The following is a 144179-nucleotide window of genomic DNA, read 5'->3' as shown; positions in this document are numbered from 1 at the left end:
TTATATTTTATTATTTTAGATATGTCTATGTGCTTCCCTTCTTAAAAGGACATGTTATTTTGGGGACAAGGCCTACACTGGACCTGACCTGGAACTCTGAGATGTCGAAGCACTCTTCTAACCTTTTAAATATACAAGGTTGATATGAACACAATCATAAACACTTTTCACACAAATAAAGTAAGATTGAAACAATTGGAAAAACATTAATTGCTCGCAGGTAGGCTGAGCTAATATAATAAAAATGATAATCCTACCTAAATTAATTTACTTATTAGTGTCATACCAATCAAACTACCAAAAAACTTTTATAGAACTAGAAAAATAATAAAAGAATTCAATTGGAAGAACAAGCCATCAAAAATATCAAGGGAATTAATGAAAAAAAAAGTGGAAGATGGGGGCCTAGCAGTACCAGATCTTAAACTATACTATAAAGCAGTGATCATCAAAACAATGTGGTACTGGCCAATAAATAGAAGGGTGGATCAATGGAATAGTTTAGGGATAAATGACCTCAGCAATCAAGTGTTTGAAAAATCCGAAGACCCCGACTTTTAGGAAAAGAACTTACTATTTGACAAAAACTGGGAAATTTGGAAAACAGTATGGCAGAAATTAGGTTTAGATCAATATCTCACACCCTATATCAAGATAAAGTCAAATGTAAATATATAAAGAGTAATATCTTAAGTAATTTAGTGGAACACAGAATAGTTTATCTGTCAGATCTATGAAAAAGGGAAGAATTTATGGCCAAACAAGAAATAAAGAACATTACAAGATATAAAATAAATAATTTTATTATAGTAAATTTAAAAGGTTTTGTACAAATAAAACCAATGCAACAACAATTAGAAGGGAAACAACAAACTAGGGAAAAGTTTTATAATAAATTTCTCTGATAAAGGTCTCATTCTTCAAATATATAAAGAACTAAATCAAATTTTATAAGAATTCAAGCCATTCCCCAGTTGATAAATGCTCAAAGAATAAGAATAGGAAGTTTTCAAATGAAGAAATCAAAGCTATCAATAATTATATGAAAAATCATCTAAATCACTCTTGATTAGAGAAATGTAAATTAAAACAACTCTGAGGTACCATCTCACACCTATTAGATTAGTCAATATGACAGAAAAGGAAAAAGATAAATGTTGGAAGGGATGTGGCAAAATTGGGACACTAATGCTTTGCTGGTGGAGTTGTGAACTGATCCAACCATTCTGGAAGGCAATTTGGAATTATGTCCAAAGGGCTATAAAAGAATGCCCATCCCTTGATCCAGTAATACCACTACTAGGTCTCTATCCCAAAGAAATTTTTTTAAAAACGGGAAAGGACCTGCTTGTACAAAAATATTTATAGCTTCTCTTTTTGTAGTGGCAAAAAATGGGAAAGTAAAAGATGTTCCTCAGTTGGGGAATGACTGAACAAATTGTAGTATATGATGGTGATGGAATATTATTGTGCTATAAGGAATGATGAACAGGATTTCAGAAAAAGCTAGAAAGACCGATGTGAACTGAAGCAGAGTGAAATAAGCAAAACCAGGAGAGCATTGTACACAAAAACAGCAATATTGTGGAATGATCAAATGTGATAGACTTTGCTACTAACAGCAATACAATGATCCAGAACAATTCTGAGGGACTTATGAAAAAGAATGCTATCCACCTCCAAAAAAAGAATTGTTGGAATAGGAATGTAGATAAAAGCATATGATTTATCACTTGTTTTTTGTTTGTTTGTTTGGCATATGTTTTGGGGTTTTGGTTTTATAAGATTATTTACTTACAAAAATGAATAATATTAAAATACGTCTTGTGTGATAACCCAGATTGAATTGCTTGCCAGTTCTGGGAGGGAGGGGGGAAGAAGAGAGAGACAATTTGAATCATATGACTTTGGAAAACTTATGTGGAAATTTGTTATTAAAATAAAAAATATTTTAAAAAAAATGAAAATAAGCATACAAGGTTGGGAGCTCCAATCTCTCTCACCTAAAAGGGAAAAGAACAAATGCAATAGGCCAAGAACCAAGACCTGTTTTTTGGCACCACAAGGCCAAAATCTTATTCAAGTCTTTCTGAAACTGCCATCAGTTCTAGCTATGTAGTTGACTGAAAAAGGCTCCTTCCAAGCTTGTTGTAACCAATCTGAAACCAGTTATGGAAAGTCTATACACACACTCCAAACTCTCCAAAGCACTTTCCTAAAGCATCATTATAATTCCCCAGGAAACTGTCTTCCCAGCTACTGATTTGGGCTAGTTCCATCTAGCCAACAAGGTGATTTCTGAGCATGCTCCACATCCAGGCTACACAAAGGAGTGTCTGATAAACATAAAAGTGAAGTTCACGAAAACTTTTGAAAAGACAGAGATCATTTTCAATTAGGTATAGCCAGAAGTGGGAAATGTTTTTTAGAACCTTACTTGGAATTTAAAAGAAAAGATTACAACAGAAGTAGAAAGAAGGGTTCTATTCCAGACATGGGGGACAGTATGCAAAGGCATAAATTCTTTGGCACTAGTGAAGGAGAGTACAGGATGAGAATAGTCTAATTAGACTTGAACTAATATATGAAATAAGCCTTGAGAGATAGTTTAGAAGCCACTGAATTTTCTTTTCTTTTTTTTCTTTTCTTTTTTTTGTGAGTTGAAGAGTAACAAGATCAGAACAGCATTAGGAAGATTACTAGGGCAGTAAAGTTGAAAGAGATAAAGAGATTGGAAAGGAAGAAAACTATGCATTAAACAAGCAAAATAAATAAATAATGTACTTACCACTTTCTTTAGTCTAGACAATCAACAAAATAATAAATCAAGTCCACTAAACTACAGTGCCTCTTCAAAAGCAGAATATGTTACTTGCCAAAGAGATAAGAAAGCCTCCGACTACTTTGCATGTCAAAGGAAGACTGCCCCACTTCTAAGGTTTCACCCTAACCATACAAATTGTAAAAGAAGGTCAAAAAAGAAAAATGGGAATAGTTAATGTTGGAGGGCCTGGGAGAAGATAGGTTTGTTAATTCACAGTTCATAGAACTGTGGATTGATCTAACTTCCAAATATCAACTTGGAATTTTGCAAAAAAGAAAAAGTAACCAAATTCTCCCTATTGTTTGATCAATCTATCCTACTACTGAGCATTTCCCCCAAAGAAGTGAGAGGTGAAAGTGCAATATTTACAGCAGTACTCTTTTTTTTGGGGGGGGGGCAGAGTACCATAGATCTAGAAACAGTGTGAGTGTCCCCCACATTGAAACATGAATGAAAAAAAAATGCGATGCAAATACTTTGCTGTTCAGTCATTTCTGTCACATTCCATTCTTTGCGACTCCATTTGGGGTTTTCTTGGCAAATCTGCTAAAGTGGTTTGCCATTTCCTTTTCCAGTTAGTTTTACAGATTAGGAAACTAAGACAAAGCAGGGTTAGGTGACTTGCCCAGGGCCACACATTTAATAAATGTCTGAAGCCAAATTGGAATTCAGGAAGATGTATCTTCCTGACTCTAGGCCTGTCACCTAGCTGCCCAATGATCCAAATATATTTGGAATATGGAATATTCCAAATATATTTGGAATTTGGAATAATACCATTTGGAATGGTATTATATAGTAAGAAATGACTAATATGAAGAAGTCAGAGAAACATGACATTTTTATGAATAATACAAAGAGAACCAAGAGAACCATATGCACAGTAATTAAGATGTAAAAAAAAATCACTGAAAGCAGTTGAACTAATTAACATTAGTTCAATTATATTGCTGATTAATTAAAATTAATTTAATCAAATTAATTAAAAACTAGTGTATATCCTGGAAAACTTTGTATATGTAGTCAGATATAGTAGCCATTATACAAATGTTCAGCCTAGGGGTAGGGCTGAAATGACTATGATGCAAAGTCAAAAGTTGTCAAATAAAATGTATTTTCAATAGGGGAAAAAAGAAAAAAGGAGTGGTCCTAATTTACATTGGGACTTGGGGAAATTTTTCCATTTTGAGATGTGGGAAACCAGGTCCTAAAAAGATGTCTACTAAAAGTCTCCTCCCTTATCCCTTTCCATACACACCCCTTCCATCTTTCCAGGCACTTATGAGGTGGTAGTACAATTTTTAATTCTCCCACCTCACCTACTCGGAGAAAATTCTGCCCTGAGGATCCTCTTGGTTATGTCTGGTGGTTGTTGCCCCCAGGACCAATATTTCAGGGAAGCCACTGCCACCACCATGCTACATTTTTTTCTCAATACACTTCAATCATCACCTCACTAACAGCCTGCTTGAACTCATTCCTCCAGCCTCCCCTTCTTACCCAAAGAGCTATTTCTTAGACACCTCCCACAGCCGCCCCTACTTCCCCTTTGTGTATGGACTGTTATTGGAATGTAAGCTCCGGGAGGGCAGGAACTCTGCTTTTAGCTCATCTTTGTGCTTGGCAAAAGAGTTTAAATGATACATGTATAACCCTGGGGAATTGTTTGTCAGCTCCTGGAGGAGGGATGGAAGAGGAGTGGGAAAAATCATGAATTGTGTAACCATTGAAAAATCTTCAAAATTAATTAATTAATTAAAATGAAAAATAAACTTAATTACCACAAAAAGTACATATTTAATAAATGCTTTTTCATTTCTTCATTTATTCCAAAGTCAATCACTCAACTTGTTAAGTGCCTACTACTTGCCAGGCATTATGGATAGGAAGACAAAAGTGAAACATTTTCTGCCCTTCCGGAGCTGACAGACTAGTTGGGGAAGATATTTGCATGTGTAATAATTGTTTTTTAAATTTATTTTTATTTTGTTTTTTTCTTTATTATATATTAATAGCAAATTTCCACATAAGTTTTCCAAAGTTATATGATTCATGTTGTCTCCCTCCCTTCTTCCGTCTGGATGAAGTGAGAATTAATAAAAGCTTGGTGTATTATTCTCAATATATTTATGGCTAGTAGTATTAGCCATTTTAGTAATTTCAGATCAATATTCCTAACTCTAAGTAGAGGTTAAGTTTGAATCATCAGCTTATTATTAAATACAGCTTCACTCTCCCCCTCCTCCCCTTTCCCCTCCCCAGTTTCTCACATAAATCTTTAATCCGGACTCTTTTGCACAGGTTGAGGGCATTGTATTAGTTTTCTATAAATTGGAAGTTCATCTGTAGCTCTTTGGGAATTGCCTTTGAGTTTCTGACTCAAGCGCGATTTCCTCATCCTTTGCTCAATAAGCAATAAAGCCACTTCAGTCTGCTGAATCACATCCTGGCCTGATTATTTGATTGATTAAAGGGGGTGCATCTTGCAATGTCAAGAAACCCCAATTTTCTATTCCAGACACCTCCCTCCTCCCGGAGTTGACAAGCAATTGCATGTGTTATACAAGCATTACCAATAGAAAACATTTTCTCATTGCATATATAATTATATTAATCAATCAAAAAACATTTATGAAGCACTTAATATGTGCCATATTTTAGTCTAATGGAAATGCAAGGAAAAAGCAAAAAGAAATTCGGAGGCAATGACGCACAAATCAGTATCTATAAAATACATATAGAGGGGGTGGGTGGAAGCTTTAAAGAAGATTTGGACCAGTAAAGACCACCAGAACTAAAACGGAGGCTTAAAGGGAGGCTGGGATTCTACGAGGCAAAGGAAGGGGGAATGTGTGTATTTCCAAGAGGAGGGACAGCCAGAATAAAGGATTGGAGAGATAGGAAAGAAATAGGAAGAAGGTCGGTCTGCTTGGGCATTTGGGCAGAGGAATAATCAGTAATTAGGTCTTGGGGTAGGAAGTATTTGGGGTCTGGAGGCTCTTTTCAGAATTCATTAGGACAATTTTTGAAATGTCATTAAAGCATCATTCCTCCACATATGCAGGTAATGCACTGCTTAGCAAAAGTAAACATTCATTAGTCTTTTAAAGGAATTTCTGTAAGTAATAAGCTTAACTGCCGGAGTAAATTGGTCATTAGCATTTGAGAGAGACGTGTAAATAGCAATACCTAAGGGGCTAAACCAATAAGGATTGTTTGGAAGCAATTAATTCACTTTGAAGCTACTAATATTAGCGTTATTTTCATTTTCCCTAATGTAAGTAGACCGCAATTTGTCTTACCTTTTCTTGAAAAAAGAACAGAAAATAGTGATTTTCAGACCAGCTGGATTATGGGAGGGGCAGAATAACTCCCTAGTCAAATGCAAATCTTAGTGACATTAGTATGCTAATAAGGTAAAGTGATAAACTGGAGGTCAAATTTCCACTCCTTCAACCTGAATAGCCCTTGAAAGGAGGGCATGTGTCTGCCATTCTGAATGCTTGCTGCCAAATTTCTGGCAGTTGAGGGAAATTTAGCTTGTAGCAACAACAATTAAGATTTATTTGGGCTATATTAGGTGCCCGGCTGCATGAAAATGGAATAGACAGAAGTGAATTAAAACAAGGCCCAATGTCTCTTCTACAACATGATGAATATGGAAATGTTTTCTATGATAGCATATGTATAACCTACAGCAAACTGCCTACCATATCTGGGTAGGAAGAAAGGGAGGAGGGAAGGAGAGAATTTGGAATTCAAAATATTAGAAAATAAATGCTAAAAAATGTGTTTTTACAGGTAATTGTGGGGAAATTTTATTGAACAGTTAAAAAATAGTATGAGAGTGGTAGCTGGGTGACTCAATGAATTTAGAGCCAGGCCTAGAGATAGGCAGTCCTGGGTTCAAATTTGACTTCAGATACTTCTAGCTGTGTAGCCCTGGGCAAGTCACAACCCCCATTGCCTAGCCGATATTGCTTTTCTGACTTGGAACTAATCAATACGTATTGATTATAAGAAAGAAGATAAAGATTAAAAAAAGGAAGGAAGAAAGATACAACAGAAAGAAAGATACAAACATACAACAGATGAAGCAAGTATTCTAGTTAGGTTCTTACTGGGTCCAGCTGTAAGCTTTCAATGGCACCACCCACCTTCCTCTGGAGTTCTCCAGTTCTGGCTTATTTTGCCAAAGGAAAAAAATTTGGGGTAGAACAAGAAAGTATAGTACAGGAGAGGAGAGTTTATGTGTTGCCACTAAGATGTTCAAAAAAAATTTTAAGTTCAAAATGTGGGCAGGATGAGGACAGAGAAACTCCAAATAATATCTCTGTAGAGTGGAAATTTAGGGGACTTTGGAAATTTCAAAATTCACCCTCCTTTACCACTTAATTAAAAATATATGACCTTGGAAATCAATCACTTAAAATATATGCTTGGGGGGGGGGGGCACTGTCTCAAGTCCTGGATGCAAGACAGATGCCCCAAAGGGGTTACAAAAAAAATGCAGGGCACTGCCTCAAGTTATTGACCCAAGAAAAATGCCCAAAATTTCACAGAAAAATCCCCTATTTATAGAAGAATCCTGATGTAATCAAGTCTCCTAGAAGGGATTATTACATTTTAAAATAGTTGGAGAAGGAGTTTTGAATAGTTTTACATTGGCTTTACAATGAACATACTCAAACTAATTAACATCTTCAAGAAATTGGAGAATAGCTTCACAATGGACACATCCAAGCAAATCAATATTTTAAAGAAATGATCAGGAAGTTGGAGACAGATACAAAGAGGGGAGTAGTTCAGGACTGGATTATCTAGGAGGGGTTAATGAGAGGATCAGTCAAGCCATTGGGCTGGACCTACTGGAAGAAGCATCAATAATCCAAATACAGAGAGACACAGTCAAGATAGCCATAGAAGCAGTGAAAATTTAGACCTCTGAAAACCCTTCCTCACCAATTAAAAACAAAATATTCCTAGGGGACTGAAAACCAAATCTAAGAACAAGACAGAGCTAAGGAACCCTCCTGCTGGACTCAAATGAAAAAGTTTGCCCCCCAAAATTTTGAACTTGAGAACACTCCTGTTTAAGGGAAAAGAAGAAGGAAGGTCCTAGGACCTCTCCCCCACCTATAGTACTGAGCCTCCATCAGTGGCTGGAATCTCTGGGCAGGCAAGGGTCCTAATCTAGAGGGAGTACCTTGTGGACAAAGTTGTGCCAAGCTCAGGGCTTTGAACCCAGGGGGTGGGGAGGCAGCTGGAGAAGAACCTCAGAGAAGGCAGACCAATCACAGCTCAGACACTTCATATTGCCACCCCCCCTTCCTAAGGTTTTGGCCTCAGGGCACATCCAGCTCTGCAAGATCAACTCCTTAATCTTTTTTTTTTTTAAGGTTATAGAGAAATGTGATATAGATCTTTATTACGCATCATAGCAGAAGTGTAAACAAATACTGAGTGGCAGCAAAGTTCAAAGCATACAAAACATAGACTGTAATGTTGAATGTTACAATTCAATGGGGTACTATGATAATTATTACTTTGGGATTAAATAACTGGCCACCCTAAATTCAGTATGTCTGCCTTCCAGTGTAACCTGCCCATTATGCCCCGATTATCTAAAAAGATGAGATTCCTGCCCCCAAAGACTTTAAAATATTATCAAGATGAGTAGTTTGTCCTTGTCTCCATCACTTCTTTTTTTTTTTAATATTTTATTTGATCATTTCCAAACATTATTCATTGAAGACATAGATCATTTTCTTTTCCTTCCCCTCCCCCCCATAGCCGACGTGTAAATCCACTGGGCATTACATGTTTTCTTGATTTGAACCCATTGCTATGTTGATAATATTTGCATTAGAGTGTTCATTTAGAGTCTCTCCTCTGTCATGTCCCCTCAACCGCTATATTCAGGCAGTTGCTTTTCCTCGGTGTTTCTACTCCCACAGTTTATCCTCTGCTTATGAATGGTGGGTTTTTTTTTGTTTTGTTTTGTTTTGTTTTTTTCTCCTAGATCCCTGCAAATTGTTCAGGGACATTACACCACCACTAATGGAGAAGTCCATTACGTTTGATTATACCACAGTGTATTAATCTCTGTGTACAATGTTCTCCTGGTTCTGCTCCTCTCGCTCTGCATCACTTCCTGGAGGTTGTTCCAGTCTCCATGGAACTCCTCCACTTTATTATTCCTTTTAGCACAATAGTATTCCATCACCAACATATACCACAATTTGCTCAGCCATTCCCCAATTGATGGGCATCCCCTCATTTTCCAGTTTTTGGCCACCACAAAGAGCGCAGCTATGAATATTTTTGTACAAGTCTTTTTGTCCATTATCTCTTTGGGGTACAGACCCAGCAGTGCTATGGCTGGATCAAAGGGTAGATATTCTTTTGTTGCCCTTTGGGCATAGCTCCAAATTGCCCTCCAGAATAGTTGGATCAGTTCACAACTCCACCAGCAATGAATTAATGTCCCTACTTCACCACATCCCCTCCAGCATTCATTACTTTCCTTTGCTGTTATGTTAGCCAATCTGCTAGGTGTGAACAACCTCAGTGTTGTTTTGATTTGCATCTCTCTGATTATAAGAGATTTAGAACACTTCTTCATGTGCTTATTAATAGTTTTGATTTCTTTATCTGAGAACTGCCTATCCATGTCCCTTGCCCATTTATTTATTGGAGAATGGCTTGATTTTTTGTACAGTTGATTTAGCTCTTTATAAATTTGAGTAATTAAACCTTTGTCAGAGGTTTCTATGAAGATTTTTCCCCAGTTTGTTGTTTCCCTTCTGATTTTAGTTACATTGGTTTTGTTTGTACAAAAGCTTTTTAATTTGATGTAGTCAAAATTATTTATTTTACATTTTGTGATTCTTTCTATGTCTTGCTTGGTTTTAAAGTCTTTCCCCTCCCAAAGGTCTGACATGTATACTATTCTATGTTTACCGAATTTACTTATGGTTTCCTTCTTTATGTTTAAGTCACTCACCCATTTTGAATTTGTCTTGGTGTAGGGTGTGAGGTGTTGATCTATTCCTAGTCTCTCCAACACTGTCTTCCAATTTTCCCAGCAGTTTTTATCAAATAGTGGATTTATGTCCCAAAAGCTGGGATCTTTGGGTTCATCGTATACTGTCTTGCTGAGTTCACTTTCCCCCAGTCTATTCCACTGATCTTCCTTTCTGTTTCTTAGCCAGTACCAAATTGTTTTGATGACTGCTGCTTTATAATATAGTTTAAGGTCAGGGACTGCAAGGCCCCCATCATATGTGGTTTTTTTTTCATTATTTCCCTGGATATCCTTGATCTTTTGTTGTTCCAAATGAATTTTGTTATGGTTTTTTTCTAAATCAGTGAAGAAGTATTTTGGTAGTTCAATGGGTATGGCACTAAAGAGATAAATAAGTTTGGGTAGGATGGTCATTTTTATTATATTGGCTCGTCCTATCCATGAGCATCAACTCCTTAATCTTATCAAGCCTTCAGAGGGCAGGGAAGCTCAAGCTCCAATATCCTTCCCCCACAGACTGCTCTGAGAACTTTGCTGACTAAGCTCCAAGGATGAAGGCTGACAGAAAAGCCTAAACCTACAGATCCAGCACAAATGAGAGGAGCAAGACTATAGGAAACTACAGGGGGAAAGAAGGGGCAAATATGAGCAAATAACAGAAAAAGAAAAAAAGAAATTACAATCGACAGCTTCTATTCAGACAATGAATAAAGAGCAAATGTAACAGAGGAAGATTAAGGAACACCAAGCAAAAACACAGAAACTCCAGTGAAATGGACACAGGCTTTGGAAGAACTCAAAACACAATTCAAAACACAATTAAGAGAGGCTGAAGACAACTGGGAAAAGAACTTAAAAAGCAAGATATGTCATCTGGAAACAGAGGCACTTGAACTAAAATAAGAAAATAGTGTCTTGAAAGCCAAAATTAATCAACTTGAAAATGAGGCAAAGGAGATGAAAATTGACCTCCAAAGAAAATCAGACCAGAAGGAGAAGGATGACCAAAAAGTCAGGGATGAAATTCAGTCTTTAAAAACCAGAATACAAAAATTAGAAGCAAGTGACTAGGACTAGAAGCAGGACACCATAAAACAAAATCAAAAGAATGAAAAAATTGAGGAAAATATGAAACACCTCATTCACAAAAAAAAAAGAAGAAGAAGATTTAGAAACTTGTTCCAGGGAGACAACTTAAGAATCATTGGTCTACTAGAAGACCATGACAAAAGAAAAAGCCTGGACATCATCCTACAGGAAATTATTCAAAAAAACTGCCCCAGTATTCTAGAACAAGAGGGAAAAGAGGAGATTGGAAGAATCCACAGATCACCTCCTGTACTTAATCCCCAACTGACAACACCCAAGAATGTTATAGCCAAATTCAAGAACTACCAGACCAAGGAAAAAATATTACAAGCTGCTAAGAAGAAGTCATTCAGATACCATGGAACTACAGTGAGGATAACACAGGATCTGGCTGCATCTACACTGAAGGACCAAAGGGCTTGGAACATGATATTCCAGAAAGCAAGGGAACTAGGTCAAAACCAAGAATCAACTACCCAGCAAAACTGACTATATTCTTACAGGGGAAAGTATGGTCATTTAATAAAATAGAAGAATTCCAAGCATTTGTAAAGAAAAGACCAGACCTGAACAAAAAATTTGATGCCCAAACACAGAACTCAAGAGAATTTTCAAAAGGTAATTAAGAGGGAATAGCTGGGTAGTTCAGTGGATTTTGAGTCAGGCCTAGAGATGGGAGGTCTTAGATTCAAATCTGGCCTTAGACACTTCCTAGCTGTGTGACCCTGGGCAAGTCACTTAACCCCCATTGCCTAGCCCTTACTACTCTTCCCCCTTGGAACCAATACACAGTATTGATTCCAAGACTGAAGGTAAAGGTTTAAAAAAAAAAGGTAATTAAGAAAGGGGGAAAAAACAAAACAAAAAAAATTTTAAGGGACCCAATAAGTTAAAATGATATGTATTCCTATAAGAAAAGAGGATATTGGTAACTTAAAAATTGTTATTATTACCTGGGTAGCTAGAAGAATTATACTTAGAGGGAACAGTGACAAACGGTATAGGATGAAATGCCAAGACATAAATATGTATGCATAAATATATATATATATATGTATATATACATATATATATACGTGTATGTGTGTGTGTGTGTGTGTGTGTGTACAACTAGAGTTTTAAAAAAAAGAGGTTAATACTAAGAGAAATGGAAAAAGAAACAAAATGGGGTAAATTTATATGTCACAAAGAAGTGCATGGCAGGAGGGGGCAGAACATAAATACACTAGAAGGGTAAAGAGGTTGGAGATAGGAAATGCTCAATTGTTATGTTCAATGAAATTGACTAGAAGAGGGAAGAACAATCAAATCCATTGGGACAGAGAACTGATTTGCACCCCATAGAGAAGTAGCAGAGTAACAAATGGGTTGGTGGGGAAGGAAGCAATACAAAGCTATACAGATTTGTTCATTGTTTGTTTTTTTTTATAGTCTGGCCCTCCAATGGTCTGAGGGACAGTGAACTGGCCCCCTGTGTAAAAGTTTGGGGACCCCTGGTCTAAATGAACATCCTAGTGCAAACATCAACAACATGGAAATAGGTTCTGATCAATGACACATGTAATACCCAGTGAAATTGAGCGTTGGCTCTGGGAAGGGGTGGGGGAGGGGAAAGAGGGAAAGAATATGATTCTTGTAACCAAGGAATTATGTTCTAAATTGATTAAATAAAACTTAGAAAGTAATAATAATCCAAATACAAAGATACAATAGGAGAGTCTTCTAAGACAAAAAGAGTACTCAAGATTGGCACTTTAGATTTGATCATGGGTGACCTGGAAAGACCTCCAGGAGTTGATTGCAGAGTGAAAGGAGCAGAACCAAGAGAACATTGTACACAGAGACAGATACATTGTGGCACAATCGAATGTAATGAACTTCTCTACTAGCAGCAATGCAATGAACCAGGACAATCCAGAGGGATTTATGAGAAAAGAACGCTCTCTACATTCAGAGGAAGAACTTTGGGAGCAGAAATGCAGAAGAAAAACGTAGGATTGATCACATGGTTCAATGATTGGGGATGCTGACTTTAAATGATCACCAATAATAATAATATGGAAATAGGTCTTGATCAATGATATGTAAAACCCAGTGGAACTGCTTGTGGGCTCTGGAAGGGGGGAGGGAGGAGGGGAGGGAAAGAACATGAATCATGTAACCATGGGAAAATATTCTAAATTAATTAAAAATAAATAAATTTATTTTTTTTTAATTTGGTCATAGGGTACTTAAGGATCTAAAACCATCAGTCTGGGACTCCTGCCTGGGGCAATTCCCTTAAAGTTGTAAAACTTTAAGGATATGGGGCGGGGGAAGAGGGAAGAAGGACCAGCAACTTTTAGATATTAATAACTATTTATAACTTGATAATAATGCTAATTTCTCACTGCACACAATATCTTCTTTAATCTGGGATACTCCCTTGGTGTTTAAATAAATGCATATTCCTTCTGCCTAGTAACAACTCAAAGACAAAAGAGCAAAGGCTAGGCAAACAGGGTTAAGTGACTTCTCCAGGGTCACACAGCTAGGAAAGTATCTCATTCAGATCTGAACCCAGGTCCTCTTGACTCCCCTCCTCTTGGTGTCTCTAGTTATGTTCTTTATCACCTGAAAGCTGAAGTTTGCTCTTTTTCCTTTTAAAGGTTTGTTTTGTATCACTGTTACAGGTCCGATGACTATCTGAAAATGAAGTTTCTGCATCTACCTATTTGTCTTCTCTGTTTCCTTTAAAATGACATAGGACTATGTACTCCCTGTACTCTGTAATAAAGGCTTAAAGTCAGAGCTGTTAAGTTTGAAAAATTAAACTGTCTTCCTTTAAGAGCCATTAGAACCAGGTTGTCACCATATACTTATTCTGCAGAGTAAATTAAACTTTTTGCAAGCTAATTTATATTTTGGGATGTTACAGTATCATTTTGAATAGCTCTAAAGTAGCTATTTATTTAACAAAATTCTAGGGAATTGCTTGTGTTCTGTAAGAAATAGGCTCACAGTATGCTTTTTATGTCCTGGTTTAGGCTCTACCCCTCAGCTCTCCTTTTGTCTTTGGAACTTTTTTCTCTATCCCTTTTCTCCAATCCTGTTTATAGCTTGTTTGTATATAGTTGGTTGACTGTGAGCTCCTTGAAAGCAGATTGCCTTTTGCCTTTCCTTATATCCCCAGTACAGTGCCTGTGAGTGCTTGACAAATGTTTATTGACTGTCTTCTCTGTTATACAGGTACTGGCTCTGGTAGCTGGGAGCCTGGGTGGTATAGCAGTGACCCTAAATCCCAGAAAGAGAAGCCAGAGCAGTTCATAACTGTAGCAGGTTTAAGGAGCTGAAAAGGCCTTGAAATGTTTGACCTTTGGGTCTACTGGCCAAAGAACTCTTGCTTTAGTCACAGCCTCTCACAAAACTGCCCGCTGACATGTGCTAACAGTATCTATAGAAGAAGTACATGCATCAATGTATTCTTATGTCCTTGAAATATTAAAGTATTTTCGAATGCCAAGGATGCTGTGGTAGAATGAATGCATTTTTATTATTTTGCATTCTTATAAAATTTCTTGGCAGTCTGTGGAACCCAAACAATTAAGATATAGTTAGTCTTTGACTGATTCTCTGTATATGGAATATTGTGTATACTGTCAGACATGATTTATATGTTCATTGTTTTTCCTAAAGTGATTTTCTTTCCTCTCTTAAAAAACTTCATTGTAAGAGATAGCTCAGAGTGGCTGGGTGGATGAGTGGGAATATGATCAGAAATGCAGAAAATATAAAACCAAAAGATATTTATAAAAATTAGGGAAAAAAAGAAAGTTAATTTCATACTAGTACTCATTATCATGATTTTAAATTATATTATAATTTTTGCAAATTATAATATTTTGTATTCACATGAAATATGGTGGTTTCAAAAACCTAACATATATTCACTTTTTTTAAACATTTAACTTCTTTCTTAGAATTGATCCTAAGTATTCGTTCCAAGGCAGATGAGCAGGAAGGGCTAGGCAAATGGGCTTAAGTGACTTGCCCAATGTCATACAGCCAGGAAGTATCTAAGACAAGATTTGAATGCTGGGCCTCCCATCTCTAGGCCTGGCTCTCTAGCCACTGAGCCACCTAATTGCCCCTACATGCTATCATATTGATAGGAATCTATTAAACCTTTCTTATAGTTGAGATAGCATGGACACATTTTCTGAAGCTAAAATTTAAAAACTTTGGCCACATAATAAGAAGACAGAACTCAGAGAAAAGATCCTGATGATGGTAAAGATAAAAGGCAAAAGGAAAAGGGTACTGTAGAAGATGAGATGCATAGAAAATGTTGTGGAAGCAATGAAAATGAGCTTGGACAGACTCCAGCAGTTAGTAAAGGATATGTGCTACATTCCATGGGGTCACAAGGAGTCAGAAAAAGCAATTGAACAACTGACACATTTTATGTTCAATAAACATCACAGCAAACACTCCTAAAGAAACATTATAACCCCCAAACAATTACACAAATCACTACTATTTATTGTTTATCCTTCTTTTTGAAGATGACCCATGACATCAGAGGGTGATGTCTTCCTCGTGCATGAACTGGATTTAATTGAGGCTGAATTGTCCAAAGTTGCCAGCCTCACTCTTGCTACCAAAGTCCCCAAAGTTCAGTGGCAAGGCAAAAGTCTAGATGACTGCTGGTGGCCCAGGATGCAGTGAATGACTGTGGCATCATCAATGTCTGACCAAGCTCTAAGAGCTCCATGGTGCCTGCTTCAGCTGCCTTCCTGGCCATTGGAACAAACTGTTCTCATGTGCCTATCCTATCAGGGGAAATCTTTACATGTTTGGGGTACCCATTACCCTAACTGAACAATTTGACCTATTGGTTATCCTCTACCTGGTGTAGCCCACCTGCCAAGATGGTTTTCTGGGATGTGGCTGCTGTGGATGCTACAGCTTTTTCTTATTATTTTTTTTGTGTGTCTTAGAATCAATCGGTTCCAAGGCAGAAGATCAGAAAGGGCTAGGCAATTGGGGTTAAGTGACTTACCCAGGGTCACATATCTAGGAAGTGTCTAAGGCCAGATTTAAACCCAGGTCCTTCCAACTCCAGGCCAGCCACTCTGTCCACAGAACCACCTAGCTACCCCATCATGCTATAGCTTCTTGGAGCCACTGGTAAGAGTTGAGTGCCAGGTATACACCAAAGGTACATAAGCTGCCCTGAAAAGGGTTCAACAAGCCCCCACCCCAGAAGTGTTAGCTCTTCTTGAATATCCATATACCCTACTCCTAATAAAAATAATTGCAACTGATGATTCAGTCATTTTCTACTGATATAGTTCACTCATAAAAAGTCTACCATCCCCCTATTATGTACAAGGCTGGCCTAGGCTTTGGAGACCCAAAGTTTATCTCATTTGGTCTTTACTCCAGCCCTATGAGATAAGTAGAGCAAGTATTATTATCCCCATTTTGTTGATGAAGAAACTAGGGCCTAGTAAGGTTAAGTGATTTGCCCAATATTACATAACTAAATATATAGTGGAGGTAAGAATATATTTCAAATCCATTGCTCTTTCCAATTCCCTGCATTGCAAAGATTTACATTATCAAACAGAATCAATAACCCAATAAGCCTTTCAAACAATCAAATAAGTATTGATTAATTTATGTGTCCACTATGTGCAGGCACAGGTTAGCCTGTCACATAGTAGTAGTAGTAGTAGTAGTAGTCTCTCGGTAACCGAGGATGACTATTGTCTTTGTGCGTTTTTGTGCACATAGACACCTGTGCATAAAGATTTAAGTGGAAAAGTCGATGCACAGAGACAGTCCCACTCTCTCGGCGTTGGAAGCCTGGGTCCAGTGGCACGAAAAGTCGTCACACCTGGAGACTTCCTCAGCTGCATTGGATGGCCGTGTTGTCTTTTGTGCTCCATCACGTCCTAAGCACTCCACAATGCTTTGCTGCGTTGCCCTCTCAGCCTTTGAACCTTCTTGTTGGTTTCTTCTGCCTGTTCCACCGAAGCAGTCTTCACATGCTGGGTGAGCAAAGCCCTGGTTCACCAGGGGTCGATGACCCGATGGCTACCCTTACAAGGTTTAGCTGGCTAGTCAAAGCCGTTGGGGGTGTGGCGCTGCCGCATGCTAGCAGCTACTAGGAGCCACAAGTGAGAGCTGGGTGTCAGGTGAGGGTCAGAGGCTGGAGTAGACATAGTATACACTTACTAAATGTTTATTAACTTAATTATTGACTGGTAGGTGTTCAGGATGCAAAGATGGGAAAGAATTAGTACCTACCCTCAAGGAATGTATATACATTGCATTCAGGAACAGTATTTCCACTGGGTTGGAATCAGTGAATGCATTTTAGATAATCACAACTCTAAATAGTTTGAATTCAAAGCTGATTCCTAGCTTGGTTTCTTCATCGGTTCCTCCCCTGGTTGTTATGAGGATGAAATGAGATAGTGTTTAGAAAATGCTTTGTAAACATTAAAGCACTATATAAATGCTAGCTATTATTATTATTATTTGAAAAGAATAACAATAACAACAACAAAAGTTCCCTAAAAGTCTTTAAAGTAATTGAAAAATAATTTGTTCAATGGGTTTTGTTGCTGAGAAAATTGAAGTCAATGAATATTAAGAGACTAAATCACTGAATGAACCAGGAAATACATTGCATTATCCCATCTCATCTCCAGCTTTGATTTTATTCAATCACTTCAGTGTAGAACAATAAACAAAGCTAGATATGCCTAGAACTATCTTCAGAGGCACAAAAAGAAGCCATAAATCAACATTCATCCAAATAAATGAAATGTATCTGTTGAAGTGGCTGAAGGAAATCAAGGGTCACTTCTAGCACCAATAGACACACAATTATTTCAATCATTTCATCACATTTGCAAAGACTTCGCCATTGGAAAACGCTTAAAAAAAAACCATTATTCCAGGTGGTCTCACTGCCTCAGCCCTGGAAATAAATAAATAAAAATTATGATGCAATTCACATCTATGCATAGGCAGCACTTTATGCTACTTTAGCTAAAAGGGATGTCCAGAAAAGAAATGAATATAAAATTCAAGGGGGGTTTTCCTTACACTCAGCTATCTTTTTCCTTTCTGCTGATTATTAACCTCAAATTCCATAATAAGGTGAATACAGTGAGCCTTATGGGCATGAAAAGACTTCACTTTCTGTTGAACCTATCCAGTGCCATTGTGGATTAGTAATCTTCTCTAGAAGAAACATTTTAAAGGAGGGAAGATTTATTGTCACCTCTGCTATTACAAAGTATTTTTAAGGAATGAGAAAGAGGAAAAACAATAGCAGAAGCTGCCAAATCAGCAATGTACCAAATTGGGCGATGCCATGAGATGGGGAAAGGGAGCAATGGAGGCAAATCACCAATAGACAGAATTCTAGTTTTCAAAGATGTCTTAACTAAGCAAAAAATATGAAGACTTTTTATTATCTAAGGGCTTTCATTTCATCAATTCTAGTGAAATACTCACATACAATATAGACATGCACATACTCTTATACACAATGCTTCACACATTTGTATATTTGTAAACACAGAGTTTATAGTAATCAGACAGGAGAGGCCAAATAACATGGCATGGGCTCGAAGTGGGAAAATGACTGAGTGCTCCATAGCATCTATTCATTGGTTCTTTTTTTATGCCCAGGTATACAATAGTATTGCATCAGATAGATCAACTGGCTGTCCACAGTCCAATAAATAACGTACAAAGTAATCACCAAGTCAACGTCTTCCATAAAAGTCACTTAGTCTAACTTAATGAAGCGCAAAGTCGAGTGGGATGCTTTGTCTCTACAGAGCCAAAATCTAGAGGACACCTGATAGCATTCAGGAGTGGATTGAGCTAACAACCTAGCTATCAAGTATTAAAATAGGAAGCTAAGAAATGAAGACCTTCCTTTCCACCTGGGGTGATTGCACCCCAGGTGAGCTCCTGCTGGGCTGGTGGACCCTGCCCTTCCTTTTCTCCCAGTGGCAATCTCTCTAGCAATTAATTTCTTTTGCATCCCAGGTTCTCTGCCTTCCCATCATGGAGTGATGTCCCAGAGTATCTCCCCACATAGGGCTCTGTATCTACAGCTACAACAGCTCCCTGAAGTCTTACCACCCCCACAAGCTATGTGCCAGGCCCCAGATTAAACAAAAACAAAAATGAAAGTGCCTAGCCTCAAGGGTCTTACTGGATAGTCCAAAGACGTATAAACAAATAACTGCAAGGTAATTCTAACAGCCAGGAAGCTCAACAAAGGCTTTTTTTTTTTTTAATAGAAGTGGTACTCTAGAATAAACTAGAGGTTATAAAAGGTGAGGAAACAGTTCATTCTAGGCCTGGGATCTGGGAGACAACTAATACAAATTTACGAAAATGAGAACTGTAATGTCTGAGAGAAAGAGCAAGAAGTTCCCTTTGGCTAGGCTGTAGTGGGTACTGCAATAAAGCTGAAAAGAGAGGCAGCCATGTGGCTCCATGAATGAGAGCCAGACCTGGAGACAGGAGGTCCTAGGTTTAAATCTGGTCCCAGATTCTTCCTGGCTATGTGACCCTGGGCAAGTCATTTAACCCCAATTGCTTAAGCCTTGCTGCTTTTCTGCCTTTGAACCAATACTTTTATTAATTCTAAAATAGAAGATAAGGGTTTAAAAATAAAATAAAATAAAATTGAAAAGATTGAGGAGGGGAGGCTAGGTTGTAAAGGGTTTTAAATGAGAAAGCAGTTTTATATCCAGAAAAAATACTGGAGTTTATTAGGCATGATCAGGTTTGTGTCTTAGGGAAATCATTTTGATAGTTGTGCAAGAATGACTAAAGAAAGACTAAATAGTGAGACCAATTAAAATACTATTCCAGCAGTTCAAAAGAAATGTGACAAGTCTATGAACTAGGGTAGTAGCTGTGTGAAAGGAGAGAAGGGGACAAGAAATGCCATAGAGCTAGAAATGGTGATTTATAACTGCTTAGATATGTGGGATGAGCAAGAATGAAGGGTATGGGGGGCAGCTAGGTGACTCAGTGTTTTGAGAGTCAGGCCCAAAGATGTACTGATTCTAAGAAAGGTTAAAAAAAAAAAGGAGTAAAGGATGATACTGAAGTTATTAATCTGGTTAATGGAAGGACAATGGAACCCAGGACAGAAACATGGAATTTAGGAAGAGAGGAACATTTTTTTTAAACCCTTACCTTCCATCTTAGAGTTGATACTGTGTATTGGCTCCAAGGCAGAAGAGTGGTAAGGGCTGGGCAATGGGGGTTAAGTGACTTGCCCAGGGTCACACAGCTGGGAAGGGTCTGAGGCCAGATTTGAAGGAGAGGACCATTTTTGAAAAAAAAGATAATGAGGTTCATTTCAAACATGTTGAATTTGAGATACTTATGGCACTTCTGGTTTAATATAGAGGCAAGTAAGTACAGAATGGATAGAATGTCAGGCCTAGAGACAAAAAAGAAAAGTTCAAATCTAGCCTCAGACACTTATTAGCTGTATGACCCTAGGGAAGTCATTTAATTTCTGTTTGTCTCAGTTTCTTCATCTATAAAATGGGGATGATAATCACATCTACTTCCCAGGGTTGTTGTGAGTACCAAGTGAGATGACAATTGTAAAGCATTTTATATAGTGCCTGGAACATAATAAGGAGAATATAAATATTACCTATTATTGTTGTTGTATAGTGAAACCGATTGTTGAAGCTCCCTTCAGTATTAACCCTTTGATCTTCTGTAGTGTGTACTTCTCAATCTCTATTTTTGACTTTGGGATTTTTATGTGTTATAGATAGGTAAGAAGCAGGCACCTTGGTCTGCTTTTGCTAGAACATACATCTTAGTGTATTGAAACTTTATTCTAAAGCATGCTGCTTAATGCTTAAGGATTATATAGCAAACCATGGGTCTTTCCTTAGTCTCTCACTCTGTGACTGCTAGGGAGGAGGAATTGCCAATCATTGGATCTTAAAGGCAATGATTCCATCCTCCAGATATCCCTTTTCTCCCTATTGCCAAAATTCTTCAAACCTCTCCCTAGGGAGGAAAGAGGAGGGGCACCTGGACTTTTTCCCACCCCAGTGTGGTAGCTGTTAGCACATGGCAGTGGGCATCCTGGCTGCTACTTCTATTTTGTCTTCCTTTCATGAGCATAGGTGACCAAAAAGAGATCCCAAGATGAATTTGTTCAGCTTTGGAGACAGTCTTGTAACTTCAAAAGGTCAGGAGATCCAGAGTCCCTCAGTCATGACTGTCAACAGGAAAAGTGTTCTTCGACTATATCCTTCTTGGGGAAAATGATCACCAACAGGAAAATGAGCCCAAACCCTTCTCTGGCTTGCCAAAAAACTGACTCTTGAGAGAGGCAGTGCAGAGGTAGGTGAAAAGGGAAATCCAGACTCAGTAGACCCACAAACTGCTTCATATTTTTATGGTTTTGATTCCCAACCTTCTGGGGAAATGTAACACTAGTTAGCTGTAAGTTACTGTTGCTTATTTAAGAATTTTATCAATTTGTGCTTGTGAGTCTATATATGTTCTATAGCATTTATTTTGTAGAGAGGAAGTAAATAGCTAGGCTCTCTCTGATATAGGAATCCTGAGTGCCTTTCTATTCTCACTTTATGGAGAGATCTTAGACATAAGCTGAACCAAAGATTGAAGTGATTCTCCTTTTAGGGCTCTAGGATGCCAAAGAGAGAAAGAAAAATATTATTTCCTGCTGTGGGGACAATGGTTCCCTAAGGCTGAACTTGGTCAGAGTTTGTAGACAGCTGAGAGGGGCAGACCCCTTAGTAGAGAAGGTGAAGGCAAACACCCATTGGGCCTAGAAGCAGCAGGTTCTGTGTGTCTTAGCATATATTCCTTATTCTTGGCAATCCCAGTTTTGTTGGTTTCTTATGGCCAACCCAACTTCTTCTATTGCTCTAACCTTCTCCTTCCATCTTTTATTCTTATCCTCATAACCTTCTGTTTTCCAACCACCTGAGGATCTCATTAGTCTATAAAATATTATTACATGCCCTTGCTTTTTGAAACTTCTAAGGTGTGCAAACTGATTCTTCCTGGGGCATCTAGATGGCACAGTAGATAGGGTATCATGCCTGCAGTCAGGAAGACCTGGGTTCAAATTTGGATTCAGATAGTTCCTAGCTGTGAGACCTTGGGCAAGTCACCTTCCTGTTTGCCTAACCCCTACCCTGTCTGCCTTAAAATTGTCACTAAGACAGAAAGTGTTTTTTTAAAACCTGAATATTCCTTTTATTTCTCTTCTCCAGTACTCCCTAATTTATCCTTTTAAAAACTTTTTTTCTACTCTTCCCCCCTACTATTGCCTCACCCAAAGTGAAGATAATAAAAACAAAAACATATTACAAATATGTAGAGTCAACATTATTTAGTTTTGAATAGATCAGTTTCAGTGACTATCACCACTACCAATGTGTACATTTAGATAAATGTTCCTTACTAATTTCTCCACTGTTATCTGTTGCTATCCTAATCTGCTCAATTTTTTTACTCCCTGAATTTTTGTTGTTTAGGGTGTTTAAGAAGCAAATAATTTCTTTCTAAAAATGTTTCAAGCACCTCTTTGTTTTTGAATATCTTTTTTTTTTCATGGATAATTAAACTTAAATTAGCAGAGAGGGTCACCCTGGGCTGTGTCCTGAGTTCCACTCCTCTTCAAAACCCATTACTGGGGACAGCTAAGTGGCTGTCAGACCCATAGACAAGAGGTCCTGGGTTCAAATGTGGCCTCAAACACTTCTTGGCTTTATGACTCTGGGCAAATCATTCAACCCTGTTGTCTAGCCCTTATTGCTCTTCTACCTTGGTACCAATGCATAATATTGATTCTAAGATGAAGATAAGAGTATTTTTAAAAAATTATTCTAGTCCCTCTTACATTTTCTGGTATATACAGAATAGTTTTGGTACTCAAATTTATTTTCCTTTGTATATGAAAGTCTTTTTCTGGTTCATTTCCAGAATTTGTTGATTCTGAATTGATTTGTTAAATTTAACATATTATCCTTTGGTTAAGGATGTTTGGAGACACATTATGACTTTGAAATTAGTATGTTTTTCTTGCATAGTGAATATATTTTCATTTAAAGTTACTGGGTTTTACTTTTCTTCTACATTGTCATTCATTTCTATATATTTGCATCAGTAATCTATTGTTCTTTTGTTTCATTTGCCCTTGTAGATTCTAGTTTGTTTGTTTTTTTTTTTTCTATTCTGCCTATTATTTTTGCTGTACAGGGTATAAATACTGCTCTAATAATTTTCATTTCTCTTTTGAACCACTCAGGAATAGTGTCATAGTTCCATGGCCTCTCATGTTACACTGGGTACTCTGTCTCATCAAGTGTTGGATCGTTTTTCTTTGTTTTGAAGTATTTATTCACAGATATTTGAACCCATTTACTAGACTTAGAGGTGATATTTCCTTCTGCTCTTAAATATTTTCCCTGTTGATTTAACTGTTTATATTCAAAGACTCTGAGTTTCTTCTTCCTGAGATCTTTGGCAACTTCAGCCTTTTTTTTTTCTCTCTTCCTAATTTCCTTCCATTCTCTTTCTGACTCTGCTGGATCTCAAAGCATTTCAACTTGCTCCCACACTGGACAATTTTTGGTTACTCAGCCTATGTATCTGCCCCAAATGACTATAGTGTTCAGAAATGGTCCCAGTTGGATCCACCTCCAGAAAAAGAACTGTTGGAGTCAGAATGCAGATGAAAGCATACAACACTTCAATTTCACAAAAATGAACAATATGGAAATGTGTTTTACATGATAATACATGTATAACCCAGATCAAATTGCCTGGCAGCATCAGGATGGGGAAGGGAAAGGAGGAAAATAAGTTCAATCAAAAAGTTGAGGAAGACTTGTGTGGAAATTTATTATAACATGTAAATAGTAATGAATAAATAAATAAGTTTAAAAAGTATAAAACAACAACAACAACAAAAATAGAAATGGCCCCAGTTGAAGACTGTGCTCTTTCCTTCAGATTCAGGAGAGTGATGCACACTTCTGTCTTGGTGTCCTGTCCTGTTTCCTCTGTTCATTACTTTTTTGCACTGACAGTTCAGAGCTTTAAAGTGTTTGTACTTAGGGGTTGCAGTCACTGTCAGGCTTTCATTCCTGAAGGGTTACAGATCAGCTGTCTGTCTCACAGAAGCAAATTTCTGAAGCCTTCACCACATTGGAAAGATGGGAAAGGGACAGAGGGTAGCAAGATGGCTCAGTGGATTGAGAGCAAATTCCAGAAACAGAAGGTCCTGGTTTCAAATCTAGCCTTAGACATATCGTAGCTGTGTGACCCTGGGCAAGTCACTTAACCCCCACTGTCTAGCCTCTACTGCTCTTTTGCCTTGGAACCAATACACAGTATCAATTCTAAGACAGAAGGTAAGGGCTTAAAAAAAATGAGGGAAAGGGACAAGGGTATTAAAGTAGATTTTGTTTTAAGTCAGTGTTGGGTCCTTGGATCTGCTAGTGCAATCTCATGTCAGTAGTATGGGAGGTGGGGAAGGATGTTGAATGAACTCAGAAACAGTAAGTTCAATTCATGGCTTTTTACAGTGTTTTCTTTTTTTAATCTTCTTTTGGATTCTGGTTGTCCTAAAACATGGAGGCAACTGAATTCACTTTATCTTTGACACATAAGTTTTGTTTTAGAGTACTTTTAGAAGTTAGGATAAGCAGAGAAAATGACTAGTTATTTTTCTTGCTGCTGATATGACTCAAGAATCCTTTGCATACTCTTTGGTCTAGCCATAACTCTTCCTCATATACAACATTTAATCTATTACTTTGGTACCTCTCCATACTAGGAACACATTCCCTTCTCTTCTCTACTTCTCAGAATCCCTAGCTTCCTTCAAAGCTTAGCTCAAGTTCTACCTTAGAGATGAAATTTTACCTGATCCCCAGGCTTGGAGATGGAATATGGATAGATATCTGGTCTGGAAGGCACTAAGACCTGGGCTAAAGTCAGGCCCTTAACAGACTCTGGCTGTGTGAACCTGAAAAAATTACTTAAACTCTTAGGTACTTGCCAATTCTCTTAAAACTATAAATTTCAGAAAATATACTAACTTGTAATGATAAAGGGAGCTTCCTCACCTGAATATTCTCTATACCTGTGTTGGTGAACCTATGGCACATGTACTGGAGGGGGCTGCTCCCTTCCCCCTCTCCATGCATGCCTGAAGACATTTCTCACTTCACCTGCCCCTTTGGCTATGGGCCCAATGGGAGCACTTCCTCCCTCCCATGTCTGGGGTAAAGGGGTGTCTCACATGTGGCAAGAAGGTTGCAGTTTGGGTAAATCTCTAAGAGATTTGTCATCACTGCCCTATACCAAAAAGATCATAGGTCCAGTGCCTATCCCTTATTCTCAAGCCTAGAACAGTCTCTAGTATATAGTTGGTGCTTATAAAGTATGGATTGATCAATTACATTCATTCCCTCATTTTCTCTCATACTGTCCCCATCCTAATTTAGGTGCTCTTCTTTTCTGATCTTTAGTATTTAAACAAATTGGCTATTCCTAGTCTTTTTATCCATTAGGTCCAAACTATGCTATCTCCAATCATGGGCCCATCTTTACTTCTGTGTGAAGTGGAAGTTTAAGGGGACTTTGAAAATATCAAGGTACACCCTCCTTAGTCACTTTTCCAAAAGAGATTTGGGAAAACCATCACTTAAAATGCCATGTTTTTTTGAGAGAGAGAGAAATGTGGGGGCACTGTCTCAAGTCATTGATTGACCCAAGACAAAAAGTCCAAAAATTCACATAAAAATCTGCTCACAGGAAGTCACCAGCCAGATCCACCTCTCTGGGGAAAGAGCGAAGAGAGGAAGTGATGCACCCTATATAGACAGTTTTATGTCACTTTCCTGCATCTTATCTGTACCAATGGTAGCTTAGCTTGACTTAGTACATCTCAGGGGTCTGTCAGCTGTTTCTGCACATGTCTATCAAAGGCCATCCTCCTAGATACTTAATCCCTAAGTATGGGTGCAGACATTCTGACCTTGTTAGACTACTTACAGCGAGCAATGTAAAGTTCCCAAGACATTCCTGATTCTGTTAGACCAAGTATCTCCATTGTTACAATCAGGAGGTAGCTAAATCAAATCTTCACAGTACACAAGTATCATTCCAGTCATAGGGCTTGACCTCCTAAGAGAAACTCCCAAGATAAAAGGGTCTAAGACAGGTCAAGTTCTAGAATCTCCCTAAGGCAAGTGTCTTTTGTCCTATAAAGAAGGGTGGGGGTGAGGTAATTTTGCGTTGGAGGGAGCTTGAAGAGAAATTGGGGGGCACCTTTACTAAGTTAGATATTAATAACTATTACACTAATTTCTCACTCCACACACTTCCTGAACCTTAGACCTGGAACCACCCTGGGCCATGATAGGTGGCATTTAGACTTACTTTTAACATTTATCAATTCCATTCAAAATCACCTTAGACAAAATAAAATACCTAGGAATCTACCTCCCAAGACAAACACAGGAACTATATGAACACAACTACAAAACACTCTCCACACAACTAAAACTAGACTTGAACAAATGGAAAAACATTAACTGCTCATGGATAGGATGAGCCAATATAATAAAAATGACCATCCTACCCAAACTTATTTATCTATTTAGTGCCATACCCATTGAACTACCAAAATACTTCTTCACTGATTTAGAAAAAACCATAACAAAGTTCATTTGGAAGAACAAAAGATCAAGGATATCCAGGGAAATAATGAAAAAAAAAACACATATGATGGGGGCCTTGCAGTCCCTGACCTAAAACTATATTACAAAGCAGCAGTCATCAAAACAATTTGGTACTGGCTAAGAAACAGAAAGGAAGATCAGTGGAATAGACTGGGGGAAAACTACCTCAGCAAGACAGTATACGATAAACCCAAAGATCCCAGCTTTTGGGACAAAAATCCACTATTCGATAAAAACTGCTGGGAAAATTGGAAGACAGTGTGGGAGAGACTAGGAATAGATCAACACCTCACACCCTACACCAAGATAAATTCAAAATGGGTGAGTGACTTAAACATAAAGAAGGAAAACATAAGTAAATTGGGTAAACACAGAATAGTATACATGTCAGACCTTTGGGAGGGGAAAGGCTTTAAAACCAAGCAAGATATAGAAAGAATCACAAAATGTAAAATAAATAATTTTGACTACATCAAACTAAAAAGCTTTTGTACAAACAAAACCAATATAACTAAAATCAGAAGGGAAACAACAAATTGGGAAAAAATCTTCATAGAAACCTCTGACAAAGGTTTAATTACTCATATTTATAATGAGCTAAATCAATTGTACAAAAAATCAAGCCATTCTCCAATTGATAAATGGGCAAGGGAAATGGATAGGCAGTTCTCAGATAAAGAAATCAAAACTATTAACAAGCACATGAAGAAGTGTTCTAAATCTCTTATAATCAGAGAGATGCAAATCAAAACAACTCTGAGGTATCACCTCACACCTAGCAGATTGGCTAACATAACAGCAAAGGAAAGTAATGAATGCTGGAGGGGATGTGGCAAAGTAGTGACACTAATTCATTGCTGGTGGAGCTGTGAACTGATCCAACCATTCTGGAGGGCAATTTGGAACTATGCCCAAAGGGCGACAAAAGAATATCTACCCTTTGATCCAGCCATAGCACTGCTGGGTCTGTACCCCAAAGAGATAATGGACAAAAAGACTTGTACAAAAATATTCATAGCTGCGCTCTTTGTGGTGGCCCAAAACTGGAAAGCGAGGGGATGCCCATCAATTGGGGAATGGCTGAACAAACTGTGGTATATGTTGGTGATGGAATACTATTGTGCTAAAAGGAATAATAAAGTGGAGGAATTCCATGGAGACTGGAACAACCTCCAGGAAGTGATGCAGAGCGAGAGGAGCAGAACCAGGAGAACATTGTACACAGAAACTAATACACTGTGGTATAATCGAACGTAATGGACTTCTCCATTAGTGGCGGTGTAATGTCCCTGAACAACTTGCAGGGATCCAGGAGAAAAAAACACCATTCATAAGCAAAGGATAAACTATGGGAGTGGAAACACCGAGAAAAAGCAACTGCCTGAATACAGAGGTTGAGGGGACATGACAGAGGATAGACTCTAAATGAACACTCTAATGCAAATACTATCAACAAAGCAATGGGTTCAAATCAAGAAAACATCTAATGCCCAGTGGACTTACGCGTCGGCTATGGGGGGTGGGGGGGAGGAAAAGAAAATGATCTATGTCTTTAACGAATAATGCTTGGAAATGATCAAATAAAATATATTAAAAAAAAAAAACAAACAAACATTTATCAATTCCAAACCCAGCCTCCAAGCCTCATGCTCTCATGCCCTTCTTCTTTATAGCTCCCCTATATGTATGTATGTATATATATATATGTATATATATATTTTTTTTTTTAATCCTTACCTTCTGTATTAGAATTGACTGTGTTGGTTCAAAGCAGAAGAGTGGTAAGGGCTAGGCATATGGAGTTGTGATTTGCCCAGGGTCACAGAGCCAGGAAGTATCTGAGGCCAGATTTGGACCCAAGACCTCCAATTTCCAGGGTGGGTACTCTATGCATTAAACCACCTGACTGCTCCCTCACTTAAAAAACAAAAACAAAAACCTTTACTTTCTGTTTTAGTGATAACCCTAAGACAGAAAGGCAAGGGCTAGGCAGTTGGAGTTAAGTGGCTTGCCCAGGGTCACGCAACTAGGAAGTATCTGAAGTCAAATCTGAATCCAGGTCCTCCTGATTCCAGGTCTAATGTGCTGTCCACTGTGCTACCTAGCTGCCTCATTTATGTGTTGTTTACCTTCACTAGAATGTAAAGTTGTTGAGGTCAAGGACTGTTTTGTCTATTTGTATTTGAATCTCCAGTGCTTATCAATTATGAAATACTCTACCATCTATTCTCTTTCCAATCTATCCTTCCCAATCTAACAAAATCTTTTTAGTCCATAGGCTTGACTACATACCACTACCCTGATTGAAAATGTCAATGGTTCTGTATTACCTTTAGATAAAAGTACTGTGGGACGTTGCAGGGCTAAGGTCTCAACTATGTTATAAATTACTCATATGGCAATGTCCTAGACTGAAGTTCTTTGTCTAACTTGAATCAAAAATCTCCTCAGGAAAGAAGACAACATCAACTTCTGGGAAGAATCTAGATTCCCAGAAACTAGACATTATGGTAACCACACTAAGAAAATGAATGCCTTGTGTATTTCAATTTAGAGACATTTTTCTTCATTCACCTTAGATCAGATTGAAAGGAGAAATCCTTGGAAGGAGTAATCTTCCAGGATATGCTTCTAGCATTAACATCGCCATGCTGTTATAAGTAAATTAAAAAATAAAACAAAACTCTATACTTAAAACTATGTACCTTTGTTTTCCTTTTTTGGTGTTATTTTATCTTTTGTTTCTTTATTATTATAAAATGTAAATTGGAATTGCCTTGAAGCAGAGGTCACCTTGAATCTCTGAGTAGAAATTCTTTTAAATTAATAAATTGTTTCTGACAGAATTTGGCAAAATTGCAGAGTACAGAGTTTTCTTCCACACTGTGCTGCAATCTACCTTTGCAGTCACCATGGGTAGTATCTTGGACTTGTAATTAGGGAAACCTGAGTTCAAATGCTGTGTGATCCTAAGCACTCAGCCTATTTCCTCATTTATAAAATGGGGATGATCTATCTTCCAAATTTGTCATAAGAATAAAGTGGGATATCATGCAAAGCACTTTGCAAATCTTAAAGTGCATTATAAATGTAGCTATTATGATTTCATAAGCTAGTCAGATTGGACAAGCTATCTCCTAATCTCATCCTGACATCTACCTCTGCACGTTTTGGAAGGTCATCCCATGCCATAGCTTGTGCCTGGAAGATACTTGTATTCTATCTTAATCAGTTAAAATATCACCACCACCACCCCAGTCCAGCTCAGATGTCACTAGAGGTCTCTGCAAAGAAATCAGTGTCCTTCGTCCAAATGAAAATCTCTCTCTCTTTTAAAATTTCCTAGAGCACTTTGAATTTCTTCTTTGCCCTATCAGAGTCTATCTTTGATCATACTTTCTGTATAAAGTACATACATATCTTACCCTTACAGATTATAAACTCTTTAAGGTCAAGGATAGTGCCTTAACCATTTGTTTGGCAGGAACTTAAAAATTCTTAATAGGTTGAATTATATATGTTTTGTATATCTTATTTAGCTTTTAGTAGATTGAAAGTCCTTGAAGGCAGAATCTCTGTCTTTTAAAAAACGTTTATTAAGTAAAGGGTAAAGAGGAGAGAGTCTAGTAGACTATTTTGCATTTGCTTAAGAATTTGATTTTGTTTAATTTGAACAAGACTTCTGTGTGATTTCTAAAATTTAGCTATGTTCCTTTTTTGTTCATTAAAAATTCACATTTGGAGGGTAGTGTGGATTATTTTATTATTATTTTTTCAAAAGCTAACTTCTTTAAGTTTTCCAATTGCATCAATGATCATTATTATCATTTCACTTTGCTTTTCATGATTAGGCAATATTAATGTTTTAGTATAATTTAGTTAAAACTGTGTTTCATTTTAGGGTTTCAGGTTCCTGATTTGTAAAATTAGGAATTTAAAAGAAAAATGGTTATTGAAATGAACTAAAACCCCTTTCCCCTCTAGAATTCTGTGATATTCTTCATCCCTGACCTAATAATCTTTCACTTTTTAAAAGGATTTCACAATGATCTGAAATTCACCAAAATAACAAATTCTGCATTTCTGGCTTGGGGCGGGTGGGGACTAAAACCAAAACCCTCCCTATAGCTATAGCCTGTATATAGTTAGATGGATGAATAGGCATTTTAGAGATGTAGTTTAACCTTTTGGGCATACTTTTTTAAATCACTGTTTACAGAGTAAATGCAGTGTTTCAGCTAGTTTAGTGTAGCTAGAGTTAACTCTAACCAGTGAGGTTCTGGGAAATTTGCCACCAGTGAGTTATTTAAAGGTACTTAAGATGACAACAACTCTTAATTTAGCATTTTAATGAACTCCCCCAGGCAAAGGAGTGACTTTCTTGCACTTTTTTTCACCTTCCAGCTAAAATGTAGCACTTACTTGAGAATAAACTATTTACTTTTTTCCACTTTAGTGCCTTTAAATGCTGTTTTTGTTTGATTGATTACTTTAGGTAAAAGATCTAAGGATATTGAAAAGTGAGTATAATAGGGCTAGTTTTTCCTTAACTACAGGGGGCTAGGTCAATAGATTTCAAGAGATAGAGACCTGCTCTATGAATCTAGTAATATTGGTACTTAGTAGATAAATCCTACACCTAGGGCATTGCTCAAAACACTTGAGGTTGAAAGCATCCTTTGCCCAGGGTCACTAAGTTTCTAAGTGCCAGAGGCAGGATTTAGAACCAAATATTCCTCTCTCTAAGCTCGACACTGTTTTCTATACCAGAGTGCCTCTTATTAAAATGTAAATGGAAAAATGTATATATGATTTTTAAGTCCTCTGAGTTAATGGCAAACACAAAAACATTTTAATAGACAAAGGTGAGGAGGGAGACCATTCCAAGCAGGAGAGTAAATCTGTTCAAAAGCACAGAGGCAGAAGATAGAATGTACTGTATGGGAAACAGTTTTACTAGACCATAAAACGTATAAGTAGGAATGAATATGTGATTGATGTGGAAAGAAGATTAAAGCCAAACTAGGAAGAACTCCAAATATTTAACAGAGGAGTTTGTATTTTATTTCTAGAGACACCTGGGAGTCTCTGAAACAGGTCCCTCTTCACCCCCCCTCCCCCTTTAAGAAAATTATACTATGGGGACAGCTAGGTGGATCAGTGGATTGAGAGCCAGGCCTAGAGATGTGAGGTTCTCCGTTCAAATCTGGCCTCAGAAACTTCCTAGCTGTGTGACCCTGGGCAAGTCATTTAACTCCCACTGCCTAGCCCTTAGGGCTCCTCTGCCTTCGAACCAATACACGGTATTGATTCTAAGATGGAAGGTAAGGGTTTAAAAAGAAAAAGATTATATTATACTCAAGGTTTCTGTACTAATTATTTTGTTTTTAAATGTAACCAAGATAGATGGAATTGAACTAGAGCAAAAGTACAGGCAACTTTTCCCCTAAATGGAGATATATGGCCTAACAAAGGATATTCCTTTTATAAAACCTTGTCAAAACTATACTTTCTTTCCTTGAAAACAGGGCCATGAAAATTCTGAAGGTATATCTAATTCTAATTATTAAAAACAATGAATCCCCTGTAGTGGTTGCATATATTTCAATTTATACAATTTGAAGATTTAATTATGCAAAATATGGTAATTGATATCATCTCAAAGGAAATTTTCTATGCAATTTCAGATGATGTGACCACTTGAGGGAAATTAATTTTTTGCACTGATCGGCACCCAGTTGTACTATCATTGTATCTAGAGGGTGGAGAATGGGAGTGGGTGGATAGAGATGTATAGAGCAGCTGGATTTTCTACTTTCAATAATTTACAAAGTTACTGCAGAAAGGATGCTAAGACATTTTGAATCAAATAAACATAAAAAATGATTAGATGCTTTGTAGAAAAAAGATCAGAAAGAAGGGAACTGGGTGGTTTCTTTACCTAAGTCAGGAACTTAATGTTAAAAACAAAAATCAAATATTTCTGTTTATACCATACTCAGTATCCTAGTTTCTTTTGAAATCCTTGAAAAATAGTTTTCATTTCAGATCTTTGATCATCCCAGGTAGAAATATTGGCTTTGTGAAGATAGGATTAATTCTCCCTTGCCCATTTTTAGATTTAATCACCAGAAGCTTATACACCCCACTTATCCTTAAGTGGGGGAGGTCTGTGATAGTGAGTGACGAATCAGAACCCACTGACTGCCCCTTGAGCAGTCCTAAATAAAACTTTACCTGCTTTAGTTTTGTTTAGGACAGTGGGTTCTGATTTGTCACTAGGCTATGGTCAATGTCCTTCAGGTTCACTTAAGGACAATCATGGTATCTACCACTCCTCTAGCTAGTAGTCTGCTACTAGCTTGTCTCTTTATAAATGATCTTTTTTGCTGGGAGCAAAAGCAATCAAGTACATAGCTTTAGAATATTCTCCAAAATTACTTACAGCACAGAATCTCTCCACTCTAGAGTAAACCAGGAAAATTTCTCCTACTCAATGACAAACTACAAATTGTTTAAATACATATTGCTATTAATAGGCATGCAATTTGTTAGCAATATCAAATAACAGATATATACAAATAAGCATTTATACAAAGTATAGAAGCCATGATGGGACCTCATGTCAGTCACTCCTGTGTTCTAGAAAAGCAGATGAAAGAAGACTATTGACTAAATTCAACCCTCCACTAGCTGTCACAACTGAACTGCTGGTTCTCCCTGGTCTTGGCTCCAATCTGTGCCTCTGTCATACATCCATCTTTTATAGCTTATTTATTTATCTCCTTGTGTCTAACTTCCACTTGTCTGTCTTTCCACTTGGTATCCCAAAACTTAAGAGAGAGTTCCTTCCTGAAGGCCTCTGGAATCCCAAAACAACCTGGGCTCTCCAGCCTAGACTGCTTCACCTTTCTTGGAAAGTCCTCCAAAGTCTTTATGATCCTGGGTTTCTGAAATCTGGGTTTATATTCACTTTGAGGTGGTACTTTAAAGTTTTACAGTCAACCCCTTCATCAGGAACCGAGTTTTATTCATTTAGAATTAGAAGGGATCATAAAAATCAACCAGTCCAACCCCTTCATTTTACAGGAGCTAAAACACAGGCCCAGTGAAGTCTAGTGATTGATCCAAGGTTATAGTATTACTGTTGGAGGCTGGGACTAAACCTGGCTCCCTTAACTCCAAATCTAGTATTCTTTTCACTATACCAAAAGTCAAGACAACCAGTCTTTCAAGTCTTTTCAACTTTATTCATTGAAACTCTTACTTAGATAAATGTAAATTCTTTTTACTTTGAGGGAGCTAGAGCTTGCCATCTTAAAAAAAAATTACCCTTTATTTCTTGTTAGATTTGATAGTGAAAGTGGAAGTTAAAGCCCAAGGAGAAAGGAGGCCAACAGGGTGTGGTTGGTATTGTAAGTATATGAGTTATATTACTTGGAAGATTTATGTACTGAGGGTGGAGACTCTTCAAATAAGTGAGTAACCTCAAGAAACCTATTAGAAAATGTCTTCCCATACGAAGGCCTTATATCTCTAAGAAATATGGCACTTCATTAATTTTTTTTAAAGGGGAAGGAAATGCATCAAAGTTTTGGAATGTTGTTAAAGAACTGTGATAAATTAGTCACAATATTTATTCTTGTTTTTATTCCTTTTTTTATATATCACAGTCATATTCCTTTCTTCCTCCTCATCCAACCAAAGCACCATTCTTTATAATAAAGAGTTTCTTTTTGCAAGTGGAGCGGAAGATAGCAAAACTAACCGACACAACAATTGAGTCTGATATTATACATAACTTTTTTTCATTCATTATCATCATCCACCTCTGCAACAACAATCATGAGAGGAGTTTGTATTCTCCTGTCCCCTCTTACAGGCCAAGATTGGACATTACAATTACAATGTTCAGTTACATTTTGTTATGGTTGTTCTTTCCATTTATATTGTTGTAGATGTTCTGTATATTGTTTTTGATTCTGCTTAATTTGCTTTTCATAGATTCCTGTCTTCCTATTCTTTCCTTTATTCTTCATATTCATTGTTTCTTACAGTGCAGTAAAATTCAATTACATTTACATATTATAATTTGTTTAGCCATTCCTTATTCAATGGACATCTACTTTGTTTCCAGTTCTTTGCTACTACAAAAAGTACTGCTAGAAATATTTTGCTAAATATGGGACCTTTCTTTTTGTCTTTGACTTTCTTTTGCTTTGGGGGAAGGGGGAGACAGAGATAGAGACAGGGAAAATATAAGTGCTTGCTAAGTACTAGGTATACAAATAAAAGCAAGCAAGACAGTGTATGTTTACCTGCATTCTAATAGAAGGATGTCTACATGTAGAGGGGTGCTTGAAAATGGGGATTAGAGAGGGAAGATGAAGGGCTGCATCTAATCAATAGTCTTCTTTCATCTGCTTTCCTAGAACACAGGGGTGACTGATATAGCAAAAAAGGCTAGAAAGTGACAAGAATGCCTGGGTCTCAGCAAGATAAAACAAGTATAAAACATCTATCTGAACTGGGAAATTGCAGAGCTGAGTACACGGTTCTATTGAGAGAGGGATGAGAATGAGAATGATGGTCAGAGAAGAGATGGCCAGGAAACAGGATCTGTGGGGCTAATAATTCTTAGAATAATTCCAAATTGCTTTCCAGAATAGTTAGACCAATTCAAAGTATCATTAACAGTGTCTTTGAAAGTCCAGTTATAATGATAATGAACCAAATCCTATGTCTCATGATACCATGGGAGTGACTCTAGGTTCTTAAAGATTATGTAGAGGAGTACAAGCTCTGGGATGTGCCATTATGCTGAAATATCTTTAATCACAGCCTAGAGACAGACTTTATGTCTGTCTTCCAAGGACTAGCTAAGTTTGGAGAGAGGATGATCAGAACCACCTAGTGATTTTTTTTTAAATTTAGAGAATCAGGGACACTATGGTCTGAGACATAGATTATGATTCGCACTGGGGAGTACCATGAAAGTACTGTGCTCAAAGGGTAGCTAGATGGCATAGTGAATAGAGTGCTGAGCATGAAGTTGGGAGGATCTGGGTTAAAATCTGGCCTTAGACACTTCCTAGCTGTGTGAACCCTGACAAGTCACTTGAGCCCAGTTACCTAGCCCTTGCCACTCTTCTGTCTTAGAACTGACACTAAGAAAGACAGGGTTAAAAAAAAAAATATTGTGCTCTATTAAAACTGCAAATGGTCTGGTAAAATAGAATTTGTCTAAATTATGCAAGTCCTTTCAATTCTAACAAATAGTTAAATGGACTAATGAATGAAGATATATTTATAAATAGTATACTAAATTCTACTTACCTACTAATTAGCAATTATTGATTCAACGAGCTTTTTGAGCCTATTATATTAATAGCACTATCTATTACTGGTGAACTTCTAGATGGAGGGACTGCCTTTTGCTTCTTTATGTATCTTCAGTGTTTAGCCCAGTGTCTGGTACATAGTAGGGATTTATAAATGATTATTGTATTGATTATTGTAATTAAGTTGTATTTCTGAAAGAAAGTATTATGAAACAAAAGGACTCAGCCTTAAGGGTTATGTGACATATTTGGAGATAAGGTGAAGGAAGACTAGAGCAAGAGTCAAAAAGTTTGGGGTTGTCACCTCTTAAGTCATTTAACCTCTGTGGGTCTCAATGTCTTTTCCTGTGAAATAAAGAGTTTGGATGAGATGATTTTTTTGGGGTTTGCTCTCAGCTCCAAATATATGACTGCAAAGTTTTTAGTTAGGATCCAACAATATTTATGAAAAAAACATCTTAAGAAAGTCAAATTCTATCTCTTCTAAAGCCATCCTCTGGTTCATGATTGTGATATAGAGTTGACTTTGGTTTCATTAAGGCAATGTACTTGGCATAAACATTTTAGGAAGACCTCCAAGAATTAGCTTAGTTAAGATCAGAGAGGCTTATGACCATGTTGGCCACAAGATGATGATTTTTTGACCACAGCAAGGCTCATACTGCTTCTTAGGTTATAGAAAGGGTGTGATCTTTATTGGCAGAGTGAGAACATATATTTTCAAATTTATGGGTCTTAAATCGGTGAAGTAAGGTACTATGTATAAATAAGGCAGTATTAAGGTAATTAATGAGTTGGGGGTAGATTTTGGCTCAGGAATATAACTTGTAGTTTTGCCACACATTGAAGAGTACTCAGGCATAACCCTATTTAGCAAATATGTCCTGACCTCAGTCTCCCCCTCAGGACTTTATGGGAAATCTGAGAGGTTTGGGGTGTTTCTGTTCTCTACTGCTTTTGGTCTGAGATCCTACTGAATATGTCCCCCTCACTATTAGTCACAAGTAACTAGCATGCCAATTCTATTTAACCTTCTAACATCAACTGACTTTTTGAAAAGGATATTAACTTTAAAGATATAGCAAAAACAAAAGTACAAACTCTGTCTCCCCTCCTGGTGGATCCATCTCTCTCCTCTTCATTACCTTAGACTCTGGGGAGAATGGGCTCAAACTTTTCTCAGTTCCTGCATACCATTGGTCCCACCAAATTCAATTCCAGAAGCTGCACCCATGCCAAATGAGTACATATCTAACTTGGGATGGGTCCTGAAGGTCAGTCATTTCTTGATCCATGTGGCATTGATGCTGAGCCAGCTGCACAACCTGGATGCCAACAAACTATTGCATGGGCCCACTGTCAGCAGCCTTTGGGAAGAGGACCCAAAGTGTATCCCCTTAAATCAGTCCTTTACCAAACATCATCAGAGCCAGAGGCAAATCAAGAGAGAATAGTCAAACAGAATGAAAAGAGTGGATGCATACTAAAGATAGTCCCTGTTCACATATTACATTTAAAAAGTATATCCTCATTATATGATCAATAGGCCAGAACCAATTACAGAATGTCTACACATGCTCATTGTCCATCCAAAGCACTTCCTTTATAAGTTTCTCCAGGAGTAGGCTCCTACCCTCTTCCATATAGGGAGACACCATCAGTGGAACTCTGTGTATGTGCCAGATCCCCATTATACTTCTGTATTCAGCGTGAATAAAAAGATTAAATAATAGTTGATGAGCACTAGCTATGTGCAGAGCACTGTTGTGGGTTTTTGGGGAAAATATGTATACGCATATTTGCATATTTTATATATATAAAATTCAGGTCCCTTTCTTTTCCTCAAAAACCTTCCAATTCAATTAGTAAAATAGGGCATTTCTGAAGTTAATTAAAAAAACCTCCTTAAGAGAGTAACATGGACAAGTAAAAATTGACATATGGTAAATACAAGAGTATTGAGAAAACTGAAAATCACCCAACCACAGAATCAAAGATCTGAAAGGGACCCTTGTGGCCATACAATCCTATCTATAACTAATGAAGAATCTTCTTTACTGTGTCTCAAATGAAGGAACATCTAGACTTTCCTCAAAGACTTTCCCAAGGTAAAAAACAATCCATTACATCTAGAAGCAGGCTTTTTCACTCTGAGTTAGTTTTAATCATTAAGGAGTAGAAGGAGTAGAAGGAGGGAAGAGAGAACCAGTCCAGATATGAGAACCCTCTCCTTATAACATTGTATAGACTCTCACTGCCACATGTAGCCCTTCTGCTGTTTTAATGAAGAACATTCTTACAGTGATGGTAGCTTTCTAACACCTCATGGGCAGCATATTTGAGTTTCTCTAAGCCCATCTTCTTAATGTGGCTAACTATCCAACAACATGTGAAGTGTGAAAAAACTCTACATGTACATCTAGGACATCTTTGATGAAAATACGTGATGAAAATATGAGACAGAAATAAGCTTGATTTTGTAAACGATATTCTACTACAGATCACATCTTTAGTCATATGATTGGTGCTCAGAATAAAGGCTTCTACTGCATTTATTTTCTTACAATAAATATTTGATTTGGTAAAGTGACAGGTAACCTTAAAGCATTTACCCCAACCAGGGGAGCCCTATTGAGACATACTTACAGAATGTGTTCCAGAGAGAAACACAAGTCTTTTAAAGGTGAATGGGGGGTGGAAGTGGGACACAATTAGGTGGTTCAGTGGATTGAGAGCCAAGCGGAGAGATGGGAGGTCTTGGGTTCAAATGTGGCCTCAGATACTTCCTAGCTGTGTGACCCTGGGCAAGTTACTTCACCCTCATTGTCTAGCCCCTTACCACTCCTCTGCCTTGGAACCAATATTCAGTATGACTGAATGACAGATTCTAAGATGGAAGATAGGGGGTTGTGTGTGTGTGTGTGTGTGTGTGTGTGTGTGTGTGTGTGTGTGTGTTTTAAAAGGTGAATGAGGGGAAAGGAAATAGTTCCCCTTTAGGATAGGATAGCCTGGCATCCATGTCTCTGGTTGCCAGGGCAGGATTGTGAGACCTTTGGTATTTATATCTTATAAGGGAAAACACTCTCTCAGTCTACATATATTAATCTTATACAATCTTATACAATGTCTTCTTTGACAGATGAAATAAAAGAGACACCTATTTGCCAATGCTCTCCTTATTAATATCAAGCAAAGTATAGAACAGGAAGACACATACTTGCCAAAGGTGTTTGCCATGATCATAGAACATGAAAAGTACAAAAGGAAGAGAAATCACTTAAAGATACTCCTGTTTGTAGATGTCTTTGTGCTAATAGAACCAGCATGCCCTCAAATATTACAGAACCTCCTCAAAGAGGTACATCTCTCAAAATTGTTCAGCTTAACCATTTACACTGGAAAAATCATGTAGATAAAGAACATCTATTAACCAGGTTTGAGATGCCCCTAGAGCTGAATAGACACTATAGATAGATATTGGACTGGATCCAAGATTGATTAGAAGAAGATTGAGTTGAATTGCTTTTGGGAAACTTTACAATGCTTTTAATTATTCCAAGTTTTTCCCTGGAATGAGAAAAGAATATGTTTTGTTCCATAGCAATAGCCTTCTGGTGACCCTATATGGTTCAGTCATGGAAAACACATTCTCTGAAGAATCAGAATTGTGGGTTCAGTGAGTCCAATCAGAATTGTAAGTCCAATTAAGAACAATACAGAGGAGGGCAGCTGGGTGGCTCAGTGAATTGAGAGTCAGGCCTAGAGATGGGAGGTCCTGGGTTCAAATTTGATCTAAGACACTTCTCAGCTGTGTGGCCCTGGGCAAGTTACTTAACCCTCATTGCCTAGCCCTTAGCATTCCTCTGCCTTAGAACTAATACATAGTATTAATTCTAAGAAGGAAGGTAAGGGTTTAAAAAAAAAGAACAACAACAACAATACATAGAGGGGTAACTAAGTGGCTCAGTGGATAGAAAACCTGGTTTGAAGATGGGAGATCCTGGGTTCAAATTTGACCTCTGACACTTCCTAGCTAGGCAAATCACTTAACCCAAAGGTCTAGTCCTTACTGCTCTCTTTGGTCTTGGAACAGATATTTAGTATCAGTTCCTAAGATAGGAAGGAAGGATTTTAAAAAAAGAACAATATTGTGAGTATAGACATTACCGAGGAAAAATTACATATAAGAAGTGGTATAAAAGTATTATCAAAAAAGATAAGCATGTAGACTGGGCCAGAAAAGAATAAGGAATTGAATACTCATCTTGCATTGGTGTCTAAGCAATTTCCAGACATCTAGAACCTAGATAAAGGCCTCCCAAAGTGCTAGATGGGGAATCTATGGAGGGCTTATATAACAATGACACAAAAGGAAAGGGCATACGTTTCCCTTTGTAACACAGGAGAAAGATTCTGCAGCAAGGACATGTCAAATTAAACGCTGAAGTACTATCAGTATTTTAAAATGTGACTCTCTCCAAGTGCATTCACCTCTTCCAGCACAGATGGTCCTTTGTTTTCTCTATTTTAGTGCCTAGTGGTCCCTCAATGAATATTTGTTGAATCATTGTCCAGGGGATTATGGTATGCCTTATCAATATTAAATTGACTCTAGTTTATGGAGTCCTAGGATTTAGAGCCAAAAGTTACCTTATAGCTCATGTAAAAGCACTCAGAGGGAGGAGCGGTCAATATGCTCTATTTGTAGTTGTGAGGATTTGAACTCAAATGCTGCTAACATTTACTAGCTATGTGTTCTTGGGGAGAGGAGAATGAGGATTTACATGGCACCTACCATGTGCCAGGTACTGTGTTGAGAATTTTTGCAAAGGTTTGGTTAAGTAACAACTTCTTTTAAACTCATTTTCCTTATCTACAAAAGGGGCATAATAATAATACCTGCTCTGAGCTGAAATGAGATAATGTACATAAAGTAACTTTTTGCAAACCTTAAAGGCTTTCTATAGACATTAGCTATTATTATAAGCAATAGATGGGTTGAAGTGGTGGGAGTTCCCACATCAAGAAATAAGACTAAATGAGAATGATAGTTATCTTCAAATGTTTGAAGCATTGCCGGTCTAAGGGATTAGACTTGTTCTGTTGACCTGTGGGCAGGACCAGGAACAGAGTATAAGGTGTAATAAAACCCATTTGACCTTTGAAGTCCCTTCCAACTTTCAAATTCTGTGACATGTCTATGAGATAGAAAGTAAAGATACCTTTATTAAACTCCTTTCCATCTTAGTGTCTGGTTAAATTATTTGCCAAAGATCACAAAGCTATCAGAACAACACTTGAATCCATGGTTTTCTGACCCCACTCAGGCGTGCCAGGGCTCTGGAGACTCCAAAAACAAAAACAGTCTCTTCCTTCAAGTATCTCACAGTCTAATGGGGGGAGATAACATAAACAATTATGGACAAACATGATATTGACAGGATAAATTGGAGAAGGGGCGACTAGGTGGCCCAGGGGATAGAGTGTAGGGGCCAGAGTGAAGAAGATGTGAGTTCAAAACTAGCCGTGTGATCCTGGCCAAGTCACTTAATCCAGTTTGCCTCAGTTTGCTCATCTGAAAAATGAGCTGTGGAAGGAAATGGCAAAGTACTCCAGTAGCGAGAAAGCACTAGACAGAAAGAAATTCTGAGAAACGAGGGTTCATTGATAACCTGATAAGGAGCTGGGAGGGATCGAGAGGAGGAGCCTCATGTCAAGGAGGCAGTGCCCAGTCCGACTCTAGGAATGGACAGACTAAGCCCCGCCCTTCGATTTCGTAATGAGCGTCCAGCTGGAACATTTCCTCTCTCCCCGCCCCACAGCCCTTAGCTAGGCCACTTAGCGACGTCGCCCCGCCTCAGTCACCCTCTTATTGGTCCTGCCCGGGCCCCTGCGCGGCCTTTCTATTTTCCCGCTTTCTTCCATGCCCCCTTCTTCGTCCCGGCCCACCCCTCAACGTCTGCAACGTCCCACTCTGACCCCTCAGCTCTTTCCGTATTCAGTATTGAACGGAACACAGTGCCCAGCCCTCGTTGTCCCCCACTCTCCGCCTACTTAGAGGTCTCGCCCTTTTGGGGAGGGCCAGAGGGTACAGTGGGGCAAGCCCTATCGGTAGGAAGTGGGAGGAGCCCTAGAGGAAGGTGGGCGGAGCGCCTCTCCCTTGAGCAGAGAGGGAAGAGGGCGGGGCTAAGGACTTGGGCGCCTCGTTGCCATGGAAGCAGGGAGGAGGGAAGAGGAGGAGGAGGAGGAGGAGGAAGAAGAGGAGGGAGGGGGGGATGTGGCAACGCCGCCGCTGCCGCCGCAGCTGCTCGAGCGCCGCTGTCTCTTTCCCGGCGGCGGCTAAAGAGAGCAGCTGCGGGTCTCTGCCATATTGTGCGTCCCCCTCCCTCCCTCCCTCCTCCTTCCTTGCCCCCCCCATATCCACCCACCCTCCCTTCAGAGGCACACGCCAGACGGTGAGTCCGGAGCGCCGCCGTCGCGGCGCCCTCCCTCCTCTCCTCCTCCCCGCGAGGCTTCTGCTCGGCGCTCGCTCGCGGTTCGCGCCCTCTTCTCCCCCGCCCCCTCCTCGCAAGTTCGGTCCGGGTCTGAGGGAGGGGGGCGGGGGCTTCTGCTGCTGAGGGAGTGTATGCCTATCGGGACTCGGCTTGGGACGGACGCGAGCGGGAATGGAGGAGGTCCGTGTGGTCTGTGAGATGGGGGCGTCGGGGAGCTGAGCCTGTTGTACCGGGGGGTAGGAGAATGGAGGTTCCTGGGGGGCTGGGGAGGATCTTGTGTGGGAGAAATTGTTATTGAGGGAGATTGGACGCCCCCTCCCTGCCCCAGCCGCTGGTGAGGTGTCAGTCCTGGTGGGGAATCCCCGCCGCGTGCCCCCAGCCGTGAGGCGCGCTGTGCCGTGAGAGGGGCAAGGAGAGGGGCTCGAGGTTAGCCCGGGCCAGGACCAGCTTTTGGGGCAGGAAGGAAGTAACAGCGTAGGACGATCGCTCCGTACTCGGGGCTAAAAATAATTGGAGAAGTGGGAAATGCAGTTTGGCGTGTGTGGCGGTGGTGGTGGTGGGGTGAGGTACCGGGTGTTGTTGGACGGCTCCCCACCCCCACTCCTTTCGTGTCAGCAGCTGCTCGAGCGGTTAGTGGCACTGGCCTGGTTTGGCCGGGCAGAGAGGGTGTTTGTGTTGTGCAACACGGACACTTTGACCGCGCGCTTGTTGGCGTGTGCGAGTGTGAAGCGACGTGGTTGCCTTTGCCCTTCAGACTCTTTCCCTGGAAAAAGGAGAGGCATCTTGATGTTGGGGGGGAGGAGGAGGGAGAAAGGAGGATTTCTCTTTATGGGGGTCATAAGGCACATGTTAAAGCTCTTCCGCCTTACGCGTCCAGCCCAGCCTTGGAATTGGAGGGACAGGGCGGAGGGTGAGAAAGTGACCCTTGTGCTTTCTTCAGCCTTTTCCAACGAGCCCACACCCTCCCACCCCCCTCTTCTCTTCGCAACTTCTTGTAACTGGAAGGACACCTAGGATAGAGGAGCCTCAGCTCTGGCCCTTTCTGGTTGTTTCGCGTCTTCCCTTCCCCCCCTACCCCCCCAGGAGAATTCTAGCGAACGTCCCTCCTCTGTCCGCTTTGCAAAAGAGCAACTTTTCCCTCTGCAAAAGGTGACTCAGCCTTTCTCTTTCCCCACCCACACATATCTGTGAGCAAATGCAAATTGGGAAGAGGAGACCCCACCAGAATGGGGCGTTTACTTTATCTTTGGGTTAGTTTTTGCCTTTTCCCCTATTGTAGTGAAAATTGTGACAGACTGGTGGCCTATGCCGGCTTAAAGAGGGCGGGAAGCTTTTGAGGTCAAAGGCTTTAGTAGAGCCTACGTTTTTAAAGCAAAGTTGCAGCTACTTTCTGACCGTGAGTTGTCAGAAATGTTAATGCAGCTTCCTTTTGCTCATAGTCCTCGGGTAACTTTTTGCATTCTCTTCCTTTTTGTTGACTCATTCTGGAGGTCTAGTGTTGGCTACTCTCAGTAATTTAAACAGGAGAGATCAAGTTGATAGAATTGTAGAGTTCCTCCACCCAAGAAAATAGCTCTGGATGTATATGTTAATTTTATTAATTACGTAGATCTATCATTAGACATAAAAGTTCTTGCTTTGGAAAATTTTTATTTGCTTTTTTTGTTAAAAGATTTTTACTTCACTTGTAGTTTGTTGTTTTTTTCCCCCTATTTTTAAATGGAAACAATTACCTGAAAAACATTTTCTACAGCTATCAGGGTGACTTAATATTGGAGTTCAACAACTATTTGTTGATTGAGTTTATGTTACGGAAATATTCTCTTGTTTTTGGAACTGAGCTGTTTAGTTCTTTTGAACTACTGGGAAGATGAAATGGATTTTCATTGAATGAAATTTTAGGTTTGAATATGACATGTTGGAGCAGTGTATATGCAAATAAATTGAACTTATGAAAGCATAGTCTAGATTTGATATTTATGTACTGAATTTAATAAACTTGTACTGCATATACTAAAGATATTGCTTAGAAAATAGACAACCCACTTACATAAAGTTTCATCTATGAAATGTTTTGTAAGTTATGAGATTGGCTTGTTTTTGAGCCAGTCCAATTTTTAAACTTAAAAACTAAATTTAAAAAAAAAAACTTTTTCTCTTATGTCTTTGAAATGATGGCAAGGTAACAGTGGAATGCAGTAATTTGATAAATGGAATAATCAATTAATTAAAACATAGGTAAGCTGCTAATGGAGCATCTAAATGGCATAGGGGATAGAGCACAAGAGTCTTTCAGTCAGTTAAAAGTGCTTCAGGTCCTATATGACCCTGTGCAAGTCACTTAAGCATGTTTACCTCAATTTCCTCACCTATAAAATGATTTGGAGAAGCAACTGGCAAACCACTCCATTGTCTTTGCCAAGAAAATCCCAGATAGGATCACAAAGAGTCAGACATGACTGACTACAGGAGGCCACTCCAAGCACTATGCAGGAAAATATGTGAAAATAAATATGAGATAATCACTTTAGAACTTAATTGATCATCTTGTTATCTTTCTTCAATTAAATAAGCACCATACTGGAAACATAATGTGGCCTAATAAATTATTTGATCATACTATCATAGTGGCATCAGTCAACATCAATCAATCATGATTACTTTAATCTGAACAGGAAAAATTCAGCCATAATAAAAAGTACAAGCATGTACAACAGGAGTCAAGAAAAGAAATAGGATGCTTTTTGTTAATACATACATTTTAAAACATATTTGGTATAGCAGAGTTTATGGTTTCGTGTGCAGTCTTTTTAAAAATTCATACTTTATCTTTGGTTACTAAGTTTGGAGTTTTTTTTAATATCAATAAAACCTAGAAAAATGAGCTATATTTTTCAAGTAAAGATGGAATCTTGATCAAGTTAATTAATTTAACATTTGTTAAATCCATCGATGGAGGGAAAAACAAAGTAAAATTGACTTCCACTCACACCCCCCTCCCCCCCAGGTTATAATCTAGTAGCTCTGTTACTTAAATTTCTTATCTGTTACTTTTTGTTCTTCATTTCTGCCTTACTCTTAATAAATTAAATATCTACCTTGTTATGGTCATATAAAAATCCATCAGCAAGTGATTAGGTACTATAAGAACAGAATAAATTTTGAAAAGTTTTTTGCCCTCAAAAGGGGGGAAGCAAGGCAAACTCTTCTAACATACAAATGTTGCCAAATTAATATTCATAAGAGAGGTTTCAAGTGTCTTATTCTAACACTAAGGGAGGGAAATAGTAGTAATACATTTTGCTTTTTGTATCTGAATATATCTTACCCTGCCCAATGCTATCTCTAGGCAATAAACAAATAAAAAAGGAAAGATTAATTAATTTTGCAAGATTAACCAATATTAGGGAAGCAGCTAGGTGACTCAGTAGATTGAGAGCCAGATCTAGAGACAGGGAGGTCCTAGGTTTAAATTTGGCCTCCAAAACTCCCTAGCTGGGGTGACCCTGGGCGAGTCACTTAACCCTCATTTCCTAGCCCATGTTGCTTTTCTGCCTTAGAACCAATACACAGTATAAATTCTGAGACCAAAGGTAAGTATTTAAAAAAAAAAAGGTTAACTAACATTAGCTTTGTTTGATGATATATAGCCATGGTGGTGAACCTATGACACTTGTGCCAGAGAGGGCAGTCAAAGCCCTCTCTGTGGTCATGTGCTCCTTTCATTCTAGCACGGAGTACTGCTCTAGAAAGTCAGAGGGATGAGGGCAGGGCTGCTCCCTTCTCCCTCTCCATGAATGCCTGAGGATATTGCCCGCATCATACCCCTCTAAAAGGTTTGCCATCTCTGGTATATAGTATTCCATATCCACAATTCCCCAAAGAAGGAAGATTAATTTTGTCACTTCTCTAGAGCCAACTTGATTATTATAATCACATATTAGTCTATCATTTAAAGCTCTCCACTCTCTATTACCTCTCCAACTAGACTAATTTCATATTATTCCTATTAACATACTTTATGTTGCAGCCAAATTAGGTTACTAGAGGTTCTCCAGATTCTACATTTCATCTTCTGTATCTATGCCTTTTGTACAGATACTGGAATGAATTGCTTCCTTCACTTGAACCATTAGCTTCTGGTGTCTTCCCTCTTTCCCTGAGTTCATAAGATCATAGAGCTAGAGCCCAAAAGAACCTTAAGAGCCATCTATTCTCATGTTACTGTTGAGAAGTTAAGTGACCTGTTTAAGGTCACACCATATAAGCTTCAGAGGAGATTTTAATCAAAATCCTATAACTCTAGAGCCAGATTCTTTTCCAATTAACTAGTGAGCTTTTAATGCTCTACCCTGAAATTACTTCATATTTATCTGTGTATATGTTGTATCACTCTAGTAAGACAGAAGCTTCTTATTCAAAGATATTTTATTTTCTCAATTACATGTAATAATTTTCAACAAACATTTCCCAAAATTATAAGAGCTAAATTGTCTCCCTTCTCTTCCCTCCCCCCTGTTGGAGATGATAAGTAATTTGATCTGGATTATACATGTATTATCATGCAAACCATACTTCCATATTGATCATTGTAAGAGAATACTTCTATAAAACAGTTCTTTTTCTGGAGATTTGTCCTAGATCATTGTATAGGATAGAAGCTTCCTGAAGGCAAAGACTATTTTTCTGATCCATCCTTCATAGCACCATGAGATTAATCTCCTTAAATAAAACATTACTCCTCTGCTCAAAAACTGTTGGCATCTTTCTTTTACCTATAGAATAAAGATCAAGCTATTTTGATTAGTGTATTAAGCTCTCAGCGATATTCATTTCTACCCCCATTCCTTCCTATTCTCTTACATGATACTTTTGCTCCCATTCTGTTTTTTTACTTTTCTATGTGACTGCTGGAACTGAGATACTTAACTTAAAATAGAATTTATACTTTCTGCTTCCTTTTCTAGGTGGTTCACATCAGTCCTCTTGCCTAATTGTAGCTCTCCTCCCATTTCATCTGTGAAATTAATTTCTCTTAACATCCAGCTCATCTGTTTCAAGGTTCAAGTTTTCCTTGATTACACAAACTGAAAGTGTGCATGCCACTGTTTAAGCACTTACCTGATAATTTACATTCTGTTTAGATCTGTTCTTAGGATGAGAAGTAGCCAGTTTTCATAGAGCACTGGCCTGGGAATTGTCTTAGTTTCACTATGTGCTCTCTATGTGTTAATTTGAGCATATCACCTAAACCTGAAGCCTTAAGGCTTCTCTTCTATAAAATAGGTAGTTTTACTATTTATTTCATAGGGTGGGTAATTAGGAAAGTGCTTTGTAAAACATAAATGGCTTTGTTTAAATGATTTGACATATACTGAATATCAATATTGATATACCTATTTTTATTATTTCCCATTTTTCCATAAGAAAAGGGAAAGATTGGTTCATTTCACTGACTCTTCACCCTGTTGGTTAGCCAGTTGGCTGTTTGTGGTCCTTTAAAAGTCTACTCTCCTTGTTGATGTATACATCTGTTGTCTAGAACAAGTAATATAAGGATATGTGTTATACAATATGTCCACCCAATGAAATTGCAATTTAGCTTCCTGATCTTGTACTTTTTATTTCCCAGAGGTATACAGTGAAAAGATTTGTAGTAATAGAAGTAAGAGGTGAGTAGTAGAGCACTGAATTTAGAATCAGAAACTTTGGGTTCTAGGCTTAGCCCTTTGTCACTTGATAGCCATATGACTTTGGGCAAGAGACTGAACTTTTTTGAGCTTCAGTTTCCTCATCTGTAAAATGTGGGATAATAATTAGACTGCTCACTTCATGGGAATTGTTTGTTGTAAGGATTAAATGAGACAACAAAATGCTCAGTAAAGGTATTATATAAATAAGAACAGTTTATTGTTCCAGATGAAACTAATGAACAAGTGTGAAGGGAATAAAAGTTTTTCAGATTGATAGTACATGATAAGATTAGATACAATAGGGTTCAGATTTTAGAGTTTAGATTTGATTCAGTAGAAAAATAGCCATATGAAGGTTTTTGAACTGGAGAGTGAGTGACATGGTGAAAAGTGAAAGTTTTTCCTTAAATCAGCCTGTTAGCAACATTTGCTCCTAAAACTGTCTTTTCTGGGACCAAGTAGAATAAGTAACCTCTGATGAGAGTCCTTTTCAAGGATTAACCTTTATATCTTCCCATCTAAGTCTTCTCAGGGCTAGCTAAACTGTCCCTAAGTATTTTGACTGATCTCAACATTACCTGTTCTTTAGGACCCCTCAAAAGGTTGCTTTTAAGTTCTTCAACTCGTTAATGCCTTTCATAAAAAGTGGACTCAGATATAGTTTGAAGAAGGCAGAGAATACAGTAGGACTACCACTTCTCTCATCTTGCACACTATGCTTTTCAGTGCAGCCTTTTTGACTGTCATTCTTGCTGTTGACTTGTTGAGCTTTAATCTGCTAACATACTTAGATAGTTTTACATATATTGTTTTCTAGCCAAGCCTCCTACTTCTTGTACTTGTGTAGATGATTTTTTTGGGTTAAATTTCATCTTGATTCCATATAATATTCTTATATTTTACCCTTTTCCCCCAATTACATGTAAAAACAATTAAAAAAATTTTTTTTTCAAATTTTGAGTTCCAAATTCTCTTCCTTTCTTCAACTCCTTTCTCCTTGAGGAGGACAAGCAATTTTATATAGATTATACATGTGCAGTCATATAAAACATTTTCATATTCATCATGTTAAAGAACCCCCAAATCATGCCTCCCAAAAAAAGTATTCTTTGATTTGATTCACATTCCATCATTTCTTTCTCTAGAGGTAGATTAGCACTTTTCATCTTAACTCCTTTGGAATTGTCTTGGATCCTTGTATTTTAGCTTAATATTGTAGCTTATCTTTTTTTTTTTGTACTATACATTATACTAGTATCTTCTAATGTTTCTGTCATCTGCAGATTTGATGAGCATCCTATGTATCCATTCAAACTGCTGTCTATAAGGATACCAGAATTATTGACCCTCATCTCCCTTGACCTTTCTGCAGGTTTGGACATTGTATTCTCTTCTGGTTGTTGTGATTCTGTTTCTTTGGTTTTCCTATTCAGCCTTTTTTTTTTTTTGCTGTAGCATTATTTCCCCATGACTCTGTACTGGACCTTTTTTTTTACCATGTACTCTCCTTTGGTGATCTCATGGTTTTAATTATTAGTTGTATTTCCCAATCATACCTTTCCTGAGCTCTGGACTACATCATTAATTGCTTGTATGACATCTTTATGTGGATATTCCATAGGTATCTTATACTCATGTTCAAAATTGAACTCATCTTTTCCCTAAACCCAGTCCTCTTACTAATTTTCCTCTTTCTGTGCAAGGCACCACCGTCTTTCTAGTAACCCAGGTTTACATCCTTTTAGGGTCCTTCGTACTCTTACCTCTCTTTCATCCTTGTTATTCTTCCATCCCAATATCTAGTTAATTGCTAGGTCTTAGGAATTTCACTTCCACATCCTTTGCCAAGATACCTAAGCTCTAACTTTGTTTTTAGGTATTTTGCCTTTAAAAAGTAAAGTAATATATAAAGTTTAAGACCTGGTTTTGTTGTCTACAAAAGTAATGTAAAGTTACTTTGTTTTCAATCAACAATCTCTATCTTTAAGGAATTTAACATTCTAATGGGAAGGAACACAATATGTACATAAATAAATATATAAAAGATATATACAAAGTAGATGAAAGGTAACCTTAGAGGGAAGGTGCTTTTGATTCTCCCAAAGTGAGTATTATATTCATTCCTATGTTCCTTAAATTTAGGGGGTGAGTATATATATGTTCTTTAGGAAGAAGTTTTCATGTTAGGGTTAAAGGAGCTAAGCTGGAAAAAAGGGAGGACAACTATTTTTTGGCTCTTTGGTATTATCAGTATTTAGATTAAAAACTATTCTGAAATCCTTTTCTCTTCATTTGACTTTGTGATAGGGCAAAATCTCTTGATTTATTCATTATTAAAGCTTAAAATTCACTTGTGCTTGTCATTTATTGTCTCATGTGTATCTTTTTTATATAAATATAGTCAACAGAGAATAATTTAAGATATGATCTGGCCTTTTCTCAAGGTCATTGTTCTGGAAAAAATCAGTTCTTGGCTGTGTTGCTGTACACTGTACATTGAGAAACTGAATTTGTACTGTGCAGGATATATTTTCAAAATATACTTTTTTAACAACTCCCTGATTATTAAATTGTTTTCTTGTGATTTGACACTTTTCTTATTAGACTGAGAGGGCAGCAAACCAAAACAGCTAGTTGAGAGTTCCAGTTTAAAGTTTAATGTACTTGGTTTAATGATATATTTGGGCACAATGCTATGTATCATTGTCAGTTTGATAATATACCTCTTACTATAAAAAAGATTTAAATATTTGTTGTATTGTTCTGATTATTAAAAGAATCTTCTCACAGTATCTTTTTAAAATAGCTAGATGCCAATTACCGTATCATTTTACTTGTGAGAAATTGAGATTCATTAAGTATATTGGCAATCATATATATATATACACACACACATATATATGTAGTGCATACAATGGGAATCAGAGATTGTCACTGTGAAAAAAAACATTTAACTTTTATGTTCTTCTGCCATGAAATTCCAAAGATCCTCTCTCAAAGATTTTACATTTTTATTCATTAATTACATCATAGAGAAATCTCAATTTAATTCTAAAATATTTCATTTTCCAAAATGTTAACTTTGGAGGATGCCCTCATTACATTTTTTTATACCCAATGGGAAGTATTAAGAGTTACAAACTTACTGAATTCTTTGAAAATCATACTCAAGCTGGCTTATTCTTTTAAAAATCATAATCTGTCACAGGTGGTATATATCCAAAAACATTGAAATTTGTTCAGTGGCCTTGATTACCTTCCCTCTAGTGAGAAGGCACTTAACAATCAATTATTGCCTTTAGAGAATACGTGGAGGGGTCATGGGATTATTTTTTTTATTATAGATGCAATTAAGTTTTGGTGCTATGAGGATATTCCCCCAGATTTTTCTAATTTTTAAAAACAAGACTGAGTTTTAAATCTACATAGATTATCTAATAGTTCTATGAGCCAAGAATTTTATAAGCATTTTATATGTGGTGCTGAATAGCTAATTTTGGGGGGGGGGTGTTGAATGATTGTCTTTTAGAGATACTAATCACAAGAGGAACAATATTTTGGAAGCTTGATTTGTAATTCATTTTTATATGTTATATAGAGAAGGAAGACTATTTACACCAAGTATAGTTATCATAAGCTAAGATATAATTTTTTATATATTAAAGCTATGCCATCACCACCTTTGATAGATTCAGTATTGCTTTAGACTTTAAAAAAACTCTTTACCTTCTGTCTTAGAATCAGTACTAAGCATCAAATTTAAGACAGTGGTAAGGGTTAGGCAGTTGGGATTAAATGACTTATCCAGGATCATATAGCTAGGACATGTCTAAAGCCAGACATTAACCTAGCACTCTATATCAACTGCCCCACCTAGCCGCCCCAATGATCTTCATTATTGGAGGGAATTTTCACATGAGAAGTTCTGAAAATACAGATATAGCACCACTCCCTCTTCCCTACAAAAAAAAATCATTATCTATTGTGAAGGAAATAAATTATTGGCCTTGGAAAAGAAAATATGCTTTAATATGATGTTAGGAACACTCTAATTGCATAAACATAGTTATACTTAGAAAACATACATGTTAACAGTTAAAGATAAATTGTGATTAATTTTATAAGTGCAACATTTTTCATTTTCCGTAGTATTTGGTATTTTATCTTCAACTTTAATTATTAAACAAAATTTAGGGGGTTGAAGTAATATTATTTAAAGCATTCTAGGAGGCCAAATAAGACAACACTTTTTGGTTGGAATTCAATATATCATGGGTCAGCATAAAAAATTAAATGAGAATTTTTGGAGAGTCTTGTAGAAGTTGCAGATGACACATGAAGGCCAGCAGACAGCACAGGAAAAGTTTAGAAACTATAGCCTATGATAAAATATTTAACCCACATTTTATAATAAGGTACTGTATATAGTACATATATATAGCTCTATAAGAGAAAATAAGAAAAAAAATTCAGATTTCTTCTCTGCTAGAAAGGGAGGCCAGAAAATTTTATAAGGATTTCCTGGATTGTAGGAGCACCACACCCCAGCCCCAAATCTCCTAAAATTGAAAGGGATACCTGTACTTTTTTTACTTAAACTGTAGGGGTTTTTTTATTCAGACATTTGTAATATATATTTGTAATAGTAGATTTTTATGTTGGTATACTGCATTGGAAATCATTCTTTTTGCCAAGGGTACACATAACAGTTTTACCTCATGGATACCAATGGCAGTTAAGGCTGTTCAACTTTTATTATACCTTCACTCTTGCTATTTAACCAGGCTACTTTCTTTTCCAGTATAGTGATATCTTTTGTAGGTAGTGTCACAAAATTCTAGAAACCCTCATTTAGTCCATTCTATACTTGCATAATAGTCTCTTCACCACAACCTAAGTAAGTGGTTGTTTGCTCTTTTATATGAACATGGCCAGCCAATACTTCCTGAGCCCCATTCTACTTTGGGGTATCTTTAATTATTGGGACAATTCCCCTCATCATCAACCTTAAATTTGTTTCTCTGAAATTTCTGTCCATTCTGCCCTCTGAGGTCAAGGAGAACAAATCCAATTACTTTCCCATGAAGCTCATCAAGTAATTATTTGAAGATATTTATATCATAACTCCTCTAATTCTTCTCTTGACTTCAGTGTCCTAAGTTTATATACGAAAAACTGTTTATACCTACTACATGTATTTTTATTGATCTTTATCTGCTATCATGATTCTTCAGAGGTTGTTGTGTTCAATGTCACTATTAGGAGAATAATAGTATTAAAAAGATGAGCTTTAAAATTATGACAATTTAAGATCATAGAAAATACTCTAAAAGTTCCCAAATACCACCTAGGCTGATCTTCCATTGCCCTCTAGGTTATACTTTTTGTTTATGTACAATAAATTTCCCAATTATATATACTTTGTTTTTTCTATATGGAGAGAGTTGAAACAATCTTCTTTGAGTAATAGTGGATCTCGAAGAGAAGACCCTTTACCTTTCCAGGAATTGGTGCAATTAATTAGCACAGTGTCATATGCCAGTAATCCTCTCTATCAATTGATATTTGAACCAGGATGTCATTCAAGGCACCAGTGGAGTCTCCCCATTAAGTTAATACTCTTTAGGCTATGAAACAGATTTATCTCTGGTTATGTCTGTCATTGAATATTGTTACTTCAATATGTGTTAGCCTAGCTCATGGCATTTCATTGGTGGATATTCCTTGCATTAATATGACAGCTGCTTCAGTATAGTCCTCTAAACATATTACCAAGGATTTCAGCAGATTCCCAGGCAAATGTGCTGTTACTGAGAAGAGACCACTAACAAGTTAGTTTGATCTGTATTTCCTCTTCTTTCAGTCCTATTCCTGAATTCCTTTTCTTTTTTGCTGAGGAATTCTACAGTCTTTCCCTACTTTTTTGCATGTTGGCTAGTAACTCTAATTTAGAACACAGAAAATACCTTGTTATTAATTTGTACTTCTTTTTTAGCATTCTGTTTAGTAGGGGAGCTTGGATTTAACATGTTATCAGAATGAAAAAAGATCATCTGAATTTTCATGATGGAGTTTTTCTAAAGTGAGTCTTATAACGTGCAACAATCAGCTTCTCTGGTCCTTAAGAATGTACTTTTTAATCTTAATTCTTTGTCCTTGTGAAATATATCTAAGTTTTTCCAAGAAAAATCTGCCTTGTTATGTATATCAATTGTTAAGTACCAACTATGTAGGCTACTAGATAGGTGCTAAGATGCAAAAATGAAATAAAACTCACACTTCTAACTTCCTTAAGAAGAAGCTTTCCAATCAGGGACAATCAGATAGCCCAGTGGATAGAGAACCAGGCCTTAAGATAGGAGGTCCAGGATTCAAATGTGTCATTAGATACTTCCTAGCTATGTGATCCTGGGCAAATCACCTAATCCCCATTGCCTAGACAGGGGAAGGAGGAAACACTCCAATTGGGTTGTTGGGTGGAGGGGCAGATAAAGTGAAAAAATGTCCTTAGCACAAGTGAAGAGGGGAAGAGGAGTGGCCCAAGAGTCCTGCTCCCCTCTAGCTCTGTTGCCTGTGAACCATTCACCTTATCCCCTATGCACTCCCACTGGACTCCTGGGCAGAGAGGTGGGGATATGAAAAAATGTCCTCAGGCATGGTGGAGAGGGAAAAAGGTATTCTGCCTGAGTACCTTTGCCTTTCTATTAAGGAACTGGGGAGAAGGGGGGTAACTCATGTGCTCACAGAGTGCTCTGCATGCCATCTTTGGCAGTGGTTCGGTAGGGTCGCCATCACTGGTCTTGTACTTTGCATGGTATTGATTCTGAGATGGAAGATAAGTGTTAAAAAAAAAAAGCAAAAAACAAAGGAGCTTCTTAGTCTAATGGGGAAATGGAAGGATAAGACATCTGTATAAATACCTATGATGCAAGGCAGAATGTAATTAGAAGTGCAAAGGAGACAATCTAGATAAAATGCTGTGAGAAAGGTGAGGGAAAGATTATAGATATAGGTCTTCCTAGAAGAAAGTATTATTTGAATTTTATTTCTGATTAGCATTTGGATTATTGTAGAGTTAGAAAGAACCTTAGAGGTATTCTTATCCAATTCTGTATTTTTTTAGATGAGGAAACTTGAGGATGAGAAGAACTAATTTTTCACTCCTTTTTTCTTTTTTTAAAAAATGTTTTCTTTTGGGGCTTAATTTTACTTTGAATGTTTTATTTATCCCTTTTGTCTTTCTATGTCATTATCTACCCTTCCTCCAGCTTAAAGACTTCCCCAAGGGGGGAAAAATAAATTAAAAAAAATTAGGCAAAAACATTTAACATTGAACCTTGTCCAAAAATATATACAAGATTCTGGACAAGTACACTCTTGCCACAGAGAACTTTTAATTTGCCAAAGTCATCACAGTTAATGGCAGAAACAGGCCTAAAACAAGGTCTGACTCAGGCTCTGACTCCAAGCTAATTAGATCTTATCAATCCAGAAGCTCATTCCAGTGATATAGATTGCAACTCATACAGGCCTACCTATCCTATGCAATTCTTGAACATATTTTCCCATAACTTCACAGGAGGTACACTCAACATGATAGAGGCCTTTCTTTGCTTTTTCCCTTTTTTGAAAAAAAATATTTTAAGTTTATTGGTGCCTTTTGTTACGAATCAAGTAAACGTCCCCCAATATCCTTCTCTGTCACCATTCTGAAGAGCCTTCCCATATAATCACAAAATATTTTTAGTGAAAAAAATTGGATAAAACTAATCAATGCACTGAAAAGTCTGAAAATAATATGCAATGTTTCACACCTGTGGATCTTTGACCCAGAGGTCAAAAGAAATTGGAGGTGGGTGGGAAAGGTGTGTGTCTCCTTTTCTTAGGGGTCATGCCTATTCTTTGCAATTCTGCAACATTTATAATTAGTTGTTTTTATGGTTATTTTCCTTTCCTTTTCTTGGTTCTGCTTACTTTGCATCAGTTCATTTTTCTATGATTCTCTGTAGTCATCTTATTTGTCATTTTTATAGCATAGTAATATCTCATTGTATTCATGTACCATCATTTATCTATTCCTTGATTGGCATCTACTTTATTTCTAATTCTTTGCTATCACAAATAAAATTACTAGTTTTTTTATCTGTGTCTATATCTACATCTATATATGGAAATTTTTGTATCAGTGATCTCTGGTTCAAAGAATATTATTTGCATAATTCCAAATTACTTTCTAAAATGATTATTTAACTCCATCAAAAATCCACTAGTGTGCCTATCTTAACATAGACTATTCTCATCTTTTGTCATCTTTTGCCATTTGCTGAAGTGGAACCTTATTTTTTTATTTTTCCTAAGTAGAAGAAACAAATTTATTGGATTAGATGAAAGAAACTGGTAAAAGGACTCCCATTATCATCATAGCTTGGAACTCCTCTGCAATTTATAGTCTAAGAGAATTGCTTGGGAAACTGTGCTTAAAGTATCCTACCCAAGGTGACATAGTCACTGTCTTTTTTCTTTAAATATAATGAAATTATATGTTTTTAAATTTTTCAACATTTTATTTTTTCTTGTTATATGTAAAAACAATTTTAGCATTAATATCACACTAATATGTGATATCATGCAAAGCATACTTCCATATTGGTCATGATGTGGAAGAAAACATATAACTTCCTCTCCCCAAAAGGAAGAAAACCAAGTGAAAAAAATAGTATGCTTCAATTTGCATTCAGATTCCATCAGTTCTTGCTCTCCACCTCTAGAGAATTTTTCATAAATCCTTCAGACTTTTCTTGGATTATTGTATTGCTGAGAATGGCTAGGGTATGTCATTCACAGTTCATTGTTGTATAGCATTGCCATTACTGGGTATAAAATTCTCCTGATTCTGCCCATTTCACTTGGCATCAGTTCATGTAGGTCTTTCCAGGTTTTTAGAAATCACCCTGCCTATTATTTTTTTTCAAATTTATAACTGCCATATTTTAGAAACATACAATGAAGTTTACATGCCATGTAAAAGCATAAAGTTAATTATTCTCTAGTTTATTTTTATTTTTTTTCAGATTACATCTTGATACAATTTTTAATATTTGTTTCTGTCATTTTGCAATCTCTCTCCCTCTCTCCCACCCCTCCATCCTCTTCAAGATGGCAGGTAATATAATACAGATTATACATGGTCTCTAGGTTCTTAACCACAAATTTTAATGACACTATCATAGAAACAATAAAAATATTTAATATTGATTTGTTCAGAAAACTTCCTATGTCCATATTTTGAGAGCATTTTTAAAATTAAGCATTTTATAACACTAGCCAGTACATATTCCATACCTCACTTGAATCATTCAGTAGATCATTATATGGATTTAGCCACATATTTTCATATTATTATGGGATATTTCATAATGAGAACAGATTTTTACAAAAGTATGAATTTTACATAATTTAGTTATATACATATCACCATGTTCATTCTGTATAGTATAGTGATTACTCAACCTCTAACTTTGTTTAGAAGTAAGCATGACTTAATTCATTGACTCAATTCTGGAAGAACAGATTTTTTGTGTATCATTTCTTAAGGTACACAATAATAATCCATCAAAGTAACATACCACACCTTGTCTAGCCATTCCCCAATTGATGGGCATCCCTTCAATTTCCAATTGTCCAAAGACTTACTACAAATAGTAAGCACCAGAGATGATATTTGAACACTAACTTTCTAGCTCCACCATAATTGATTGCTTTTTTTGTTGTACCAGGAAGTATTTATGAATTTCTTTTTCTACCATTTTTGAAAGTGAGTCCAGTTTGAATTAATTGAAAGAATGATTTTCCCCCCATCTTTAATTGTCATGCAAAACATACTTCCATATTGGTCATTGTTGTAAGAACAAACTCATATGTAACCATAATTCCCAGATAAAACCAAAGATACATTGATAGGAAAGACGATTCCAACAGTTCTTTCTCTGAAGGTGGATAGCATTCCCTATTATAATTCTTTCATTATTGTCCCAGATCATTGCATTGAGGAGAATAGCCAAATTTTCAAAGATGATCATCAACCCATATTGCTGTTATTGTGTACAATATCCTCCCAGTTCTGCTTATTTCACTCTGCATCAGTTCCCACAGAACTGTCCAACTTTTTCTGAAATCACCTTGCTTTTTTTTTTAACCCTTACCTTCCATCTTGGAATCAATACTGTGTATTAGTTCCAAGGCAGAAGAGTGGTTAGGGCTAGGCAATGGGGGTTAAGTGACTTGCCCAGGGTCACACAGCTGGGAAGTGTCTGAGGCCAGATTTGAACCTAGGGCCTCCCATCTCTAGGCCTGGCTCTCAATCCACTGAGCTACCCAGCTGCCCCCCTTTATCATTTCTTATAGCACAATAGTATTCCATTACCACTGTATATAATAATTTGTTCAGCCATTCACTAGTTGATGGACATTCCCTCAATTTCCAATTCTTTGACACCATAAAAAAAGCAGCTATAAATATTTGGAAGAATGACTAAATGACTGCTTAGCCCACAGAAACTTTAGTAGTTCTTGTGATCAAATGCAAAATGTGTCAGAATGAATATGGATGTTCTTAGGCAGTGGGACAACTAGGTGGCTCAGTGGACAGAGAACCAGACCTGGAAATTCAAGGTCTTGGTTTCAGATTTGCTATGTCTGAGCTGTGTGACCCTGGGCAAGTCACTTAACTAACCCCATCACCTAGCCCTTACTACTCTTCTGCCTTGGGACCAATATTTAGTTTTGATTCTAAGACAGAAGGTAGAGGTTTAAAATTTTTTTAAATAGACAATGAGAAGCCTAATCATGAGGTAGAACAAAACATATATAAGGTTATAGCAAGCACTGTGGATAAGAAGTTTCTGGAATAGGATTTGAATAAATTTCAAAGTATTCTGCAGATCTTACTCATTCAAACTTTATTCCATGTAGACTTGAATTAGCTGAAATTTATCCTGCCTGATTATGGGTAACATACTTATTAATATATCTATATATACTAATTGATAGTATGGTTGTATGACATGTAGCTTGTCCATAAAGATATTTGTCATTTTTTACTTGAAAATTTTAAGATAATCATGCCGAGTATATCATATCATTAGTATTTGAGGGAAAATAAGACTTTTATTTAGATAATTGCACTGGGTTAGAGCTAATTGCAATAAAAGTAGTATTGATTTAACCATTCCCTATTAAATTAAACATGATGTTATACTGGAATTGCATCAAAATAGGCTTTTTTCCTTCATGGTGAGCTTATTAAATAATAGGTTGGATGCTGTTAAGTTGTAAAATTCAGTAAAGTGATTTAGAATTTCCAGAAACAAATTCCTTTTGCTTTTAAAGTATCTTATTTCTGTTTAAAACTTTGCAAAAAAGATCAACACAATTAAAAAGATAGTGTCCTTTAACCTTATTAAATGTATTTCTGGTCATTATTGTACTTTAAATAGTTGCTTATTTTCTGGCCGTAATATAGTGAAGTAAATAATTATCGAGTAAAAAATGTTTGGAGAGTTTGACATGTATGACAGACTGTAATTATGACAAAGATTCAAGGTCATTGAAACCATATAATATAAATACATTTTGATGACAAAGAATGCCAGTGGCATATTCTCAAGTGCCAACAGAATTTATTCTTGCTCTTCAGTACCTTAGATTCATTGACTTAAACATTTCTGAAATGAACTTTGTTTTATATATATGCACATGTTACTTTTTTTCCAAGTACTATATAGAAAGCTATGTGTGTTCATCAGAGAACAAAGAGTTAGTTTAATCAGTGCCCCTATCACTTGGAGCACATAACAGGTGGGCAAGCCTTCCAATTATAAGTGATGCAAATAATTAGCCTTTTATACTTTTTCTTATGCTTTTATGTTTTTCTTCATTTTTTTCTTCACTTTTAATAAATAATTTCTCTTTTGAGACTCATGGATTGTTGCAAAGTTTTAAGTATGAAGAGATTCTTAAGGCTGAATTCTGCTTGCCAATTATGATTTATAATTTGCAGATTAATCTTACTATATACTTTTCTGAATTTTCTAGATAATAAAACTATATCTCTCTTAGCAATATGTTTAGCAAAATATATAAGAAGCATTAAATGTATTAGAAATAGCCATGTTTCTTAATAGAAAATGTTGGTTTTGTTTTCTAAGTTTGGATCAGCCTTATTTCACACTGATGGCTTTTTTAATTACCTCTGCCCCCACTATGGGAGAGAAGATATTTGCTAAAGATATAGGAGCCATTTTATATAAAACTGTGTTCCTGAGACTATGTACTTGTGTATTTCCTGCTTTAGTAAGATGTCCTCTTCCCTATCTCCCCCTTCCTCATAATAGATTCTAGAATTGGAGACTTTGGAGCTAGAAATGGACCATAGAGGCCAGTGAGTCTAAAATCTTCATTTTTTATAGATGAGGAAATTAGGGCCCAGAGATGAAGTCACTTAAGCAGGGGCACATTAGTAATTAGCAGGGGCTAATTAGTAACTGAGAAGAGATTTTTGTCTGTACCCAGCTCTTTCTCATTCCCTTTCTAAAATTAAAGTTGGCACATTGTCTCACTTTCTTCAGATATTTTCTGATTGTTAGCATTGTATTTTACTTTGAATCTATATGTATTCATTTTATTTCTCAAACCTGTAAATATAACACTTTGAAAACATGGAAAGGGTGAACATAGTGCCCAGTGTATAAATAATGTAGAGTTTCTAGTTTTCATAAGCGTTTGACAATAAATCAAATCCTCACAGAATTAAAAAGTTTTATTCAAGTTGGAGCTGTTTTCCCCAACATTCACACTGTATAATTCCAGAATTTCATTTTTTCATACTGTCCAGTGAATGTCATTGTTGATTACACCTTTTTTCAATCTCCTAAAATTTTTTTCATTTGGAGATGGCTGAAAAATGACTAACTGAAAAAATGATTTTTCCTAAGGCTTAGATAAATTATTTAGATAGATCTGGTCCTTCCAAATTTTGGGAAAAGGAAGACTAATGTGCCATATTAAAATGAAATTAATTTTTTTATTGTATTCTAACTTTGTAAGATTAAAATAATTTTTAAATGACCCATTTTAAAAGTTTTAAAAGTTTTCTATAAAAATAGCCCTTTCACCCCTTTGTTTTGTCCCCTTTTGTTGTTTTCCTTAGGACTACAGCTGCACACATTTTTCAACAGATCACATGCCGTGTCACCTAAATCTATGACCAAGAGGCAGTTTTATTCCTAGGAGACCATAATGCTTCAGTTGTCCTGGATACATGACATCATGGTGTATTGTAATCAAATAGAAGTCTTTTGCAGTACATTTGGGATTTATGTCTGATCTCTAGTCTGAGTAGCAGATCGTTATAAGACAGACAGTATCTTATAATGGAAAAAACAAAATGAAATTGAAAATTGTTAAACTGAAGAGAACATAGGTTTTCTTTTGCAGCTTTTAGATGTGTGTGTTGTGAAATGTCCTCTTTAAGTGCTAAGTTGTTTTGTAGTCATGATGCAGTCTTATCATTTCTACTATTAAATTATTCATAAATGATCATTGAGAATGAATTTTAACAAGAATTTTCCTTTTTTAATGATACATTCCTCTATTTTAGAGAATTAGTTTAATTATCCATAAGATATTAAAATATGTTGTGTGTCCAGTTGCTTTTCTCATAAAAAAACTGTTAATAGTCTCTTTATTAAAGGAATGGGACTGCTAAGAAAAGGAACCAGGAATTTGAATGGAAACTTCTGTTTCTGTTTATAATAGATGCTAATCTAAGACTAGGTTTATACTATTAAAGTGAATTGTCGAACTGAGTCAATTAAATAGGCTAATCAAGCAAAAATTATTTCCATTCAGCAAACATTTTTGGGTTCCTGGTGTGTTTAACTAAGTTTGTAAAGGTAATGAATTAACATACAGCAAACAATTTTGTAAAATTTTTATTGCAGTTTTGCTCTATCAGCATATAAAATTCACAAACCAAAAATAACTCTGAAATATAGAAATAAACAAAAGGATTGTCAATGAGAGGACACAACAACATATATATTTGTAATATACTTTTTGTAAGGAGGAAGGTTACTACTCTAAGATATTGTTGAATTTAGTCTGACTTTTGTTCCAGTATAATATTATCTTGATTCACTTGGTTGTATTCAGAATTTGTACTTGATTTATATTATTATGTATCCACTGTCTTTGTAATATCATTTAATGTAAATCTTCCTATATATCTTTGAAGCAAATGGAAATTCAGTCTTCTAAAAAGTGTACCTGCTTACATCATTGAAGGAAAATTAATTTACATTCTATCAATTCAAGATTCATCATGATGCCTTCATCTACCCTGTAGTTTCTTTGTTGAAATTTGGGGAGGAGAAAGTTTGCTTTGTAAATTAAATGTTTAGCCTACATGAATGAATACTTCTTCACTAGACTGAAAGCAGCCCTTTAACAAAGAAGACCATACTAATTATACATGATTCCTAAAGCCCTTTAAAAATTCTTTTGCATTGAATACAACATAGGATTTTGTTTGACCTGACTGTTTTCTGACCTGTACAATAGACTATAGTAAAAGTATTACTTTCATGTGGATACAAGGTTCTTCATAATGAATTACAAAGTAATTAGGGCTTCAGAATCACCATATGTACTTTATTGCAGGAACAATATAGTATAGCCATATATCCAAAATGAAAAACAAACAACATTTTCATTCATGTATCTTCATTGTTCTTTCTGTTATTTATATTAGTGTAGGGAAAGCCTCTTATTCCAAATGAGGAAGGAAAAAGCAATCAGGCAGTAGAATAGGCTGTTTTAAGACACTAGGTTCTTAGTAGGTACTTAATAAAATGTTACTGGTTTTGCTTATTTCATATTAACACATGGCCTTGTAGATGATACGATATCCACAAATGTGGATTGCAATCCAACATGGCCATGTTAGAAATTCTTCTGAATTGGTTTGGTCCCCCAAATTCAGCATCCAGTGTTTAATCAGGTGATAGACCTTTGTACTTAGCTAGGTTAATCCTCCCATGACAAATCTGTTCAAGGCTGTTATGTGGAACCTCTCTTTCCTAGCACCTGTCAAAGTTTATAGTATCTTAACATGACCTTAGAGAACCCTTGATTGCTTCTATACCATGGCAAGTAAAGTATTTTAAAGTAAGTAAATTCACAAATTCATTTCCCACAAGGCTGTCACATGGTTTCACAGAATCAGAATTGGAAAGAACTTCATATTTTCTAATTGAACTTGCAGCTAAAAAAGAGTCCACTTCACTTTTGAAATGACTAGTTATAGTTACTAGTTATTTATTTATTTGATGAAGTCCAGGAGAAGGAACTGACTATCTCTTTAGGCAGTCTGTTCTTTTTTTTGAGGGTAGCTCTAATTCTTAAGTATTTTTTGAAGTCCAGCTGAAACTTATTTCTTTGCAACTTTTAAAGCCAGTCTTATCTGTCTTCTACAGGACTACCTTTTAAATACAGGAAAACTGCTATCATGTTCTTCTTTCTTCAGGTTTTCTCATATGGGATGGTTTTAAGCTCCTTCATCATCCTGATCCACTTTGTTGGATTCAGTACAGATCCTTAGTGTTATTCCTAAAATAAAAATGCTAAAATGGAATGTGATAGTCTAGATGTAGTTGTTCCAAATTTGGTAACTGAATTTATTGAACAGTTAGGTGCTACTTACTGTAAGTAGTGAGAAGTACTCCTGACTTCTCTTGGGTTTTAATTCCTCTATAACATGATTTGTTCTATATCTTTCAATCTCAAAATGATTCTCTTTGGTATAGAAAATAGCCCTTTTTCCATTGCTTATTATCATTGCCAGATTAATAAGATTATATATTTAGGACTGGAAGAGAACTTTAGATGCCATTGAGTACAATTTCCTCTTTTTATAGATAAGGAAACTGAGGTTCTGCAAGATTGTGACTTTTTCCAATGTCACACACCTAGTGATTGACCTAAAAAAGTTGTTAAACTGCATATTCTTTGACCTGGTGAACAAGACCTCTTTGTACAAAAAATATTTATAGCAGATCTAATTGTGGGGGCAAAAAATTAAGGGAATACTTATTTTCTTAAAAGGAATATCTGGACAAATTATGGTATATGAATGTAATGGAATAGTATTATTGTATAAGGAATGAGTATAAGGAATTTCAGAGAAACCTGAGAAGACTTTGCATGAACTGATATATAGTGAAATGATCTGGAGAACAGTTATACAATAATGACATTGTAACCTAAAAAACAACTTTGAAAGAACAACTGCCTGCTGTTCTATGATCAAGGAGAACACTATCCACTTCCTAACAGAGATACTCAAGCTCTAGGCTGACACATAAATTTTTGGAAATGACTAATATGGGAATTTGTTTTGTCTCCCTGTGTATATTTGTTCTGAAGCTTTTCTTTTTCAGTGTTAGAAAGGGAAGAGAACATGAGAGGAGAGAAAATGCTTGTTAATTAGAAAATTTTAAAAACTCCGTTTCTAATGTAGCTTAGAAGGCAGTTTTTATTGATTATAGATCAACTACTTCTTATGTATTCCTTGTGTATTTGTAACTAGAACAAGTGAAGCATACACTAATACACTAATTATAAGTATTGTTGGATCCAGAAGTTGAAGGCATTGAAAGAATACTTAATTTTTTTATTTTTTTTTTAAAGAACTGTGTAGACCTGAGACTAATCCCCATGAATAAGACTCAAGAAAAGACCTATGAAAAGGTCATATGGGAAGAAATTATTTAAAAATTTTTAATTAATGAGTTGTGGGACAACTAAGAGGCTCAGTGGATAGACTCAGGCCTCAAGGGGGAGTGTCCTGGGTTCAAATTTGGACTCAGATACTTCCTAGCAGGGTGACCCTGGGCAAGTTAATTAACCTCCCTTAAGTAAGAGTCCTTACCTCTCCTGCTTTGATTCCAGTACTTAGTATTGACTCCAAGATGTGGAAAGGTAATTTTTTAAAGATAGATGATTACATTCCACTATAGTGGTTTTAAAAAAATATTATTTCATAGACCATATGAATGACTCCCTGATGAGCCTGATGACTCCAAATGAGAGAGTGTCTTCCATGTATATGTTGATATTATATATTTACTTATTAGGATAGAAAGAGGGAGAATTTTTTCTGCAGTCCTAATATCAAAGAAAATATAAAAGTTCACTCTCACTTCTTACCTATCTCCTTGCAATATGATTTCATTCTCACTATTCATGAAACTGCACTCTTCAAGATCATTATTATTTAATCTCTTTACATTGCTTTTCTCAGTCCTTATTCTTCTTGACTGCTCTGTAGTTTTTGTCATTGAGCTTTCCCTCCTGTATTCTCTTGAGTTTTTGTAACCAACTCATGCCACAAGGGTTAGAGCACTAGGTCTGTAGTCAAATTTGACCTAAGCTCAAATCCAGCGTCCTACAGTTTGACTGCTGTTTGCCTCAGTTTCCTCAGCTTTAAAATGGAATTAATGATAGCATCCACCTCTTGGGATTTTGAAGTATCAAATGAAATGTTTGTAAAAGCACTTAGCAAAGTACCTAGTACAGAGTAGGCACTGTATAAATGCTTATTCCTTTCACAAAACAAGTTTTCCTTCTAACCACTGGACCAACGTTTTTGGTTTCCTTTTTGGGTTTATCATCTTATTCCTATCTCTTATAGTTAGGTCTATCCCAGGGTTCTGTTCTGGACTTTCAGCTTGTGAGTTTTGTGAAATGAATGGTATAGTTTTCTGTGTTCTCATTGTTTTTTTTTTGCTTGTTTGTTTTTTAACATAGTCACACATAAGGAAACACAAAATTTTGAGTTGTTCAATGCTCAAGTTATTCCCTAATATATCCAACCATATGTATTAGAACAGATTTGCATTTTCAAAACAAGCTGTGATAGCAGAGCTATTATCTCTCTGTAAATAACTTCCAAGTCTACATATACAGCTCTCATCCCCTTTCAGAGCACCCAATCTTGCATCAGCTGTTTCTATGCTCTACCTCCTCAAACTTGTCCAAAACAAGGAAGGGAGGACTTTCTCCCACAAACTCATCCTTTCTCCTTCCATCAAGGGCAGCATCATTTTTTCAGGTTCCCAGGTTTACAAATTAAGAGCCATCTGTGACTTTACTATCACTTACCATCCCGCTTCCATATCTAGTCTCTTGTCAATCTTGTAAATTCTATTTCCTCAATATATATATGCATCTGTGCCTTTCTGGCTAATTACATCTAGAACTTTACCATCTCTCCCCTGGATTATTTCAATTGTTTGCTAATTGTTCTGCCTTAGGTCTGTGCCATCCCTAATCCATCCTCCCTACTGTTAACAAATCAGTCATCCTGAATTAGCATAAATTGAATCATATCACTCCTGTGCTTGAGAAACTTTAGTGACTCCCTCATTCCCTTTTTGAATAAAATATAATCTTTTTTTCTTGCTATTTTCATCTTGTCCAACGGTGACAATATAATTTTTTCTTCTTGGGTATCGTATGTTTGAACCAAACATACCTATTTGTTCTTCCCCATAAGCCACATTGTATCTCCTACCTTTCCGCTTTTGTCCAGCTTGACCAGAATGTTCTTTGTTTTTACCTGTGCCTCCTGGAGTCCCCTGTCTTTCTTTAATGCTTAGCTCAAGTGCCACTTCTTTCGAGAAGCCTCTCCCCAGTTATTAATACTCCCCCCATACTTTAAAAAAAATTTTTAGTATTTATTTTATACTCACTGACCTATAACTTTGTGTCCCTTTGTAGCATGTTAGCTTCTTGAGGACAGGAATTGACTAGCTTTAATAGCACACAGTATGTGGCACAAAGCATGTTATTTAGTAAGTGTAGGTTAATTGCTTGATATTGCTTTTATCAGAGAATTTCCAGTGTACAGTTTGAATTAGAGATTTCTTCATAGAAGTCTTCTAGATGCTCTGCTTTGTTGGCTGATGGTGTGCTGATTTCAACACACTCCAGAATAATACAATGCAATTCACAAACTCTTAAAAGAGATAAGATAGCAATCCACACAGAAAACACTGAAGAGATGAAGAAAGTTTTATCCAGATTCTGACATCCAATTAAGTGGATAACCTATTGACTTGGTTCCATATATATGTATATTATATGTCATATGCACCTAAAATCTTGGACAAGTACTTCATATTGTGGTGAGTAAAATTGTAACAAAGGTAGACAGAAACAGTTTTCTCCAGATAAGAATTTAACAGTGACTTGTAAAATGTTAATAAGTGGGTTACCCTGACCATCTCAGCCAAAAAACCAGGGACCTGAGCATGATCAATTTATCAGTTAAACTAGCTATAAACCAATAAATTGGGTCATTGGGTATGTCAATGACCAAAGACTTTGAGTTAAGTTTGACCAAGCTTTTTAAACTAGCCACGTCGTCTTCTAATTAGCCTTATTGTATATCATTTCAGCCTTCCCTGGCAAAGATAAGGAATCCTGATTAGCAGACATTTTAATAAGGAGATGGGTTGAGTTAGGTCAGCTCTTCCCAGTTTCTTCTTGGGAGATGAGAGTAGTGTCATCCTGAGAAGACAGAATTAGTCTGCTGCTTGGGAAAATGAGTTGGCCTTAAGGTGTGGCTGGCCATGTCTCACTCTGGCAATTAAGGAATGTTAATTGCTTGATGGACAGCAATTGCTTCTTGTAATCTTGGCTAGAAAATCATAACCATCTCAGTCAGGACCCCCTTTTACCCCCTTTGGTTTCCCCTTGGAGACCAAATCACCCCTAATTTAACAAGAAAAGTGAAGGACAGAAGTTATCTCTCAGAAGAGGCCCAGCCTGAGCTGGTTCTTTGTTTATCTGTGAATAAAAGGAAGACTCCCAGGTTAGAAAGCTAGGGAGAGGGAAGGCATGATTATTCAACCATATCTATAATTCAGAAAGTTTCTTTTGAGCTAGACTGAGAAATGAGGATTTAACAAAATGAGGGATAGAATGGATTACATAGTAATATTGGTTATTAAATAATACAGCATAATATTAGTTTTCCTCAAGGTAGACAGTACACTGGATCCAGAATTGAATTAGGAAAAGTGAGTTGGCATTTCTGTTTATTATGTTCCTTTTTGACCTCTTCTCAGAATAATAGCAAGGCACCCTGAGAGAGACAGAGGAAGCAGCATATGCTAGGCAAATCATACCACTATGCCCATTCAGATCTTATGGAAGCAGCCCAGGACCCTGAATTCAATAATCTTAGGAATAACGATGCTTCTTCTAACCCAGTACCCTCCGCCAGCACTCTGGGAAGCAACCTCTGTAGAGATATAGCCTGGCAGCTGCTTCTGTGGGTGCTGTAACCAATAGCTTCTGAAGTCTCAGAAAACAAAGTTTTTGTCACCCAAGTCTTTGGTGTTGTCAAATGGAAACTGATATAATGTTATCAATCAAAATAACATTAAAGAAGAGGAATTAACATCTGCTTTTTTGCATCCTAAGGATCATAGGACTTTTATTTCTGACTTGAAGCTTGAAACCTGCCATATATGTTTCCTCCCCCATTAGATTAACTTCTCAAGATTAGGGGCTGTCTTACTTTTCTATTTATGTCCTCCCACACACTTAGTACATTGCCTTGCACATACTAAGATAATGCATTCAGTATTTTTTGCCTATATTCATAATGGAAGAAATGCTGAATTTCAATTAGAAGTTAGTGAAAATTCAAGTTCACTGATCCCCTGAAATCTGGTTAGACTCCTGGTCTAGAATGTTGAGTGAGTGTAACTACTAAAGAAAGTTTATGGGAGAACAAAGATTTTAAAAAGCACAGATAAAAAGACATAGACAACTTGTGACATTCACAGTTTGAGGTAGTAGCCACATCAGTTATCAAGCACATTGAAGATAAGAATTGTATCCTAATACCTACAGAACTGTGGCTATTCCCTCTAACAATAACATTCACAAATATCTCCATACCTAGTATAGAGTTTATTAATTTCTGTGACTAAAATAATTAATGTGTAAATTGTGGAAAACCCTCTGGTGATTAAACACCTCAATTTCATAAAGCCTATCAGATTTTCAATTCTACCCTAGGGTGTAGCATATTAGAATACTGGAGGTCAAATGAACCTTTACTTATTTGAAATGTCTATTCACAGACCTACTTCAAATTGGTAAAATTTTTTATGTTTTGAGTATAGTATTATACTGACTTGAAAAAAACAAGTTAATTGATAATATAAATATCAAAGTGTACCAGAAACTCCTGAATTTGAATTTATTTAATTATAATGCCTTAACTTTTATAAATTATTTTTGCAAAGCTATGAATGTACGTACATCAATATCTGCCAAAGTAATATAAAGTGGGAGAGTTGATAATATTTGAAACATTTTTATGTTTCTAAAATTTTTCAGTTTATTAAGTCTGAAAATTGTTAAGAATGATTTAAATTTATGGCAGGATTGTATTTTAAGTGCACATTTTACTAACATGGGTGCAGTGGACCATATGTCTGTAAAGAACAAGGAAATGAAAGTCTTTATCAAAAAACATGGTGAATTCCCAATTGCAACACTTTTTAGAGAACCAAAAGTTTTTAGTTTTATTCTTTTCCATGACCCCATACTGAACTTCAGCCATACTCAGATGACTTTCAACAGGTGGCATTTCCTGATTATGCTAGATAGCACAAGCATTTTTAATTAGTGCAAATCATGAATATGACTACACTTTTTTATGTATCAATTTTATATGTGAAGAAGAGAATGAATAAAAGTGGAGATACCACTCCATTAGGAACAATCATTTAGATTTTGTGAATTTTAAAAAATAGACTTAAAATTACAAAGTCAAAATTGCTACTCATTCATATCCAGGAAGTTTTTTGCGGTAAATAAAACCTGTGATCATGAAAGTATATTTTAAAATAAAACATATTAATTTTCCTCTTCTAGAAGAAGGGTTTACTTGATGAAGGCACTATATCTTAGGGTTTTCTAGTGCCTCAGACAGGACAGACATGAAATATGGGGGAATGCAGTACCAACCTGTTGAAGCTTGCCTCTAGAGTCTATGGATATGGTTCATCTGGGCCAGATAACTAGATAGTCTTTTACTTTCTCCTTAACTATCTTGGGTAGCAAATCCCAGATTAGCTATTCTTGCACCAATCCACAGATAATTCTTGGCAGAGAAAACAACTGAAACAAGGGCTAAGCACTTTGCCTTCTCTCCAAGATCAGTTGTCATAATTCTAGTTTTTCTTTGATCCTTCTCTTTTCTCCATTCTGTTACCAAAAAACCCAAAACCAACAACCCCTTTGTGTTACCTTTAAGCATTTCTCTCATCTGTTAAATGTTTTCTAATGTCCCTTCCAGTTGAATGTCTATCATCCTTCTTCCTTGGAACAAAAATGTCTTTTGATGACCAAATCTGGAACTCTACATTTTTAGAATTTCCGGTGCTATTTTTCAATCACTTATAAATTACTTTCTCTTCCTACAAATTTTTATAGTCTCAGAAGCAAAGATGTGGTTTAAAATACAGGTACTATAATTCAGATGTTTACATGAACTTCCTGCCCCTCTCACTACTTTTTTAAAAATTAAAACATCAGGAGGCTGTGAGGGAATTATGTGTGTATATATGATGCTTAGTTTAATTTTGTTTAATTTCAGGGTGACCAACATAGATAATAATTTTCATTTTATCCTTACAAATGGTCTGGCACTTCACCAAATTTTGCATGAGAAAGTAGAATTGTTAGGTAATAGATTGTAGAGCATTTAAAATATAAATTTAAAAAAGAAAGCTAAAAAGAGTAGTTTGAATCATTCCAAATAATGATTCAATGGGGACATTTTACTTGAAATTTTTGTTTCTCAAATAGAGTGGTTCCCCACCCCACCCCACCCCACCCCACCCCACCCCACCATTGGGATAAAGGAGCATTCGTATACATTGTTTTATATCTTTACAGTGATGATTGGATGACTTATTTGGATTTGATTTTAGAAACTGAATATCTCAAGTAGTAGGATCAAGTGGCCATGCAAATATTAGTTTTTATTTCTTATTCTTTAGCTTTCTTTATTATGAGTGGGATAAAAACTTGGTTTATGCTTATAATTAATAGAAAACAGATTTTTATATAGATTTTCTATTACTGTTCCTGTGATGGACTACAATAGCATTCAGTAACTAGTCTTTTAAAATAATTTTGGAATATATTCTATTTCCTTATGCTTACTCTAAATTTCTTACATTATAAAGCTATTTTATGTATATGCATGTACATGTGTGTATACACATACACACACACACATATGTATAAAAGCTTATGTTGGGAAAACAAAATATTTAATGTGCATTTAAATCAATACATTGGGGGGCAGCTTGGTGGCTCAGTGGATTGAGAGCCAAGCCTAGAGATGGGAGGTTTTAGGTTCAAATTTGGCTTCAGACTCTTCCTAGCTCTGTGATCCTGGGCAAGTCACTTAACCCCCATTGCCTAGCCCTTACTGCTCTTCTGCCTTAGAATCATATACATTATTAGAGGGTAAGGTTTTTTTTTTTAATCAATAAAAAATTGAATGCATAAACAGGTTAAGAGTCTTAAAGATTACACTAATTTATAATTATCTTCTTTGTTGCAGAGCCATAGGATTAAATGGGTCCCGTAACTGGAATGACTCCAGATAAGAGAGCTGAAACTCCTGGAGCAGAAAAGGTTGCAGGATTAAGTCAGATTTACAGAATGGGAAGTTTGCCTGAAGCAGTTGATGCTGCCAGGCCAAAAGCTACTTTAGTGGACAGCGAATCAGCAGATGATGAGCTTACAAACTTGAACTGGCTTCATGAAAGTACTAATCTTCTAACAAACTTCAGCCTTGGAAGTGAAGGTCTTCCTATTGTTAGTCCAATATATGACATTGAGGGTGATAATGTGCCATCTTTTGTACCATCTTATCAGAACACAGAAAAAAAATCAGGGAATTCAAAACCCCCTTACTCCTTTAGTCTTCTCATTTATATGGCTATTGAACATTCTCCAAATAAATGCCTGCCAGTCAAAGAAATTTACAGTTGGATTCTGGAACGCTTTCCATATTTTGCTACAGCACCAACAGGTTGGAAGAATTCCGTCAGACACAACCTTTCATTGAATAAGTGTTTTCAGAAAGTGGAGAGAAGCCATGGCAAGGTGAGACTTTTAAACTACTACTTTGTTTTAAATTTGAAAACAATCAAGAAATTTAAGAATATTCCTTAATTCAAACTATTTCCCACACATTCATTATCAACTTTAATTTCATAGTTTGTTTCAACTTTAATTTCATAGTTTGTTTTTTTTTAAATCCTTACCTTCCGTCTTGAATTCAATACTGTATATTGGTTTCAAGGCAGAGGAGTGGTAAGGACTAGGCAATGGGGTTAAGTGACTTGCCCAGGGTCACACAGCTGGGAAGTGTATGAGGCCAGATTTGAACCTATGACCTCCAATCTCTAGGCCTGGCTCTCAATCCACTGAGCTACCCAGCTGCCCCCTAATTTCATAGTTTTAAACTATTTTCCTGCTTTAGTACTGTATGTATTGTAATAGACATAGTTGTTTTAATGTTTTTTTAATATTTGTTTCTGTAGCTTTAATTGTATCATTTTGGTAAATGGAGTCACAAGAAGTGGGGTAATTGCTTGGCTTCTATAATTTAAAAAAATGGAAAGTTTTGAAAAATTTTGACTTAAAATTTTTTAATTTCAATGCCTTTGATGTGTAAGTCATTGAAATACAAATGTTAAATAAAGACATAATACCAGCACTTGAGGACAATGCTTCAGCCCAGTAAGATCTAATTCTTAAGCCATTTTAAGTAAGTTTAAATAAAATAATTTGATTTCTTTTTATCACTGCTGTTATTTGTACCTACCACAATCAAAACCTGGAATTATAAGTTTATAAATTGGCTATTGATTTTCTCCATGACTTTATAAAATATCTATACTTCATTCCTAATCTATATGATGGAGATAAAAACCGTCTCCCTTAGGCATGTTCTATGTTTGTCAAGAAGAGTTCTTAAATGTTGAACAACAAAGTAAAATACTATAGTGATAGGATATAAAATTCTGTTGTAGCAGTAATGTTTGTTATAATCATCTGTCCTCATTTATTCATCATCATCTTCACATGTATTAATGAACACAGTCAGCTTCAGTTTTTTGGGAGGTTAAAAAAAAGCAAAACTTTTTTGAAATCATTTTTCTGGAAATATTTTTAGAATCTTCTTTGCCTTGTATAACCAAAAGATATTGAACATAACCTTTTCTTGATGACAGGTTCACTAACATGAATCTATTGTGATATGGGTTACATTTTTTTCTGTCAGTTTTTTTCAGGGTTATTGATCTCAGGATCTGAGTTATATAAGAGATACAAAGTAAAAATAGTCTGTAAGAACTTAAAGTTGTTTGAGGGGTGAATACTATGTATGTAAATATAAAATATATGCCAAATAATTTGTAATTCCCCAGGGAAGGGGGCAGGTTTACTAGGAAGAATAGTTTGATACTAATAGAAACAGTTCTATAGTTAAAGTGAAAAAGTCAAAATAGGAACAAAACACCATCTAGTTACCTTTAAAAAAAATTAAACTATGATGACATGCTTTTCCAGATGGGTTTTTTTAATGGTTACTGCTTCACTTAACTGAGTACTCAAAAAGTTCTAACTGAAAGTTGGAGAGCTCTGGTTTGAATCCTGACTATTCCTCTTAAAAACCTGTATGAACTTGGGCAAGTCATCTGTCTAGCCTTGTTTTCTTAGATTCACTGGTATATAGTTTGTAGATTCCATTTTCTTTTTTGAAAATAGGGTCAATATTAGTCTTCCATTATGCAAAAATCATTCAAAGATCCTGGGTAGCAGTAATCATATCAGCTAGTTTTTTAATGATTATTTCATAAACATTTATATTTCATCTTCCCTAATCCAGTCATTATTTTTCTTGATTTGAAAATAGAAAGGGCAAATGAGTCCCAATAGTTCATCCGTTTTATCATTAGCCCTAAGAGTTCCTAAGCCTTCTTTGAACATGACTAAAAAACAAACCACCCTCCTTCCTGCCCATTCTCTACCCTTTTTTTGAGTCATCCTCAAAAAAGTTATTGCTTTTATTTTCTAAATATGTCTTTTTAAAATCTGAGTTTATTGATTAGTTTTTTCCATATTTACATTGCTCTCTTAAGGCAACTTCTTTTTTCTTCCTCATTGGAATTATTTCTCTAGACCAGTGATGGCAAACCTATGGCACATGTGCCCAAAAGGGCATGCAGAGCCCTCTCTGTGACCTGTAGTCATGCCTATAGTCACCTGCCAGAGTTCATTACTAAAAATCCAGAGGGAATCGTGGAAGAGCTGTTTTCCTCCCCCTCTCCATGCACCCAAAGACATTCCTCACTTAACTGCCCAGCAGCATAATGGGAGTATTTCTTCCTTCCAACTCCTTTCAGGGGTAATGGGCCCAGGGGAGTGGGGGGGAGGAAGATGAGGGGTGGCATTCAACACTCTGTCTCTGGGGTGGGCAGGCATGGCACTTGGTCTTGGGGTGGGATTATCTGGTACTCCATCTCTAAAAGGTTTGCTATCACTACTCTAGAATTTCATTTTTGAGAGCTTTGCATTCTTAGATTGATGCTCCTGTAGTATGCCACTATATCCTAACCATCCTTTTTCTATCTGCTTTAAGGTTTATTGTGATTTAGGACATAAATTCAGTTCAATAAGTATTTATGACACATTTGCCAGACTCTGAAGATATAAAGTAAAAAATGAAGCAATCCCTGTTCTCCCTGAACTTAATTTTTAACTTTCCATTTTTATCATGCTTTCTACTCTTTTCAGTGATGGTGTGGTATCTTTTTTTTTTTAAGCTCTAACCTTCCGTCTTGGAATCAATACTGATCAATCAATATATTGGTTCCAAGGCAGAAGAGTGGTAAGGGCTAGGCAATGGGGGTTAAGTGACTTGCCCAGGGTCATACAGCTGGGCAGTATCTGAGATCAGATTTGAACCTAAGACCTAGTCTCTAGGCTTGGCTCTCAATCCACTGAGCTACCCAGCTGCCCCGATGGTGTGGTATCTTGAGAGTGGCAAGAGTATACAGTACATAGCACTTGTACTATGTTAAGTATTGCCAAGGTAAGTGGGGTGATCATAACTTCACTTTTTGAGATTTATCCCATAGCATGTTACTCAGCCTACTTTAGCTTGGAAATTATATGTCACATTAACGTATCCTTGTTTCCATTTTGTTTAATGATACCAAAAGGATATGTGTTCCACAACCAGTTGGTCGTAGTAAAGATGTAATTTTCATAAGATAACAAAGACTTTCTATTGACTTCTGAACAGATTTTGTTGTATTAATAAGTCCATCCCCCTTTTCTCTTCCTTTATGGATTAACTGTTGTAATAATTCTCAGATTCATATGCCAATCCACATCACATACATAGCACTAAACTCCCTAAACACTTTACTTATTATATCAAGATGAAGGTGAAGGACTTAGAGATATTATTATTTATTTGTTATTATAAATAAAGGGTAAGGATTAGTCAAAGATTAGATTTTCAAATATCTCAATTCCAGAGTATTTACTGTACTTAATCTCACCCTGTTAAATTTTTTGGATTAAGTTATTCTTTTACTCTCAAAAAAAAAAAAATCCCAAGGCATACCATTAAATGAGAATGGCATCAGCCTGTATAACTTAAATTATAACACATAAACTTGAATAATCCAGGCAAGAAATTTGAAACATTAATTGGGTTGGAGGGAGCACTTATAAAAATTATACATGTATTTTTTAATCCTTTACCTTCTGTCTTAGAATTGATACTAAATCTCATTTCCAGGGCAGAAGAACAATAAGGGCTAAGCAATTGGGGTTAAGTGATTGGCCATACGTCACATAGCTAAGAACTGTCTGAATCTAGGTTTGAACCCAGGACGTCCCATTTCCAGGCTTCGTTCTCTATCCACTGAGATACCTGCAGGCCCCGAAAATTATATTTTAAGCAAATTTTTGATCCTTAAAACAAACCTGTGTGAGGTAGTTGTTACAGATAAGATACTTAGGGTGAGGGCCACATATCACAGTATTCACAAAATTCAATATCAGGTCTTCCTGATTCAATCCATCTCTTTATGTATTATAGCACCTAGTTGCATGTTAAATGGGCAGAAAGTTATTTTGTGTTGTTTAGAAGTTCTAAAAAAAGATCATAAACAATAAGATAATATATTGAAAACTTTAAAAGTAAACTTATGTAATGTATAATGTGTAAGAGTTTAAATTTAGGTTTTATGCTAAATATGAGTTAAAAAATAATATTGTGGTCGCTGATTTTAAAATATTAGTTTTAAGTCAGAATGACTTTTAGCAGTTTTATTTACAAAAAGGTGGAAAGAGTGAAAGTGTAAATGTAGATAAAGAGACAGATTTCTACCAGCCTTTCTCTGGTCTGGTTCAACCTCAAGACTCTGTCTCCACATGGATTTCCCAGTAATCCTCAGCCAGAAGTGCCCGTGGTGTCTTCAGCCAGGGTTCCACCACCAACGCAGCCTCCTCCAAAGCCAAGGTAGGAATCTCAGCCACTCACTCAGCAAGTCAATGCAGGATCCAGGGGAAAAGTTTCCTTCAAGCCAGGAAAGGAATCTCTGGAACCAATCTCTCCAAAAGCCAGGAAGGGAATGAAAGCTAGACCAAACTGGTCTCTTCTTTTATGCTTCTTTTTACACTTCACTTCCTGTCACTCCTCCTCTTCACAGAAACCAATTGCAATCTTCCAATTTGCCTAGCACTGCCCAAGGAAAGGGGTCAGTGACCTTTGGAGTTGTGAGCTTACTCTAGTAAGTGATTTGTGAATTCTCATACTTAATGGTAAGTAGGGGTGCTTTGAATTCTTGATTTGATTAGCTAAAGATAGTCAAGGGAGAGTTATCTTCACAAATACCACTCCTTTATTTCTCTTTTTCTCTGTATTTTTGTTTACAGCAAATAATGCAATCAGAAATATTGTATTCCTTTTAGAAAAAGTAACACTATTTGAATATTTGCTAAGTAGATGAGGGACAGTTGTGGCAATATATGGTGGGTGGTTCAATAGCTTGTGACTCAGGATAACCTGGGCTCAAGGTCTTTTCTATGACTTTAACCTTTTAGCAGTCTTGTACTATTAGTTGCAGAGATGGTGATATTCTACATTAATATACTAAATTCTTTATTGAGGACTGTTGAAATATAATAATGGATTCTATCTAAAAGAAAAAGGTTTGAGAGGTTAGGATGACAGTGGATTTAATTTAATCATAAAATCCTCAAGCATACCTAGGTATTTTTTATAGGTTTTGAGACAATTGATTTGTAATAGTTCTATCACTTGAGTTTAACTCTTTCCTTCAGTTCCTTTGGAAAGATTCTAAGTAAAAGTTAGGACGAATCCTTTAGCTCATCTTAGTTTACCTAATGGTTTGGAAAACTCAGTTCTAGTTTCTGACTGCTCATCAAACTTTCATTAGTTCTTCATTTTACAGCTATTTATAACTGTTTGATGCACTGTCTACTCTCAGTTGCCAAAGTGAGATGATCTAGGTCAAAAGAACAATAAATTGTGGCATGCTGTTATGTGAAGATAGTGGAACAATAGAATAGCAAATGATGGTCTTGACATTGCTAGTGAATAAATATTGGGAAGTACTCTAATCCTTTCAGACCAAGATATTGTTTACTGAACTGGGGAGAAATCAAATGAAAGAATGCTTTCCCCAAAGAATTACATTTAGTTGTGTGGAATAGTTAAATAATAATTAAGTCTACTGGTAGTTAGACAAGGGGAGTTAAGTGAGGCAATGTAGAAATATCAAAACATTCTATGAGTGCCAAAATTAAGTGGTAATATGAAATGGTATAATAGGCCAGAGAACTGGAATTGATAGAAAAGGGAATTTGTTTTGCTTGCCTTTGCATGTTTATTATAATGGGCAAGGTAGGAGGAAAAATAAATTTTAACTTTGAAAAGGATGGATTAGAGAGAGATTTGAGATAGGTAGATAATTGAATGCTATTGCAATAGATCAAGTAAAAGGAAATGAGAACTTGAATTAAGAGTGTGACTGTGAATGCAAAAAGGGATATGTGAAGAATATGACTTTTTTGTTGTTTCAGTCTGGAGTGATTTGCCATTTCCTTCTCTAGCTCATATTATAGATGAGGAAACTGAGGCAAACAGTGTTAAGTGATTTGTGCAGGGTCACATAGATAGCAAATGTCTAAAGCCAGATGAACTCCGATCTTCCTGACTCCAGGCCTAATGCTCTATCCACTTTGCCACTTAGTTTTCTCCATGAATTCTTAAGAAGCTAGAAATGACAAAATTTGTTAACAGATTGGATATTTGGGGAGAGTGAGAGTAAGGATTGCTGACATCAAGGTTTTAAACCTGGGTGACTAATAGAAAGATTGTGGTACTCTCAGTATATTTGGGAATCATCTTTGAGATGGTTATTGAACCCATAAAGACTAATGCATTCACTAAGTCAGATAATATAGAAGGAAAAGAGAGGGAGAATAGATGGTTTGCCTTTTAGTGAGGGCCCAGTTGAGGTTAATTAACATAAATTTGTAGTGGACCCATTAGATAAATGATTTTCATTCTAGCTTTAGTTGCTATGCCCAGTAAGAAGGTTTGTTAGTGAAAAGAGAAAGATTGTAATGTTACAAAGTAGAAAAACAAATGTTTTGTTGTTTGTATAGTATGTTTTGTTTTTAAAGAATACATCTTAATGTTTGTAGGGGAAGTGGAATCAGATCTCTAGGGGAAGCAAGAATATATGAGATAATGCACATAGCCTCTTCTTTTGAAACAGGAAAAAAAAGTAAGAGCTTGAGATAGAGTAGAGGATATGAACTAAAGTAGAGACAAAATGGGGATGAGTTAATTTAGAAGAGAGTTTAAGAAGACAGGTGAAATTCAGTTTCCTTTTTTAAAATTTTCTTTTATTCATCTTTACATGCCCATTCACTTTTTAATTAATTTAGAATATTTTTGCATGGTTACATGTTTCATGTTCTTTCCCTCCCCCCTCCCAGAGCCAACAATCAATTCCACTGGGTTTTACATGTATCATTGTTCAGAACCTATTTCTATATTATTACCATTTACACTATAGTGATCATTTAGCATCTACATCCCCAATCATATCCTCATTGAACAATGTGATCAAGCAGTTGTTTTTTTTTCTGTGTTTCTACTCCCATAGTTCTTTCTCTGGATGTGGAGAGCATTCTTTCTCATAAGTCCCTCAGAATTGTCCTAGATCATTGCATTACTGCTAGTAGAGAAGTCCATTACGTTAGATTGTGCCAGAGTGTATCAGTCTCTATGTACAATGTTCTCCTGGTTCTTCTCCTTTCACTCTGCATCAATTCCTGGAGGTTGTTCCAGTTCACATGGAATTTTTCCATTTCGTTATTCCTTTTAGCACAATAGTATCCCATCACCAACAGATACCACAGTTTGTTCAGCCATTCCCCAATCTATGGACCCCCCCCCCCCCATTTTCCAGTATTTTTGCCACCACAAAGTACAGCTATAAATATTTTCATACACATATTTTTCCCTATTATCTCTTTGGGGTACAAAACCTAGCAGTGGTATTGCTGGATCAAAGGGCAGGCAGTCTTTTAAAGGCCTTTGGTCATAATTCCAAATTGCCTTTCAGAATGGCTAGATCAATTCACAACTCCACCAGCAATACATTAGTGTCCCAATTTTGCCACTTCCCCTCCAACACTTATTACTTTCCTTTGCTGTCATATTGGCCCATCTGCTAGGTATAAGGTGGTACCTCAGAGTTATTTTGATTTGCATTTCTTTAATTTTGAGAGATTTAGAACACTTTCTCATGTGCTTATTGATAGTTTTAATTTCTTTATATGAAAATTGCCTATTCATGTCCCTTGCCCATTTATCAGTTGGGGAATGGCTTGATTGATTTAGCTTATAAATTTGAGAAATGAAATCTCTGTCTGAGGATTTTGTTATAAAGATCCCCCCCCCCATCTGTTGCTTGCATTCTAATTTTGGTTGCATTGGTTTTGTTTTTACAAAACCTTTTTAACTTAATAAAAATTATTGATTTTCTATTTTGTAGCATTTTCTATCTTACTTGGGTCTTAAATTCTTTCCTTTCCCATAGATTTGACAGGTGTATTATTCTATGTTAACCTAATTTACTTATAATTTTCTTCTTTATATTTAAGTCATTTCTGAATTTATCTTGGTATAGGGTATGAGGTGTTGATATAAGCCTAATCTCTCCCATGCTGTTTTCCAATTTTCCCATCAGTTTTTGTCAAATAGTGGGTTCTTGTCCCAAAAGCTGTATCTTTGGGTTTATTGTATACTATCTTCCCAAGGACATTTACCCAAGTCTATTCCATTGATCCTCCCTTCTGTCTTTTAGCGAGTACCATATTGTTTTAATGACCACTGCTTTATAATACAATTTAAGATCTGATACTGCTAGGCCCCCATCCTTTCATCAGTAGCAATATGCCAGCTCCATGATGATGCTCTTGTGCTTTTCCAATCACCAGTGGAGTGAAGCAGGACTGTGTGCTTGATCTCATGCTTTTTCACATGATATTTTCAGTACTGTTGTAAGATGCCTTCAATGAGGATGAAAGTGGCATTCAGGTCAGCTACCACACTAATAGCAAATTATTTCACTTGAAAAGGCTAATAAGCCAAAACTAAAGTGGAAGGAGAGTTGGTATACAACTTTGTTTGCAGGTGATTATGCACTCAGTCCAGGCTCTGTGACTTAGATGCAACAGAGTAAGGATCGATTCTCTACCACTTGTGCTAATTTTGCCCTGGCAGTTGACACCAAGAAAACAGGTACTCCAACAATATGTGGAACCATCAGCTACAACAAACGAAAAGATTTTGAATGTTGTGGATAAGTCGCTTATTTTGGTATTATACTTTACAGGGATTTCCACATAGATTATATTAATATACATATTACTAGAGGTAGCTCAGTGTTTGGGATGCTTTGAATGAATATGTGAGAGAGAAGAGATATTAGGCTGTCTACTAGAGTTGAATTCTACAGAGCTGTTGTGCTGACCTCATAGTTGTATGCCTCTGGAACTTGGACAATTTATCAGCGCTGTGCCAGGAAACTGAATCTCTTCCATTTGAATTGTCTCAGGGAGATTCTGAAGATCACTAGGTAAGATAAGATATTGGACACATCACTGGAACTATCAAGGATTCAAATTCTACTGCAGAGAGTTCATCTCCAGTGGTCTGGCCACATTGTTTGAATGCCAAATGTACATTTGCCTAAAAGACTGTTTTACAGAGAACTTGTGCAAGGCAGGTGCGACATGGAGGTCAAAGTGACAAGGTCTCTCTAAAGAATTTTGTAAGAAATGGGGGACACTGGCACAGGACCATTCTTCATGGTATGCTCATCAAAGAAGGTGCCGTGCTCTGTGAGCAAAACAACTGCAGTAGCTCAAAAAAGAAATGAGATATGCAGATTTGGAGATTTCTCCATCCCATAATGTTCATATGGTTATTTGTGTGTGATAGAACATTCCAAGCTTGTACTGATCAGCCACAGTCAGACATTGTACATTGACCTCAGCTCAGTGATGTTACTTTTGGTCCTCTCTTAGTACAAAGGACAACAGTCAACCACAACCAGCTTTAGGGTCTATGACCCAGTAATAAAGATGTTTCTTAAAATGTTGGAATGTAATCAGTGTAGAAGAACAAACATTTTTGTAGTTTGTGGTTTTTTGTATTTGTATTGTATTTTAGGGCACATCTTAATGATTGTTGATAAAGTGGAATTCAGAGCCTTAGAGAAAGCAAAAATATATGAAATCGTGTACGTAGGAAGCTCTTCCATAGAGATAGGGAAGGAAGAAATGTGAGAGCTGGAAATGAGACATAAGAATAAGTTTTAGAGTGGAAGCAAGAATAGGGATGAGGGTTTATTAGTGATAGGAATCAGGCTCAAGTGGAGGAAGTAGGGTTAAGGGATAGGTTAAGGCTGGACCATCACCTAATAATAGGATAATTAACTCCTATGATGACATCCCACTACTATCTACCCCATTACTGGAGAATGTATTAGTATCAATATTTATCCCTTCTAGGAGATTATATATTTCATTATCAGCCAACCATCTGGAACCAATATTAAGTATTGTATTTGTTCTGATTTCTGACAATAGGTATATTTTCTTGGTTTTACTTTAACTCTTTATTAGTCGTTTTAGGTTTTCCCATTTTTCTCTCTTTCCTCACATTCATTAATCTTTGTAGTGAAACAGTCTATTATATTAATGTGCCATAATTTGTTATTCTCCCAATGGATGGGTTATATACTGTGTTTCCAGTTTCTACTACTTCTAAAAGTGCTATTAATATTTTGGTATATACACAATCCAATGTCTTTGACCTCTTTGGGATTTTTGCCTACTAGTAGGATTTCTGGGGCAAAGGGATATCCATATGTCATTAACAAATGATTGTGTGTGTTTTTTTTTATCATCTTTGCCAGTTTAGTTGTACTGACAAAACCTCAGAAGTTTTACTGTGTATTTCTTTTTATCAATGATTTTTTCCCATATGTTTGTTGATGGTTTATATCTCTTTTTGGAAAAAGAAACTGCTCCTGTCATTTAGATACTTATTTGCAAGGAATGAACTTTGCCCTTTTAAATTAGTCTTATATGAAAAACTATACGTTTCAAATTGTGTGTGTTCATGTGTGCATGTTTCCTTTTTCCATCACATAAGTATTCTCTTTGCAGATTTAGTTTGACAACACTTTATCAAAATCTCTTCATCTACTCCTATCTCAATATCATAAATCCATAATAGATAAGATTTTAGATGAAAATTAGTAAGTCATTGGTGTATTTTAGCTACATACTCCAAAACAAAGCATAGTCATCTCATATTACCAATAGTAGAGCTAGGGAAAGGAAATGCTACCATGGAAACATAACCAGAATGACTTGATCACACTCAAGAAGCTTAACTGTCCTCCAACAGCATATTTTCAATATTGATTTTTTTCCTACTTTTGTATTTTAGGAGCTCATTTCATAGTGACCAAAACAACTGCAGTTTTCCCCAAAACAGTGTGAAATGTACACCTGAACTTGTTTTCTGAGGGTCATATAGAGCTATGCCCCCCCCAAAAAAAAAGGATATTAGGTAGTTAATTTTTTTCAAATTTGATCAATTATTAGAGATTAAATTATTATGCCTTTTACCACCTAAAGACCATAGTTCTTATTGATTAAAATTTATTCTGATCTAGAACTGAGCCAGGGATCTAGCAAGCAATAATATTAGTTTCTATAATTTGCTGCTATAATTTCAAAAGCACCAAATTATTTGTGCCTTAATTTAAAATTTTGTGTTCTGTCATCCACATTTTAATCACCTAAATACATAATTATTCCTTATTGATAAGATATTTTTTAAGTAGTTTATTTTTTCCTTAGGAGCTAAAATGGGACTTTAAAAAATTATTGATATTTTCCACTATATTTTCCACTATTTCTCCTTCCACCCCCTATGAGAGACAGCCATATATGTTTTTCCATGCTTCATCATGTTAATTGATCATACATTGGTCATGTTTCACATTTCTTATAGTATAATAATTCCATTTTTTCTACTTTTTTTCTTTGCATGAATTCTACCTTTTGACCATATTTTGTAACTTGATAACCACCTATTCTTTAATCATTAGATGATGTAGACTCACATATGTACATCAATTGAATCTAAGTGGGGGAGAGGGGAAAGAGAGAGAGAGAAGAGGTAGGCAGTAGGGCGAGTACTACATAGACTAATTTCATTTAGCCATTCCTTAAGCAATGGCTATCTGCTTTGTTTCTAGTTCTTTGCTCTCACAAAAAGTGCTGCTACAAATATTTTGGTGTATTTGGAACCTTTTTGTCATTAAATTTTTTTTTAACCATTACCTTCTGTCTTAGAACCAATACTTTGTATTGGTTCCAAGGCAGAAGAGTAGAAAGGGCTAGGAAATGGAGGGTAAGTGACTTCCCCATGGTCACATAGCTAGGAAGTATTCAATGTTAGATTTGAACCCAGGACCTCCCATCTATAGGCATGGTTCTCAAACCACTGAGTTATCTATCTATGCTCTTGTCATTGACTTTTTTGGGATTTACATCTAGCAGTGGAATTTCAGTCAAAGGGTCTAAATACTTGAGCCATTTTCTTTTCATTGTTGCTTTCAAAAATGTTAGTACTGGTTTACTGTTCTGCTGACAATCTTAGTATAGTTCTTTTCTTGTCACAAACCCTTAGTTATTGCATTTTTAAGATACTGACTCTTTAAGGCATTGTCTTTTCATATGTATCACTCTTATTGAATTAAATAAATAAGCAGTTACTCTAAATTCTGAGACAGTTTTTGCTTTATTTTGATTGTGAGAAGCCATAGTATACTAAACCATTATGGCACCAGCCAGCATTGTTCTTTGATTTTAGAATAAAGTTAATTTAACTACTTGTAACTCAAAATGAGAATTTGTGTACTCACCTTAAGGTAACGTGGAATTATGGTCCAAGTCCAGCTGGAATGGCTTTAGAGTACAGGTTTAGACAATGGATAGACTATAATCTTAAAACTAATCTAGCTTGTTTGAAGAGACTTATCTCCAGGTTGATTTTAGAATGACTTTTGTAACCAAAACAATTTTCTACCATGGAAAAGGACACTTGTGATATGCTCTTATTTGGAGTATCCATGCCAATAAAATCCCAGAATCCTTAAGAATTGAAGGTAACATAGATCGTTTAGTTGCTTTTCCTAAAAATTTTAGCTTGAAAGATTTTTCCAGTAGGTGAGCAGGATAATAGTAGTTTCTCCACCTATTCCCTCCATCTCCAAACTATTAGGTTAGTGATATTTTGATCTTGGTTTTATAATCCTATTAGTAATGTGTAGTTTAACATTACTTGCCAGGTTTCTTTTGTATAAATTGTTTTTTTAAGCATGTTCTGACTCAGCAGAGTAAGGATTATAAATTGCTTTAATTTTCCTCTTATTGCTTTCTTGTATCCCACCTCCAACTTTCCTGCTATCTTGTGCTGTAAATCTAAATTCAGTGATCATATTTATAAGGCATTTATATAAGCAAAAAAAAAAAAACCCTCCCTGATCTGATTGCCATAATCTTCAGATATTTTACAATTTATGTAGTTCAGCTAAAGAATTTAGTAAAATTTAGGACTGAGTCTATGATCTATCATTCTCCATTAAAGACTATCTTGTCTACTCAGGCTGCTCTCAGCAGCAGTGCTGTCTCCTTAATTTGCCGTTGTTGTTTTTATAAAGGTATTTTATCAATTACATGTAATAACAATTTTATGTATAAATTCTGAAGTTATTATGATACAAATTGTCTTCCTCTCTTCCCTCCCTCTTCCTGGAGCAAGTGGGCAATTTGATCTGGGCTATTATTATAGGTAAATTTTGGAAGGGGGAAAGGAAGGTGATATACAAAGGGATAAAGCACAATTAAATAAAATGAATTTATTAACAAGAAGGGAAAGGGGAAGTGGGGAAAGGTTGTATCTGCCTCTTATCTCAGTTATTAAACCCAATACCTAACTACACTAAACTAAATACCTAAATATTCAAGGCAGCTTACAAGATGTCCAAGAGAGTCCAGATCTACACCCTTTAGGCTTGACCTTCACCTCCAGACAGTCCATTGGTAAACCTCTCCCTTCAACAGCTTAGAATGTTCACCCAGCCAGCTCTTGGAGAATCTAAGGCTTGAGAGCTGTCAATCAAACTCTTGCTACAGTCCCCCCTTTGCACAAAGCTGAAATCGTGTTGAAAACACTATTTTGGCATTTGTGTACTAACTTACTTGCATATTACTTAAACTAAAATATCTACCCAAAATAGCAAACAACCTACACTCAACTATCTTAGCCTGCTATCCTATTCTAGGGATTTAGTCAAGGAAAGGAAAAAAGGGAATTAAATAATGAACAATTACAGATTTTAAACTGTTATTATTAGATTGTTTAAGGGGAAAAGACAAGAGGGAAACATCTAAATATTTTAAGTTTATTGATGGGAAAAGGGAGAGGAAGGAGGGTAACAGAGGAGAAGGAAAGGTTCTTAATCTTATCCCCAAACCTAAATTCCCTTAATAATACCCTAATGGCTAACTTATCTAGGCTAAATAAGTTAAGTTCCCCCCAAACAGAACATCACAAACTGAGTCCAGCAAATGAGCCACGATCCCAGAGGTAAAGTTCAAAGTAGGTCCAGAAGAGTTCTTCTTTGGTCTTAAGTTCAGCTGCCAACAGCCAATAAGAGCAGTTTTTCTCCTCTCAAGCTGATATTTCACAAAGGGCCAGAAATCTTGTAGAAGGATGGATCACAGCTACCTCCAAAACAACCCCTGAAGACTGTTTTGTTTTGTTTGTTTTTTTTTAAGTTGGGACCTTAGAATCTTGACCCAGGCTCTCATGTGATTCTATGTCACATGTCCCTATAAATCAAATGCAATTCATTTTGCAGAATCATTTTGCTATCTTTCTTTGCTTACTACAAAACACAGAACAAACATATGCAAAAGCACAAGCAAATAACATCAAAAGCAAAAGATAAACACAAGTTTTATGCAAAACATTAAACTCATAAAATACTACTCTTATCAACTAATACAGAACATTCTACTACTACTGTAATGCATTAACATCAAACTTAGAGAAAAATTTTTTTTGAAAATTACAATAAATACAATATTGCATAAGTTTTACACAGAAAATTAAACTAAACCATCAAACTCACTTATGCAAACTACATGTAACAATAGATAAAATTAAACATAAGTGATCTATTTACACACATTTTACATACATATATACATATAATACACACAATATACACATAGGATACACATACATAAATATATACACATTGTATTTATACATATATTGCATATATGTTGCATGTATACAATAATACAATTGATTTTACAATCTTAACTATAAAGCACACCATTTACATATATTTATAGTTTTGTGTGATATGTGATGGTATATATCATTTGTGTTATGTAATGTATTTTGTAGTGTGTCAGTATCTAATCTTATCTATCTTAAATTTTAACCCTAACTATTAAATCCCTATTTTCAAAATTCTTCTGTCTATCTATATTCCTATACTAAACTAACTTAACTATTTTTGTTAGTAACTAGTTTATAGCTGATTATAACATTGTTGGTACCCTAACTATACATTGCTTCACTCGTCCAAATAGTGAATCAATGTAAGCTAACCATGTTTATGTAATTGTGTATGTGTTTATGTTGTTATTTTTGCTATGTTAAGTTGTTTTGTTAGTGTTATGCCAGTGTTACTGTTATGCTAACTTTCTTGTATGCAATATACTTACCACTACTTCAGATTTTTCCTTCTCTTCTCATCTTACCTTTTTTTTTTTAACCCCTTACCTTCTGTCTTGAAGTCAATACTGTGTATTGGCTCCTAGGCAAAGGCAGAAGAGTGGTAAGGGTAGGCAATGGGGGTTAAGTGACTTGCCCAGGGTCACACAGCTGGGAAGTGTTTGAGGCCAGATTTGAACCTAGGACCTCCTGTCTCCAGGCCTGGCTCTCAATCCACTGAGCCATCCAACTTCCCCCTGATTCTCACTTTCTGCAATCTCTTTTTTATTTTTTTCTTCAATAATTTGTACATTTTCATTATTAATACCATGTGCTAATTTTATATGTGAACAATGATACCATAAATCTCTACCTAAAACTTTTTTAGAAAATGGAGAAATTAACACAATTGTTAAAGGACCTACCCAACTCCTCTCTAGTGTTGCTGATGTTTTAGCAAAATTTTTCACATATACCATATCTCCTGGTTGGAAATTATGGAGAAAATAATCCAATGGACTAGATTGGATCAATACTCCCATATCATGGAATTCTTTTAAGATGTTGTAAAGCACTTAAATAAGAAGTCAGTTGACAATCTCCTCCTAAGAGAGATGTATAGACTGTCTTATAAATTTTTGCCTGCAATGGAGCATGTCCAAAGAGCATTTCAAAGAGATGATACATATAAATCTGCTCTTGGTCTTGTACATAGGTAAAACAAAGCTATAGGAAGAATATCTGGCCATTTTAAATGTGTTTCAGCACAGATCTTCTCCACCACAGTCTTGAGTTCCCTATTTACACGCTCTACTTGACCTGAACTTTGTGGGTGATAAGGAACATGATATTTTGGGTGTTATTCCTAGATTCTCATAGACTCTTTTCAGGATATCTTGGGTGAAATGAGATTCTTTGTCAGGGTCTATGGTAAGCAGTACATCAAATCTAGGTATAATTTCCTTAACCAACACTTTTACCATAGAGCTAGCTGTATTTGTATTTGATGGAAATGCTTCAGGCCACTTAGTTAATTTGTCCACAATTACCAGACAAAACTTGTACCTTCCAGCTTTTGGCATGCTGATGTAATCAATTTGCAGACTCTCAAATGGCCAATATACTAAAGTTCTACCACCTAAACTTTTCTTCCTGAATGCCCCTTGATTGAATTTTTGGCAAACAGAACAAGTTGTACAGATCTTATTTGCTACAGTACTTATTCCAGAAGCTACCCAGAAGCCTTTTTTTTTTTCAGAGTATACACTACAGCTTGAGTACCAAAATGACCTTGTGGATGGCTTGACACAAATAGTTATACAAATCTTTTGGTAGCAGTGGTTTTCCAGTGTCTGCAACCCATATTCCATGTTCTTTTCTTGCTCCAAATTTCTCCTTCCACTTTTGAATTTCTGAGTCTACATAAGCTTTTTCTAGATCATCAGATTCAATAATTGACAAATTCATTACATTCACTGGAGCATTACTAGCAGCAAATTTTGCAGTGATAACAGCTCTATGATTTCCTTTAGAGACTGAATCTCTGCCATAAGTATGACTTCTACAGTGGATCACCGCTAGCTGTTTAGGTTTTTGGCTAGCATCCAACAACTCAGTTATGATTTCTGCAAGAGCAATTGGTTTTCCTGATGCAGTAATAAAACTTTGTTGTTTCCAAATCTTTCCTGTAGCATGACAAACAGAAAATGCAAAACGAGAATCTGTATAAATATTTGCAACCAACTCTGCCCCTTGAGCACTAAGGTTACTAGGTTATGAGCCATACCACAGTGTCTCAAATTCTGTGACTACTGCAGCACCTGTATATATAATTCCATTACACAAATATGAAGATCCATCAGTGAATAACACCAAGTCTGGATTTTCAATTGGAGTGTCTTTTAAATCTGTCCTAGGCATATCCACTAGATCTGCTACTTCTACGTACTCATGTAAATGGTTCATTGTCCTTTGGCAAATCAGGAAAAAGTGTAGCTGGATTTAATACATCTCCTCAACTGAATGTTTTTACTACCTAGGAGTATAATTTCATACTTAGAAATTGTTGATCAGAATAAGCTTGAATATGAAATTTCCTCATTAGTGCTTCTATTTGATGTGAACAATATACAGTCAATGGACATCCCAAAACTAAATCTGCTGACTTCTGGACTAACACAGCTACAGTTGCTACACTCCTTAGACAATGAATTGTCCCAGCAGCTATTGGATCAAGCTGACAACTATAATATCCAATTGGACAATAGCTTTGTCCCAAAGTCTGTGTCAGTACACCAGAAGCAATACCTTTAGTTTCATTTACAAATAGTTGAAATGGTTTTGTATAGTCTGGGATTCCCAAAGCTGGAGCAGATAAAATGGCTTCTTTAAGCTTACTTAAGGCTTGCAGATTTTCAGGCTTTAGTTTTAGAGGTTCTGATTCTGTATTCCTGCTTAAACACTTTGTTAATTCATTATACCCAGGTATCCATTGCATACAGAAACCAGCTGTTCCAAGAACAGCTCTGAGTTTCTTTTTGGTCTTAGGAGCACTCAGTTTCTGGATATCTGCTATTCTTTTCTGTGTGATACTTCTGGAACCCTCTGATAACACAAATACAAGATATTGCACTCAAGGCAAAACCCACTGTAATTTTGCCTTGGAGATTTTGTGCCCACACATATAATTCTATCAAAAGAATCTTGCTATCTCTGAGACACACTTTAGCATTTGGGGATGCAAGGAGAATATCATCCACAAAATGCACTAATTTACTTTCTTTGAATGTAATGGTTTTTAGAACACTATTTAAATTTTGTGAAAATTGGCTCGGCAAATCATTATATCCCTGGGGCAGACAAGTTCATGTGCTCTGAATTTTTTCCCAGGTAAAAGCAAAGAAAGCAAAGATCTTTTGAGAATCCTCATGGATTGGTATTGAGGAAAACTCTGAGCATAAATCAACCATGGTGAAATATTTTGTCTGACTTGGGGGTGGATGAAATTATAGCAGCTGAACTTGGTACAATAGGATGTGTCTTTATCACGTAATCATTTATAGCTCATAATTCTTTGCTATTTTGATCTAGCTTTGGCTTTTTGATTGGAAGAACAGGTGTATTATATTCTGAGAAGCAAGGTATTATGATCCCTTGTTGGATTTAGGGATTCAGTGATTGATCTGATACCCTCTATTGCTTCTTTAGTTAAGGGATATTGAGGTACATAAGGAACTGGTCCTTCCTTAGTCTTCACCCTTACTGGAGTAGCTGATTTCAGTAGACCTACATCTGTGGAAGATTTTGACCATAAACCTTCAGGGAAATCCTCAGGTATAGGATAGATTGAATCCAAGTCATCCTTTGTACTGACTGAATCTAAGAACAGCAATGGAAAAGCTTTTAGAGATTCTTCTGGTAGATGTAATGATATATCACCAGTATCAGTACATTGAATTGTTGCCCATAATTTACATAATAAATCCCTACCTAAAAGATTCATGGGACAGTCTGGCTTACAAAGAAATGCATGCTCCACAGATAAAGGACCTAAAGTAATCATTGTAGGTTGTAATTTTGCTATTCTCTTTGGTTTACCAGTAGCTCCTATAACTTCCATTGTACCAACCACTCTACAATTCTTAGGAAGACTTTGCAAAACTGATTTACTGGCTCCAGTATCAACCAAAAGGTCATAAATCTGATCACTTATAGTGACAGACACGTATGGTTCTGTACTATTTGGAGGTTGAAATGTTTCTAATACTGGTGCAAGCACAGTAACATCAGTACAATACTCAGTCATTTCCTGTCTATCCAAGTACATCTGCTTGAACAACATGATATTCCCAGGATTTTACATCTTTAACTCTATCATCAGCTTTTCCACTGCTATCCTTTGTCCCTATACTCTCCACCTTGGTATCATTGTTCTCATTTACAATTACTTTATCATTATCCAGTTTACATTCTTCCCTATTTTCCATTATTTTACAATCATTAAAATTTCCTGTAATTTTACACTACAGTATTCTTTTTCCTCACAATTATTAACATTAATTACATTATCCTTCGATTCAGTCACATCATCTATAACTTCATTAACCTTATTACCTTATTCATTAACATTATTACCATTACAATTACTTTCATTTAATCTCAGTCCATTTTCCCTTGATTCATAAACAGAAGAACACTGGGTAAACCTTCATAAGGAACATGCTCCTTTCCTCTGATCACCCTTAACAACCTGACTGTATTTTGGCCTTGCTCCAGACTTAACCCAGTCCTGCATGGTGTTTAGATCTGGTGTTTGAGCTCCCTGACAACAGGCATTCTGACATGTATTTCCATTATTCCTTCTTGAGTAGTTATTCCAGCTAATTATTGTTATTGTTCCAGTTATTATTGTTGTTATTCCAATTATTATTGTTATAATTCTGTCTAAAAAATCCTCCATTCCTGTCCAGTTGTCTGGAAACTGACCTCTGTATCTGCATTCCCTAACAAAATGACCAATCCTATTGCATAAAAAGAACCTTTGGGGACCTGATCTTCTGTCCCTATGCTTAGAATAGTTGTTATTGGGTTGTATGGATCTTAATGCAGCCACTGCCTTAACCTCTTTAATCTCACTTCCTCTTGCTTTGTCCTCTGCTTCCTTCAATTTACTTTTTAGATCTTCTATAACTGTATCCCCTTTATCATATTTATATTGTATCATATTTATATGTATCTGTGCATAAGTATGTTGCCTTCCTTCTAATATCCTCTAGTTCCATCTCCTCCCAATCTGGATAATTGTTTTTAAAGAATAGTTTTATTTTAGGGATAGCAATTTTCACTAAGATTCTTTTTATATGTGCTTTTGACCTGTCTTCCAGAACATCCATTTTCAAATATGTTTCAGCTGCTTCTGTAATGTGGTCAAGGAATGTAATAGGTGTTTCATTAGGCTTTTGTTTTATCCCCTCAAACTTGGACCAAGCATTTGGCCTTTTAGTATATCTACCCATAACCTCTAGTATTGCCTGTCTGGCTTCTTTCATCATGTCATATTGGGCTTTGTTGTTCATATCAGTGTCATTATAATGTTCTAGCCCTGGTGTTAATAAGGGATCCTGCCTAGTTTCATCTGTGAACTTGTTCCTTTCCCTTTTTGTTGAAAGTTCTTTCATTAGTAGGGCAAAATCATTATAATCAGGATCAAACAAATCAATGGCTCTCCTCATTTCTTGGATTACCTTATTAGGTTCATCTACAAAGGCAAGTGTTCTCTTTTATGGACTCCAAGTCTTTAGGGGTAAACCTCTTATGGGTTTTTAACTGGAATATCTCATCCCTAGAAACTACTGGGAGATCTCTTAGTGGGAATAAGGTAATCATCTCTTCAGCCTCTTCCTTCTATAGTCTATTCAACTTTTTAGATGTACCATCCTTTTCCTTTGCCTCAAACCCATATTCATTATTTATATACCTTTTGTCTTTTATATACATTTCCATTTGGTCCAGTTGCAGCTTTATCATTATCACCATTTGCTCAAGTTTAGAATCCTTTGTTATCCATACCATTATGTTCTTCAATCCATTTCCAAGAATAAATAACACCACTCTACATTTATACACAGTACACATACAAATACACAATATGGGGACATGAGCCAAGACAGTTTATACAGTCATCGACCTGCAAGGTTTCATCCACTGATAGTCCAATAACATATAACACAGTTTAGGGAACAGGGTAAAAACAATGTATGGGATATGTAGAACACTCCCACATTACATAGAAAAAAATCCATTAATATGTCCCCAGACATGTTTACATTCATTAACAATCTATTATATACAATTGAATTAGTAGTATTATAATCTACTTTGATCTGTGTACACACACACACACACACACACACACACAATTAAAGAAAGGAAAAAAAAATTCCAATATGACCACCTAGTCCCTATGGCAGGAGATTTAAAGAATTAAATGTCTCTCAGTGCTCTCAAGATTCTGTTGCCCCATCTGTGGAATGTTCCACTTGTTGAGAGTATGATACAGTATTCCCAGCTGACCCTGCCAAAACTGTTATAGGTAAATTTTGGAAGGGGGAAAAGAAGGTGATATACAAAGGGAGAAAGCACAATAAAATAAAATAAATTTATTAACAAAGAAGGCATGAAGGGAAAAGGAAAAAGGGGAAGGGTTGCATTTCACTCTTATCCCAGTTATTAAACCCAATATCTAACTACACTAAACTAAATACCTAAGTTTCCTAAGGGTAAGTCCAACAGGGAACCCAATTTCTCACACACAGAGAGTCCTTGGTGGGTCAGGTACAGGAATCCAGCTAAGTCCTCAGATGCTCCAGGAAAGAGAGGTTCCTCCAGATTTTCCACTCTGTCCACCAGAGAGTATGGGGAAATTCCTTTCACCCTTGTTTGATGGTATTCAAGGCAGCTTGCAAGATGTCCAGGAGAGTTCAGATCTATACCCTTCAGCTCCAGACAATCCATTGGAAAACCTCTCCCTTCAACAGCTTAGAATGTTTACCCAGCCAGCTCTTAGAGAATCTAAGGCTTGAGAGCTGTCAATCAAACTCTTGCTACACTATACATGTATTATGCAAAACATATTTCCCTATTGTTAATTTTTTAAAGAGAATTATTCATATAAAATCAAAACCCCAAATCAAAACCCAAATAAACAAAAATGAAAAATCATATGCTTTGATTCGCATTGACTCCCAACAGTTCTTTCTCTAGAGGTGGTTAGTATTCTTTGCTATAAACACCTCAGAATCATCCTGGATCATTGTATTGCTGAGAATAGCTAAGTCTTTCACATTTGATCATTCCACACTATTGCCATTATTATGTACAATGATCTTCTGATTCTGCTTATTTCACTCTGCATTAGTTCATGGAGATCTTTCTAGCCCTGTCTGAAATTATTTTGTTCATCATATCTTACAGCACAATAGTATTCCATCACCACCATATGCCATAATTTGTTCAGCATTCCCCAATTGAAAGACATCCCTCATTTAATTTCCAATTATTTTGGCACCACAGAAAGAACAGCTATAAATATTTGTGTGCAAATAGTTCCTTTCCCCCTTTTTCTTTTAATTTCTTTGGGATATAGACCTAAGTAGTGGTATTTAACTGGATCAAAGGATAAGCATTGTTTTATAGCACTTTGGGCGCAGGTCCAAACTGCCATCAGGAATGGTTGAATCAGTTTGCAACTCCACCAGTAATGCACAATTTTGCCATGTCCCTTCCAACATTTATCACGCATCCTTACAATCATATTGGCCAATCTGATAGGTGTAAGGTGGCATCTTAGAGCTGTTTTAATTTTAGTTCTCTAAGTGATTTAGAACATTTTTTCATATGACTATAGATGCTTTGATTTCTTTGTCTGAAAACTGCTTATTCATATCCTTTGATCATTTGTCGACTGGGGAAATGGCTTACATTCTTTTAAATTTGACTTAATTCTCTATGTATTTGAGAAATGAGACTGTATCAGAGAAATTTGCTATAAAAATTTTCCCCCATTTGTTGTTTCCCTCCTAACCTTGGTCATCTTGGGTTTTGTTTATACAGAAACATTTAATTTAATGCAGTCATTTTATACATTTTACACCATATAATGTTCTCTGTCTCATTTGGTCATAATTTCTTCATTTTCTATAGATCTGACAAGTAAACTATTCTATCTTCCCCTAATTTACTTATTTATTACCCTTTATATCTAAATTATAAACCCATTTCAACCAAATCTTAGTATAGGGTGCAAGGCATTGCTTTATGTCTAGTTTTTACTGTACTGTTTTCAAGTTTTCCCAGCAGTTTTTGTCAAATAGTGAGTTCTTATCCTGAAAGCTGGGATCTTTGGGTTTTTCACACTTTAGGTTGCTGAGGTCATTTATCCCTAATCTATTCCACTGATCCACCTTTCTATTTCTTAGCCAGTACCAGATTGCTTTGGTGCTTTCTCCTTACTTTGAACTCATGGTACTTACTATTTATAATATTAGTTTAGCAATTAATTATAATTGATATCCTTTGTCAAATGAAGTTTTCTAGACTTTGCATGCTATCCACCAAGTATGGAAAAACATTGTCACATGTCATCTATATTATTGATATACAGTTTCACTTTTAATATTCTATGAGGAAGCTAGAAAACTTGTATTCCACAGAAAACATCTTGGAAAATGCTGATATAAGTTGTCTTCCCATATAGATTGTTCAGCTTCTTAAGAGCATTAATACATGGGATCATACATTCTCTTCACCCATTCCTATAACTTTCTTCATTTTCCCTCTTCTCTGTAAGTTTGTTAAGACTGGAAATAACACATAAATTTTGGGTATTCATGTACTCTAAAAACTTAAAAAATAATAATGCTGTTGGTTCTTTACTGCTAGGTGAATGGAAAAGGTTCCTTATGGTGTGTTGATCCAGAATATAAACCCAATCTTATACAAGCACTGAAGAAGCAGCCTTTTTCCTCAGCACTTGCATTTTACACCCCTCCTGCATCACCACAAAAGTAAGGGTTTATTCAGTTTACAAATAATTAACAGTTTAAGTGTTTGGGGATGTCTGAAATGGAGAAATGGCAAAGTTTTCATTTAAAACCAAATTTAAGATGAGAGTGCAATTTTGTACCCTCATGTTGGGATTATTTCGTTCATACCTGTGAGAAATAAGTAGCCATTTTAAAATATTTTCAAACAAATGTTTCTAAGACCCAATGATATGGAAGGAACATACATTAAGGAAATAATATTTTTTGCCACTTAAATTTTTCATATTTATTTAGTTTTGATTTAGTGAGTTCTCTCACTATTTCCATTTAAAAGTTTCTTTTCTCTATAAAGAACACATTGAATTCCCAAAGCTAGTCACTCTGATGCTAAGGAAGTTTGCTAAGTAAAAAAAAAATGGTTGAGCTTTCCATTTATTTGCCAATAAAATGTTTGTAATTTTTCTAATCTTTGTTTTGGGATACAATTTCTTCTTTTGACCCCCTATATTTGTTATCCTTACCCAGACCTTAAATGTATTATATCTTTAAATTGGAGTTTCATTTGTCCAAAGAAGCATTCTATAGCTCTTTTAGATCTGTTGAGCTGTATACAATCATTATTTAAATTAAGCAGAATTCTGTAGACCTATTGTAAAGAGCTTGCAAAAAAGTGTGTCATATTCGTGGTTTGTTTTTAATGTTTTTCAAGTCCATTAAAAATCTTCATTGAGAATTTAAAGTTTTAACTTGGTGAATTTTTGTAAAGATTATCTCACCACAATAAGGAGTGGGAGAGTGAAGATTATATTTGGACAGATTTTATAAGAAGTCAAATTAACATGTCTGTAGTAAAACAATTAAATATTTTTAGCCTTTAATTGTGTTATTAGAGTGAAAGGACATGGTCAATAAGAACCGGCAACTAGTTAATACAATTTTAATAAAAACCTATCCGTTTTTACAGCTGTTTTTTCTAGAGTAAAAGAAATTGTATTTCCCCCTAAACTATGAATTAATAAGAATTGTCAGTGTTTCTAGAAACCCACAAATAATACATATTTAAAGTACCTTTTTAAATATTTCTATAAAATATTTATCATTCTATTAATGATTTTTTTTCTTCCCATGTCATGTCTTCAGGAATTTACTGAGCCTATTATAATTTTTGCTTTGTGTAAACCAAAAACAAATCATAACAATGACACAGTATAAAGGATACCTTTTTGGCATAACCATATCAACTTTTTTTAATATGCATTTTGTTTTGAACACATTTTTCAGATTTTTTCTCTCCACACCCACCCCCTACTACACCCCCAACAAATTAAATCTCACAAAATGACTACATCAGCAATGCAGGCAAAATTTTGTATCTTCTCCCTTCCTTTCCCATCCTAGATTAAGGAAGTGTTTTGTCTTGTGATGTCTAAACTTGAAATCACAGCAATTGATCTGAGTCTAACTGCCTTTTAGCAGGTTGTTTATTGTAGTCATATAGTTCTTCTGGTTCTACTCATTTCATTAGCATTAGCATAATGAGATAAAATTTTCCTCATTTAGAATAATAATATCTGGAAAAAATCTTAGATTCTTTTGTAACTTACTGCTCTTACAGATGGTAACACTGAGTCCAAGAGAGCTGAAGTGACTAGCCTACAGGCACACACCTAGATATAGTGTTTTGATAACTTTATTTCAGAAATAGTTTCTACAGAAACAATTTTTTTATCTGAATGATCTCCCTTTGAACTGAAATCCTTTTGTGCATTTTTACTACCTCCATTATCATTACTATTACTATATCACCGCTTTCTAGACCATTACTACCAACTCTACTGTAACTATTATCACCATGGCATTTTACCACGATCAGCACAGAATCATGGGGCTAGGAATCCAGAAGTCATCAGGTCCAGCTTAGAGTTCAACAGAGGAGATTTGGCACTGTGGCAAGGGTACTGACTTTGGAGTCATAGGACTCAGACTTGAATCCCAGCTCTCCTACTTACTACTGCCACTTGCTATGTGATCTCAAACACATCACTTATCAGTCTGGACCTTATCTCCAAAACGGAATAACAGCCTCTTTATTCCCTGATAGATCCTCTGTGACATAAAGTTGTAGTTCAGAAGTCCAAAGGAAAAAAAAGTGTGTTTATATATATAAACGTGATAGTAAATCAACAATATTATGGTCATTAAAAGCTGGACATTTTATTTGATACAACACACATTTTTTCTAACATAGATATCATAGAAGTAGATTTTTTTTATCCAGACAGTTTCCAGATTCTTATGATTACTTTTTTAAAAGTTTTAATGTTGGTGTTAAGTTCCATCTGGTAGATAGAAGTATTAGTGAAAACAAATTTAATGTGTAGAATCTTTATTAGTATAAATTCTTTTTAATCCCAATGTGTAGATATACTCAATTGGTTGACTGTAGAAATAAGTCTACACAGAGCAAACTTTTTTAAACCCTGTGGATTATTGAAACTTTTGTCCCTATTTTAATACATTCATCATTTAAGCATCAAGTCTTTCCTAAATTTCTCCAGTACCAAATCATGAACCAAATGTCATCTCAGGAAGCAATTAGAGACAGTATAATTTTTTTTTTCATTATAATGGAAGGAATGTTAAGGAGAGGACTTGGATAACAAAGCCCATACTTTTCATCTGTATGAAGAACTCCTGATATGGAAACTACCTTCACCAGTGCAAATCAACAACTGTTCTGAATTTAATGATTTTAGAGAATTGCCTGGAGTTCTAAAATGTTGCCCAGAGTCCCAAAGCCAATCTGAGTCAGTAGGCCTTGAACCTGGATAATAAAGGCCAACCCTCTATCCATTATATTACTCTACCTTCCAACAATATAAATATGTTAGCTAATTTAAAAAATTGACAGTTAAGAATTAAATACAAAAAGGAACGTTAGTAAAACGTTTGTTGTGATGTTTGTTTGTTTTTTTAGTGGATCATCACCACCTCATTATATAACCTCTGTACTAAAGCAGAGCCAAGTTCGAACTCTGAAAGGTATGTATAAAAATTTGATACATTTGCTAAAAAAATTCTTTATAAAAAAGAACATCTGAAAGCATGTGACTAATTCCTTATAGAATTTAATTTCTTAATAATGCCATCATAACTTTCAGCTCCATTATTTCAGTCAGTTAAATTCATAGCTCAATTCTTTGTCCTAATTGAACAATATTCTTACCAGGTTAGTTCATAAAAAGGTGACTAAGCACCAACTGTGTGCAAGGTGTGGCATCAAAGGTTTCACATTGATTGTATGCAGCATGTGTATCTAAGAACTACTTTCTTCTTCCATTTCCAGCTGGTCCCTGCCATTTAATTTGAGGTCAGCTCATAGGCTTTTCCTGCCAACTTCAGCTGTAAACTCTTCAGTGAACTTAGTCATGTTTTCTTTTTCTTAGGGTTAAATATCTAGACTGAGGATAGTGGGACTGATTTTGTTTTAGGATAGCCAGCTATCATTCATTAGAGTAGACTTAACAGAAAATATGATTATCTTGAAACTTAGGAAACTATTCCACTGAGTTTGTGTAAAAGTGAAATTCTCTCCCCTCTCTCCCATTTCTACAATTATTTTGGAAAGCAGCTAGATGTTTCAGTGGATAAAGCATCTGGCCTGGAGTCAAGAAGATCTTGGGTCAAATCTAGACTTAGATATTTACTAGCTATGTGACCATGGCCAAGTCACACAACTTCTGTTTGCCTCAGTTCCTGTCTTTGTAAAATGGGATTATAATAGCACCTATCTCTTAGATGTTGTGAGGTTCAGATGAGATAATTGTAAAATGCTGAGTACATAGTAAGCACTATAGAAATGTTAGCTTTATTACTATTATTTAGATGTTTCTATTACAATATATCAGTTTATAAGTTTCAGCAGAATTGTATGCTGAGTAGGCAAGAGAATAAAATAAAGTTGTGTGTATTTTTTGTTGGACTTTGTCTTGTTTGTTGAGTTTGGAAAGTAGTACTATCATAGATCTACAGTCTAAGGACCTCAGTTCAAATCTTTGTACTGATGCTTATCAGGGGAACTGGAGCACCTTGGGCAAATCACTTAACTTACTTGGACCTTAACTTCCTTGTTTGTAAAAGGAGGGGATTGTATTAAATGACTCTTAAGTCTTTCCCAGTTCTAAATGTTTGATCTGATGAACAGCTGTTTGTATATTCAATTTAGGGCAAAGCCTAGTTCTAAGATGTAACAACTATGGTTAAGAATTTAGCAATTTATAGAGAGGTTAGGGACTATTAACTATTAATCAGGCTATAAAATCAAAGATGCTAAAAATATCATCAATTAATTGAAATAATACTCATAACACTTTATATTTTTCTGGGTCAATAATTCCAGTAGATATATCTTTTTCATTAGGATTCTCTTATATGTATGTTTTGAGAGACTATTATATAGGACCATTTCTATTTAAAACTGCATAATTACTGATTGAATTTCAGCCCTCTTTCCTTAACATAATTGGATAAGAAATAGACATCAAAAGGTAATTATTCTGCCTGGTAAGTTCACCATCATAAGACTAATAGGATCTCTTTTAGGACTACAAGCCCTATTTTTAATTGCTGGCATTTTATCACCATTTAAACTATATACCAGAATCAGCCTAGATAGATAATTTGTTAAGCACTTGTTGCCCTGGCATTATGCTAAGTGCTAAAAATACAAATACAGGGAAATAAGACTATTCCTGCCCTCTAGGGGTTAATAGAGAAAGACAACACCAGAAAGGGAGGTGGAAAGCGGAGATGAGAGGGAGAAGTAGGCATTACTTAAATTGGAGCATAGCCAGGATGCTTTTGTGGAGGACTGAACCCTGATAAGGCAGAAAGGCAGAGGGAGGACAGCCAGGCGTGGAATCCAGGTTTCTGGTAAGACAGATGATCAAAGAGAAGGATGATATTGCGAATACTGTACTCTTTAAGCATTTTGAAGTGAATATGACCCTAATTACATTCTTTTCTGTTTACAGGTCAATTTTTTACTTTAATATCTTATATTTTTTCAATTGATAGGACCACTAAACTCTTTACATTGCTTCCTACCAATAGACTCCACTTACATTAAGGAAACAAATACACATAAGCAACCATTGGACCCAGTTTATACCAATTAACATTTTTTTTTTCAGGAAACATTTAGTGAGACTAATCCCAGTGACATCCTAATCCATACTAGTAGTTGTTAGAAAGAAACAAGACTGTTAATTATTTTTTTAAAAAAGAACTCAACCTGTTTCTTATTTGAGTGATTCTCATGATTGTGTTGAATAACTCCCTACTTTGAGCCCAAAATTAATAGTTTTCTGATTCTAGCCATAGAATTTTACTTAGGAACATAATTTTTTAAATTTTACTTGGGAACAAAGTATCTAAAAAAAACTAAAAAAAGGGAGAAACAATTAAATTTTCTTTGGTGCTATGGTTATGCGGGGATGTGTAATTAGTATGGTTGGCATTTGTACTGAGCAAAACAAAAACAATAAAAAACTATTGGAGACAATTTTCATTTATTAAAGCATTTGTTTCCTCAACTCTACCTGAGGATGAGGGGAGAAATAAAAACAATATATAGTTGATCTAAGAATATTCCTAAACTGACCATGTGCAAAAAATGTGTCTCATTCTACATAATCCATTAACTCTCTATCAGGAAATGGATAGTTTTCATCTTCATCTCTTCTCTACTCATGGTTGATTATTGTATTGATCGGAGTTCTTAGGTCACAAAAAGCCATTAAGAATAATATAAAATCCTTAACTTCTGTCTTGGAATCAATACTAAATATCAGTTCCAGGGCCTTGGCCCTCTTTTCACTGAGCCACCCATCTGCCCCATGAAAAGCCATTTTTAATGAGGTTGTAAAATCAAAGGCAGGGACATTCTATTTCTTTGTATCCTCATTTCAACTTAGAACTTTTGACAAATTGATGCTTTAAAATTTCTTTGTAAAGTAAGGGACCTTAAACCTCAAATATGCCTTAAACACTTTGTAGCTATGTGCCCCTGGGCACATTACTTAAACCCATTTGCCTAGCATTTGCCCTTTTAACTTAGAGTTGTTACTAAGACAGAAAGTAAGGGTTTCAAAACCTTATTCTTTAAAGAATTAGAAAACATTGGAATAAATAGAGCTTTTCATTAATGTGATAAATGACATCTATCTAAAACTATATCAGCAAGCATTACTTGTAATGCTCATAAACTCAAGTCCTCAGTAAGATCAGGGTTGAAGCAAGGATGCCCATAATCACCACTACTATTTTTTTTAACCCTAATCTTCTGTCTTATAATTGATACTGTATTTCAGTCCCAAGACAGAAGAATGCTAAGGGCTAAGCAGTTGGTGTTAAGTGACTTGCACAAGGTCACACAGCTAGGAAGTGCCTGAGGCCAAATTTGAACCCAGAACCTTTCATCTCCATGTCTGGCCCCCTTCCCACTGATCCACCTAGTTGCCCCACTACTACTATTTAATGCTAAACTAGAAATGCTAGTTATAGAAATAAGAGCAGAAAAAAGAAATTGAAGGAATAAGAATAGGCAATGATGAAACAAAGTTATCACTCTTTGCAGATGATATGATAGTATTCATGGAGAACCTCAGGGAATCAACCAAAAAACTGAGAAACAACAACTAGCAAAGTTGCAGGATACAAAATAAACCCACATAAATCATCAGCATTTCTGTTAACTACCAACAAAGTCCAGCAACAAGAGATAGAAAAGGAAATTCCATTTAAAACCACTATTGACAATATAAAGTACTTGGAGACTACCATTGCTAAAACAAACCCATCAACTATATGAACACAATTGCAAAACCCTTTTCACACAAATAAAACCAGATCTAAACAATTGGAAAAACATTCATTGCTCATGGATAGACTGAGCCAACATAATAAAAATGGCAATTTCACTTAAGTAAATTTGCCTATTCACTACCAAATCAGTCAAACAACCAAAAATTATTTTATAGAACTAGAAAAAAATTAACAAAATACATCTGAAAGAACAAAAGTTTAAGAATATCTAGGGAATTAATGAAAAAAAATATGGAGGAGGGAGACTAGCCATACCAAATCTCAAACTATATATATAATATAAAGTACTAATCATCAAAACAACCTGGTACTGGCTAGTAAATAGAGTAGTAGATCAAGGATTAGGTTATGTAGTCTATACACAGTAATTAATGTCTCCAAAGATCTAGGCTGGGGGGGGGGGGGGGGGACGGACGCAGAACTTAAACTGCTGGGAATACTAGAAAATAGTATGCCAGAGATTTGACATAGATTAACATCTCATTCCATATATCAAGATAAAGTTTAAAAGTATACTTGATCTAGAAATAAAAGATGAAATAAATAAAATAGAGGAACATGGAATAGATTACCTGTCAGACTTATAGATAAGGGAAGATTTTATGGCCAAGCCAGACAATAGAGAACATTGCCAAAAAAAAAAATAAAATGGATAATTTTAATTACATTAAATTAAAAAGGGGTTGTACAAACAAAACCAATGTAACCAAGACTAAAAAGGAAACAACAAATTGGAGGGGGAGGTGGTTAACAAGTATCTATGACAAAGGCCTCATTCCTCAAATATGTAGGGAACTAAGTCAAATTTATAAGTATACAAAGCATTCCCCAATTGATATATGTCCAAAGGATATGAACAGGCAGTTTTCAGAGGAAAAAATTAAAACTATCTACGGTCATATGAAAAAAAAGTTTCAAATCACTATTGACTAGAGAAATGAAAGCTAAAACAACTCTGAGGGACGACTCTACACCTATCTGATTTTCTCTTATGACCAAAAAGGAAAATAATAAATATTGGAGGAAATATAGGAAAATTGGGACACTGATACACTGTTGGTGGAACTGTGAACAACCATTCTGGAAAGTATGTAGAAATAATGCCCAAAGGGCCATAAAAGTATGCATACCTTTTGACCCAGTAATATCATTACTCGTCATAGATAGGGGATCATAGATAGGGGCAAAGATAGGTACAAAAAATATTTTTAGCAGCTCTTTTTAGTAGGGGCAAGGAACTGGAAACTGAGGGGGATATCTATTAAATGGGGAATGACTGAACAAGTTGTGGTATGTGGTTGTAGTGGAATACTATTGTGCCATAAGAAATGGTGAACGGGACAATTTCAGAAAAACCTGGAAAGATTTATGTGAACTGGTGCAAAGTGGAGTGAGCAAAAGCCAGGACTACAGTACTATAGTAACAACTGTATGATCGTCAATTGGGAAAGACAAAACTATTATCAGCAAAGCAAAGTTCCAAGATAACCCCAAGGAATCCAGGATGAAAAATGCTATCCATAGCCAAAGAAGGAACTGTTGGGAGGCAGATTAAGATCAAAGCATGCCACTTTTTCATTTTATTTCATTCATTAGTTTTTTTTTATTGTATGTGTGAAATGTCTTTCAAGGCATGAATATATATGTATACAATATCGAGTGTTGTATACAGCACTGATGTAAACTATAACAGACGGTTTACCACATTGGCGTGGGGAAGAGAATTTTAATTGCAAAAGAGATAAATAGTTGTTAAAAATTGTTTCTTCATGTAATTGGGAAATTTTTTTTAGTTAAAAGACAAAAAATAAAATATAGAGTGAGTGACCTTAAAAACAACCTTCTTAAACACGTTTGTTTCTACAGACAAGGAAAATGAGACACATTAATCTTTTCATAGTAAAATAATTCTTAACCAATATATTTACTGTATTCTTTTTTCCCAACTTTTGTTGGAAGAAATGGAAAGTATTAAATAAGAGTTAATACCTACTTTCTTTGCAATTGAGTGTAATGAGGGGATATTTATGAATTTCAAGAATTAGAAGAGGTATCCCCCTGAGGCCATCTAGTCTAACTTGTATCTGAATAAGAATCTATTTATTCTACAGTATACCAGACCAGTGGATCATTTAGCTTCTGCCTCAAAACCTTGAGTGAAGACAATCACACAGTCACAGAAGGTTATGTTTGGAAGGAATCTCAGCAGCCATCTAATCCAGCTCCAAAGAAATCATCATTATAATCACCATTAATAAATGATCATCTAATCTTGACTTTAAAACCTTAAACGAGGAGCAATCCCTTAATTTTGAAAATCTCTGATCAAATCTCAAATCAGTCCAAAATTCTTTTCTCTGCAACTTAACTTACACCAGTATCTCCCAGTTCTACTATAGGACCAAACCAAAAGATTTGGAATAATCTTTCTTTAACATGAGTCTTTTCCAGTGCTTAGAAGATAGGTAGAAGTCCCTCCAACCTCTATACCAAGTGCTCTCTTTTCCTTGAGCTGATAATTACAGGTTAGGAGCTTAAGGACCTACCCCATCCTGCTCATGATCCTTCCAACACATTCACACTTAGCTCTTCCTTTCCTCTACTCTGGATATGTTCAGACTAGGGCAGACCAGAGTAGGGTTGTCACTATTCTAGGTCTGGGTACACTATTTCTTTGAATGCAGGCCACTACTCTTAAGACTGACTTCCCGTTTTTCATTGTTTTATAATTTTGACTCCTATACTTGTAAGGGCCAGAATGTAAGGGGTAAAATTATGGTTGGACTGAATTCATCAGAGTGTGGTCACCAGGAATTTAATTAATTGCAAATGATTTTTTAGCAATTTATAAAATATAGAAAGAATGAAAGTAAGGAAATCAGAGAGAGGATAGGGTAAAATATCTAACCTAACACACTAAGTATTGTGTTCTGGCCCCTGGTTCAACCAAGCAGTGCTAATTAGTCCTCAACTGAAGGGGCCTCAGCCTTGAGCCGAGGACCCAGGGATGAATAAAGCAAGGGCTTCAGTAAATCCAGGGAGGAATAAAGCAAGGGCTTCAATAATGGAGCCTCTCTAAGAGGGGGGACCTCTCCTGAGGCTAGTCTCTTCAGAAAATCCAGAAAGGAATCCTTTTTTCACTCATCCACATAAGGGGAAAAGCCAAGAGCAGTCTGAGGTCCCAAGCTGGAGCTCCTTCAAGAACAAGTTCAAGGCAAAAGACCCTTCACAGGAAGTTCTTGGCATTTTTAAAGACCACTCCTTTTCATCACTTCCTGTGACTTCCTTCTATTTTACAGCTAAAGCTTTGCTTAGGACTGCCCAGGGGGCAATCAGTCAATTCTGATTGTCATCCACTATCACACAAGTGGGTCACAGACCTCCCCCACTCAAGTGTAGGTGGGGTGTATACACTTCTGGTGATTAAATCTAAAAATGGGCAGGGGAGAGTTAATCCCATCTTCACATACTACAACATATTATTTATTCTTATTGAGCTAGCCCCATTTTTAGATGCATTGCCAGCTAGCCATTCTCCCTGGTCTTATAAAAAAATTTTTTTTCAGTGGAAATAGAAGATTTTCCATTATTCTTACTAAATTTTGTCTTCTTAGATTCCTCTTCATTTCATTTGTAAAACAAGATTGAAATTGATGATCTCTTAGATCATAAGTTCTGAATACTCTTCTTATTTTGAATCTATGATTCAAAAAGTATATTACCAAGGAGAAAATATACAGAAGTAGCATAAAAGTTGATTTGTTTGTTTTTTAACTAGAGCTGTGTATGCCTGGCAAGAAAAAGTGGGTTGCTATATAATGAGAACAAGGGATAACTAATGAGCGGCCTACATACTTGTCTGCTGATATCCATGAAATGTTAAGATCTTGAGGAAAGGCAGCTGGGTTATCACAGTGGCTAGAACACCAGACTTGGAATTGGAATGAGCTGGGTTCAGATCTGGTCTCAGACGCATTCTAGCTGAGCAAAACATTTGATCAGGTCCAGCTGCTATTCCCAACTTCATTTTTTTGAACATTATTTTCACTTCCTCATATAGCACAGTAGATCCTGTGAAATTACAGAGGTTAAATGTGTGATAGATTAAAATTTTTTTTCCATAGTTATATGATTCTTGTTTTCTCCCTTTCCTCTTCCCTCCCCACTCCCAGAGCTGATAAGCAATTTCAATGTAATCAATTTTTATTTGTTTTTTTGGTCATCCATACTAAAAATAAAGTAATTGGAATGGCTGATCTGTTCCATATATATTTGTTGTCTCCTAGTTTCAACTGTACATAAACTTGGAATTACATTACTTTATTGGATCTCACTTGGTATTTTCTACCGACTTGTTTTCAGACTCCTTTTCACTTTTGTGAAGTCACATTGCATATGATCTTCTACAGTATATTTCTTCTTAGCCCATTGTATTTGGAAAGGAGATTGAATGTTCACTATTGGAGGTGTTCAGAGCTCTCGAACTCATAGTGTTGTGGTCATTTTTTTACACTGGATAATTTATTTAAAGAAATGACAACGATCATAACTCATTTATTTTGTCTAGTTCTTTTTTCAGAACCACTTTAGATCAAATGGAATTTGTTTTAATTTCCAATATTGTTTCCACTTCACCTTTATCCTCACTATTCAGTGATTTGAGTATACAAAGGCAGCTTGTTATTTCCTTATGTTTAGATATAGCTCATTTCTCTTTTGTGATGCTAAATGGGGCTCACCATGTCCGGTTCCTTTCTACTTCTCTTTCCCATTAAAAAAAATACTAGATTTATGATTGGTATATAGCCCTTTAGGTTTTCTTCTTTCTTTAATCCTAAACCATCTTTTTCATTGTCCTTCCTGTGTCTACCTTCACATTGTAGTCACCAGGTATCCAGGTATATGTTGACAGAGTTTGGAGGACTTATATTACATACTTTTTTTCTGCCTTACTTGGCATCATTGTTATTTAAACTGCAACTGTCTTTATGATGTTCCTCTAGTGTGATGGTAAACCTATGGCATGGGTGCCAAAAATGGCATGCAGAGTGCTCTCTGTGAGTATATGCCTCTGCTGCATCCCCTCTGCTTCTCCCGCCAGAGTTCATTACTAGAAAGGCAGATGGAGCTGCACCCCACCCCCTCTCCAGCACATCTGAGGACATTTTTCCACATTCCCACCCCTCTACCCAGCAGCCCAATGGGAGCTCACAATGGGTAAGGTGGCTAGCTCACAGGCAGCAGAGCTGGAGGGGAACAGAGTACTTGAACCACTCCCCTCCTCTCTTTACTCACTGAGGACATTCCTCACTTCACCTGCCCCTCCACCCAGCAGCCCAATGGGAGCACTTCCTTCCCTCCCCTGTGGGTGTGTTGGGTGGGGCAGGGCACACAGTCTTGGGGTGGGATAACACTCGATCTCTAAAAGGTTTGCCATCACTGCTCCAGTCTATGTTCTTCACTATTAAGTGTAATGGCCAAGTATCCCTTGAAATAATACCTCTTCCTACTTGAGGCATGCAGTGAAACCAATTCCGCCTGTTCTTCATTAATATGCTTGGCAGAATCTGTAAATAAACTATTTTTCCATTTAGCTCAGTTTTGACACAATGAGACATTGGCATTGGATTTTAGGGGAAGTCATTAACATCCATCTCCTCTAAAATGAATGCAAGGTACTTCACCAATTGAAATGTGTTTTCAAATATTACAGCAAAGATGTTTTTCTATTTAATTTCAAATAACAGAACAGATGAGTACTATAAATAGAAATTGTAAATAAATTCCACTTGATTATTATCTTCTTTCTATGACTCCTAAAATCATACTTTGTTTCAAACTGATATATTCCAGGGTTCTTTGATTACTACAGCTTTGAGTATTTTTAAGGAGGTTTCACACTTATTAAGCTTAATAAATTTTAAAGTATGAGGACTCCTTTTAATTTAAAAAAGTTTTCATATTCCCGAAGTAGTAGTTATAATATTAGAATCTCTTGATCAACAAACAAATGGCAAAGCTGCTATGAATTCAACTATAAATTCAAAATAGCATCTGCATACATTTGGCAACTAATAATAAAGAAAAAAACATTCATTCAGTCTACAGAAAATGCATTTGCTTATACTGAGCCCTGATGCATATTTTGTTGGAATTAGACCAAAATAGCAATGCTTATTGGAATATTTACCTGTAGACTCCTTGCAATAAATCCATTTTTTTATCTTAGCTTCCTTTAAATTTCATATGCACTAAAAGCATCCATTTTAAGTTAAATTCATATCTATATCTTAATCCTGCATTAAAGTTGCACCCATGTTGTTAATCTCCAGTTTGGGTTGGTAATGCTCAGCATTCACCTTCTGATCCTGCTTTCATGCCATTGAGTACTCCTAGAGAAAGTCATAGAATTGTGCCAATTGTGTCTACTATAAATAAACTCATGTTATTTACCTTCCACTATGCCAACATTGCTACATGGTGGTTTTTTAATTCATCTTGTATTATGCCTCACATTGTAATTAATTTAGAAGTTTTGCAGCTTACCTCAGCTCTATAAATATCCCTTTCATTCTCAGTTGGTGGTCTTGTTTCTTGCTTTAGATGATGAAGAACCTTTAACATCAATTTCATCAACTTTCTTCTTAATACATTTCAGATCCTTTCATTACCTATGCTTTCCTTTTTTCCCCTTCTTTCTCAGAGGAAGAGAACTTCCTTGAACTCTTCTCCATTTGCAAAACCATTAGCTATCCTTACTTTCTCTCCTGAATATCTTCACACTCTCTCTCTCTCTCTCTCTCTCTCTCTCTCTCTCTCTCTCTCTCTCTCTCTCGTTATCCCTTTTCTTTGCAATTAGGCTTAGGTTTTCACAATTCCAAAAATAATTTTGGTTCCACTCTGCTTTCCCTTTGTTTTCATCCTATCTTTGTCTTTCTCTTCTTTGCCAATCATATAGAAAAAGGTAGACTGGTAGACTACATTAAATATCTACTCTATCACTCACAATTTGACTTCTATCCATACCACTCTACTGAAACTGTTATCTAAGTTTACTTGTCACCCAATCTGATAGCCTTTTTACCTTTCTTTTTCCTCTGTGCAGTATTTGGTACTTGACCACCCTTTTATTCTTGATTTCTTCTGCAAAGTGCTCTTATGTGTCTAATTGTTTTTGCTATATCCTTTATCTCTTGCTCCTCCTTGCTAAATAGAAATCTATCTTCAATTCTTTGATCTTCATTATTTTTTCTTTTTGTATCTTTCATTCAGTACTTAAGTGTCTATGGAAGGCAGTATGTGAGGCACAGGAGAGATAAAGAAGGCTTCTCAGAAAGCTTTAATTATTCTTTACTGTCTGCCTAAATAAAGTTTTAATCCCTTAGTCTGATATTTATGGTTTTCTACATTCTAGCTACAGATACAACTCTAATTCTTATAACTGTACTCTAGGAGACAGCTAGGTAGGTGGGATAGTGTATAAAGTGATTGATCTAGAACAGTGGTTCTCAACCTTTCTAATGCCGTGACCCCGCAATACAGTTCCTCATGTTGCAGTGACCCCAAACCAAAAAATTATTTTGGTGGCTACTTCAAAACTGTAATTTTGCTACAGTTATGATTCGGAATGTAAATACCTGATATGCATTATGCATTCTCATTGCTACAAATTGAGAGGTTGAGAACAGCTGGTCTAGAGTCTGGAAGATCTGAGTTCAAATCCTGCCTTAGAAACCTGCTAGCTGTATGACTCTGGGCAAGTCATTTAATCTCTGTTTGCATATGTTGCCTCATCTGTAAATTGGGACAATAATAGCACATCTACCTCCCAGAGTACAAGTATTAAATGAGATAATGTTTGTAAAGAATTTTACTAACCTTAAAGTGCTATCTAAATGATAATAATTAATAAAAGTAGTAATAGTATACCCAAATTATTCACCGTAGCTTAAGTTATTCATCTCTTTTTTAATTGTACCTCTAAATATATGCTCTGCTCAAATCATTCTTATATATAAAATGGACTCCTAATTCATTGCTCCATCTCAACCCCAATTTTTCCTTTTCCAAATCTTTTCTTTCCAATGCCCAGTTTAAATACCACTCAACTCTTCTATAAAACTAGTTGGGAATCATAGTCAGAAAGGATCTCAGGGCATATAGTAAAAAAAAGAACTTTCATAGCATTTTATAGGTTTACTTAATATACCTTTTTTTCCTGTCTTTATTTGTGTAGTTGTTACTTATTTTAGTTAGCTGTTGTCCCTTGCTTGAATATATGCTTCTTTAGGGCAGGGAATCTTGTCTTATTTGGCTTTGTACCTCTCACAGAGCCTTCCACGTGGTGAATGCTTGAATAAGTGGACAATATTAAAAAGCCAACTTTTCAAGAAGATGGAAGGTTATAAAGTTTTGGGTAAGAAACTAAAGATCTCGAGGTCATAGCTTTGTTTCTGTCACTGACATCCATTTAAGACAAGGAATTCAGAAGAAAAAGGCAGTTTGAGAAGTGAACAATTGGTTAAGAAGATGATGTTTAAGAATAGGATTTGGATGTATGAATCATGGATTAAAGTATAGGAATGACAGACAGGCTTCCAGCCAGGGATAGAGGGCTAGTATGAAGGTATTTTCCTAGAATATTACATATCTATTCAAAAGAGCTTTAAAATGAAAAGGAAATGGGAGGGGGGGAAACTGTCTGTATATTCACCAAGCTAAATGCCAAAGAGAATAGCTAAGCTGAAAGAGAATAATGTAAAGCATTATTCCAACTTCATCAGAATTCCACAGGAGACAAAACTGAGAAATTCTGAGTCTTAAAAAACTCACTCTCTTATGTTTACAGAAATATGCAATGTAGTAAGCAATATGCACTAGAAATTCTAGAGAGTAAAGATAAATTTGACAGGGACTGTATCATTGAGAATTGTTGGAATTAGACCTATAACTAGTATATGACTGAAATAAAATACCATGGTAAAAATATTTAGCATAGGTAAAGTTGGGGCCTGGTGTTTTGTGGTAACAGCATGTTTTGAGAAAATATACTCATGAGCAAATTCAGGAAATAATGGGGTGACTTGGTGAAAATCTTTTGTGTAAAAATCAACAGATACAGAAATAGAAAAAATATGGCCATTGGAGTATGCTTAGACCACTTGACTGGACCCAAAGAGGAAATAGATGTTTTTAAAAAACAGATTACAGCTCTGCTCCAGAAGCATTTTTATATTATGGTGTGGGACTCCATTCAGATTCCTACTGGAGCTAGCTATCTTTTTTCTGCCCAAATCAGAGGTGCTAATAATTTCTTCACCTCAGTGATGGTTTTAAAAGGTATGAGCTCAAACAAAAGCAAATTCCATATTCACTAAGAGAAATATCTTACTGGGATGGAAATTATATGAATCTTTTTAACTTATGTATTAGTTCTAAGGAAGAAGAAGACTGGTAAGAGCTAGGCAATGGGGGTAATGACTTGCCCAGGGTCACACAGCCAGGACATGGTTTGAGGCCAAATTTGAACCCAGGCCCTCCTGTGTCCAGGCAGCCTAGCTCTTTGTCCATTGAACCACCTAGTTGCCCTCAGAATTATATGAATCTTGGGGGAAATCATTTCATAGGCAGACAAGTTTAAACCATATCTGAAGAAGAATCCCTTCCACAACATGCCAGACATCCTACACCAAGCTATTGGGTCAGGGTGAACTTACTTCCTTCTAGCACAATCCTATACCACTTTAGGATAGCTCAAATTATTATTTTTTAAGACCCATATTAACATTCTTTCAACTTCCATCTATTGCTTCTGTTCTTTTTTTTTTCTAGAACCAAGCAAAACAAATCTAGTCATCTTTCAAGTATCAGAATTTGAAATACTTGAAAGGAGCTTTCTAGTTTTCCGTACCTCAAGGCTTCTCCAGGCTAGAGATCATCATGCTCATGAATTCTCATGAACTGAGCTTGAGGCCCTTCATCATCCTGCTTGACCTTCTGAATATGCTCCAGTTTATCAGTACTCTTCCTAAAATGTGTTACCCAGAATTGAACAATGTGTTCTGACCATGGTAGAGTACATGGAGGCTTATCACCTTGGCTACCATAACAGACCATTGACTTATATTGAGCTTGCTGACTGACTGATTGCATCTTAGAGTTGTGATTGAAGAGATGAAATGTGGATACTTTTGAAAAACTCCTTAAATTTTGGGACAACAGATTGCAAAGGCTCACAATACTATCAGGGGGAGTTGATTAGGTAGAGTCAATTCTAAAGATATTTCATTCAACAAATATTGTTTAGGTGCTTACTATGTATACTAAGTACTCTAAAAATATGGCAAAACAATTCCAATGAAGGGGGTGAAGAAGAATACATAGATGGTGCATACATCAGTCAACTTGAGTTTTTTAAAGTTATGCAAAAAATGAAAGAGTGGAAAAACAGTAGAGGGTGAATACAATAGCCTAACACAAGATTGTAAGATTCGAATTGATTGCTAAATTTGAGCATCAACTAAAGGTAGTAGGGGAAAAGTTAAGAAGTAACAAATTGATTGATTTTTTTTAAGCTTTATTTGGGAAATGAGGTGGGACAAAGAAAAAGATCGCCACTTTGGGTAGATGGGAAGATGATAACTGATTGAGAGAAGACAATTGTTCAACTATTCTTTCCCTTCTTTTTTTCTTCATAGGAAAATAGTCTTTTGGTTGGAAAGGACAGAGCAAAAATGACTCATAAGGACTTGATACCCAAGATAAATAATGAAATATAGTAAGAGAGAACCTAGCTGACTTTGAATTCAAGTTTCCCGATTCAGATCAACAAAACTCAGTTTTAGGTATCATGATCTGTCACTCCAGGTGCTAGACTGAGCTGACAAACTAACCTTGGAGAAGTCTCTTAGCTTCTCTGAGCCTCATCTTCTTAATTTGTAAAGGAGAAGTTTGGACTTGGTGATTTTTGAGGTCCTTTTCCAGTCTAAAATCTGTGATCCTATATATCCTAGGTCTTGAACAGACTAGCAGATATGATTTCTGAGCCATATTATCAGGGATCTTTGAAAGGTCGGTGGGGATGGGGGAAAAATATGATAGAATTAGAGAATGTCCTGGTTTCAGAAAACAGGAAAAGGATGGAGTCAGCAAAATTCTAGAATGTATTTTTAAAAGGTATGTTTAGTGGATATTCAGACAAAGAAACATGGATTAATGTGGCTTCATTCAAAGTCAGTCATATCAAATTAATCTGGTTTGGGGGGAGTAGGGATGTGGTTACCAAATTTGTAAAATGGGAGAATGATAGAATTACAGCTAGGTCTTGATTAATGTGAATAATGAATCCTGAAAAAGTGGTCACATGTATTTGAATTCACAATATTTAACATTATGATTATGTGAAATATAGTCATTTGTTCATTTGACCAATGGACATACAAAGTGTGAATTCATTTGGTTGGGGGTACAGGAAGCATTCGTTATTCACACTAATTAGGACCTGGCTATATATGTTTATTTAGATTCTATTAAGAAGTTTGGCAGTTTCTCATAGTATGGAAAAGGAATTTGGGGCTAGGTGAATTCTGATCTGACCAGACCCACCAAATAACCATTAATGTTTCCATATCAGTTTGCAAGGAAGTCTCCAGTGTCTTGTCCATGAATCTGAATGATTCTTTGCTTTAATTTTTTTTTTTGGTCAACAGTTTGGCATAAATGACTAGAAGGCATGCTAATCAAATTTTCAGGTGTGTTGGTTGAAGGAATTTGGTCTTTAAAAAGGCTGAAGAACAGACATGTTCGTATCTGCTTATAGTTTGCTAAGGCTAGACTTTTTGATGCCTCTGTTGTACAGCATTTGCACAGTGCCCTGAGACCTTGAGCCTTCTAGTCTTATAATTTCATTAGTGAAGTCCCTTGTGTCCACTTATATTCTGCCTGGATTCATTCCTCAATCCTTTTGGCATACTCTCACTACCTCTTAGTCTTCCTATCCCTTTAGAATTCCCATTTACAGAAGAACTCCTGTTCCCTAACCCTTGATATCCAGTTTCTCTCATTTCTGTCCACCACACATTTCCTGCTTATAGCCAATAATGTCCCAATGTTTAGATCTTTCTTCCCTTGCCACCATTCTCTGTAACTTATGTTCTGTAATGATCAGACTTCTTTTCCATTTTAGGCCTTTTCTGATTAGGTTGACATTTGATACTCCTTGCTTTCCACTTCTTTTTTTCTCCACTTTTTCCTTTCAACTTTCTCACCCAATCCAGATCCTGTGGGTTGTTATCTACAATTCCCACCCTCCCCTGTGTACTAAGTACTGTGGGTACTGTGTAACCCTCCACCCACCCTGAACAATCCTCCTTCCTCAATTTAATGCCTGACTTACAGTTTCCTTATCCACCCAACCCTCATACTCAGTAACTTCAACCTATAAGTTCAATCTCAAATATCTTGACTTCTCAGTTCTTCAAACTATCCAACTACCACAACCTATTTCTTTTATTCTTTAGCTTCACACAAACATACATGGTCATATCCTTAACCTTGAAATCATCCATAAGTGTTCAGGGTCCACCATGTTCCAAAACTCCAAAATTCCCTGGTCATTTATTCCATCTTTCCATATGCGTCACAAAACCCATTTGACTCCTGATTTCTCCCTACCTTGACACTTCATCAGAGCATCACTCTGACTCTTAGTCAGTTCTTTCTGAAATTCATCTTTTCAAGAAATATGCTAGGGGCAGCTGGGTAGCTTAGTGGATTGAGAGCCAGGCCTAGAGACAGGAAGTTCTAGGTTCAAATGTGGCCTCAGAAACTTCCCAGCCGTGTGACCCTGGGCAAGTCACTTGACCCCCATTGCCTAGCCCTTACCACTCTATTGCCTTGGAACCAATACACAGTATTGATTCCAAGACAGAAGGTAAGGGTTAAAAAAAAAAAGAAATATGCTTAAAAGTTGTACAAATTTGGTGATATTTGATATAAAATATTTTTGTTTTTGGTGGCATCTATGAAATTATTTCCCTTTTGGAATCTTGAAATGAGTCATTTTTCAGGAAGCCCAATAACTTTTAGGTTATTTCTCTTAGTTCTGCCCTTCAAATCCATTATCTGTCTTTAAAAGTTTACAAGTGTTATTCTTGCTTGATTTTCCCCCTTTTTGATGATTTCTTCTATTCCATCTTCAAGCAAAATAGTTTTACTTAATAATTCTTTATTTATATTTGCCATAGGTATTTTCTAAATTATTCCATTTCATCATCATCTTTTTGTCATTTGCTTTTTGCTAATTTTATTTTTCTCTTATTTGCAGTTATTCAAGTTGATGTGGTTTATGATAGTTTCAGTTTTATTTTTGATGTTGTTTTTGATATTTTTTTCCTTTTGCTGTCTTTACTTGAGTTCATTTTTAATCCATAACATTTGTTCATCTAAGTGTAAGTTTTCAGGTTTTTTTCTTTCAATGGTTTTCTGAAAAAAATTTCTTTAGAAGTTTTCTGGTTATCTTAACTTTTTTTATCTATTTTTAAGGATGATGCTGATTAGCTGGGCTTTTATTATTTATTTTACTCTTCCTTTAAGTTATAGATGTTTTGAACAACTTGGGTAAAGTTTTAAAGTTACAAAATGTGACTTGATGGATAAAACTTTTAGAAAGAATTGTATTAGAAAGAATTCTAATGAGAATTGCTGTCGAATTGTTCATTCCTGCCATCTCTATCAAATTAGTAAACGTGGCCATTAAAATTTAAGAAAATTTCCCTGAAAGAACTTTGAAATAGATAAAGTAATATTTTTATACCCTTTTAAGTTTCATCTTACTACATTGAAGAGTGGAGGAGTCAGCTTGAATCTTGTTTCAAATTGAAATTATGTAATATGAAATATTTGTTTTTCTTTATTTAATCATTTTTAGATTCCTTCATTTCATTTAAGATGAACAATTATTTTGATTAGGCTAATTACCAATGTGAACTGATGAAGCCTAGTTTGACTGGTCTCTAGTCCCTAGAATTACTTATTTACTAAGTTTTAATTGCCCCAGAGACCAGAGATTTCCTTATCCTAGCTGCTTTTGTGCTGTGGCATGATTATAGAGTTAAATTTCTTATCTCCCTATTCCTAATTAGGTAATTCAGAGAATATCCTCATTTCAGTGGTTGAAACTTTTTTCACTGTCTTGCCTCACCAATGATGGGGCAATCCCCTCTTAGGGCCATAAGCAGGTCTTTGGTGCTAATGATCTAGCACTTTGTACATCTTGCACTTAACTCCATTCTCTGTCATATAATTATTTATGCCCACATTCCTTTTCTGATAGATTACAAATTCCTATATTTCTATCCTTTGTACATCTTGCACTTAACTCCATTCTCTGTCATATAATTATTTATGCCCACATTCCTTTTCTGATAGATTACAAATTCCTATATTTCTATCCTTAGCACATAGTATAATACTTAAACATAATAGGCACAAAATAAATGTTTTAATGAATACACAAATAGATCTGAGATCACAGTAGCATTCTCTCTTAAAGGGACAACTAATTCTGCAACAGTTTATCATCTTATGCATGCTCCTGCACAAAGCTACATTTGTACTTATGTGAAAAGACATTGTTTTTCAGCTAATGTTTTTTGTTACCTATTATCTTGTAGCTTCATAACGCATAATTTGAAATATTGGATTTCCCATATATTTGTTCTTGTTCTTTGACTTAACTTCTCCATCTGCAATGACTGACATATATCGTAGTGAACTGTTAGCTCTTTGAGGACAAAGTCAATTTTTTACATTTTCTTTTGTATCCTCAGTCCTTAGCCCTGGCTTGGCACACATATAGTCATTTAGTAACTGTTGACTGATTAACTCTTTTTATGTAGTCATTATAACTAATACATCATGCCCATAATAGCTGAGATTTGTATACAATATTAAGTATGCCAGTTAGGAAGTTAGGAAGGCTCATCTTTTTGAGTTCAAGTCCAGCCTCAGACACTTACTAGCTGTGTGACCTTGCAGCACTTGACCCTATTTGCCTTAGTTTTGTCATCTGTAAAATCAATCAGAGAATGAAATGGGAAACCACTTTAATACCTTTGGCAAGAAAACCCTTCATATAGTCATAAAGTATCAGATATGACTGAAAATGACTGAACAACAAGAAGAACCACGTGAAGCGTCATCACTTCCATTTTAAAGTTTAGCTTCAAAAAAATTAATTGGTCCAAGATCACAGAGCCATTAAGTGCCTAAATTGGGATTCTAACCCAGGTCTTTTTGATTCTACATCACAAATAATTTTTTATATTTGTAGGTAAGAACATTGTTGTTCAACTGTTTTAGTTATATCCAACATTTCATAACCCCAATAGGGTTTTTCTTAGGAGAGATACTCAAATGGTTTGCCATTTCTTTCTCCAGCTCATTCGATAGAGAAGGAAACTAAGTCAAATAGAGTTTAGTGACTTGCCCACAATCACATAGCTAGTGAGTATCTGAGGCCAGATTTTAACTCAGGAAGATGAGACTTCTAACTAAAGGCCCAGCATCCATTATACATAGCAAGAGGCTGTCATTGACAAATTTATTAATTTTACACGCTTGACTATTTGAGTCTCCTGAATAATGTAGTTTGTAGAAATTAATTCTTGGGCTTGTGTTTGTGATTTTCCCCCAAACTGTAAACTTAAAAGCAAATACTTTGTATTTTGTGCTAGCTCATGATCAGAGAACAATATTAAGGCTTAAACATAGACTTTAGCATATTGTTTAAAAATTATTAATGCATCTATCATATTTTTAAAAGATAATTCTTTGAATAAAATTTATGAAATGTTATTAATAATATTAACTTTTTCTTTACAGAATCCGATATTGATGCAGCCACTGCAATGATGCTTTTAAATACATCAATTGAACAAGGAATTTTAGAATGTAAGAACTCATTTATTATTATTTTTTTTAATAGTAGAACATTTTGGGCTTTTGAATAATTTCTATTTTAGACTGTTGAGTATTTAATGGTTTTGTTTAAGACCTTGGCTTTCTATTGCTCTCTGTTCTCTGTTTGAAGCAAGCTGTTTTTGTTTGCAATACTAATTTTATAATAGCACAAAGGATTTAGAACTAGCAAGACCTTAGAATTCATCTTGTCCAGCGCCTTCATTTTGCAGATGAGAAAACCCAAACCCAGAAAATTGGATAATTGACTTACAAATATATTATCTATGATCCTTTAACTACAACAGTGTTCTTACCCACAAATATAAAAATTATTTATGGACATAGAATCAGAAAGACCTGGGTCAGAATCCCAACTTAGGCACTTAGTGGTTCCATGGTCTTGGACCAGTTAAGCAGTTTTTTCTGAAGCCAATCTTTAAAATGGTCATGATGACACTTCACATGGTTTTTGTTGTTATTCAGTCATTTTCAGTCATGTCTAAATCTTCATGACCACATGAGGGGTTGGCAAAGATACTAGATTGGTTTCCCATTTCATTGAATCTAGTGTCTTTTGCATTATACTGTGCTGAAATTTTCAAGTGCACCAATAAATGGTGAAATGAACAGCATTTTGAGAAAATTAAGTACAATTTAAATCATATTTAATCTCCTACAGAAGAAATAAACTATGTAAATCCAAAGTAATAAGTATAGATGTCTCAACAAAGAAAATCCTATTTATAAATAACAGAGGTAAATGCTTTATTCATTGATTGAATTCATTTTATGCAGGTGAGAAGCCCCTGCCACTCAAAACAGCTTTGCAAAAGAAAAGGAGTTTTGTTAGTGCATTTACCCATCCCAGTGCCATAAATTTACAAGAGAATGATTCTGCAGTCAACAATATTGATCCAAAGGAGGATCACAATTACAGCGCAAGCAGCATAGCAACACAGCGCTGTGCATCCCGATCCAGTGTGTCTTCCTTATCTTCTGTTGATGAGGTGTATGAGTTTATCCCAAAGAATAACCTTGCAGGAAGTGATGGGAGTGAAGGGTTTCACAGTGAAGAAGATACAGACATTGAGTATGAAGATGACCCTCTTGGAGACAGTGGCTATGTATCACAACCTTGTGCAAATACCTCTGACAAAGTCCGGCCCATCAAGAAGCCTAAAAGAGAGTCATGTCAGGAAATTGATGAAGAGCTTAAGGAGGCCGCTGGATCTCTGCTGCACCTTGCTGGAATCCGGACATGTCTGGGTTCCCTAATAAGTACTGCAAAGATCCAAAAGCAAAGGAAAAAATAGTAATACCTGATAGTGTGAATTTTTTTAATGTGGCAATACTCTTCTAATTACTCTTCACAAGGGAGATCAAAGCCATAATGGACTTTAGTGGGGAGGGGGAAGGTGTGTTAATTACCTATTTTCCTTTATACTTTTATTATTTTTTTTAATCACTGCAATTAGGGTCATGCTTACCTAGGATTGGGCCAATCAATGCATGATTGTAGTGCTAATAACATAATTTTTCTAATCATTGATTCAGAGATTTGGAAACCTTCCACAGAGAAATCCTCAGGATCCTACTTAAGACTGTAGACATTTTTTTCCACATAAATATCTTCTGTTATTGTAGCAAAATGGGGTAACTTGCTACTCAGTGTAATAGTTTTTCCATTCTTTTTAACCACTTAAGACAAGTGGATGAATTGACAAAAAATTGTATCACCCCATTTATTCACCAGTGTAGAATCTTTTTAGTGATTGCTGATTGAGTCACAAACCAAGTGGGGAAAAAGTTAATTTGAAAAGATTTTTAGGTAGCTAAACTAGAATGACTGCTAGAGTTTCTGTTTATACAAGTAGAAAATGGGAAAATGTGATTCTTAATATAATTTTTAAGTTCACTCCATGTCTATTATAACATCATCTTATGAAATTCTTTGGCTTAGCTATTGTTACATAGGCTTTATTGGGGGCACTTTTCCTCTTTTCCCAAGTGCTTTAAACCAATATTTACTTGGTCAATTCTCTTTAAATTCTCTTTGTATAGCAGATAGCCAATGAGATAATAGCATGTAATCTTCATTTTGGCAGACTTTTACAATGAGAGACTCACCGCCTTATATTTTCTTGTCTCCACAGAAACTATTGTAATTACAACTTAAAAATCACTATAATTTGAATGACATATGATCTAGAATTTGGTTCAATTCAACAATTAAATGCTTACTACGTACAAGCCACTGTGCTAGGCTCTAGAGATATAAAGACAAAAAGGAAGCAATACTTGCCCTTTAGGAACACATAGTCTACTAGAATAAAAGATCTGAATGTTAACAGTTAAGTAATAATAGCTAATTTGGGGAAATCTATCCGAACACAGGGTAAAATATGTATAGTCATAATTATAAACATTTTAACATTTTAGAATTATAATAATTAAACCCCTTTGGAAAAAGCAGTATAATACCCAAATGTGCCATTAGTCTTTAGCTAATAGATATTGACTGCTTCTAATAATCCATTGGCTGAGGTGGTTAAGTATTATTTGAATAATTCTACCTACACAAGAAATATTCTCCAGGCTTGAATTTAAAGTTCTTCAGAAAAATCTAGGGATTTGAGGTAAACTCAGTATTTACTAAATGGAATTTTTTTTTTAACCTCACTGTGCGTTATAAGGAAATCCTATAAAATTTTGTTCTTGTCCTTTGTCATCTCCTTTTTATTTAAGATTCTCTCTGTAGTTTGTTCCCCACTCCCACTCCAAAAAAGACTTCCTGCCCCTTCCTGCCTTGTCAGGATGATGTTGCCTTGATACTTTCAATAATTTCAAGCTCTTAGAATTGTCAAAAGGGATAAAAATAACCCTCTTTTTTGATTTTTTAAAACTTATTTGGGCATAACTTTCAAATAAGATGCATGTTAAGAATAAATTAATTTTCACAAAAACCTTAAGCAGGGATATGTAATGTTAAAAGTTCTCCGTTCATGCCACCTATTTTAGTACTCAGTGGACCTGCTATAAGCCTTGTTAGTAGAATGAGTAGGAGTGTAGAGGTAGTTATTTTATTTATTGTTCATGAAAAAATAGCTCTTAAGCACAGCTAGTTTATTTTCCTTAGATTTTTTTTTAATTCTACCATATGTGATGGATGCAGTTATCAGAGGACATCAGTATCCCTAGTTAATAACTGTTAAGTAGGTAGTAAATATAACACAAGTGCTTATTACCCTAGTTTTTACAATTTAGTCTTTCTCCTACTAGGTTCAAACTAGGGCTTTTTACTTGTAAGATTGGGAGTTGGCTCTATTTAATGGCTAGGCCCAACAGACTGGGTGCATGATATCTAGCAATTTATAACAAAATTCCAGTATAACAACCACTTAAATGTCCCAGGGAGTTTGTCACTATGGAATTTTGCCATTGTGACTAAAAACTATGATTTCATATAAAGTATAATTTGCCATATGTCAAAATAGTAGAATTAGTATTGAAATTGGTACTGATTCATATGATATTCCCCTATTAAATTTTATTTTTAACTTAACAGAGTTAGTATTCATTTTTCTTATCCCAAATAGAAATCAATGTCTTCTAAAATATATATATATACATTTGTGTGTGTGTGTATATATATACATACATATACGTATGTGTATATATACCTACACACATACATATTCATTTGCATGTGCAATGTCTTACCAAAATAGTTATATTTTCATTTTACTTTTCACATACCAAGAAAGAACAAGCCTTTCTGTATACATGAGGTAGTTCTTTTCGTTAATCTTTTTTTCCCTTCCAGCTTTGTAACAGTAAGCTTTTCTTATCCCTCCCATATCCAGCATGGCTTTTCCTAATTTAAAGATATATTTTTTTTGTATATAGTATAAACAGTGTAATTGGAATGGGGGAGGGATGATTTTTTTTCCTTTGCTTTTTTCCATTCCTTTCCTTTTTTTTTTCTTTTTTGGGGGGACTACTTTTCAAGACATTATGTAAAGGGTTCATACCAAATGGTCAACTAAATTGTATTTTAGTAGGAATTCGAAGATAGGAGGAAATGTTTGGAGGAATGTATGAGATTTGGTGGACCAGAAGGTCTTTCCTGCCAATTTAAGCAACAAATGTGGATACTTCACAGAGCTCTAAAGACTATTGGCTTGAATTCTACAGCAACTTTTTTACATTCTGTGGAGACCATAGAATTTGTTGAAATTTTGAGGCTTTCTGGTTTTCAACTTCTCTAAAGTTCTTTGTTAGGCTGGAAAGGGAAAGCTTTGGTTAAAGCAAAGCTTACTCAGATTTGTTAATAATGATGTAGTCAAAATATTTATTGACAGGAAAAGTAGAATATTTTAAGCATTGTACCTGCCATTATTTTTAAAGCACACTCTTTGTATCTAACTGCCAGTGCCATTATCAAAACTTTTTTTTAAATATAAATGTATGTTTCTATTCAGCTAAAGTGCTTAATTTAAAGTATTATGTTGCCATCATAGTGATATGAAACAATTTACAATTGCCAAGTCATTTTAATTATTATTTATTTAAGGTGAAAATATAGAAAAGCAATTTGAATTACACTATCCCTTAATCCTGTTTTCTAATGTAGCATAAGGAATGTCCTGGACTGTAGAATAACTCTGCCAGTAGATGACCAGTTATGAGTGAACCTATTTTCAGTTCCAAGTCTTTTGCTCATTTTAAAAACAATTTACAAATGTTTAGTTTTTGTATCTAATCTCTGTTAATTAAAATGTTTATAAAGTTTATTTTTACCAAAGAGATGCAATTCATTATGATAAAGTATTGCAAAATAAACTTTGTTTTATAACATCTGTGCTTTTTTTTTCCATTAGTAGGAGTGATATATTGATGTGATATCTTTTTTCTGATAATAATATTGGTATCATACCTTGAAAAATAATGCTATGAATGACCCCCCAAAAAGAAATATGAAGACTCTTCTACCTCCTTACCCTTCCAGGCTTTCTAGAAATGAGAGTCCCTGGTTACCAGATTGTGCATTTATATATATATATTCAGGAGTTTGGAGGACAGATTGATAATTTTGCTGGGTTTTGGTTTTTCTTTTTCTTTTTTTTTTTGGTCTTTTTAAAAAAATTGTTATATGAGATGTCTGCAAAGCATACAGGAAGACATTTTTTATTAAAGGAACAAAAAAGCCGAAGTTTTTGTTTTTTGTTTTTAAGAATAAACTTATTGAAGATAGGGACTATCTAATTTGCTTATATTTTTATCACTGGCACTTAGCACAGTGAATGACACATAGAAAGTGTTCAGTAAATTCTTCACTGTCTCTATTGTTTTCTTTAAAAAAGTAATGCTGTTCAAGTTTCATTAAAAAATAATTTCAGTACTTTTATTTATAGAAAGATGCTCTTGTTCCTGTTTTATATGTCATAGACCACTAATTATGGAAGTAATATTAGCTATCAAAATCAATCCAGTTCCACAAATTGAGCTGAGCAATGTTTCCTTTATAATATTCATTTTCACAGGAAAAACTTGTCCCCCAAACACAGTAGCTACATATGGAGACTTAATGAATGCAGTGGAATTATTTGTAAATAGACAGATGTTATCAATTCAAAAATAATTACTTTTGCCATACAAAGTGTCTATTTCATTGCTCCTTGACTCTGACATCTGTCTATGAGTAATATAAAAAGTTCTATCATATCCCAAACTAGATTCCATATAAACTACCACCTTGTAAACCTAAATTTAAAAATTGAGAATAACCTTGACAAAATAGAATCTACTACTATCATCTTCAACCAAGGCTTTGTTACTTTAAGATGATCTTCACATGAAATAATCCAGAGCAAGGTCCCAATTAATACAAACCATCAGGACCAATTTGAAGTTGTAATTATGTAAAACGCAATAATTGGTTCTAGCCCAGTGGAAATACGTAGTATGAACCCAAACAATGCACTACTTAATAAGATTCATTATTCACACCAATCGGGATCTAGTCGTAAAATGTTGACAACATCAACATGTGAAAGGTTAAAAACCACATAAACCCTATAACATGATATCTTTATGAAATATAGTGTTGTTATATTTGAGTTCAGTGTACCTATACCTGGAAAAAGTTTATTTTCATGCTCTCCCACTTACTGTTTTCTAAAAAATGTCTGTTCTGAGAAAGTATAGTTTGGAAGTACTTGTACAAAAACTTGAAGAAGGATTTTTGGTTTTGCTCAATTATTAATTATGCATTTAAAACTTTGTCCCAAGATTTCCAGGAAATCCTAATTTGCCGTGTTATTAAATAGCTGGTAATAAAGCTAGTTAGCATTGAGTCATTAGCATATAAAGGGACAACTTGTCCTGTTGTACAAAGACTGGATAAAAGCACTATAAACCATTAGGAATAGAGAATTATTTTCTTGGTTGTTTTTATAAATGTACTCTTACAAAGTCACAATCTTAGAGTTTAGAAGACACCTCAGAGACCACCTCGTCTCATCAATAGATAATTATAAGTTTAATTACATTTGTAATAAGGAGTTATTCAGCTTCATATTCATATTCAGCCCCCTCCCTCCTGTTAGGGGCACACCACTAAAGCACAAAGTAACAATGACTCTAATTATTTAGATGTTCCTGTACATCAAATCTATATTTGCTTCTTTGCAACTCCCACCAAATTGCTTTCATTTCTGTCCTCTCAATCCAAGCAAAGCATATGGTACATGGACAGCTAAGTGGCACAGTAGATCGAGTTCTGGGCCTAGAATTGGGAAGAGACTCCTCTTCCTGAGTTCGAGTTCAAACCTGACCTGAAACACTTATTGGCTGTGTGACCCTGGGCAAGCTACTTAACCCTGTTTGCCTCGATTTCCTCATCCATAAAATGGGCTGGCGAAGAAACGGCAAACTACTCCAGTCCCTACCAAGAAAACCCAAAATGGATCCAAGAAGAGTTGGATGTGATTGAAAAATAACTGGACAGCAATTGTTAAGTAGTCCCCTTACATCAAACGTGTGTTTGTTGCTTTTTCCATGTGACTGGCGTTCATATAGTTGAATACAACTATCATGTCCTTATTAATTTTCAGTTCATTCCATTGATCCTGGGGTGACATATTTAAAGTCCTTTATTTTTTTTAAACCCTTATCTTCTGACTTAGAATCAGTACTCTGTATTGGCTCCAAGGCAGAAGAGTGGTAAGGGCTAGGCAATGGGGGTCAAGTGACTTGCCCAGGGTCACACAGCTAGGAAGTGTCTGAGGCCAGATTTGAACCCAGGACCTCCCATCTCTAGGACTGGCTCTCAATCTGTTGAGCTACCCAGCTGTCCCCTAAGACCCTTTACACTATGTTGATTTGCCTCTTGGCCTCTTCTGCCTTGCTTGACAATGTAATTTTTTAAGCAATGGCACACCCCTTTTGAGAAGACAAATCCATTAAAACTGAGTGACATGTAAAACAATAGTACAAATCGATTTTTCGTGACACGCGATGATTTAACCAAGTCATGTAGAGAAGACCTGCTTAATAGTCATATTAGGCGAAATAAGTTTAGACAATCCAAGCTCAGTTCTTAATTTTCCCCGTCTATTAAAAGCCTAAAACAATGAAAACTTTTTACCAATAGAAGTAAAAAGATGTGACTTCCAACCTGGGAAATATGTATATACATGCCAGTTCTTAGAGTGGGTTTTTTAAAAATTCAATATGGATGATACTCTTTATTTTTTTTTTAAGTTTGCAAAGTACTCAATTTTTTGTCAGCTTGTCTCTCTTGCTACTTCCCTGACCTATCCCTGCCACCTCAAGCAAGTTAAAATAACAAGCCCAAAGCAAATAAAGCCCTCAATTCGTTGCTGCAGAGTGTGGCAAGACAAATATCCCCACTGGGCAAGGTCTCTTCCTGTATTTTAAGTTTATCACTCCTCTCTTAGGAGATGAGTCGAATGTTTCATGTTCATCTTTTCATGTCATGGTTTTTCATCATATTGATTCATTCTTAAAGTCCTTCAGAGTTGTTTTTCTTCTCTAACACTGTTTTATAAATTGTTCTAGTTCTTCCAAGGCCAGCTTTCCATCTGCACCATGACCAGTGTCATAGTGCCAGGCCTGGACTCAGGAAGACTTGTGTCAACTCTGGCCATAGACATTTACTAGCTGTCCAATCCTATGAAGTCACTCAACCTCCATTTGCCTCAGTTGCCTCTTCTGTAAAAAGGATAATCATAGTCCTTGACTCCCAGGGTTGTGAGGATCAAATGAGATAACTGTAAAGTGCTTAACACAAGTACCTGGCACATAGTAACATATTAATGTTAGCTATAATTATTATCAACAATAATAATGGTGATACTCATCTATTTCTTTACGGTGTATGGAAACATGTGAAATAAGCAGTTGTTTCAGGAATAAGTATGCCTCCCTGAATGATGAGGAAACTGAAGATGAGGTTAAGTGATTTGCCTACGATCCTATCACTAAAAAATACTAGAAATGGAAAGGTCACCCAACTGCCCCTAGCCCTAACTCCAACATATTTTCTGCAAATGCTAGGCTGTCCCAACTGCATATAAGAAAAACATTTACTCTGGTTTTAATCATGTTACTCTGCATCAGCTCATTGAGCTTTTCCCAATTTCCTTTGAAACTATCTGTTTCATCATTTCTTGTATAATAATATTCCATTATATTCATATAACCCAATTTGTTTAGTCATTTCTAAATATGAAGGCACTTCCTTAGGTTGCAACTTTTGACTACTGTAAAAAAAATTGATATTTATATTTAGTTTAGTTTAGTGTTTATATTTAGTTAATATATATAGATCCTTTTCCTCTTTGATTTCTTCAGGGTATTGATAGACCCTGGAATGGCTGAGTCAGATAATTTTCAGTTTAGTAACTTCCAAATTGCTTTTCAGAGTGGTTGGAATAATTCATAGCTCTGCATACACGGTACGTTAGTGTACGGTGTGGTTTGTTTTTATTTTCATTAATATTTTCACTTCCAAACCCCTCAAATCCCCTACCCTATCCATTAAGAAGACAAAAAGTATGATAAGCCATTACATGTATGAAATCATATAAGACATTTCCATGTAAGTCATGGAGAATGAGAGACAAGAAAAATAAAGAAAAAATTATGCTTCAATTTGCACTTAGTTCCCTTCTTTCTTTAGAAATGGATAGCATTTTTCGTCATGAGTCCTTAGGAACTATAGATCTTTGTATCAATGAGAGTAAGTTATTATTATTATTATTATTATTATTATTATATCACTGTTACTATTACTCTCCTGGTTCTGCTCACTTTGAATCAGTTCTTATAAGTCTAACCTGTTTTTTTCTTTTAATGGTTTTTAAGTTTTTGTTTTTCTTCAAATTTATCATTGTTAATTTTTTTTTTTGAAATCCAAATTCTTTCTCCCTTTACCACCTTTTGAGAAGGCAAGCGATATGATATCAGTTACTCATTTGAAATCATGTAATCGTTAGTCACACTGCAAAAAAAGAAAAATGAAGTGAAAAAATTATATTTCAATTTATATTCAGAGTTTGTCAATTCTCTCTCTGGAGGTGGATAGCATTTTCCATCATGAGTCCATTGGAATTATCTTGGATCATTGCATAGATGAGAATAGCTAAACCATTTGTAGTTGATCATCTTTAGTACCGCTGTTACTATGTACAATATTCTGGTTCAGCTCATTTCACATCGCATCAGTTCATACAAGTCCAGATTTTTCTGAAGTCATCCTGCTCGTAATTTCTTACAGTACAATAGTATTCCATCACAATCATACACCATAACTAGTAAAGATATTTCCCAGTTGTTGGACATCCCTCATTTATCAATTCTTTGCCTTCACAAAAAGCTGCTGTAAATATTTTGTTCATATGGATCCTTTTCCTTTTTCTTTTATCTATTTGAGGTATAAACCTAATAGCAATATTGCTAGGTCAAAGGGTATGAATAATTTTATAGCTCTTTGGGCATATTTCCAAATTGTTTTCCAGAGTGGCTGGAACCATTCCACCAACAGTGTACCATTGAACAAAGTATTTCAAAGTAGGACACTATGTGCAGAATATAAAAAAAAAAATTAAAGTTTATCCATATAGTACCATTGATTAAAAAAAAAAGATGGGAAGTACAAAATTTTGAGTAAAATTTAAAGAACAATTACTTCTTACACTATAAAAACTATTTGGAAAAACAGGTGAAGGAATCTTATCACATTCCTCTTACAGCACAAATATGGTGCTGATACTTAAACCAATACTTAAGAGTATGGGCATAATTGATCAATAGCAAAACAATACTTGTAACCCAAAATTTTGAGAGACAAATTCCTCTTCCTCCTCTGAGATAGTAAGCAACTTGATATATGCTATACTTGTGCTGTCATAGAAAAAATTTCCATATTGATAATATTGTAGAAAATGACTCATAAAACAAGGGGAAAAAAAGTGAAAGATAGTGTGTATCTGCATTAGATACCCATCAGTTCTTTGGAGGTGGATTGTATTTTTCATCATGAGTCCTTTGCAATTATCTTGGATCATTTCATTGCTAAGGATAGCCAAGCCATTTATAGTTAAAATCTACAGTGTTATTGTTACTTTGTATAATGTTTTCCTGGTTCTCTTCACTTTGCATTGGTGCATGTAGTTTCTTTCCAGGTAATTCTGATATTAGGTTCATGTAGGTCTCTTTTCTGAAATCATCCTTGTCATTTCTTATAGCACAATAGCATTCCATTACAATCATATACCACAAGTTCAGACATTCCCCAATTGATGGGCATCCCCTCAATTTCCAATTCTTTACCACCAGAAAAAAAAAACCCTATAAACATTTTTATATAAATAGACCACCTTGCCCCCTTTTAAAAAATCTCTTTGGGATACAGACCTAGTAGTGGTATTGCTGGATCAAAACTTATTCACAGTTTTAGAGTCCTTTAGGCACAGTTTCAAATTGCTCTCTAGAAATGTTTGGACTCAACCAACAATGCATCAATGTCCCAGTTTTCCCCACATCCCCTCCAACATGTTATTTTCTTTTTCTGTCATATTAGCCAATTTGATAGGAGTGAGATTGCCTTGAAAGTTGTTTTAATTTGCATTTCCCTAATAATTTTTTCATGTGACTGGATATTTTCGATTTCTTCATCTGAACTTCCTGGTCATGTCCTTTAACCATTTATCAATTGGAGAATGATTTGTATTCTTATTAATTTGATTAAGTTCTCTATATGTTTAAGAAATGAGGCATTTATCAAATAAACTTACTATAATTTTTTTCAGATTTCTGTTTCCCTTCTAAAGCTGATTACTTTGGTTTTGTTTATGCAAAAACCTTTTTAATATAATCAAAATTATCCATTTTACATCTTGTGATACACTCTTATTTGGTCATCAGTTCTTCCCTTATCGAGAGATCTGACAGGTAAACTATTCTATGCTTTCATAATTTGTTTATTATGCTACTTTTTATGTCTAAATTATTTGCCAATTTTGATCTTATCTTGGAATATGGTATGAAATGTTGGTCTATGCCTAGTTTCTGTCAGTTTTGCCAGCAGATTTTTGTCAAGCAGTAAGTTTTTGTCCCAAAAGTTTGGATATTTGGGTATATCAAACACTAGATTACTATGGTCATTTACGACTATATATTCTGTTCCATTGAGTCAAAATTCTATTTCTTTTTAAAATTTTATTTATTTGATTAATTTAGAATATTTTTCCATGGTTACATGTATAAAACTAAAAATGAAAATATACACGATTCATGTTCTTTCTCTCTCCCCCCCTCCTTCCTCCTGGAGCCAATGAGCAATTCCACTGGGTTTTACATGTATCATTGTTCAAGACCTATTTCCATATTATGAATATTTGCAATAAAGTGATGATTTAGACTCTACATCCCCAATCATATTCCCATTGAATCACGTGATCAATCATGTGTTTTTCTTCTGTTTCTACTCCCACAGTTCTTTCTCATAAGTCCCTCAGAGTTGTCCTGGATCATTGCATTGCTGCTAGTAGAGAAGTCTATTATGTTCAATTATGCCACAGTATATCAGTCTCTATGTACAATGTTCTCCTGGTTCTGCTCCTTTCACTCTGCATCAATTCCTGGAGGTCGTTCCAGTTCACATGGAATTCCTTCAGATCATTATTCCTTTGAGCACAATAGTATTCCATCACCAACAGATACCACAGTTTGTTTAGCCATTCCCCAATTGATGGACACCCCCTCATTTTCCAATTTTTTTGCCACCACAAAGTGTGGCTATAAATATTTTTGTACAAATTTTTTTCCTTATTATCTTTTTGGAGTGCAAACCCAGCAGTGGTATGGCTGGGTCAAAGAGCAGGCAGTCTTTTAATTTTCTTTGAGCATAATTCCAAACTGTCTTCCAGAGTAGTTGTATCGATTTACAACTCCACAAGCAATGCATTAGTGTCCCAATTTTGTTACATCCCCTCCAGCATTTATTACTTTCCTTTGCTGTTGTATTGGACCATCTGCTAGGTGTGACGGGTACCTCAGAGTTATTTTGATTTGCATTTCTTTAATTATGAGAGATTTAGAACACTTTTTCATGTGCTTATTGATAGTTTAAATTTATTTATCTGAAAACTATGTCCCTTGCCCATTTATCTGGCTTGATTTTTTGTACAATTGATTTAGTTCCTTATAAATTTGAGAAATTAAACCTCTTCAGAGGTTTTTGTTATAAAGATTTTTTCTCCAATTTGTTGCTTCTCTCTACTTTTGCTTGCATTGGTTTTATTTGTACAAGACCTTTTTAATTTAATGTAATCAAAATTACTCATTTTACCTTTTGTAATATTCTCTTTCTCTAGTTTGATTCAACATTCTATTTCTTAACCAGTAGCAGATTGTTTTAATGAATACTACATTATAGTATAGTTTGAGATACGTTACACTTGGGCTGCCTTCCTTGCCATTTTAAAAAATTAAGTCCCTGGATAATCTTGACCTTTTGTTCCTTTAGATGAATTTTGTTATTTTTTCTAGCTCTGCAAAATAATTTTTTTAGCTTGGTATGGCACTAAAGAAGTAAACTAATTTTGGTATAATTGTCATTTTTATTATATTGGCTTGACTTACTCTTTTCCAATTTTTTAGATCTGACTTTAATTGCATGAAAAATGTTTTATAATAATGTTCATATAGTTCTTGAGTTTGTCTTAGCAGGTAGATTTTCAAGTATTTTATTTTAAAAGGTATTTATCTTTCTATCTCTTGCTCCTCGACTCCATTGATAATATATAGAAATGCTAATGATTTATGTGGGCTTATTTTGTATCCTGCAACTTTGCTAAAGTTGTGAATTATTTCAACTAGTTTTTTAGTTGATTCTCTAAGTATACCAATATATCATCTGCAAAGAATGATAGTTTTGTTTCCTCATTGAGTATTCTAATTCCTTCCATTTTTTTATCTTATTTCTAAAAAGTAGCATTTTTAGTATAGTATTAGAGAGTGGTGTTATTAATGGGCATCTTTACTTATCACTGATCTTATCAGTTTATCCCTATTACAAATAGTTCTTGCTGATAGTTTTAGATAGATGTTATTTAATTTAAGGAAAGCTCCATTTCTTCCTGTGCTTTCTAGGGTTTTAATTGGAATAGGCATTGTATTTTGTCAAAAGTTTTTTTTCTGTATTGAGATAATCATATGATTTCTTTTTGTTTTGTTTTGTTATTGTTAGTTATGCTTATAATATTGAATATAGGGAGCAGCTGGATAGCTCAGTGGATTGAGAGCCAGGCCTAAAGATGGGAGGTCCTAGGTTCAAATGTGGCCTCAGACACTTCCCAGCTGTGTGACCCTGGGCAAGTCACTTGACCCTCATTGCCTAACCCTTACCGCTCTTCTGCCTTAGAGCCAAGTATTGGCTCCAAGACGGAGCCAATATATATATTGAATATATCTTTAATTGGGGATTTCTAATTTGTTCTTTTCTAATTTTTTAGTCACTCACCCTGTTCATTGATCTGCCTTTTCTCTAAAGAGTTTAGAGAAATTTTCTGTTAACTACAGCTTTAGTTGAATCCCACAAATTTTGGTGTGTTGTCTCATTGTTGCCATTCTCTTTAATCAAGTTATTGTTTCTATGATGTGCTATTGGATGCACCCAATTTTTAGAATTATATTATTTTTGTTCCAATTAGTACTAATTTGCCTTTCCACATCCCACATTGATTAATTTTTTCATTATGATAAAAAATGTGTTTGTTAATTTTTGCTTTTCTTCATTTCATTTGGAGGTTTTTACTCCCTAATATATGATCAATTTGGGGGTACGTGCCATGTACCACTGAGAAGAAGTTATATTCCTTTCTATTCCTATTCACTTTTCTCCAGAGGTCTGTCATATCTAAATTATCTAAAATTCTAGTTAACTCCTTAACATCTTTCTTGTTTATTTTTTGGTTCAATTTATCTAATTCTAAATGGAAAGTTGAGGTCCCCAACTAGTATAGTTTACTATTTCCTCTTGAAGCTTATTTGACTTCTTAAAAAATTTAGATGCTATACCATCTGGTATGTATACATACATACATACACATATATATGTACATATGCATATATATGTGTGTGTATATATAGTATTTATATTACTTCATTGTCTTTGGTACTTTTTATCAAAATCTAATTTCCTTCCTTATTTCCTTTAATTAGATCTGTTATTACTTTTACTTTGTCTAAGATCATGATTCTTACCCCTGCTTTTTTACTTACATGAAGCATAATATTCTACTCTAGCTCCTTACCTTTACTTTGTGTGTTTTACTGCTTCAAATGTGTTTCTTGTAAACAACATTGTAGGATTCTGGATTTTGAACAATTCTGTTCTCCATTTTGGTTTTATTGTTGAATTAATTCCCTTCATTCAGTTTTGATTACTGTGTATTCCCCTCCATCCGATTTTTCCCTTGTTTATCCTTCTCCTTCCCTATCCTTTTACTCTGTCCCCCTTCACAAGTGTTTTACTTATAACCACCGTCCCATGCCTTTTATCCTCCATGCCCCTATGTCCCACAATGTATGCATGCAAAAATTGGGTGTGGGATAGGGAGTGGTTTATATCATTACAGATATTATTCCTTCTCTGAGCCAATTCTGATAAGAGTAAGGTTCAAGTGTTACTTGTCACCATGCCTAGCTTTCCTCCACTTCAATAACTCCTTTTTACCTCTTCATGTGAGATAATTTACCCTGTTCTACTTCTCCCTGTCCTCTTGCATCTCTTTTTATATATCATTGTAGTCAACTTATTCTGAAACCCCATGTTTATGTATACTCCTTTAACTGGTCTAATAATGGCAAAATTCTTAAGAGTTACAAGTATCACCTTGCCATGTAGACATGTAGATAGTTTTATCTTTATTGAATCCCTTTTGTTTTCTCTTTCCTTTTTCCTTTTTATGGTTATCTTGAGTCTTGTATTTGAGCATAACATTTTCTTTTCAGTTTTGGTCTTTTTATCAGGAATATTTGAAAGCCCTCTGTTTCATTAAATGACCATCCTACCCCTCCCCCAAAGAATTGTATCCAGTTTCATTGGGTAGGTGATTTTTAAAAAATATCTTTACTTTCCATCTTGGATTCAATACTGTGTATTGCTATCAAGGAAGAAAACCAGTAAGGGCTAGGCAGTTGGGGTTAAGTGATTTGCCCAGGAAGTGTCTGAGGGCAGATTTGAACCCAGGACCTTTAGTCTCTAGGCCTGACTCTCAATCCACTAAGCCACCTAGCTGACTCCTGATAGGTGATTATTAATTATAATCCTAGTTCCCTTGCCTTCTAGAAAATCATATTCCATGTCCTCTGATCCTTTAAAAGCTGTTAAGTCCTATGTAATCCTTACTGTGGCTCTGTAATATTAAAATTGTTTCTTTCTGACTAATTACAGTATTTTCTCCTTTGCCTACAAGCCCAGGAATGTGGCTATAATATTCTTGGAAGTTTTCATTTGAGGATCCCTTTGAAGTGGTGATCAGCAGATCCTTTCAATTTCTATTTTAGATTCTTATTCAAGAAAAACAAAGCAATTATCCTTTGTAATATGATACTTAGATTCTTTTTATGATCTTGCCTTAGAGGTAGTACAATAATTATCTCCCTTGGATCTATTTTCCAGGTCAATTGTTTTTCCAGTGAGTTATCTCACATTTTCTTCTAGTTTTTCATTCTTTTTATTTTGTTTTATTGTTTCTTGATGTCTCCTGGATTCACTAACATCCAGTTCTCTAATTCTAATTTTTAAGAAATTATTTTCTTCAGTGAGTTTTTGTGCTTCCTTTTGATTTGGCCAATTCTATTTTTTGAGAAGTCCTTTTCTTCTTTGAACTGTTTTTTCTCTTCTTCCATTTGGCCAATTTTACTTTTGAAGGAATTCTTCTCTTTAGTAGATTTTTGTGCCTTTTTTTTTTTTACATTTTGGCCTATTCTGTTTTTTAAAGTATTATTTTCTTCAGTATTTTTTGTGCCTCCTTTAATGTTTGCTTGTTGTGCTAGTCTTTTGCTTGTCTTTTATTTTTATATTAAAATTGAGCTCTGTTTCCAGGGTAGAGGAGGCACTTTCCTAAATTTCAGATTTTTCTTGCTGCTATGCCCAGAGGTAATATGGTCTAAGGAAAGATGTGGTCAGTGATCTTATGCTTGTGTTCTGGTCTATAATTGACCATAAGCCTTGACTTCCATCCTGGAATGGTGACCGAAGTGTCTGCTTCTGCTAGTCCTCCCCTTTCCCCTGTGACTTCAACCTATAACCTTGAATGGGTAACGCAATATCATCTTTTCCTAGTACTAGTAAAGAGTTGCCTGTCATCTTCTGACCAGTTTTTGGAACCCTTTGCCACCTGTGGTTTGAGAGTACTAGAAGACATCTCCCATTGCTGATTCCACAAGGCCTGATTTTGGTTTTTACTGTGAGCTGCTATGTGCTGGGATACTTGAGATCTATGAACTTGCACTGGGACTCAGAACCTTAAAGGTGGGGCATAGAGGTGTTTTCCTATTGGCTTGAATTGGGGGTCTTCATTATGGCCTTGCCATGCTTCCCTCTCACCCCCTATGATGTCTAAAAATATTTTTAGTATCATTGTTAAGTCCTTCTATTCCCAGTCTCCTCAAATGAAAACCAAGAGAAAAAGGAGAAAATTTTAAAATTTTTGTAATGACTAGTATATATAGTAAAGCAAAACATCCACACAATGGCCATATCTAAAAATATGCCTCTTCCATGTCTATCACCTCTCTGTCAAGAGTTCAGTATTACATTTCATCCTTAGGCTTGTGGAGATAGTTCATTATTACATTGATCAGAGTTCTTAAGTATTTCCAAGTTGTTTTTCTTTATAATATTGCTATCATTGTATAACTTGTTTTTTCTGGTTACATAGATTTCTCTGCCTCTATTTCTCTCCTCACTCTAGCTGTGTAAGATTTAAATTAATGTATAGTACTTCAAGTGTTATTTTTATAAAGTTTATTATCTGACAAAACATAACCACATGACTAAATTTTCTACCTGCTCGAAAATCCCTGATCCACTAAATCTGTGATAGGAAGGAAAGAGGGAGAGAGAGACAGACCTCCACCCAATTTATATCCTGTCTATGTCAGCACGTAATGACAGGAATTGAGTGATGTCTTGGGAATTGTAGTTTTAATGGGGATCATAGTTTTTAGGATAACAGATTCTAATTATATAATCCCCCAAGATCCTTTGGAAGACTAGTCTCCCCAGTGGATCTTGTAAACATAAGAGAATACATACAAAATAAACATGTTACAACTCCCTACAGTTCAATTTTATAAAGTTAGAATTTTATAATAGTTATATAATTTTCCCTGAGGAGGGTGTTGACAAACACACAGATCAACTCAGGATACATTCATTTTCACTAAGAAAACAGCTTTATGAAAAACAGTAGTATAGCAGCTAATTCAAGAAACCCTTTTGGGTCTAAAATGTCACCAAGAATCTAGATCATTCTGGTGGAGGTAGATTAAGCTGAAGAGTTAAAAAAAATCATCCAGAAGATACTTAGGCTTCATTGGAAATGCTCCCTCTTGGGAGACATCCAGGGGTACCATGCTTTCTAAGAGAACCTTCCCAACTCTTCTGGTATGAGACAGTAACAGCCGTAAAAGGCATGTCTTTATATGTCTCATTCATTATTTTTTATAAATGCGGCAGTGGGGATTAATGTTATAACACTTCACTTCAGCTTCTAAATGGACCCTTACCGCTTAGTACAAACAACTCAAAGGGATTTTTAAAATTGTATCTTCTCCAGTCCAATCATATGAGGAGGTACAAATAAAGACAATGTAACGGCACATATAGCTAATTGTCAAAACACAGTAACTTAAAATGATTCAGTGTAACAGAACTTAACAAATAAAATAAAATCTTAAAGCAAGGAATCAGTAAATACAATATATATTACAGGATACAGGCACTGAATTCAAGAATTTTTTTTTTCAATTCCAATACAGAGATTTTTCATAAAACAATGGAGTCTGAAAAGGCTTAAAATCCACCTCCAGACTCTTTAAGGATTTTTCCCCTCCCCAATATCATCATCCATCTAGGTTCCTTTTGGTCACACCTTTGGGATCTCCATATTGAGGGTGAATTCCTCACTGAACATAGTGTGAAGGAATCCCATATTGGATGTATTATAGCGACTGGGAAAGCTAGAATGGCAAGGGGATGTAGAGAGATGAGTTCCTCCCCTGAATCTCAGAATCATTCAAGGTAATCTCAAGGACCAGTGTACCCAGGAGCAGTAGGAAGAAAATATATCCTACAACTGGTTGCTGTTTGAGATAGGTAATATACTGCTCTTTCACAAAGTTTATTATCTGATAAAACAGAATCACGTGATTAGTTTCCTACCTGCTCAAAAATCCTCAATCCACCAAATCTGACAGGAATGAAAGAGGGAAAGAGATGGACCTCCACCCAATTAATATATTGTCTATGTCAGCATGTAAAGACAGGGAGTGAATGGGGTCTTGGGAATCATAGTTTTTCTGGGTATCTTAGTTTTTAGGACAACAGGTTCTAATTACATAGCTGCTATTAATTCTCCCTTCAAGATAAGGAAGAAGTTTATTTTGTGATTTTTCTCTCTTTGATATACACTGCCACCATAATTCATTTTATGGATTCTTTCCATCTTTATTCACTTAGCATAGATTTGCATAATTTTCATTTGTCTTTGATCATGGTTTTCATAGAGCCAAATGGATTCCTAAATTCTCCTAGTCATTTTGCTGATCAATTGTTTTAATGTCCAGTAACTTATAAATTTCCATTTTTTCCCAATCTTTGGATTTTGTGCAGTTAATATTTTATTGAATTATTGATATCTGTTTGGTCTATTCTAATTTTCAGAAACCCAATTCTTGATAAAGTTAACTACTTTCTCTTTTGTTACTTGTTCTTCCAATTCTTTCTCTCTAGAGTTTTTATTTCATTTTTTAACTTTTGCTTCATTTCATCTATGAAGCATTAAGTCCTTGCAGACTACATTTTATCCCTTTGGAGTGTCCTATTTTTATTTATTTTTTTCATAAACTAAATTTTGTTTTATTTTTAGGTGTGCATCTTCTTCCCTTCTGCAACCCCCATTCAGAAAGCAAGTAAAACAAAACCCATTACAAACATGTGTAGTAAAGCAAATTCTCACACTGACAATGTAAAAAAGAAAATGCCTCAGTCTGCACTCTGAGTCTATCACCTCACTCTGGAGATGGATAGAATTATTTTATCGTGACTCTTCTGGACTTTGATTGGTTATTGTGTTCATTGAACTTTCTATGTCTTTCAAAGTTGCTTGACTTTACAGTGTTGTTACTTTATATACATTGTTCTGATTCTACTTAGTTCACTCTGTATCAATTTATACAGATCTTCTTTAGTTTCTCTAAAACTGTCCCCTTCTTATAGCACAATAGTATTACATCACATTCATTTACCATAATCTGTCAACTATTCCCTAAATGATAGGTATCTCCTCAGGCTCCAATTCTTTGGAACAAAAAGTTGCTATAAATATTTTTGTATATATGGGTCTTTATTTTCTTTATTTTATTGTTTTGAGATATAGACCTAGGAGCAGTACTACTGGATATGACAATTTGCACAGTTTAACAGCTTTGTTTTTGAAACCCCAAACTGGCCCCTGTCGTGTGGTGGCCATAAGAGCATTGTCTTTCTTGTCCTGGTTAAAGACATGTTCTATGGCATATCTACTTTGGTAGTTCTGGATTTCTTCAGGTTGACAGAGCATAGCTCTGAATTGCTTTCCATAATGCCCAGACTAGTTCAAAGTCCTACCATTACCGCATTAATGTACCTTTTTTCCCACAACTCCTTAAACATTTGCCATTTTCCTTTTTTTTCCTTTTGTCATGGTAGCCAATCTGATAGATGTGAGATGGTATCTCAGAGTTGAGTTAACTTGCATTTCTCCATTTACTCATGATTTAGAGCAGATCTGTAATAATTTTTTATACTACTACCTAGGAACAGCTAAGTGGTACAACATCAGGTGCTGGGCCTGAAATAAGGAAGACCCAAATTCAAAGATGACCTCAGACATTTTTAGCTATGTGACTCTGGACAAATCACTTCACTTCATTTTCTTTAGTTTGTTTAACCATAAAATGAGGATAAAATTAGCCCTATATCCTAGGGTAGTTTTGAGGATCAAATGTGATAATATTTTTAAAGTGTTTAGCACAATTCCTAGCATATTATAGAAAAAGATAAAGGCACAGTTTAGAGTACTTAATTTTCTAGTTCTTTGGTATCTCAGGACAGAGCATTAGATATCTCAGAATGTCTAGTCTTTGACTATCCCTGAACTTTCAAAGGTCTCTACTCTGGGATTTCTTTTTTACTCTTTTCAAAAAATTAAATTTGATTCCCTCCCCCATTATTTGTAAAATCAATTTCTGAAATTTTTTAAAAAATATTGAGATCAATGACACAAGTAATACCCAATGAAATTGCGTGTCGGCTGTGGGAAGGATGGGTGGAGGGGTAGAAGGGAAATAATGTGATTATTGTAACCAAGGAATAGTGTTCTAAATTGACTAAATAAATTAATTCAAATGGAAAAAAAATATTGAGTCTCAAATTCTCTCCTTCCCTCTCCACTCCCCAACCCTACTACCATCCCTGTTGAGATGGCAAGCAATCTCATATGAATTTTACATGTGTAATCATGTAAAACATTTCCCCCTATTAATCCTTTTGTGGAAGAAAACTTGAAGAAAAAAATTAAGAATCAAAGTAAAAAAAATTGCTTTGATCTGGATTCAGACCCTATCAGTTCTTTTTTTCTAGAAACAGATGGTTTGTGTGTGTGTGTGAGAGAGAGAGTCCTTGGGGATAATTTTGGTTCATTGTATTGCTGAGAATAGCTGTTATTCACAATTAGTCATTGTTTTGTACTTCTGTCACTGTGTACAATGTCTTGGTTCTGCTTATTTTACTCTGCTCCAGTTCATGTAAGTCTTTCCAGGTTTTTCTGAGCTCCTCTGCTTGTCATTTCTTATAGTACAAGAGTATTCCATTATAATCAAATACTATAACTTAACTCAACCTCCCCAATTGATGGGTATCCCCTCACTTTCCAATTCTTTTCCCCCACAAAAAGAGTTGATGTAAATATTTTTATTTATATAGGTCCTTCCCTTTTTGTTCTTTATCTCGTTGGAATACAAATCTAGTACATCATATTACAGGGTCAAAGGGCTATACTATTTTATAGTCGTTTGTGCAGAAGTACAAATTCTCTCTAGAATGATTGAATTTGTTCATAATTCCCCCAACATTGCATTCATGTCTCAGTTTTCCCACCTCCCCTCCAAGTTTTGTCATTTTTCTTTAGCCTATCAGATATGTTGAATAGTACCTCAGATTTTTTGAAATTTGCATTTCTCTAATGATCTAGAGCATATTTTTGCATGGCAAAGGAGATAATTACTTCTGAGAACTTCCTGTTCATATTATTTGACCATTAATCAATCAGGTGACTTGTATTCTGATATATTCAACTAATTTCTCTTTGTATTTGAGAAATAAGGCCTTTATAGAGAGACTTGTAAAAATTTTTGTATCATTAAGATTGCTTTGTATTACCTCTCTCCTATTTATCCCTATTTGGTTTCTGACTTCCACCTCCTCACAATTTGCCTTCTATTCTATCAGCCCCACCCCACCTTCTCTTATCCCCTTCCCCTCCTATTTTCCTGTAGAGTAAGATAGATTTATATACCCTATTGATTATGTATGTTCTTCCCTCATTGAGCTAATTTTCCTATTTTCCCCATTTACCCCTCCACTATAAAAGCTCTTTTATGACTTTTTAATGTGCAATAAATTACTCCATTCTATTTTTCCTTTTCCTCTCTAACTAATGCATTCCTCTTTCTCATCCTTTAATTTTATTTTTAATATCATCTCATATTCAACACATACTTTGTCCTCTGTCTATCTATACTCCTTCTAATAGCCCTAATAATAATAAAGTTCTTTGGAGTTACAAGAATCATCTCCCCAATGTAGGGTTGCACATAGTTTAACCTTTTTCTTTTTTTAAAACCCTTATTTTCCATTTCAGAATCAATACTATGTATTGATTCTAAGCCAGAAGAGTAGTAAGGGCTAGACAGTGGGGGTTAAGTGACTTCCCCAGGGTCACACAGCTGGGAAGTGTCTGAGGCTAGATTTGAACCCATCTTGGGCCTGGCTTTCAATCCACTGAGCCACACAGCTGCCCCCAGTTTAACCTTATTGAATGTCTTTTGATTCTTCTTTCCTCTTTACCTTTTTATGCCTCTCAAGTCTTTTATTGGAGAGTCAAATTTTCTATTCAGCTCTGAGCTTTTCATCAGAATAGTTTGAAAGTCTGCAATTTCACTGAATCCAGTTTTTTCCTCTGAAGGATTATGCCCAGTTTTGCTAGGTGATTCTTGGTTGAAGTCCCAGCTCTTTTGCCCTCTTGAATACCATATTCCAGACTCTCAAATCATTTAAAGTAAAAGGTGCTAAATCTTATGATTTCTTGACTATGGCTCCATGATATTTCAATTGTCTTTTTTTTTTTTTAACTTCTTGTAATATTTTCTTTGACTGGGAGTTCTGGAATTTGCCTAGAATATTCCTGAGAGTTATCTTTTGAGGATCTCTTTTGGTGAGTGATCACTGGATTCTTTCCATTTCTCTTTTGCTTTCTGGTTCTAGAATATCAGGGTAGTTTTCCTTGATAATTTCTTGAAAGATAATATCTAAGATTTTTTTTTTCTTGGCTTTCATGTAGTCCAATAATTCTTAGATTTTTCTCTCTTGAATTTATTTTCCAGATCAGTTGTTTTTTCAAAGAGCTATTCACTTCTTCTATTTTTTTTCATTCTTTTGACTTTGTTTCTTGATGTCTCATGGTCATTAGTTTCCACTTGCCTAATTCAAATTTTAAGAAATTATTTTCTTGAGTGAGTTTGTGTGCCTCCTTTTCTATTTGGCCATTTTTACTTTGTAAAGAGTTCTTTTCCTCAGTGAATTTATGTATCTCTTTTTCCATATGGACAATTATGCTTTTTAAGAAGTTCTTCTCTTCAGTGCATTTTTGTATATCTTCTTCAATTTAGCCAATTCTGCTTTTTAAGAAATTCATCTCTTCATTGGGTCTTTGTGTCTCTTTTACTAATTAGCCTATTCTGTTTTTAAAATATTAATTTATTCAGTGTTTGTTTGTGCCTCCTTTATCAAACTGTTAACTCATTTTCCCTGATTTTCCTTTATCCCTAATTTCTTTTCTGAATTTTTCTTTCACCTCTCTTATTTGATTTTTTAAATTATTTTGAGTTCTTCCATTAATTCTTCTTGGGCTTGAAAGCAATTAATATTTTTCTTGAAGGTTTTGTATACAGCAGCATTGACTTTGTTGTCCTTTTCTGAGTTTGTGTTTTGGTCTTCTCTGTCACCAAAATAACTTTCTTTGTTGAATTTCTTTTTTTGTCATTTGCTCCTTTCCCCCCCTTAGCCTTTTTATTTTCTTTTAGTTCAAAAACTGTTAAAGTTGGGGTCTGTAACTGTGATGAAGGGAGCACTGTTTTAAGCTTCAGCTTCTTTGTGCAGTTGCCTTCAGAGCTGGCTCTGGAGATTTGTCTGCTTTCAGTTTTTTCAAGGTGGTATGATGTAAGGAGAATTGTGTTTAATAATCTCTTGACCTGTGCTCTGGTCTGTGAATAACCACAAGCACTGTGACCAGGGACCCTTGCTCCCCTGTGGCCCCAAGCACTGGCATGTGCTAGTGCTCTTCCTCATCCTGAAACCTTGGCCCAGGACTGCTACCTGGATCTGCATATGGGTAATGCCATGAGAGCCCTGCACCCAGAGCCAGCAAAGGGACCTCTACAATCTCCTCCAAGCCCCTTTTCATATGTGGCTGAGAGCTCTTTTGCTGCTTTTGCTGAGAAGCCTTTGCTGCTGCTTCAGCTGCACCCAGGACCTGTTGCTGTGGTGCCGCCTGACCTGGCGTATTCCTTTGTGCTCCACCTCCACCCCAATGCAACAGGACCTTTGTGTTGGCCTTCTAAGTTGTTTTAGGCAGAAAAATTACTTTACCCCATCTTTTTGGGGGGTTATGCTGCTCCAGAATTTGTTATGGGACATTTTATCATAAATTTTTGGAGGGCAAATTGGTAGAGATCAGATGGGTCTTTATCTTCTCCACCATCTTGACTCTTTATGACTTCATATGTCCCATCTCTGGTTGCCTAGAAAGTTACTCTGTCCTGATACTTTACTGGTGCCCCCTTTTCTATTGCTGAT

General features: G+C 35.7%; 1 protein-coding gene across 3 annotated transcripts; it reads left to right on the top strand.

The window, feature by feature from the left end:
• Nucleotides 1-42390: 42390 nt before the first annotated feature.
• Nucleotides 42391-124102, top strand: FOXN2 (forkhead box N2). 3 transcript variants are annotated; one of them, XM_001375463.4, is made up of 6 exons: nucleotides 42391-42524; nucleotides 71973-72520; nucleotides 96297-96421; nucleotides 99378-99442; nucleotides 119168-119236; nucleotides 120041-124102. In XM_001375463.4, the coding sequence occupies exons 2-6, from the start codon at nucleotides 71987-71989 to the stop codon at nucleotides 120556-120558; spliced, it is 1311 nt and encodes a 436-aa protein (XP_001375500.1). In that variant the 5' UTR covers nucleotides 42391-42524; nucleotides 71973-71986; the 3' UTR covers nucleotides 120559-124102. The 3 variants fall into 3 exon arrangements, with proteins under 3 accessions (XP_001375500.1, XP_016289276.1, XP_056674847.1); XM_016433790.2 differs by having other exon boundaries at nucleotides 42517-42743; XM_056818869.1 differs by lacking the exon at nucleotides 42391-42524 and adding an exon at nucleotides 46171-49628.
• The last annotated feature ends 20077 nt before the right edge of the window (nucleotides 124103-144179 follow it).

This window comes from Monodelphis domestica, chromosome 1 (genome assembly GCF_027887165.1).
Source record: "Monodelphis domestica isolate mMonDom1 chromosome 1, mMonDom1.pri, whole genome shotgun sequence".
NCBI lineage: Eukaryota > Metazoa > Chordata > Mammalia > Didelphimorphia > Didelphidae > Monodelphis > Monodelphis domestica.
The sequence above is the reverse complement of the archived record's forward strand: the minus strand, read 5'-3'. Positions and strand labels throughout refer to the sequence as shown.

Excerpts from the sequence above, each read along its gene's own strand:
- FOXN2 (XM_001375463.4), top strand. The coding sequence starts at position 71,987 with ATGGGTCCCGTAACTGGAATGACTCCAGATAAGAGAGCTGAAACTCCT. Across the intron at positions 72,521-96,296 it reads TGGAGAGAAGCCATGGCAAG|GTGAATGGAAAAGGTTCCTT; the intron begins GTGAGACTTTTA and ends CTTTACTGCTAG. Across the intron at positions 119,237-120,040 it reads TGAACAAGGAATTTTAGAAT|GTGAGAAGCCCCTGCCACTC; the intron begins GTAAGAACTCAT and ends CATTTTATGCAG.